This window comes from Muscardinus avellanarius, assembly GCF_963383645.1.
Source record: "Muscardinus avellanarius genome assembly, chromosome: 1".
Lineage (NCBI taxonomy): Eukaryota > Metazoa > Chordata > Mammalia > Rodentia > Gliridae > Muscardinus > Muscardinus avellanarius.
Genome location: NC_137786.1, coordinates 168,621,525 through 168,765,703, shown reverse-complemented (window position 1 = coordinate 168,765,703; position 144,179 = coordinate 168,621,525). Strand labels below are relative to the sequence as shown.

The 144,179-nt window shown below is 40.3% G+C and overlaps 2 protein-coding genes and 1 pseudogene across 3 annotated transcripts; 2 read left to right on the top strand and 1 right to left on the bottom strand.

The window, feature by feature from the left end:
* Window positions 1-45,326: 45,326 nt before the first annotated feature.
* On the bottom strand, window positions 45,327-117,187 carry PRCP (prolylcarboxypeptidase; the record flags this gene model as incomplete). The annotated part of the gene is made up of 9 exons (XM_080714235.1): window positions 45,327-45,543; window positions 53,808-53,995; window positions 54,855-55,022; window positions 64,996-65,165; window positions 65,974-66,131; window positions 66,784-66,965; window positions 70,962-71,063; window positions 74,141-74,281; window positions 117,020-117,187. 9 exons carry the CDS (start codon window positions 117,185-117,187, stop codon window positions 45,327-45,329), a joined length of 1,494 nt encoding a protein of 497 aa, XP_080570361.1.
* LOC308269747 (heterogeneous nuclear ribonucleoprotein A1-like) lies at window positions 99,927-100,940 on the top strand (annotated as a pseudogene). The gene has a single exon. The product of its transcript is annotated as a heterogeneous nuclear ribonucleoprotein A1-like (transcript).
* A 13,625-nt stretch (window positions 117,188-130,812) lies between the features above and the next one.
* On the top strand, window positions 130,813-141,897 carry DDIAS (DNA damage induced apoptosis suppressor; the record flags this gene model as incomplete). The annotated part of the gene is made up of 4 exons (XM_080719716.1): window positions 130,813-130,922; window positions 135,676-135,837; window positions 136,850-136,967; window positions 139,309-141,897. The coding sequence occupies 4 exons, from the start codon at window positions 130,813-130,815 to the stop codon at window positions 141,895-141,897; spliced, it is 2,979 nt and encodes a 992-aa protein (XP_080575842.1).
* Window positions 141,898-144,179: the final 2,282 nt, after the last annotated feature.

The following is a 144,179-nucleotide window of genomic DNA, read 5'->3' as shown; positions in this document are numbered from 1 at the left end:
TCTATATATCTGCCTTTAGAACAGTACTACACTGTTTCAATTATTGTAGCTTTATATGGTTTGAAATCAGAAAATATATATCTGCTAGCTTTGTTCTTTTTCGAGATCGTTTTGGGTATCTAGAATTCATATTCCATATTAGGATAGATTTTTTTCTGAAAAATAAATATATAAATATATGATAGTTTCACCTAAAAAAACAGAAAAAAATATGCTCTAGTAAGAAAGAAAGTAAAAAGAAATATTGAAATGCTATCTTTAAATCATCAAACGCTTGGTATCAGACAAATGAAACTGTTATGTGAGATTATCATTTTTAATTTTGGATAAATTGCTATAATACTAGATGTCAACCACTAAGCCAAGCATGGGAAGGAGGGATGGGGAGAGAATGGGGTGGGGATCGGGTGGGGGCTGACTGGGCGATGTGTGCATGTATGTCTACAAAAGTTTGTATCCCACTATGATGTATGAATACAGTGCACCAGTAAAATAAAATTAAAAAAAAATTACTAATATTAAAGGAGAGGGAGAGATCAGCCCTGGGGTGTTGGATTATAATCAGAGGCTTTGATGTGATACATGATTTTTAATGTATGTAGATAGAAGTAGAAAGAAATATATATGTGTTTCTTCTATAAGAAGAGTGTTTCCACTGTCCACTGAGAGAGCCTAGGAACATTAGTCCAAGAGAAATGGGTCCACTTGCATTGCTGGCCGATTCCAGTACTAATAAAGAAAAGTATACGAATCTGAGACACACTTTTGTGCCAAAAAGTAAGAAACTGTTCAAAGAAAATGGAGCCTTGTCAAATAAATATTACATAATATAATCTGTACTGCTTATTCAGCTCCTCAAAGGAGCTTTTGCTTCAAGCTAGTGACACATTACATTGTATCTGTTTCTAAAATGGTTAAAAAGAACTTTTTTTCCCCATGGTTCTGGGGATGGAACCCTTCTACCTATATTTTATTTGGAAACAGGGTCTCTTATGCCAGCAAGGCTGGCTTTGAACCTGTGTGATCCTCCAGTCTCCGTCTCCCAAGTGTGGAGATTACAAGCATGCACCACCATGCCTGGCATAAAAAGAACTTCTTACATTTAAAGGTAGCTTGATTTTAAAAAGACTTGCTTAGCATTTAATACATTTTACCATTCTATCCATTTGCTTGTATGTACTCTCTTCAAAGGCAATATACTTTTCAATAATCATATAAAAGGCATAATCATTAGACAAATTTGTTATTCCCACGAATTCATTCTATGACAACAAAATATTCAGAAACAAATCTGAATGCTGAAAGAAGTTGCTTGCAAGGAGCCCCGCTTCCAAAAGAACACATATACTTAATAAAACAATGCTGACATTTAAAGAAAAAATTAGAGTTGTTTATCCATTATTCTCATTAAGAGAGAAAATAAAAAATACAGAAGTAGCTCTTCTTCATCATGATAATAATATAGTCAAAGAATATCATATATTTGTAAAAAGGCAGCATTGTAAAAAAAAAAAGGCTAGTGATACAGTTGTATTTTAAGAGAGACTTAGTAACTTAAACCTGGACCCAAAGCTTCATATATTATAGAGTCTATTGCTAAGCAGAACTACTAATCAATGCAATGGTTTTTCTCAAGCTGCAAAGTTTTTTTCTTGACCTATATTCCATGGTATAGTTGCTCAATTTTAATAGTGAATAGGATTAGGATAAAGGCATGATGTTAATTTTTCTTTCTCATTTTCCTGAATTCAGTACATGATTTGTAAAGTATCAAAAGAGAAGTTATACACACAGGCACAGTATATATCTATTGTACACACAGTAGACTCATTTTAGGAAAGAATACATATGTAATTAAAGATTTGAAAATCACTTCCCTTAAAATTACCTATAGTTATGAAATTAACTCTATGTTTCCTTCTAAGAATTTTCAAGTATTGTGTCTTACTTTTAACCTACTCATTTGAATTATTTTTGTGTATGATATGATGCAAGGTTTTGTTTCATGATTTTGCCTGTGAATATCAAGTTATCCTATCAAACTACCTAATATTCTTTTCCTATTGAATTGTCTTGGTACCCTTGCCAAATATAAATTGACCATTAATGTGAGAGTTTATTTCTGACTCTCTTAATTCTCTTCCATTTATCTGTATGTCTATCTTTAGATGCTAAAGCACAAAATCAAAGAATAGAAATTATATTTAATCAAAATTTAAACATTTTACTGCAACGAATTATATAAATAAATTGAAAAGACAAGTCATGGAATGGAGGGATTATGTGCAAATCAAATATTTAATAGAATACCTGTATCCAAAATATATAAAGAACCCTTACAATTCAACAAGTAAAAGACAAAGCCCCATTTTTAAAAAGACAAGTATATTTTGGGGGGTACTGGGGATGGAACTCCGGGGGCATTGTACCTCCACATTATACCCCCAGCCCCATTTTTTAGCCTTTTTAGTTTTTTTTTTTTTAACAGGTTCTCACTGAGTTGTGAAGGGCCTCACTAAGTAGCTAAGGCTGTCCACGAACCACGATCCTCCAGTCTCTGCCTCTCAAATGCTGTGATTACAAGTGTGCACTACCAAGCCCAGCTAGACAAGTAATTTAAGCAAGAATTTCTTCAAAAAGATAGCTAAATAGCCAATAAGCCACGAGAAAATATTCAACATCATTAGCACAAATCAAAACAAGATAATATTTCATATTCTCTAGGATAGTGACTTAGTCCATATTCTTTTCTTTCTTCCCCTTTTTCTCTTTCTTTCATGTGTGTATATAGATAGGGAGATGATAGACAGATTATGATAGATAGATAGATAGATAGATAATAGATGATAGATAGATAGATAGATATGCATACATACTGGGGATTGAAGCCAAGGGCATTCAACTCTGAGCTACACCCCAGCCCTGTTTTATTTATTTTGAAATAAGGCTTTGTCAAGTTACTGAGACTGGTCTTGAACTTGTGATCCTCCTGTTTCAGCTCACAAGTACTGGGATTACAGGTGTGTACCAAGACACCTGGCTTTTATTTTCTTTTTTAAAGTTTACTTTAAACTTGCACACAAATCACTAAAATTTAAATATTATGTAATGTTTCCACACAGGTACAAATTGTATATTTTTCAATACATATTTATTGACAGTTGCTATATTTAAGGAACAGGGAGTGCAGCTGTAAACAAGATTTGGGACCCAGGGGATTCCACAAGAAGAGTATGATGGGCTAGTAAATATATACCCAGACACAGGAAGCCAAAGAACCCGCCTAACACAACTATGGGAATGAGACAGAAACACATTCGAGAGCCTCTCCCCCAGAGCTGATGTGTTTGCAACTTGATAATTGTGTGATGGCATTATCATGTAGATGTGTGTGACCATCAGGATACAGCACCACTTCATCACAAGAACTGCTTCATGCTACCCTTTTTAGTCACACTCACTCCTCCCCAACCATCCCTAACCCTTGGTGGCCACTAATCTTTTTTCCACTTCTTTCATTTGCATTTTAACAAATAGCAAATTTTTAAAAAAAATATATTGAATGGTATAACACAAATAAGGGAAAGCAAGTGACAGATGAGGAAGTGAGTTGGTCCGGTTGCTCAGTGATGTCAAGAATTCAACCTAAATGAGGGGATGGGAGTGGGGAAGAAGGAAAATCACTAAAACACAAAATGTACTTAAACATATCGAAGTCAACCATTAAGCCAAGCAAGGGAGGGAGGAATGGGGAGGGAATGGGGTGGGAATTGGGTAGGGGTTAAATCAGTGATGTGTACATGTATGTACACACAAGTTTTTTACCCCAATATGATGTATGAATATAATGCACCAATAAAAAATTTAAAAATTTATAATGTTATAAACTGGGCCAGCTCTGAAGGTAGGTGCCTGCCCTTCATGGGGAGTCAGGTCAGCGCAGGACAGCCCCGCCTTGGGCTGCAATCCGCTCTCACCAGGCCCCCAGGAAAAAGAACATGAGCAGGTGTTGGCAACAAGAGCCCCTACCTCAGTTACTTCCTGGACCGGAGTCGCCTGGAGCCTGTGGCCCTCACGTTCCTCTTGCCGCAGTGGTGGGCAGTGCCTTTCCTGGAGTCTGCGCTCTTGGCAGAGGAACAGGAAGGAGGGAGGGAGGCTTTGTCTCGTGACCTCCCCAGCTCTTGGCTCTGGGTTGAAGGAATGCTGAGTGAGGCAGGAGCACAGGAGCACCCTTATCCCACTCCAGGCTGCTCCATGATTCAGTCCAGTGTTGTATTCCCGAGGTCCTTCTCTCAGCCCTGTGTGCTTCTCCTCGCTGAGATCTGTGCTTGGGCAGGCCAGCAGTTGGGGATGGCAAAGGAAGCCAGCTGTTGAAGAGATGGGGAACAGAACCAGCTCTGTAGACCAGCACTTTATCTGGTGTATTTAGGTAGCTTGGGTTCATTTACAGCTCTGCCACTTAGCCGTGTGACTCCGGGAAAGACAACCTCTCTGTGTCAATGTCCTCATCTGTGAAATGAGGATGGTAGTGTTTCCCTTAAGGTGTTATTATGGGGACTAAAAGAAGAGTGCTCAGAACAGGTTTTGCACATATACGTACTGGATAAACATTGACCATCATTTGAAAATACCTCTCATAAAAGCTCTGCGTTGCCCTGTGAGGTAGGCACGCTCATTCCCATTTTACAGGGGAAAAAATGAGCAGATTCCTCTTGCCACCGAGAGTCTCCAAGGTCAGAGAAAATAAGTGGCACAGCTAGGACTGAAACCCAGGAGTCAGACTCGGAGCCTCGAGCCTTTCCATGAAGCAGCAGCGCATCCTCATTTTGCAAGATCCTAAACCCACCTGAGCCTCAGCTCTCTGGTCAGGAAGACTGGGAGTAGTGTTCACTGCCCCACCTGACTGTAGGCTCCGTCTTCTGCCTGAGGACGGGGGGAAGCTTGGTCTGAGCTCTCCAGAGGCCCACGCCAACCTGCAGGGCCGCCCTCCACGCCCACAGATGGTCCACCAGGTGGTGGAGAAGAGCACAGCCCTGGAAACCTTGCAGTCGGTACTGGAGGAGAGGCGGCAAACCGCGCCCACCTCGGGGAGGTGGGGGGGTGCCAACTCTGCCCCAGGCAAGTGGAGGGTGTGAGTCCAGGAGTTTTCCTATGTCCTCAAATGCCCCTGGCCTGGGGTTGTGGTCCAAACAGGACTCTGAATGCAAAGCGCAGCGGAAGACCTGGTTTAACCACGTGGTGGCCATGTGGCCATAGTCAGGTGTCTGGGATTAGGCAGATTCCCACTGGAGAAACACAAAAGAACTACTGGAGAAATTGTGCCCTATTTATTTATTTATTTATTTATTTATTTATTTTGAAACAGGATCTTGTTAAGTTGCTGAGGATCTAGCTACATTGCTAAATCTGGTTCTTGAACCCGTGATCCTCCTGTCTCAGCCTCCCAAGTACTAGGATTACAGACATTTGCAAGCACCATTTTTTAATCTTGCAGTGAGTTTGCATGAAGAGATGTTGATCAACACATCTATCTGAGGAGTACTAGTAGCCCAAGACCCTTTGCTAAGCATCTGTCATCTCTCTGAGCATCTTCTTAGGTCTCTACCTTGTTTCCACAAAAAGCCCCTTCTCTGCTATTGATGGGGGATGGCTCTGTCCCTGGGGATGGATCCAGCTGAGGTTTTTTTCCCCTGGAGAGATAGTTGTCATAAGATTTTGTTGATTATCTATCATTCTCTAGACTCATAATGTATTATATATTTGTTGGACTTCATTTTTCAGTCTTCAGGATGCCTTAAACAATTTTCTCAACAGACTGAACACATCAATGGTAAAAAAAAAAAAAAACATAAAAAGAAACATCTGATCATCTCTAATTGGCCACAGCAACTATACATTCTCCTTAATCAAGGAAATACCCAACCACCTAGTTATCATCTTCAACATCTGTCTGCACTGGATGCTACTGCCCATCATGGAAAAGGAGCCCAGATAGCTGCTGGAGGAACTCAATGTACAGGCATTTAAACAGCCCAAATTTGGCCCTATCTACAGCCCATGGAGATAAAAGGACCATGAAGGCTAGACAAGGACTCTTAGTAGGATTTTAACATCCCCAGAACTCTGTCCTCACTTACTCTATTATATCTATCAATTTAAAGCAGATATGTGCATACTAACTGCAGATGATCATTTTAACACAGCACATACATCCTTCAAATTAAAGCTTCAGTGTCATTTTGATTTTTGTATATCTAGCCTATCAGGTATTTCTTTCACGGTTTACACCTTTAATGTAACTAAAAAGCCATCACCAAACCCAAGGTCATCTAGATTATTTTCCTATATTACCTTCTAGAATTTTTAGTTTGGGCCATGAGCTGCTTAATTTTTATGAAGGATGGAATGTCTATATCTAAACTCAATTTTTTGCATATGACTTCCCAATTGTTTCATCACCGTTTATTGAAAAGAATGACTATGCTCCATTTATCATGTTTGCTCCCTTGTCAAAGATCAGTTTATTTCTGGGTCATCTATTCTATTTCAATAGTCTGTTTATTCTCTCGTTAATAACAAAACTCTCTTGCTTACTATACCTTTATAGGAAGCCTGAATTCAGGTCATATCAGTTTGCCAGCCTTGTTCTTCTCCAATACAGTATTGGCTACTCTGGGTCATTTTTCTTTCTATTTACTGTTCAGAATTAGTTAATATCGGCCAGGCGTGGCAGCACACACTTGTAATCCTAGCATTTGGGAGGCTGGGATAGGAGGATCGTGGTTTGCAGACAGCCTCAGCTACTTAGTGAGGCCCTTTGCAACTCAATGAGTCCCTGTTTCAAAATAAAGAATAAAATAGGGCTAGGGGTATCGCTCAGAGATAGAATGCCCCTGGGTTCCAGCCCCAGTACCACAAAAAAAAAAAAAAATTAGTCAATATCAACAAAGTAACTTACTGGGATCATTATTACTTTGAAATGCTTAATAAGAAAATTTTGATCACATTTCAAATCCATTCAAATTATCACAGAAAATGTCACCCTTACATACACTATTTTTCAAAAAGGAAGAGCTGTTAAATTTCTTAAATATGACTCAAAAAATGAGAATAAGAATATGTTAAAATATGTATCACAAGCTTGTACAAATAAAATATCTCATCAGTTGTAAGTATGAAATTGAAAAGATCATCACTGATAATTATAATTGATAATTATACACATTTCAAGTATAAAACAGGAAATAAATTCATATTTATTGAAGCAATTTCAAATATTATAAAAGTTTAGAATGTTTAACATATACCCTATAAATTCAACATTTAATATAGTTCCTAATAATTTTACTTCACTGGTTGTCATTATATTTGTAAAGTAAATTTTTTTTTTTTGGTGGTGGTGCTGGGATTCCTGGAAACCCTTCTATCTCCAGGCTACACTCCCAGACACCTATTTTTTATATTTTTATATTATTATTTGGAAACAGGGTCTTTTAAGCCAGCAAGGCTGGCTTTGAACCTATGTGATCCTCCTGTCTCCACCTTCCAAGCACGGGTATTACAAGCATGCACCACCACGCCCAGAGTACAGCTGATTTTTTTTTTTTTATGAAGCTTAGACTGATGCCTACAAGTCCCTTTAGTTAACTAAAGTGTGCTCAACAAGTAATATCTTTTTTCCTGTGTGCCATGGGGCCAAAAATGTTAAGGAGTACTTCCTAATTTTATGAAAAATCTATATTCTTGATCTTTGCTGTTGTTATGATCCTCTGAGACTCTACAGTGCCATATCACATGCTTCCACTTGCTCACGACCCACTCACCTTTCCACCAGAAGAGAGAATGGCCTTTGGAACTCTCTTCCTCTCCATTCTTTGGGCCAGTTCCTTCCTAGACACTTTCTGTGCTACAGGCCATTAGGGTCCTGGGACCAGAGCAGCACAATCATAGCCATGGCTACCAAATTCCATGTTGTAGTGGTTATTGAATGTATTACAGTCCCTTCCTCATTACTCAGAACAATGCTTCGCATGTCCTAGTAGGGGACATCAGAAGTCTTTCCTGGCCAACAGTGAGTGTAAATGAGTGGGCAGGTACTAATAGGATCCACCTGCTCTTCCTGTTGATCCAAGTCAGAGGGGGGCCCTGTGCTCCTAATACCTCTAGAAGCAAATTGCTGCTACTGGACTTCCAGACACTATGGACAGAAATGTACTTTTGGAAGCATATAGAAGAGAGCTGAAGCTATGTGTTAGTTTGCTTTCTATTGCTATGACAAATCATCTGGGGTAAATAATTTATAAGGAGGAAATATTTATTTCGATTCATGGTTTCAGAAGTTTCAGTCCATGGTCACATGGCCCTGTTGCTTAGGGTCTGTGGTTACACAGTACAGCATGATGGGAGTACTTGACCGTGGAGGTTGCTCACCTCATGGTTACTGAGAAACAGAGAGAGAGACAGAAGATGGAGAGGGAGAGGGAGAGAAGAAGGGGGGAGAAAGAGAGAGAGAGAGAGAGAGAGAGAGAGAGAGAGAGAGAGAGAGAGAGAGCGCGAGCGCGCGCCAGGGTCCCAGTATCCCTTTCAAAGGCATGACTTCAATGACCTACTTATCTTCTATTAGGCCCCATCTCCTAAAGATTCCACCACCTCTCTCAATATTGCCACAAACTGGGAACTAAGCTTTCAACACGTGGCCCTGGGATGACACTCAATATCCAACAATGAGATTGCAAAAAATCACCAAGAAAGAATATGTAAAGTGAAAAAGAGGAACCAGTGAAGAAGAATGAGTAGGAGCAGCATGAAATGTATGCAAGAAAGTGAGATTGTGGAAATATGAGTGTCCTTGGAGGGGTCCTGAAAATGTGTGGGGAAAAGGAGCAAGAAGTTCAGTCTATTCTAAAATCAGCACCATAGATAAGGTGTGCCCCTCTTTCCGGGAGTGAGACTCTGCATTCCCTTCTATTCTGATCCTTGCTTTACATCTCAGAGTTTACTTTATCTCCCTCCCCATTACAGCCCTTTCTCCTTTGTCACCAACATATAGATGGCCAGCCTCTCCAACTTACCATGGCAATATTTTCTTACTCTACCTCGGTCTCCAGATGCCTATGGTAACTGCAGGTAAGAATTCCTATCTCCTATTCTATGAATCTCTCCTTTTCTGATTCAAAAACAGGGAGGGAGAAGAAAAGGAAGGAAAGCTAGGAAGAAAGGTAATGAATGGTCAAATAAATTCCTTCAAATCCAGGAAAAGTAAGAAGTTAACTTTTTCAACTTACTAAGGACCTGGCACTGTGGTAGGCATTCTTGCTTGCATGTACTTGTCCAGCCTTACTGGTGTGTGTGTGAGTGTGTGTGTGTGTGAGTGTGTGTGTGTGTGTGTGTGTGTGTGTGTGTGTTGATTTGCACGCACACACGAATATGAGTATAAATGTGCATTTGGAGAAGAAGGGATTTATATGGAAGAAGCCCCAGATGATAATAATGAACCACAAGTTCTTAGAATTTCAAGAACATAATAAGATTAGCAAATGTAGGTTTGAATGCCCCCATTTTTCATCCCTTGCTCATGGCAAGCATCATTAATCATAGACATCTCTCCCACTAGGCTGCTTGGATTTTTTCTCAACACAATTGTCTAGCTCTCCATTCCAAGCCATCAGAGCCTCTGTGTGAACCCTCCCTTCTGCAGGCAAGGACAGCTTCTTCTAGCCTAAAGAAGCTATCACACCTAATCCCTAAATCCTGCAGTAACACTTTGCATATCTTCCCAAACTCCACTCTACCCAGAACTAAGTGAGTTAAATCACACGTCTGAAACACAGAATTTAAAGAAGCACTCACTACAGTGTCTTGCCTCTCCCATACTTGGCACAACGCTGTAAGTAAGTAGCCCTTAAATTTTGCTCCCTGCATGCCTTGCAGTTCAGATCTACTGCTCCCGCTCACAATACCTCTAGCACCCTCTTTCTTCTATGTGTATGTTCAAGTCAGAAAATAAGGATGTGGCAGGTATCACATTTCAGACATTGTTTCCCAGAATTGTGGTGTGTGTGTGAAATAGCCAGCCATCGTGTATTTATGCAGTCAAGTGTCCTTTATCTGCACAAAACCTGCCCTCAGTCTTTCTCCCTCTCCTCTCCTCTCCTCCTCCTCCTCCTCCTCCTCCTCCTCCTCCTCCTCCTCCTCCTCCTCCTCTTCTTCTTCTTCTTCTTCTTCTTCTTCTTCTTCTTCTTCTTCTTCTTCTTCTCTCTCTCTCTCTCTCTCTCTCTCTCTCTCTCTCTCTCTCTCTCTCTCTCTCTCTCTCTCTCTCTCTCCAGAAGTCATCCAGATCCAAGGGCCCATGATCCTGTGGTGGCTAGTGGCTATGCTAGGTGATGACGCTGAGCTAACCACTTCATCTCACCCCCTCAAAATGCTAAGCACATGCAGATAGGTTGGTCTTGCTCCTCATCCTCACAGGTTGTGTATCTGTACAAGGATGGGAGGATCCAGCCTTGGAAAAGTCATGGCAGAGTATTCAGGAGGGACAACACTTATAAGAGATGCCATATACAAAGGTACTATGGTACTGAGAATCATCGATGTCTGACATTCCAACAGTTGGCAGTATCCTATCCCTGTCAGTTCCAACATGGCTCCTTCTATAATGATACACTGGTTGAGCTGAAAATGGCAGGTGATGGCCTAGATTTATGCCTTCAACACCCCCACAGGGATAAATTTATTCTGGGATAAGTTTTCTTCTCTGATTCATATTTCTAGAAGCAAAGAAGAAGTTGTAGGAGAAAGGAGGAAGATGGCTAATACTTTTTCCTGTCTCAGGATTTAGGGCTAAATAATAGATAATAAAATTATGACAGGAGTTGAGAAATGGGCAGGGGCCTTTCTCGTTGTACTATGTTAAACTTGTGTCTTGTCTAGGAATCTAGATCTCTGTTCTTTGTTGACAGTATTTCTACAGAGCCTTGTTTTTTCCATTCTATACACTACAATCCAGTCAGCAGCCCAAACTCCTCATGAGGAACACAGGAGTGTATGTGTGTGTGTGTGTTTGTGTGTGTGTGTGTCTGTCTGTCTGTCTGTCTGTCTGTCTGTCTATTGGTAAAATGAGCTTGAGGCCTGACATCTCTTTCTCTCTTCATCTTCTCAGTTCTAGGCTCAGAACCTCACTTCTACATGGAAGTCTATGAGTCCAGAGAACTCCAAGTGGAGTGCAAGTCAGAAGGCTAGTTCCCTCAGCCAAAGGCCCAGTGGATAAACTTTGAGGGAGAGAAAATTCCTCTTGTATTTGAGTCTCAACCCCAAGACAACAGTGGCCTGTTCCAAATAACCACATCACTGCTACTCAAAGATCCTTCTGAGAAGAACCTGAGATATTTGGAACCCAGTCCTGAACCAGAAAAAGAAAGAGCAATTGTCCATAGCAGGTCAGTTTTCTCTCTCCCTTTATTCACCTGGGTCCTTGGGAGGCTGGTCCTCTACCAGGCATGCTCAGCTCCTGCTTCTACTCTCTTCTATCACACCAACAGCAACTGCTGCCAACTTCTCTTATTTTTCCATACCTCCTTTCTTCTGTCCTGACCAAATATTTCAGTTTTCAGGTAATCAAGTCCTCCTCAGCAAAATCCACTGCCAAATCTATTCTCTGGATCTCCATTATGCTAATCCCTCCTAATTTTTTCCTTTTCAAGATTCCTCCTCATATATTTTGCTGGATCTTCCCTATACCTAAATGTCCTAGTTAAAAAAAAAACACTGTGAGCCTAAACATAGATGAAAATTGCCTGTTAATAGGCAGTAATAATTTTGGCATATCTGGTAATCTACATTCTACCCTCTTTCCTGATTTCTGCCAGGTCCTGGTTTCTTTTTTCATAATTTTTTCTAAATAACTTCTTTTTCTTTCCCCTCTTCCCTCCCTCCCTCCCTCCCTTCCTTCCTTCCTTCCTTCCTTCCTTCATTCATTCCTTCTCCTCTTTCTTCTCTTGCCTCTCTGTTTTGTATTTTTCTTCTTCTTCTCTCCATGTGTATGTGATTGAACCCAACAGTTATCTACCTACAAGCTATACCCCAGCCCTTATTCATGGTCAGTTGGCCTTGTTTATTCAACGAAAGACAATGTGCAAAAAATGTCATGATGCTCCTCTTCTTAATATACAAACAGTTCGCTGGGCATGGTGGCACACGCTTGTAATCCCCGCGCTTGGGAGGCGGAGTCAGGAGGATCGCGCTGGTTCAGAGCCAGCCTTGCTGGCTTAAGAGACTCTGTTTTCACGAAATAGGTCTGGGAGTGTAGCCCATGGGAGTGTATCCTGGAGGTAGAAGGGCTTCCAGGAACCCCAGTACCACCACCAAAAAAAAAAAAAAATTTATACACACACACACACACACACACACACACACACACACATACACACACACAGTTCTTCTCAGATTTTTCTATCCTTTATACCTCTATGCTTAGACACAAGGTCAAGATCAGCAAAGACAATGCTCAGAGGAAACACTACTTCAAACCTATGAAACTCTAATCCCTCAACTTTAAAGTATTAAAAAAAAAGCCTCTTTACAGAACTTCTCTGTGGATTAAAATAAACAATATGCAGAAAGCACCTTACATTGCACCAATGCAATAGGCATGTAAGGCTACTATTATATTATAAATATTATTGTTATTAATTTTGTGGGAGAAAGAGGAGGAAGATAAAAACAAAACAGAAAAAAGGATGGCAAAGAAGTGGACCAAAAATTTATGATACACTAAATATCCATGAGATCCTAAATAACTACTTTAGTGATGCTTAGTATTACACCATAGAGTCTCTGCCTAAGAAATACAAATAAAATCCCACACTCCTTACTAGACCAACTCAAAGAGCTATGGCTATGCCAGGTACACTTGTCTCTGCAAGTGTTATATCATCCCCATGCAACACATTGCTCATACCTCCCCACAGATACATACACCTTTCAACATCACTTCTAGTCTTTGTAACCAAACCATCTGCAAAGAGGATTAATGGAGCAGAGAAAAATGGGGCATATATAAATACGTATGTAAACATTATGTAAATGCAAGTTCATGCAGTGTGCTTGCAAACTACCCTAAATGTGTTCATCTAAATAATATTTCTCTTTGTCTCTTGCTGTGCGTCTTCAGTAGATTCAACTGTGACTTGCAGTACTGCTGGGAAGGAAACAGGACTGAGGTCCTGGTCAAGAAATGAGCATACCTACAAATGTGAGATGCTCCCTGATCACCTCAGAAAGGTGGGAACCTCAGAACTGAGGCACCTGAGCACCAGCTTCTAGCCTTTCATCTTGACCTCAGCCTTCCTGCTCACAACTAAATAGAGATGCTTCCCAGGGTTCTTTGCCAGAGTATCAGAAATGTTTAATTGTTATAGCCTCAGCCTAGGTCCCAGTTGATGAATTACTACCATATCTGCTACTCTGTGCAGTTTTCTTTTTCCTCTTCTTTTTGAACTTTTATTGATTCATTATAGTTATACATCATAGTGAGAGTCAAAGTGATACAAACATATGCACACAGCACATTGTATATTTCCCTCTATATACTGCCCCTGTTTCCCCCTTCCTAGTGAGATTGGTAAATATACCGTGATGTGTGTATATAGTGTTATTTGAACTGTTTCTTTCCTCAGACCTCATTTTCCCCTTCCCACCTCCCTTTCCTCTGAGCTACACCCCAACCTTATTTTATTTTTTCATTGGACAACAGGGTCTTTTCCCACTGATTCAAAGTCCCTGGTCACTCTAGAAGCAAATTTTTGCTACTGGATCCACAGACATTATGGAAAGATTATATACATTTTGAATCAAACAGAAGAGAGCTGGAATTATGTGTTAGTTGGCTTCCCGTTGCTGTGACAAAATACCTGAAGTAAATAATTTTAAGAAGAAAAATTTAAACTGGACGTGGTAGCGCACACTTGTAATCCCAATGCTTAGGAGGCTGAGACAGGAGGGTCGCACAGGTTCGAAGCCAGCCTCAGATACTTAATGAGGCTCTCAGCAACTTAGTGAGACCCTGTTTCCAAATAAAGTATAAAATAGATCTGGAAGTGTATCCTGGAAGTAGAAAAGCCCCTGAGTTCCACCCTCACCAGAAAATTTTTGCCAGGTACTTTTTCATTGTTGTTTTATTTTTGTTCGTGTGTGTGTGTGTGTGTGTGTGTGTGTGTGTGTGTGTTTATGATACAAGGGATTGAATGCAAGGGCATTCTACCTTGGAGCTATAGCCTCAATCCTACTTTTTTTTATTTTGAAACAGTCTCACTAAGTTGCTGAGACTGACCTTGAACCTATGATCCTCTTCTCTCAGCCTCCAAAGTACTAGAATTACAGGCATTCACCACCACATCCAGCTTCTATTTTATTTTTCAAATAATATCCCCATTATCTTCTGAATAATTATATTCTTGGCTAAAATACTACTTCTTTGGGGAGGCACTTTTACTGCCTCTCCAGCTGAATTAGATTTTAGCACTTTTTAGCACCATTCTTTCATAGAACCTTGTTTTCAGAACCTTGATATCAAACTGAATGTACTTGTTGTATGTTGCATTTATTTATGTAATGTTAAAGTCACTCATCATAGAATAAGTTTTATGAAAATGGAGACATGGTTATTTTAACCAGTCTAAGCCTATTACATAATGCAATAAATGGAACAAAGAAAGCAGTCAAGAAATAAATAGTGATAAAGCTCTTAATAAAAACAAGGGGTTTGGGTGGCTTGCCCGTGCAAATGCCAACATCACCAAGGACAGCAGCGGAACCAGCCTGGAGAGGGGCTTGGAGCCAGAGCCTGGTGCCCTCCATGAGTAGAGAATGACTATGAGACCAGGCAGGGGGCTTGCCGCCAAGCAAGGCTCAGAGGACAGGGGCTTCACATGAGCTGATGTTTACCTTGTAATGCAGGTTACGCATTCCATTCGTTCTCTAATTTGAATCAACCTCCCATTATTCCCAATTCCCCAACCCAAACTTTTCCTCTGAAAGAAATTCCTTGACACCTTCCCTCAAATTCCATCTACTTTCTTGCCTTAATTAAAACTCGAATTTCTCCTAAAGACCCCCATTTTCTTGCACTGCATCCAGTTCCTAGGGTCAAATGCAGGATCTGTCTTTTTCAAGTCATGTAAATATTTCCTGTCTTTTAAGGTTTTGTCACATTCTCCTTCCTTTACTGCAAACCTTGGCACCTGGACTGTAATGTGTTTTTCCACCTTAAAACCACTTATCACCTTAGATAACTTCAGTGACCAAAGAGACATTTCAGCTAACACTCTAGAATCTCAGTTCTACGAATGCCTCATTTCCACTATTAATCACTTATTTATTATTTATTATTTATTATTATTTATTATTATTTATTATTTATTCATTTATTCAAGAAATGTTTATTGTTCAACCCCTATAAGCCAGCATGACAAATACTGAAAATGCCATGAGGACTACGGTACAGTATCTGTCCTGCAGGACTTACACTGTAGTGGGCGGGGAGGGCCGTGCAGCAGGTGAGTCACCATCCTCAGGGGCTAGGATGACGTCTGTGGTGTTCATCACAGCATCACCAGCACTCAGCGTTGTGCTTGGCACAGAAGAAGAATCAATATGTACTCTTGGAAGAATAAAACTGAGTTACATTATAAGAGAAGTAAGGAAAGTAATCAAAGTATAATTTTTAATATATTAAAAATAAAATTTTTAAATAACTACATAGAAATCGGGAGCCATAATTTTAATTAATGAATAAAGAAGAGAGACAGTAGGTTAACAGTGGCTGGTTCAAAATCAGTGAAAAAAGGAAACTCAAAATAAGATGACTCATTTAATGTCTTATATGACGAGAAAACTATAATTAAATTTTACTTCTTTAAGCCAGATGATCCTTAGGTTTCCCATTAGGTAAGTTCTAGTACGACATCAAAAAGACATGCAGTCACCTTTTGCTTTGTTTCCACATTTTTTATACCTTTTCTTAACAAAGGCATCTTTTTTTAATCTGTGAAAACTCTAAACATGCATTTTTAATTCTGGATATATATATATATATATATATATATATATATATATATATATACTTAAACTTGTTTAAAACAATAATCAAAATCTGATAAAAATCCCATAAGCTTCAGAATGATGAAAACTCAATTATCCTTCAGGACATAAAAATGAGAAGCAGCAGTTATACCAAACGAGATATGAAGATGGCTTGTTCCAAAGGTACAGCATCAGCCTCATAGAAAGCACATAAACTCTGACAATTTCAATTATATTTCCATGAAACCAGAAATGAGAAATGCATCATACCATGCACTTTTACTTACTGTTATCATGTGGAATAAAACAAAAGCAGGACCAAATTTCTCATCTTTCTGGGAGAAGATATAAAAAGATTTGAAGGCACTTATGCAGTAAATACACAGAGACACTGTTAACAGGGCTAGTAATGAGCCGGGCGTGGTGGCGCATGCTTGTAATCCCTACACTTGGGAGGCTTAGACAGGAGGATCTCACGGGTTCGAAGCCAGCCCCAGCTATTTAGTGAGGCTCTCAGCAACTTAGTGAGACACTGTTTCCAAAGACAATATAAAAAAAGATTTGGGAGTATAGCCCGGAGGTAGAAAGCCTCTGGGTTCCACCCCCAGTACCACCAAAAAAAAAAAAAAAAAAAAAAAACAGGGCTAGTAATCAGGTACCCTTATGTTGGCTAAAACTGATACCTAATGAAAATAAACTTGTGTACCAATTAGTCATATTTATATTAAAAATCACTGTAAGCCAGGCATGGTGGCTCACGCTTGTAATCCCCGCACTTGGGAGGCTGAGACAGGAGGATCGCACAGGTTCGAAGCCAGCCTCAGCTACTTAGTGAGGCTCTCAGCAACATAGTGAGACCCTGTTTCCAAATAAAAATATAAAAATAGGTCTGGGAGTATAGCCTGAAGGTAGAAAGCTTCTGGGTTCCACCCCCAGTACCACCAAAAACATAAATAAAAATAAAAATCACTGTAGCATTTATTACTAAAAAATATTCTTCTTCTCAAAGCCATAAAAGAGCATTGCATGAGAAGAGTAATCACTGACCTTGCTGGAAATGCTGAGCAGTGCTGATTCCAGAGTAGTTGTATCAGGCATTGTTAATTTGGGGGGGGCAATATTTGTTTAATTTTTATTGGTGCATTATAGTCATACATCTCAATGGAGTGCAAGACAGTGGAGGCATACATGCACACATCACTCAATTAGCCCTTACCCAATTCCTGCCCTATTCCCTCCCCCTCCTTCCTTCTAATGTTCGGCTTAGTGATTGACATTAATATGCTTATTAAAGTACATCATGTGCATTAGAGAATTTCCTTCTTCCCCCCTCCCATCCCCTCAGTTAGGTTGCCTTATTTTCTCACCTATAGTATCTCCTTCTTCATCTAGAGTTCCTTCTATGACCCATTTTCTCCCTGACTTCCACATATTAGGGAGAGCATCCAATTTCTTATTTTTTTGTGACTGACTAATCTCATTTAGCATAATGTTCTCCAGTTCCTTCCACTTGCCTGTAAATGATGTAATTGTGTTTTTCTTTATGGCTGAGTAAAACTCCATTGTGTACATATCCCATTGTTTTGTAATCCATTCATCTATTGATGGACACCTTCACTGGTTCCATAGTTTGGCAATGGTGAATTGTGTAGCTATGAACATAGATATACAAGAATTAGTTTGGTACTTTGGTTCCCTGGATCATATAAGTTTGTTCCCATTCATCTGAGTATCCTCCATACTGTTTTTCAAAGTGGTTGCACTAATTTGCAATCCCACCAACAATGTTTTAGAGTTCCCACTTCTCTACGTCTTTGCCAGCATTTGTTGTTGTGTTTTTAATGATTACCATTCTAGTTGGAGTTAAGTGAAATCTCAGGGTAGTTTTGATTTGCTAATGATGTTGAGCATTTCTTCATACATTTATTGGCCATTTGAATTTCTTCTTTTGTGAAGTATCTATTGAACTTTATGGCATAAGAGTCTGTTAAGTATAGATTCTACTCCTGCAGTACAGATAGTAAAGATGGTAGGATGTACTCAGTTGAGGAAGATTGGAATAGAAATTAACTTGAGGAAAAGGGATCGATCAGTATCTATCTCTCTCTCTCTCTCTCTCTCTCTCTCTCTCTCTCTCTCTCTCTCTCTCTCTCTCTCTCTCTCATTCTCTCCCTCCCTCCCTCCCTTCCTCCCTCTCACTCTCCCTATTCTTCTTCCTCTTCCTCTCCCTCTCTCTGGAGATGACCTGCATTCTCCCCTGAATGGTACTTCTTGCTTTCCTAAATAACCTATCTGTAGCTTTACTTTTTGTCTTGGAAATTCTTTTCCAAACCATATCTACATGGTAACATAATTTTGCCATTCCCAGAATGTCATATAGTTTAAATCACAAAGTATATAACTCTTTCATAGTCACTCTGACTTAGCAATGCTCATTTAAGTTGCCTCTATGTCTTTTCTCAGCTTGAGAACTCATTTCTTTTTTCACTAAATGATATTCCATTGTATGGATATGCCACACTGTGTTCATTCAACTGTTGAAGGGCATCTTAGTTGCTTTACTTTTTGGCAATTATGAATAAAACTGCTATAACATTCATGTGCTGGGATTTAGCCTATATGTAGTTTTGTAAAATATGAACACAATGGTGGAGCATGAGGTCCAGGCCTATAATCCCAGTACTTGGGAGGCTGAGAGAGGAGGATTGTAGATTCAAAGCCCGTATGTGTTAACTTAGCAAGACCCTGTTTCAAAATAGAAATAAAATATGGCTGAGAGTGGTAGAATGTCACTAGGTTCAATCCCAGGAAGGAAGGAAGGAAGGAAGGAAGGAAGGAAGGAAGGAAGGATACAGACAGACATTGTCTTTCCAAATGGCTGTACCATTTTGCATTCCCACCAGTAACAATTGAGATTGTTACAAATCATTACCAGCATTTGATATGTGAGTGTTTTGGATTTTATCCATTCTAACAGGCATATAGTGGTATCTCATTGCTTTCATTTGCAATTACCTAATAATGTATGATAGTTAGCATTTTTACATGTTTATTTGCAATCTGTATCTTTTTTAGATGTATGTTCACATTTTTGTTCATTTAGTAATTGTTTGTTCCTTTTTCTTTCTAGTACTAAGGTTGGAACCCAGGGACATTCTACCTCCAAGCTATACTCCCAGCCCTATTTTTTATTCTTTATTTTGAAACAGAGTCTCCCTGAGTTGCAAAGGACACTTTCTCTTGAACAAGCTTCACCCCAGATGAAGATCTTCTATATGAAGAGGGGGTGTTTTTGAAAGACCAGTTTGGGAAGTGGATGTCTTGGCTGGACATTTGGGTCTTGGAAGTCCTTTTAAAGAAGGCTCTTCTGCCAGCCATGGTGGCACACGCTTGTAATCCCAGTACTTGGGAGGCTGAGACAGGAGGATTGTGTAGGTTCGAAGCCAGCCTTGGCTACTTACTGAGGCTCTCAGCAACTCAGTGAGACCCTGTTTCCAAATAAAGAATAAAAAATAGGGCTGGGGTATAGCTCAGAGGTAGAATGTCCCTGGGTTCCATTCTCAATACCACAAAAAATAATAAAAAATAAAAAATAAAGAAGGCTCACTCATAAACTGACTTGAGACTTTTTTCCAAAGCCTCTATATGTGGATGGCTCCCCAAGTTATATCCCAGGAAGAAGCTGAGCCTCATTAATGGAAAAGAAATATCACTCACTTCTATTTGCATGCAAATAGCCCCAGCAGCCTAAAAAGGGGGTAGTGAACGTGATGACACTGATCTAATTATCTGCAGGCCACTATCACCGAGTCCCTGAAAGGCGCTCACAGAACGCCTGACACAGACACACAAACACAGCTGGGAAACAGTCAGGACCTTAGCAACAAGGCAAAAGGCTCCTCTCTGAATAGAGAATGGGTTTATAAGCATTTCTTATTATTTTCAATTGGGCCCCTCTATCTCTTCCAAAGGTTTCAGCCCATTTTTAATCCATGACCCATGGCCCTACATCACTGACATCTACCATCCAGCCAGTTTCTGCTTTCTGGGCCATCGTCCACTCATTCAATTTCAGGTCCTGGTTCTACAGAAGCCATTCGATGGTTGGGCCTCAGCCTCAGTGTGGCACTTCACAGGCTCTCCTCCAGTCCTCATAACCACTGAGGGAGGCAGGTACTATGATCCCCACAGTTAAGATAAAGAAAACATAAACATACAACTACTATGTCTCAATTAAAAATATAAACATAAACCAAAATTGTTTAAAGATAGGCAAAATTGAATTCTAGAAGATAAGGTCACTTGATGAAAATTTTGAAATTAATAAGAATGGGAAAAGGAGTTGAAGGTTCCTTAGACTCCCAACTCTTAGGCGGGCATGGTGGTGCATGCCAGTGATCCAAGTACTTGGGAGGCTGAGACAGGGGGATCACAGGCTCAAGGACAGCCTATGAAGCCTAGGCCCTCAACAACACAGTAAGACTGTCACAAAACAAAAAAATAAAAGGGCTAAGGGTGCAATTCAGAAGTAGAATGCTTCTGAGTTCAGTTGCCAGTATAAAATAAAAAAGGTTATTTTATTTTATTTATTTTACTCTTATGCTCTTTAGACTATACTTGTGTGCTCACCATGCATCACAACCTCCCTCTCCCAAATGAAGACAGCATTCCCTCTCCCAAATGAATATAAAGGAAGGAGAAGATTTCCAGACTGAATAAGTCTTACTAGATGGAGAACTCACTACTTTTTTCCACTTTCAAAAGCAGACTGTTCCAGGCACTTTCTTTGGAGTATACCCGTTTATCATGGCCGTAAGCTGCATCCCCACTTCCCTAAATCAACCTCTTATATTCTCCTAATTGTGCTTTCCATTTGAAATCTTTCTGTCAGGAAGCAAGGGCTGAGGATGAGAGATCACTGCGCTATAGTACTTATTTCTAGGCAAAATTATCACCCTTTAACACCCTCATGTGACTAATTCTTGATGCAAGAGGCCAATCCCACGGCTACATTGGCATCCTCCCAGCATGCTGTGATTAAGGGGGCTTGGATTAGTTAAAAGAACACAACTGCAGGACACTGGTAATCTGTGAAGCTTCAAACCTTCCCCAGAGACCCAAGAAACTGGTCCTGAGTAAGCTCTGGGGTGGCCACTTCTCCCTTGATGGGACAATCGGGGACCTTCAGAGACTTGAGGCTGATAAAGAAAAGGCAGCCGGTCAGGTGTCAGACACCTTCACAAGCCAGGTGGGCCAAGGCTTCTTCATCTTGCTTTTAGTGTCATCGCTTGGGAAAAAACAGATGACAAGCACTAACAATTACTTGTGGAAGCCAGGAATCCCTCACTTTACCTTCTGTCCCAACTGTTAGCTGTAGGTGACATCTCACAGCACGTGGGTTTCAAAGGTTTCACGGAGCATGTATCCTTCAGAGTAAATGGGCTTCAGTAGGTGACTTCATGAAGCAGAATTAAGCAATGCTCCTTTGGTTGAAGTGAGAATACAAGGCTTCTTCTTCATCTCTTGCAGTTAATAGGGGAGGGGTGTGTGGGCCAGGAGGAAAGTGAACTGGGAAAAGGATGAGGAGTCTGTGGTTCAGAAACAGAAGCCACGCACTGAGGAGCTCTGGGGATTTGATATTCTTTCAGCTTTTTATGTGCCAAAACAATGGTAGGAAAGAACAAATCAGGAATGAATAAAATCGGGCTGCTAGGATCCTTGCTGACCATGGTGATTATCTCCTGGCCCAAGTCAACAGGCAGGGGACTGATAAGAGACACAGCAGTTCTGTTTACAATTCATCTGGAGCTTTTTCTTTTATTAGAAGCCAGTTTGTTCAGGTTTTCATACTAGGTCTCTAGTCATGGGGTGGGGTGGGGGGTCCCTTATCCTTCAACTTTTTCTTTTTGATTCTCTAAAACCAGAGAGAAAAAAGTGCCAAACCAAATTAAAAGAAAGGTCTGAGTTCACCCAGGATCTTCTTTCAAAGAAATAAGCATCAGCCTGTGGCAGAGCCTCTTCTGGAGCCCCCTCTCCCACCACATCCCGGCCCTGGGCAAGCTGCCTTGCAGCTGTAGTGGTTGCAAACCCTCCAGCTAGAAGGAAGGAAATGAAACAATTGTCAATTATCACCTGTCAAAAGTTCAAACCCCACTGGTCCTGCACCACACAGCCAGATAGATACACACTGTTCATAAAGCTTGTCCCTTTTCTTAGTTGGACTTAACAGAATCCTTAAAGCAGGTGTCCATATTACTTTCCTTTTACGGATGGTGGAATCAAGTCTTGGAAGATCAACTAAGTTTCCAGAGTGTACACAGTTAAGGTGTGGGATGGAGATGCCTGGCCAAATCTTTCTGGTCCTAGAGAGATCCACCTTCAGACTCTGCCACCCCTTTTAAGGTCCAGATTCGGACCTACTCAAGAAAGGACCTAATCAAATTAGGACCTTTTTCCAAGTACTGGCAAAATATACATCCTTGTCTTATCTCCGAAATTGGGTGCAGAAACTTGAGTTTTCTTTGGTGTTCCTTTTGTTCTCTGCCTGGTGGTTGTCTTTGTGTCTCTCGATGTGCTGTTGAGGATTAGTGAAATCTGAGCTTTTTACACCAACTGGGGTTCCCATACTGTCTCTAGCCAGCTATGCAACCTGGACCCATGACTTAAAGTGACCCCTATGTTGCTATCACTGACCTGGGTTAAATAAAAAGCACCTATATCAACTTATGATATATAAAGCTTACAGTTGTTAGGTAAAAAAAATAAGCATAATCTTGCTGGTCCAAGTCACTAAAATAAAATATCTAGAGATTAATATTGCTGTAAAAGGGATGCAGATTTAACAAATCACCATTTTATATTTTCTTTAATTACTGCAAGCTTGTTCAAAAGTTGCAGGAGGGAGAAGACTTAAGTTATTCAATAAATGTGTTATCTTTTCCAGTTAACTGTCTCTTTTTTGCACCTTGGTATCTTTTGGGTAAATGCTCAGGCCTTTGACTGATCCACCCAAAAAGAGCACTTGGGTGAGTGAGGGGCTTACATGGATACATGGCGAAGCTGAGAAGCCTGTATCCCACTTTCAGGGACATCACTAGGGAAAGAAAGCCTGCACATTTCTCCAGAAAATTTCTGGTGTCACACTTTCACGTCTGACCTCTAGACTGGAATGTGCTTATTATACCATAGCTTTTGCAGATGTAGTACTATATCTACTTCTGTTAAAACTTATGGTCCTGGGCACTTTCCAGGTTGTAAGTTCCTATGTGGCCTTTTCTTTATCTAACCCCAGCTCTGTGAGTCCACCAACTTCCTCTGAACATTGTCTTCATGCTTTTATTAGTGTGCTGTAATTACGCATTTTAGTGAGATTCAAAGTTATATAAACAAACATGACATGGTGTGACTCCCTTCAGGTCCCACCTGATGCCCTCCCCTCTCCATAAATAACAACAAGATACGTAGTGATACCCTCATACATGGGCACAGCATGATCTGAACTTTCTTTTATCAGTTCTTCTATTTATCTTTCTTATCTCCCTCCTCCTACACCCTTCCATTATCTAAAGGTCACTCTCCTTAATTATCTAAAGTCCCTCAATGATTTAAGGCCCCCCAGCACACTCAATCCTCATCACCAAGTCTACCAGAAACTTAAAAAAAATCCTTCTGGGCTTCCACAGGCTTCAGACCATGTCAGCTACACCATTTGACCACTTCTCAACCACTGCTGCTCTGGGCCACACCTGCCTCTGGTTAGACCCTGAAGTTACTTCTAGAGGCCTGCAGCACCCCTGGCCACTAGCTCCAGTGCCCCCAGTTCCCTCACTCCTGTACCATAGGGCCCACATACTTGCAACTGGCCTCTTCCTCTTTTGGATCCCAGCATTTTTCCAGCCTTCGTTCTGAAGTTGAAAAGTTAGGGTCAAGAGAAGAAGGTAGGAGAGGAGTAGGATTTTACTTCCAAAGCTCCTGAAAATTCTCCTTGCCTGAACCTTGTTAAGGATCAGGGTCCGGTGTTGGGTGGCCTGCATAGTGCCATGCCCCATACCTTCTTTCTTAGATGAGCATTTGTACACTTTGATCTTATTAACTCTCTATTGCCTCTTTTCTGATCACTTCGTCTTTCACCGGGGAAATAGGAATTCATAAGGAATTTCTGGAAGCTGCCCTGCCATGTTTGCCCTCAGGCTCTAAGCCCGGTTCTGTCTTCCTTCCCCTTACTGTTCATGGACTCTCTCCACTGCTGCCTGAAGCCACTTTGTCTACTTGTCCACTCTCCTCTCCCTCCCTCAAGGCACCGCTCCAGAAACTCTCTTCTCTCCCTTTATATTTCTAAAGCAGTGACAGCAGCCTCCATTCTCACCACACACGTGTAAGAAAGTTTCCATTTCCCCACCTTTGCTGCCTCTTATTATTTTGTTTGTTCTCGCTGTTGCTTATTATAGCCATACTACTGTGTGAAGTGGTATCTCACCGTGATTTTGATTTTCATTTTCCTAATGACTAATGATGTTAAACACCTTTTCACATCCTTTTGTGTCTTACATTTGTGTGTCTTTTAAAAATAAATCTATTCAAGTCTTTTCTGCATTTATTTTTCTTTTTAGTTTTTATTCTTTGCAAACACTGTATAGCAACAAACATAGAAGAATGTCGCCCCGCAGACATACTACTCCAACAATGCAGCAAAAGATTTTTTTATTTCCAAGTCTGTTTGTACGTATATTTTTTTGTGTCTGGTACTAGGGATGGAACCCTTCTACCTCCGGGCTATACTCCCAGACCTATTTTATATTTTATTTGGAAACAGGGTCTCTTAAGCCAGGGAGGCTGGCTTCCAACCTGCACCATCCTCCTGTCTCTGCCTCCTAAGAGCAAGGATTACAAGCGTGCACCACCACGCCCGGCTGTACATATACTTTTTAAAAATTGTGACAAACTATCTAACATAAAACATGCCTAATATGTCATGACTGCCCAGTACAAATATCGATGGAATGAATGAATGAATGAATGAATGAATCAACAAATAATGTAATGAAGTTTTTTTTGGCTCAGCCTGACTACTTCCCAGTGTTCACTCCCCTCTCCAGACAGCTCCCTGTACTTTCCTGAGCTCAGGCGAGGACTAACTTCTTGTAGCAGAGTGGAGTTGGCAGAGAGAAATTGCTAGCCCCGTTTCCCGGGCTTGGTTGGCCAGGCTCCGAGCTCTCTGGCTGCCTGTGGCTGGGGAGAGGACGGGAAGGGTGGCTATAGATCACTGCTGTGTGAAGTGACCGACACTTGCTTCCGCAAAGAAAATGTCTTCTTTATTCACCTTCACCTCCTCCCAGAAGATCTCCAGACCAGCCAGCTTTGTCCCCCGGAGCCTTTCTGCTCCGTGCCAGGAAGCCGGGAGCAGAGCCTGCTCCACTTCTTCTGGTGTGTGGTCCCAGCCTCAATTCTGTCTGGCAGACAGTATGGAGGACCCAGGTCAGAGGGGTCATCAGATGCTAAGAGGAAATCTGATTGATGAGCAAGTGTCAGCAGGAATGAATGGGAGCCTTAATTAATGACTTCTGCCCTGTTTCAAAGAAAGGTTCCCTTACACCCAGTTCTCTCTTTTCTCTGAAAAAAAAAAAAAATTGGGGTGGGGTGAGGAACTGAGGAAGAAAAGGAGGAAAAAACACTCCTATAATCCAAAGTTGTCTCCGCGACATAAAGGAGACTTCAAAGACAGACATTCTGGTCAGTTTTTTTATGTGTGAGCCTGGTCCAGTGATTCTCTCCTCTCTTTGTTTCCATGGACAGCTAGGCTCCATTCCAAAGCTAAAAAATAAAAGGCAACATTGTTCTGAGGGGAGCTAGCTTTTACAAGAAATTTCCTCCTCACTACTGGGGCAAATTAACTGCCTCTGCCCTGGGTTCTCGGAAGCATTTCTTCCAGACGTGGCTCCGCAGTCCTGCCCTCCACGCCTCCATGCCCGCTCCTCCCAGAAGAACGTGTACGCACAATCCACACAGTCTGCTCAGAGGACTTAGACATACTGATCAGAGCCAGGTTGGTGTGAACGTGTACCAAGGTCTCTACTAGGTATGTGTAACCAAGGAGAGGTGGTACTGGCAGAAACAGATTATGGAAGGATTCCCAGAATAGGCATGTCCACACTGAGATTTACACTTAGTAACTTTACTTGCTAATTCGGCATTTAACATCTGCTATGCATTTGGTACCAGAGCTGGGTGTCATAGCAGAATAGAAAGAGGAAAGGTTCAAATCACAGCTTAGCAAGTCACTGTAAACTCACTGCCCTTCAAAGCCTCACTTTTAGTGGAGATCACAATACCTATTGTGATCAGGGCTTGCTCAGGAACTGATGAAATGGGTTAACATAGGTAAAATTCTTATGTAGTGCCTGACACAGAGAAGACAATCAGTAAATGATAGTTTAGAAAGAGGGTCAGGGGTCAGAACCTGCCCTGGAGGTCCTCCCTGCCTAGGGAAAACAACATATGTGAAAAGCACATGATTATGTTATGATGTTACAAAGACTACAAGAGGTACCCAAAAAGTATATGGCACCCAAAACACATATAAAGCATAGCATATCAAGTATAATAAAAGCTGAGCATCTCTAATTCGAAAATCTCAAATCTGGCCGGGCATGGTGGTGCACGCTTGTAATCCCCGCACTTGGGAGGTGGAGACAGGAGGATCACGCAGTTCGAAGCCAGCCTCTCTGGCTTAAGAGACCCTGTTTCCAAATAAAAATATAAAATAGGTCTGGGAGTGTAGCCCGGAGGTAGAAGGAACCCCAGTACCACAAAAAAAGAAAAGAGAATATATATAAAAATATATATATACACATATATAATATATATATACATATATATAAAAACATATATATAAATTGTATATACAAAATACAAAATGTATATACACAAAACAAAAATGTATCCCTGTATTTGTAGAACCTCTACTCTACTAGTGGCAAGAAATAAAAAATAAAATAAGGAAAAATATCAATTATTAATTGATAAGACATGGTAGGAAAAAAGATAGAGAAGGTGATAGTAGAGAAGGTAGTGAGATGTATTTTGAAGATAGAGCTGCCAGGATTCTGTTAGTGTGGATGGTGAAGGAGAATGAAAGCACTCAAAGAGGATTCCAAGGCTTCTGCCGGGCCAACTGGAAGCATAGACTTGTCATTTATTGAGATGGAGAAGACACCAGGTACAGCAAGTTTGGAGAAATAAATCTGAAGTCCAGTTTGAAGACCCTGAGTTCAAGGTGTCTACTAGACATCCAAATGGAGATAAAAAGTAGAGTTTGATATGTGTGCCCAGAATTTGGGAAAGTGGTTGAAGCTAGGGATATAAATTAGGGAGTCATAACCAGGTGTGGTAGCACACGCTTGTAATCCCAGTACTTGGGAGGCTAAGATAGAGATTTGCAGGTTTTCAGCCAGCCTCAGCTACTTAGTGAGGCCATCCACAATTTAGTGAGACCCTGATTCAAAAATAATGAATAAAGGCCGGGCATGGTGGCGCACACTTCTAATCCCCGCGCTTGGGAGGCAGAGACAGGAGGATTGCACTGGTTCGAAGCCAGCTGCGCTGGCTTAAGAGACCCTGTTTTCAAATAAAAATATAAAATAGGTCTGGGAGTCTAGCCCGGAGTTAGAAGGGCTTCCAGGCACCCCAGTACCACCAAAAAAAAAAAAAAAAAAAAAGAATAAAAAAAGGCTAGAGGTGTAATTCAGAGATAGAATGCCCCTAGGTTCAACCCCTAGTACTGCAAACAAATAAGTCTTCCATACATATATGATATTAAACTAGGAGAGTGTTGGGTAACACAGGGAGTGAACATGGACGGAGAAGAGTAGTACAGAGACCAAGTTCTGTCATGTAACAGGATTAAGAGTTCAGGACGATTGGGAGACCCAGTAAAAAAGAGGGAGGCATATTCTCAAAAATCATTAGCTTCCCTCTTTATGACTGAATCCCATTACAAAGGAAAATAGGTGATGCACACCTGTAATTCCAGTATTTGGGTAGATGAGACAGGAGCATCACAGGTTCAAGACTATCTCAGCAACTAAGTGAGGCTCTCAGCAGCTTAGCAAGACCCTGTTTCAAAACAAAAAATTAAAAGAACTGGGAGTGTGGGGGTGTAGCTCAAAGGTAGAAAGCCCTGGAGTTCAATCCCCAATAAAACACACACACACACACACACACACACACACACACACACACACACAGAGAGAGAATATCATGTCATTCAATATAGTATTAACTAATTTAGAAATTGGTGTTTTATACTATATATTGATTTATAAATAATTTTAAATTTTTCAAATATTTAGATGCAATTTTATTTGTTTGTTTTTGCAGTACTGGTATTGGAACCCTGAGACATTCTACCTCTGAGCTACACCTCCAGCCCTACTTTTTATTCTTTATTTTGAAACAGAGTCTCGCTGAGTTGCAAAGGGCCTCACTAAGTAGATGAGGCATTCTGCTAACCACGATCCTCCTGTTTCAGCCTCCCAAATGCTGGGATTACAAACATGCATGACCATCCCTGGCTTAGATACAATTTTAAAATGCTTTAAATTTGCCCTGATCCCCTCCCTTTTATCCTTTCCTCTGTGTCCAAAATTTCCCTACATATATAGAAGCAAGTCTTGCCATTCCTCCTTCAGGAGACCTTCCTAGGATAATCTGGGTCTCTTTTTATCAAAAGGAAAGAACTGGAAAATATGGTCCTAGTAAGGTTTTAGTAGCAATATATTTATTATCTACCCCAGGAATATTTGCATTTTAAAAGAGAGCTAACCCAACGCTAAGAAAACAAATAACCCAATCAAAAAATGGGCAAGTGAACTAAATAGATACTTCACAAAAGGAAAAAAAAATTTTTTTTTTGTGGTACTGGGGATGGAACTCAGGGGCATTCTACCTCTGCGCTACACCTCAGGCCCTATTTTTTATTCTTTGAGTCAGGGTCTCACTAAACTGCAGTTGAGGCTGCCCACAAACCCAGATAGATCCTCCTGTCTCAGCCTCACAAGCACAGGGATTACAAGCATGCACCACCAAACCCAGGTCAAAAGAAGAAATTCAAACGGCCAATAGATGTTTGAAAAAATGTTCAACCTCATTATCAGAGAGATGCAAATAAAAAATACCCTGAGATTTCAACCTAACTTCAACTAGAATGGCAATCATTCAAAACACAAACAACAACAAATGCTGGCAAGGAGAAGTGGGAACTCTAAAACATTATTTGTGAGATTGCAAATTAGTGAAACTACTTTAGAAAACAGTTTGGAGGATCCTCAGAAGAATGGGAATTAATCGACTAGATGTTCCAGCAATACCACTTCTGGGTATCTACCCAAAAGAATGGAAAGCAAACTACCAAACTAATGCATGTGTATCTATGTTCATAGCTGCACAATTCACAATTGCCAAACTATGGAACCATCCAAGATGTCCATCAACAGATGAATGAATTATAAAACTATTGGATATGTACACAATGGAATTTTACTCAGCCATAAAAAAGAACAACATTATGTCATTTGTGGGGAAATGAATAGAACTGGGTAAATTATTCTGAGATTAGTCAGTCACAAAAAGTAAAAAATCGGATGCTCTCCCTAGTATTCGGAAGCTAAGAGAAAAAGGGTCATAGGAGGAACTCTAGGAAAGGAAGGAGAAACCATAGATGAGCAAATAAGGTAAACTATCTAAGGGGGAGAGGAGGGAGGGAGAGGGAAACTCCCTAATGTACATGTTGTTTATTCACAAACATATCAAAGTCAATCACTAAGCCAAACATAGAAAGAAGGGAGAGGGGATGAGGTAGGAATTGGGGAAGGGCTAAATGAATATTGTGTGCATGTATGCCGCTACCATCTTGTATCCCATTAAGATGTTTGACTACAATGCACCAATAAAAAAATTGTTTTAAATGCATGTGCATTCACTTCAAATAAAGTATTGTCTGGCCAATTGGCAAGCTTGATACATTCCCTTGGAGCATCTGTTCAAAAATAAATAAATAAAAGAGAGTTAAATGGAAAGGACAATGATTAAGCCAAAGAAAAGTTTACCTATAGTGAAATCTCAGGGATTTGTCTCTTGGGTGAGTAAAATGTATTAAGTACAGGTGGTCTTCACAGACCACACCCTTCAGATTACACTTGTTTGCAAAACCCAATGTATATCCAAAATCCTCAATAAAATGTGAGAACGTTTATTGAGTAAAGTTTCAAGGTTGTTTTCATTGCCACCTGAAATCACCTCAGGGTTACCTGAGGTCAAGCTCTCAAATGATTAAACTCTAAAACAGACAATAATCTCTTTCCCTGGTCGGATCCAAAGGCCATACACTAAATTCCATTGCAAATGTTTGACACCGCTCTGTGGATATTAATTTATATGGGGGAGGCCTCAAAATGACTTTCCAGTTAGCTCCAATGGAAAACAAGGCAGAGGCTCTTTGACACAAACAGGTCAAACTCCAGGACTTGGATGTCTTTGACTTTGCCCAAGCCTGGGGCCATCTTTCGGGAGTTCTTCCCAAGGCCCATGTAATGCTGAGACTGAGCTGGTGCTGCAGCTGGCCGTTTTTCCTGGTGAGATCCAGCTCAGAGAGCCCCGGCAGGTGCCTCCGCATTCACTTGGCAGCTTGGGGACCCCTTTGCTCCTCTCTGCTCCCACCAACGCCCGCTGGTTGCTGCCGGTATTAATAACACGAGCAGCGGGAGGCTTCACATCAGAATGGGGGCTGTCTGGATAATAACCAGTGGCCTAGGATCAGTCAATAAATTACTCTGTGACCTGAGAATTCAGCAGGTTACCGCCATCACTCAGGCCTGCTCACTTTATTGCTCTCCCCTCCTGCTGCACTGATATTTATCTGTCTATTTTACATTGAGAGCATTGATTTCATGCCTTTTTGTTTTCAGTCTAAGAGGTGAGACATAGAGCCTTTGGGGAACCGGTTCTCAGGTCAGTGGGACGTGAGTGACACAGGGAGGGGACATATTGCAGTCACTCTGCATACCCGGGCATGTCAGCACCTGCTCTCTGTAGCTCTCCTGAAGGTATTTCAATCTTTATTGTCAGAGCTGTGACACTTTCTAGTAAACACCCACCCTGGGGAAGAAAAGGACAGAGAAAAGTGTCTCACATCCCTCCCAGCTCACCCATTGCACTCTGTCCCAAAAGAGAGCAGCACATTCAAGTTAATTTTCTCAGATACGTTTGCAAAAACTGTTCCCTTTTTCTAGAGCAAACTTTGCTTTCCTCTTTACCACACTTGTTCTCCTCTTTCAGGTCCTCCCTTAAATATAACTCTCCCCAGGAAGCTTCTCCTTACCCATCCAGAGCAGAGCCAGGTCCTTACCCCTCCCCAGGCTACCACAGGATCCTACTCCATAGTATGCGATGAATCCCAGTTTGTTGCGGTCACCTGTTTTCTCACCTGCCCTAACTTTCAAGTTGCGAGCTTGATGAGAACAAGAACCAGCCTACATCCTTACCAGGCCTCCATGTAAAGTGGCCAATGAGAATTAATAAATAGAAACAGAAAGATATCTTCTAACTCTACCTTCCAGGCAAACCTGATCCTTAGCTTTAGTTCAGCTGAGACATCCACTTACACAGCACCAGGCACTGAGGAGAATGTCATGAGGGTTCCCGATGAGGAGCCCACAGCTTCAGCAGAGGCCTTGTTCCTATTCCCTGGAACTGCCAACTGCATCTCCCCCTCTTTTCAACTCACCAGTTTCTATGAATACATCTAAAGAAAATCCTATAATTGTCTTTTCTTTCTGGGAAGGGGGATACTGGGAACTGAGCCAAGGGACTCTCTACCTCTAAACTATACCCCTGGTCCTTTTTGTATTTTGAAAAAAGGTATCTCTAAGTTTCTGAGGGTCTATCTCTCTAACTAGCTAAGGCTGGGCTCAAGTACTGGAATTACAGGTATGTGCCACCAAGCATGGCTTGTAATTCTCATTTAATGTTCAGGTCAACGCCACAGTTTCACAGTTTCTCTAAAAGGCTACACATTCCTAGTTTGGATGCTTAGAGTGCCTCATGACCTTGATTAAGACATTCACACGCAGTCAGCCTGGATTTCCTCTCGCAGCGAAAGAGTTCGTGATCTCTGAAGGGCCTTACATACTCTAAGGTCTCCAATTCTGAAATCTGAAATAAACACCGAGACTCTGCACCATAATGGTGACAGCAGTTCCCACTTGGCTTCAAAATCCTCCTGACAAACAAAATACGGACAAAGTGATTACTTAAGATAAAAAACTGACCTATTTTTTTCCACAAAGGTGCAGTAAAGGAGATCACAGTCTGGCCTCTGCCTCTCCAGGCTGTGTGCTGCTCTACTTGAAACCTACTACTAGTTCCTCTGCCCAGAAGCTTCTCTGGCCAATGTGCTCTCACAGATGCTGTCCCCAGTGTTTAGAACGCCATTCTCCTCTGTACATTGGGCACACTTCCGATTCCGTGCTGAAATTCACCTAGAGTCACCTCCTCTCAGAAGTCTTTCTTAACAGAGATACAGCATAGCCCAATAAGTAAGAGAGTTCAGACTGTGATATCAAGCAGATCTGGGGCTCTGTTGGCCTGCCACTTACTACCTGTGGCACTGTGGGAAAATGCCTTCCTTGATCTCACTGAGTTTCAGCCCCTCATCTGTGAAATGGGATGACAATAGCTCCTACATTGTAGATACAGAGGCGGGCTGTGATGAGTGAGGTCACTCAAACCAAGCATTTGGTTCTATTCCTGGAAAATATTAAGCACTCTATAAGGTCCGGCTACTGTCATTAATGATTCTAAGTTATAATTAGCCACTTACAAGATACATTTTTCAAGATGTATTTTATGTCTCTGCCTCCCTAATATTGTGACTTCATTAAAGGTCAGAGATACATTCATATCTATATCCCCATAACTGTGCATAATGCCCAGGATATATATCATCAATGAATGCTTTGTCGAGTTAAATTATACATCTGAAAAAGAAAAAAAAAAAGTATTCTTTGTTTTCTTGCATTACTGGGAATAAAACCCAGGGGAATTCACCTCTGTGCTATACTCCCAGCCCTTTTTTTTTTTACTCTTTATTTTGAAACAGGGTCTCACTGAGTTGCAAAGGGCCTCACTAAGTAGCTGAGGCTATCCGTGAACTGCCATCCTCCTGTCTCAGCCTCCCAAATGTTGGGATTACAAGCGGGTGCCACCATGCCTGGCCTAAGAAGAGTATTCTTAAATGAACATAAAATTTAAATTTAAAAAAAATTTTTTTGAGACCCCTGGAGAAACTGGGCCCAGTAAGACGCTGGGTTCTGGGCGGGGGTCGCGCGCGGGGCACGCCAGCTGGGGCCCGGGTCGCGGGACTCTGGGCCCCGGCTGAACTGCGAGTAGCACGCCCTGGAGAAAGCAGGCCCAGAACAGAAAAAGATAAAGAAAAATATTGGAGAGGAGGTAAGAAAGCCATTATGGATGCCAGGACACTGGAGATGCAGACAAAACTTATCTAAGTGCACTGGAACTTATGGAAAAATTCGCCGTGAAAGAGGACTGCTATTTCTCTATATTGTTAAGAATCTCAGACATCACCTGTAAGGAGAGAGTTTAGCGGAGACCAAGGAGAAATGCGGTGTTGAAAGAGTTCTCCGCGATGGTGGTGGAGACTTGTATTCAGGAGAAGCAGAAACCGGATCTTACCAACTTTATTTTTTGGAGAAATTACACCAAATGTCGAATGCTACCATCACGCATGCTTAGGAACACTGGACAACATTCAGAGTGGAAAAAGAGCCTGGGAAGGATTTGAAACGGTGGAGGCAGTGGCAATGCCAGTGGCCAATACTCAGGGGAGGCAGAGATCTGATACATTACACCTGGAACCTTTGAAATAATAACCACAGAGACAGTGATCAGAACCTGCTGAGGGGTTAGGCGGGCGCCGGGGCCAGTGGCCGACATCAGAGCTGCTGTGAGGCAAGGCCACTACTGAGGCCTCCGTGGCCGGGATTGGAACCTGCCGAGGGGTTAGACCGATGCTGGGGCCAGCGAGGCCGGCATTGGAGCCTGCCATGAGGCAAGGCTTGTGCTGGGGCCTCCGAGGTCGGGTCCGGAACCTGCTGAGGGGTTAGGCCGGTGCTGGGGCCAGTGAGGCCGGCATCGGAGCCTGCCGTGAGGCAAGGCCGGTACTGGGGCCTCCGAGGCCAGGATAATAGCCTGCCGAGGGGTTAGGCCAGTGCTGGGGTCAGCGAGGCCGGCATCGGAGCCTGCCATGATGCAAGGCCGGTACTGGGGCCTCCAAGGTCAGGATAAGAGCCTGCCGAGGGTTTAGGCCAGTGCTGGGGCCAGTGAGGCTGGCATCAGAGCCTGCTGTGAGGCAAGGCCGGTGCTGGGGCCTCCAAGGCACGGGATAAGCCTGCCGAGGGGTTAGGCCGGTGCTGGGGCCAGCGTGGCCAGCATCAGAGCCTGCCATGAGGCAAGGCCGGTGCTGGGGCCTCCGAGTTCGGGATTGGAGCCTGCCTTGAGGCAAGGCCGGTACTGGGGCCTCCAAGGCCAGGATAAGAGCCTGCCGAGGGGTTAGGCCGGTGCTGGGGCCAGCGAGGCCGGCATCGGAGCCTGCCGTGAGGCAAGGCCGGTACTGGGGCCTCCGAGGTCAGGATAAGAGCCTGCTGAGGGGTTAGGCCGGTGCTGGGGCCAGCGAGGCCGGCATCGGAGCCTGCCGTAAGGCAAGGCCGGTGCTGGGGCATCTGAGGCCGGCATCAGCCTGCCTTGAGGCAAGGCCGGTACTGGGGCCTCCGAGGCTGGGATCGGAGCCTGCCGAGGGGTTAGGCCGGTGCTGGGGCCAGTGAGGCCGGCATCGGAGCCTGCCTTGAGGCAAGGCCAGTACTGGGGCCTCGAGGCCAGGATAAGAGCCTGCTGAAGGGTTAGGCCGGTGCTGGAGCCAGCGAGGCCCGCATCGGAGCCTGCCATGAGGCATGACCAGTGCTGGGGCCTCCGAGGCCGGGATCGGAGCCTGCCGAGGGGTTAGGCCGGTGCTGGGGCCAGCAAGGCCGGCATTGGAGCATGCCGTGAGGCAAAGCCGATACTGGGGCCTCCTAGGCCAGGATAAGAGCCTGCTGAGGGGTTAGGCTGGTGCTGGAGCCAGTGAGGCCGGCATCGCAGCCTGCCATGAGGCATGGCCAGTGCTAGGACCTCCGAGGCCAGTATCGGAGCCGGCCGAGGGGTTAGGCCGGTGCTGGGGCCAGCGAGGCCGGCACCGGAGCCTGCCATGAGGCAAGGCTGGTACTGGGGCCTCTGAGGCTGGGATTGGAGCCTGCCGAGGGGTGAGGCCGATGCTGGGGCCAGCGAGGCCGGCACTGGAGCCTGCCGTGAGGCAAGGCCGGTGCTGAGGCCTCCGAGGCCAGGATAAGAGCCTGTCGAGGGGTTAGGCCGGTGCTGGGGCCAGCGAGGCCGGCATCGGAGCCTGCCGTGAGGCTTGACCAGTGCTGGGGCCTCTGAGTCCGGGATCGGAGCCTGCCGAGGGGTTAGGCCAGTGCTGGGGCCAGTGAGGCCGGCATCGGAGCCTGCTGTGAGGCAAGGCCGGTACTGGGGCCTCCGAGGCCGGGATCGGAGCCTGCCGAGGGGTTAGGCCGGTGCTGGGGCCAGTGAGGCCGGCATCGGAGCCTGCTGTGAGGCAAGGCCGGTACTGGGGCCTCCGAGGCCGGGATCGGAGCCTGCCGAAGGGCTAGACCGGTGCTGGGGCCAGCAAGGCTGGCATTGGAGCCTGCCATGAGGCGAGGCCAGCATCGGAGCCTGCCGTGAGGCTAGGCCGGTGCTGGGGCCTCGGATGCCGGGATTGGAATCCTGCCAAGGGGTTAGGCCGGTGCAGGGGCCAATGTCCAGCATTGGAGCCTGGCGTGAGGCAAGTTCACTCCTGCGGCCTCCAAGGCCGGGACTAAAGCCAGCTTAGGGGTTAGACCGGTGCAGGGGCCAGCAAGACCAGAACTGGGGCCTCCCATGAGGCAAGGCCGCTGCTTGAGCCAGCAAGGTCTGGATCAGTCCACTGAGTAGCCAGGCCACTACTGAGACCATCAAGAGTGGGATCGGTACTTGCAACGCGGCATGCACAGAGAAATATCGCATAAAATATAAATCAGACACTTCTCTTAATCAGCAATAACTAGGAGGAAAAGGGCAACAGGAAGAGGTTGAGCTATAGAAAGGGCCCTATAGTGAAGCAACTAATGTGACCAATCAGAGGGTATGTAATACTGGAGGATGGAGCCTCTTTAAAACGCAAGAGGTACATAAACAAATGTATCAAAGTAAATCAACAAAGAAGCGTGGGATGGAGGGAGGGGGAGGGAATGGGATGGGGGCTGGAGGAGGGCTAATTGGATGATGTGTGCTTGTATATCCTCTCAAGTCTTGTACTCCAATGTGATTGATATATGACTACAATGCACCAATTTAAAAAATAAATTAATAAAAAATAAAAATAAATAAAAAATACATAAGGTAATCTAGAAAAAATAAAAAATAAATAAAATAAAATAATTTTTTTTTTGTACTGGGAATTTAACCCAGGATTCTCTACCTCTGAGCCTTATAGCCAGCCTTTTGATTTTGAAACAGGGTCTTGCTAAGTTTCTAAGGTTCTGGATAAGTTGCTGAGACTGGCCTTGAACCTGTGATCATCCTGTCTCAGATTCCCAAGTACAGGTGTACACCACCATGCCTGGCAAGAATTTAAATTTTTAAATGACGTAAAATAAAAAAAGTGCACAACACATTGTGTGGTAATGTTGCAGATTAGCTGTAAGAATTTCTGTTTGTGTTCCCTTTTTACTTTAATTCTCCCAGTGAATGTAGGTGGCAGGTAATATTACCTCTAGTTCACAAATGAAAGAACAGATACTCAAAGGAATTTCCTTTTGGCCCTAAATCACAGAGCAGGTTGCAGAACTCAAACTCTATCACTTTTTTCTCTTTTTTATGCTTCCCTTGCCCCTCCCAAGAAGTAGCTAAGCCTCTCCTAGAGTTTAGATGTGAGAATTTTACATAATGTTTGACACTCTGCCACTCAGCACCAGGAACAGGGCGCTTCTCCAAGACGCCAGTCCCAATGGTGACCATACTCCTTTCATCTCAGGATGCTCTGGAAAAAGTGTGCCTTGTGCCTTGTGCTGTGCAATTTGCTCTCAGTGTTTGGAGATCTTGCTTTCTGCCACTGTGGTTTGGGATCCTCTGTGCCTTTCCTGGGCTTTTGTAGGGCTGAGAAGGTGAAGCGTAAGGCTATCAAAAGCTGCAAACAGTCCCTACCTCTAGGGACAGGCATTTATCAGAAGAAAGGAGAACCAATGGCTTCCCAGAGCATTGTTCAGCCACATTAGAGAAGGGATTAAGCAGATACATTCAGCTATTCTAACAGATTTTCTTTAAGCTTTGAATGTGCCTCTCACACTCACTCAGATAATCACATTAGTTTTGTCATTAAAAGATTCCTTTTATAGAAAGTACCTAAACCGCTTAAACCACCCAGAGAGGTTGCATACATTACCAAACACCAAGACAAACAAAAGGGATTTTCAGCCCCACATCTCAGTTTCCCTTATTCATCAAAAAAAAAAAAAAGAAAGAAAATCAAGGTGGAAATTATTTTGCCAATGGTCAGTGGCTGGACAGCAATTCTCACTCCCTTCACTTGGCAGTCCCCTGCCATCAGAACTGGGAAGACTGGAAAACACCAGCATTGAAGCCAGCAAAAAGCAGAAGCAGCAAGAGATGTGTGTGCATACATGAACATATCACTTTGAATATCACTACCATGGATACCTACAATGCACAAATAAAATATTTTTAAAGGTAGAAGTTAAAGGCTGGGTGTGGTGGCCCACACTTGTAATCTCAGTACTTGGGAGGCTGAGACAGGAGGATCGCACAGGTTCAAAGCCAGCCTCAGCTACTTAGTGAGGCTGTCAGCAACTTAGGGAGACCCTGTTTCCAAATAAAATAGAACATAGGTCTGGGAGTGTAGCCTGGGGATAGAAAGCCTCTGGGTTCCATTCTCAACACCACACACACAAAAAAGTAGAAGACAGATATGAAGATAGAAGGCATAGCAGGGAAGAAATAGATGTCTTTGCCTCTGCCACAGTACACTGCATTTGGAACCAAAGAAGAGTAGAAAAGCACAGGATTTGGAATCAAACAATGCCACTTACTTGATCTGTGGCACGGTTAGGGCTAGAAGGGAGTCACTTCATTTCTCTTTGGCTTCATGTTCCCCTTTTTTTAAATGGAGATAATATCTATCTTTCTTTTCACCCAAAGTTGTTCAGGGACTCAAATGAGAAAAGACAGGCAGAAAGTTCTGAGGTCAATAAGTAGGTTCTAAGCATTATAGGGAGGTTTAATGATTCTTTGATTCTATTTTATTGCTTCCCATCATTATAGAAGCTATTTCTGGTTTTGTTTTTTCATAAGAATGTGATTGGTGCCCTTCTGGCACATCATAATTGTTTAATCATAGCTGGGCGTGGTGGTGCACGCTTGTAATCCCAGCATTCGGGAGATTGAGACTGGAGAATCGCGGTTCGTGGACAGCCTCAGCTACTTAGTGAGGCCCTCTGAAACTCAGTGAGACCCGGTTTCAAAGTAAAGAATAAAACAAAAAAGGGCAGAGGGTGTAGCTCAGAGGTAGAATGCCCCTGGGTTCCATCCCCTGACCCGAAAAAAATAAAATAAAATAAATGCTTAATCGTGTTTCTTAATGAATGGTGCTTTGCTGCCCTCCCTTCCACTCCCCAACCACCCTGAAAACTCTTCTTCCTCAAATCCCAGTTTGGAAGTTACTTCTCTTTATTTTTGTTCTAGAATTTTATTGGTGCAATGTAATTGTGTCTCACATTATAGTGAGATTCTAAGTGACACATTCATATATGTATACTACATCTCCTGGTATGCTTCTCTCTACACTCTAGCCCAATACCCCCTCCTCCCTCCCAGTATATGCTAGTGGATTAGTAGTGATACCTTCATATAAGAACACAGTCTTATTTGTTGTTTCCTTCCTCAAGTCTCCGCCCCTCCCCTGTTCTTATTCCTATATTCCCTTCCACTATTCTCTTTCTTCATTTTCATAAAGTCCTTTTTCTTCCTTATTTTCTCTCTAGCTGATGCATATGAAAGAAGACACACGAAAACCTTCCTCTGAATGTTGGGATGAATCCTTCACTGCCTTCCTGTTCCACAGCATCTTGAATACAGAACAAAGTCCTTCCCTTGGCAATTAAATACATTAATTTATTTAATGACTCAGCTTGTGACCACCTCTTGAGTACTCTGAGTACACTGGACTTTGTCTTCTCCTCCTTCTCCTCCTCCTCCTCCTCCTCCTCCTCCTCCTCCTCCTCCTCCTCTTCCTCCTCCTCCTCCTCCTCCTCCTCCTCCTCCTCCTCCTCCTCCTCCTCCTCCTCCTCCTTCTTCTTCTTCTTCTTCTTCTTCTTCTTCTTCTTCTTCTTCTTCTGTGTCATCTTTGTCTTCTTCCCCTCTTCCTCCTTTTCTTTCATGGTATTAGGGCATTCTACCTCTGAGCTATAACCCCAGCCCTATTCTTATTTAGTTTGAAGCAGGATCTCACTAAGATATGGAAAGTCTCCATAAGTTTTTGAAGCTGTCCTTGAACCTGCAATCCTTCTGTCTCAGCCTTTCAAGTACTGGGATTACAGGCATGTTCCATCTTGCTTAACACCGTACCTGCCCAGAATTACTATTAAATAAATGTTAGAATTAAGAAATCATATGTGAACAGACAATCCAAAGACTTGAGGTTATTTGAATCAGAAAAGAAGTAACATGAGAATCAGTCTCCAAAATAAAGGTTATTGAGTTTTAGAGTAGTTTTAGAGCACTAACCTTTCTTTACTCTATCATGCTGCTTAGAAAGAAGGTAACATGTAAGGCTACTGAATGAATTGGATTAACAATTAGTTTTCCATTTTCTTTGCAAGGTAAAAGTTGGAGAAAATATTTGAAATGATGGGGAAGATGTAGGTTAGACTTGACTTTTATGTATACTGTTATCATTGGAGCCAGATAATATTTTCTTATGGGGGGGTGTCCTGTGCCCTGTATAATGTTTAGCAGCATCCCTGGTTTTATATCAGGTATGCTAGTTGCACACTCTCAAAAGAATTGTGACAACCAAAATCAACTCCAAGAGAGCTCTACCTTCAAACAACAACTCCAGCCTCTTATTTTTATTTTGAGGCAGTATCTCACTAAATTGCCTAGGCTGACTTTGAACTTGCAATCCTCTGCCTCAACCTCCCAAACCACTTGGATTATAGGTATGTGCTACTACGCCCAGTGACATTGGTCATGATAAGCACACACATAGAGCTAAAAGAACACGATTGCTTTACAGCTTTACTGTTGTAAGCATCTATCTTCTTATATATATATGATATATATATGATATATATATATATATGATTGAACTCAGAGGCATTCTATCTCCAAGCTGTACTTCCTACCCTTTTTATTATGAAATAGGGCTTCACTAAATTGTTGAAGATCTAAGTTGTGAGGCTGGCCTAGAACCTGTTATCTTCCTGTTTTATCCTCCCAGTACAGGTGTGCAACACTGCACCTGGCTTCCATCCCCAATATTAAAATTAGTAAAAATCTATTGGAACTCACCCCTTCTTAACCTCTTAAGTGGCTGTTTCTGGTTACTGTTCTTTTACCACTTAACAACTAGCTTTCTTGATCAAGAGTGCCAGCTAATGAAATGATAAAAGTAGCCAGGGGCACATGCAGGTAGAGTGAGGGTCAACAGGAAGTTCCATTTCCAATGGTCCTGAAGATAAGGGGATTCCCTTTCCAAAATCCAGGGAGGCCAAGGGCAGAAGGGAATTCATTGCCAAAATTTTCCATGTTGAAATGTGTTTATTAAATATCAACTTATGGAGGATTTACTGAGACCTGGCCGGCAGGGCAGGTTAGATGCTGATGACTAGGAGGAATAAGACATGGTCTCTGCCCACTGAGAGCTTGGCTTTTCAAAATAAGTGGATAAGAACACTGAAGAAAATGCTATTAGGAGTACTGAATTAGAGGTGATAAGGTACTGTCAAAGGTGCTAGAGATGAAGACAATCTGTACCTTGATGATTCATATTCTAGCTGATACACGAGGTGTAAACCCAGTTCTGTGAGAGCACAGATAAGGCTTTCTTTAGAAACACTGGGAAAGACTTCACAGGGGAGGTAATCAGGTTGATCTTGGCTTTAAAATATGTACAGATAGCCAGGCATGGTGGCAGCCTGGTGGTATATGCCTGTAATCCCAGCACTTGGGATGATGAGACAGGAAGATCACAGGTTCAAGGACAGCCTCAGCAATGCAGTGAGACTCTCAGCAACCTAGTGAGAACCTGCTTTGAAACAAAAAATAAAAGGGCTAGAGGTATAGCTTGGAGGTAAAATGTCCCTGGGTTCAATCCCGAGTACTATAAAATAAAATATGCGTAGAAGCTGTCCTTGAAAAAATACTGGATGGTGCTAAGAAAGGAATTGTGAATAAAAGACTTTAAAATGATGACAAGTTTGGTGTGGCTGCAGTTCAAGGTAATAGAAAATTGAAGAATGGCAGTATGAATAGAAAATGAGTTCAGATCATAGATCCCAGATTAAGTAGCTGCTATACCTGAGCTCTTAATGGTTGGTTGGATCAGTGGAGTCTCAGAGGATGAAGATTGGGTATTTTTTTAAGTATCATGGAAGAGACAATACAGTATCAGCTCCTGAAGTATGTTTCTCAAATACTAGTTCCTTGAGCCTCTACTTTGATTACCATCTACTTACCTATTTGAGTAGCTGAGACAGGAGGATCATGGGTTCAAGGCCAGCCTCAGTAATTTAGCAAGACCTTGTTTCAAAATGAGAAATAAAAAGGACTGGGGACATAGTTTAGAGGTAGAATGCCCCAGGGTTCAATCACCAACACAAAAAGGAAAAGAGAAAAAGAGTGTATGTGTGTGTATGTATATATATAAAATCAGGAAAGAAGAAAAAGAAAGTCAACATCTCAAGATCCAGTCCAAAAACATATTGGAAACCCTGGGATGGGGCTCAGCAATCAGTGTTTTTACAAGCTCTTTGGATAATTCAAATGAAGCTGTAGACAAGTTCCATCTTTCTGGGGTACAATCCCATGGATTACAGAATAATAGAATTGGGCTATTATTCAAAGTACCTTTGCCCTCTAATATTCTGGCCTAGACACTGGCTCCTTTGAATAATCTCTTGGCTGTGGATTCCTGAGGAAGTTTCCTAATTTTCTTAGTTCTACCCATTGACTCCAGGTAGTAAAAGTAACAAATACAAAAAATAAATTAAAAAGCACTCTGATTCAATGTGTCTCTCTTTCCCTATCTGTTAAAGGCGCAGTCTATTAATTAGATCTATGCTTTAAATAAGATTTTTTTAAACAACCTTCTTGCTTCAACCTTCTGTGTAGCTGGGGCTACAGATACATACCACTATGTCCAACAAGAAGTTTTGTTTTGGTTTGGTTTGTGCCTACTTTCCAACAGTGCAGACCAAGCACTCCTGAACATGGTATGGAGCCAGCATCAAGTTTTTAACGTCTTACTTGATGTTTCAATTCTTTTTCAATTTGAAATTAAGTTTTAGCACAGTATAATTAGACCAACTTCAGTTAAGGCTGTTGACCCTATACATAAAATGTATACAGAAATAGGAATAAGCTTGGCGTGATGGCACATGCTCGTAATCCTAGCATTTAGGAGGCTGAGACAGGAGGATCTCCGTTCCAGGACAGCTTCAGCTACTCCTTAGTGAGGCCTTTTGCAATTCAGTGAGACCCTGTGTCAAAATAAAGAATAAAAAATAGGGCTGGGTGTGTAGCTCGGAGGTAGAATGCCCCTGGGTTCCAGCCCCAGTACCAAAAAAAAAAAAAAAGGAATAAATTATTCTTGCAAAAGTAGTCTTTTAAAATATTTCTTTCTTACTAAGCCAAGCATGGTGGCACATGCTTGTAATCCCAGCATTTGGGAGGCTGAGTCAGAAGGATTGAAGTTTATCAATAGCCTTAGCTTCTTAGTGAGGCCCTTTGCAACTTAGTGAGACCCTGTTTCAAAATAGGGCTGAGGATGTAGCTCAGAGGTAGAATGCCCCTGGGTTCCATTTCCAGTACTGCAAATAAAATATGCAAATAAAATATTTATTTATTTATATGTACTAGGAATAGAACTCAGAGGCATTCTATCTTTGAGCTACACCCCAGCCCTACTTTATTTTTTTGAAACAGAACCTCACAAAGTTACTGAGATTAGCCTTGAATTTGCAATCTTTCAGGCTCAGCCTCCTAAGTACTAGGATTATAGGTATGTGTTATTATGTTATTACACCTGGCTCAAAAATACGTTGTTTTGTTTTGTCTTTTGCAATTTGTTTTTTCATAAAAGTGACAATTCAAATGATTCCTATTAAATGAAATTACAAGTATTTTGAAGATTATAAACAAGTAAAAAGGCTTCAAGGAAAATTACCTAAATTCTTAAATGGTAAGAATATCTTATTCTTATCCTCTATTAAGCCTCCAAGCCCTGCATTATATAACCTCTTCATTGACAAAGAATAAGAACTTGTATTGTTTTGACCTTTAAATTCTCAACATAGTAGTTCTCTGATGCTGAAACAAAAATAGTGATCAAATGCTTTGATGGACAACTCATTACAATGAGAGCTGAAAAAGCTTCCAAAACAAGGCAGATTTTTCCTGTACCTTTCAGATGCCAGAAAAATTTCTCAGTCACCCCTCCCAGGAAAGAACTTTATATATGCACTTAAAAAATAAAAATTTAAAAAACTGCTTTTGAAACGATTAAGTTCAAGGTATAGTTTTTAAAAAGAAAAAAATATTCCCAAGTCAGGGAAAAAACAAAAATCATTGAGCGAAGAATAAGAAACAAAAAGGGAAAAAAATATTTCAACAGAGTAGAAACTGTTAGTTTCTCTGTGTGTCCCTGAAAGGTTTTGATCCAACCCTATTTGTTATCCTAGTAAAGTGCTTCTGAAGAAAGGTCTCAGTGTAAGAACTGCTTGAAAGGAGCCAACCCTTTGGAAATAGGAATGGCTTGGCCATTTATTAATGTCAAATATGTTGCCCGCATGAATTAGTCAGCTTGTCTTTTGGAAGCCATACAGAAAAGTCTTCATGCACCTGCCTCTCAGTGTTCTGAAACTTCTGGCTTTAATGACAGCAGTTATGGCCACTGGGGGGAGGGGGAGGGAACCACACTGAACACAACTATATTCTATTTTCCAAATAGCTAATTCATCAACTTAAAGGCTTTTTGCTGAAGAGTCGTCAATGACCACCGTATAAAACTTGTTCATATTTAAAGTGCAAGGCAAAGCAAAGATATTTTCCTAAACTGGCAGAATTTAACCAAATTACCACCGAACTGACCTAAGAAACAAAGAAAAATGAAGCTGGAAAAGGCCAAATTTCCTACTGGCAGTACCACAGTGGCAAATATCCCAGAACTGAGAAAAGCTGCCAAGCGGGAGAGACAAAATTAAAGGACTCTCCAAACACAGCCAAGCCCAGGGCATACTGCATTCCCAACAGCTGGGCAAGCTTCAGAAGCAGCACACAGGTATAAGATCCAGCTTTATTCTTTATTTACAGCACAGTTCAGTCATTAAATCAAGAACAAAAGAAACGGCCCCTGTTTCCTGGATTGGCACCAGACATCCTTCCTACCAGCTGCAATTACATCATTTTTATCCATCTTCTGCTACCCTTTTTGAAGGGCAGGAGTGAGGACTTACAAAGAGACTTCGACCTCAAAACCAAGCAGAAATCCCTGCTTGCAGAGAAACAAAGGAAACGACTCTCTCTGCTCTGAAAGGCAGTCGGGAACTCTGCTGCGGTTATGAGGGCCATTGATGGTGTGGGAGCTGCAATGATGAGATTCTTCCTGGAAGCTGGAGGCGATGTAAAGGCAGCAAGGACCGGCCATCACATGGGTGGGATGGCTGCTCTCCCCTCCATTGTCCTCTGTTCTATTTCTACCTCAGCCCCGCCAAATATAACAACAAACAAGGGAAAATACATAGAGAAAACCAACGTGAATGGGAATATGGGTGGAGTGGACATAAAGGAAAAAACTGGAAGTGATCCACAGGTGCTCAGTGCTGCCTTCTGTTGCTCCCATAAAAGTCTCTGATCCACCGCTTCAGGTACTTAACTTCCAAGGAACGGGCTAACAGCACGGATGGAGGATCCAAGGCATTGTTGGCGCGGAGATCTAAATGATGGGCCCCTTCTGGAATGGTGATAGCAACCAGGGTGTCTGTGATGTCTCTGGTCACTCCGCCTCCTGACCAGGGGTCTAGTTCACCATTGCTGCAGGAGAGAGGAGGAAGAAAAAAAGAAGGGTGTTGGTGGTTCATGCCTACACTCAAAGAAAATAGGGAAACCTCTTATATGCATCACCCCTAAAATCATATACTTCTAACCTGGGGAACTCAATGTAAGGATCTAATTTCTCATAGAGAAAGGTGCTTCATACTGGATTTTATAGTATTTCTGCCAAAAAGAGAATCAAAGAAGACTGAAGTTGGTGTCCTAGTACCTAAATGTACCAGGACTGGGTATTTAGAAAACTGGCGTCCAGTCCCAGCTTCATCATTCAAAAGCTATTTGAGGCTGCCAGGTGTAGTGGCACACACCTGCAATCCCAGGACTTGGGCAGCTGAGACAAGAGGAACACAAGGGTTCAAGACCAGTGCACAGTAACTTAGTAAGACCCTGTTTCAAAATAAAAAATAAAATAGAACTGGGGTTGTAACTCAGAGGTTGAGTGCCCCTGGGTTCAACCTCCAGTAACCCTTGCACATGCGCACACACGCGCACGCACGCGCGCGCGCGCGCGCACGCACACACACACACACACACACTATGATCCAAGTTACCTGACTCAGTTTCCTCATTTGTAATATAGTTATCAAGGCCTAACCCAGAGTACCACATGCACCAACCACAAGATGTCCCTCTGAGCTACATCCTCAGCCCTTATTTATCATGGTTTTGACTTGCATTTCCCCAAAAGCGTATGGTACAGAACACCATTTCATCTGCAGATATACCATTTGTATGTATTATTTAGAAAAATGTGGATTCAGATCCTTGCTCATTTTTCACCTGAGTTATACATCTTTTCATTCTTGAGTTGTAAAAGTTCATTTTGTAATCTAGATGCAAGTTGCTTATCAAATATATGATTTGAAATTTTTTTCCCATTCTGTACATTGTTTTATAATTTTCTTGATGGTAACATTTGTAGTACAAAAGTTTTTCATTTTGATGAGGTACAATTTACTTATTTTTAATTTTGTTGTGTTTTGAGGTATTGTACTTAAGAAATTACTGCCTATCTCATGGTCATGAAGATTTATTCCTAAGTTATAAGCATTTTATTGTTGTATTTGTTTGGTTTTCATTTGAGCAATCAAACCCAAGGGCATTCTGCCTCCAAGCTATACCCCCAACCCTTTTTACTTTTAACATTTTTTGTTTTTGTTTTTGTAATATAGGGATTGAACCTAGGAATATTCTACCTCCAAACTATACCTCTAGCTTTTTTTATATTTTATTTTGAAGCAGGGTCTCATTTGGTTGTTGAGACTCTATGTTGCAGGCACTGTTCTTGAACCCACAATCCTCCTGTCTCAGCCTCCCAAATTTTGAGATTACAGGCATGTGCCACCACACCTGGCTCCCTTTTTATTTTAATTGTGAAATAGTGTCTTGCTAAAGTACTAATGGCCTCACTAAGCTGTTAAGGCTGGCCTCAAACCTGAAATTCTCCTGACTCAGCCTCCCTAAGAGTTTTATTGTTCTTGTTCTTATATTTTGGATTTTGACAGATTTTGAGTGACTTTTTTTCTGTATGGTACGAAAAGGGGATTAACTTGTTCTTTTGCATGTTTGTTCGTTTTCTCAGCATCATTTGTTGAAAAAATTATTTTTTGCACAATGAATTTTCTTGACACTCTCAGCAAAAATCAATTGATCAAATGTGTAAGATTGAGCTATATGTCTATTTTATGCTAGTATCACACTGTATTGATTATTGTTACTTTGTCATAAATGAAAATCAGGAAGTTTTTCCAATTTGTTCTTTTTTTTTTTTTTTTTTTTTAGTGGTACTGGGGTTCTTGGAAGCCCTTCTACCTCCGGGCTACACTCCCAGACCTATTTTAACATTTTTATTTGGAAACAGGGTCTCCTAAGCCAGCGCGCGCGGCTGGCTTCGAACCTACGCGATCCTCCTGTCTCTGCCTCCCAAGCGCGGGGATTACAAGCGTGCGCCACCACGCCCAGCTTGTTCTTCCTTTTAAGATTGTTTTAGCTCTTCTGAATTCCTTGCATTATTATATAAATTTTAGGGTCAGGTTGTCAATTTCTGTAGGAAAAAATAAAAAGCTAGCTGGGATTTTTATATTGATTGCACTGAATCTGTAGATGAATTAATTTGACGAATACTACCATCTATAGTGAAGGCTTATAATTTTATGTTGCCTCCAGATCTATTTTATCTATTTATTTATAAAATAGCAGTTGGCAGGTTTGGGTGGCACTTGCTTGTAATTCCAGCATTTGGGAGGCCGAGAGTGGAGGATCCGCGGTACGCAGACAGCCTCAGCTACTTAGCAAGGCCCTTCGCAACTCAGTGAGACCCTGTTTCAAGAAATAAAAAGACTAAACATTAGAGCTGAGTGTGTAGCTCTACTGGTTCCATCCCCAGTACCACACAAAATAATAATAATAATAAATAATAAGCCAGGCGTGGTGGCGCATGCTTGAAATCCCCGCGCTTGGGAGGCGGAGACAGGAGGATCCCGCAGGTTCGAAGCCAGCTGTGCTGGCTTAAGAGACCCTGTTTCCAAATAAAATTTTTTTTTTTTTTTTTTTTTTTTTTTTTGGTGGTACTGGGGTTCCTGGAAGCCCTTCTACCTCCGGGCTACACTCCCAGACCTATTTTATATTTTTGAAACAGGGTCTCTTACGCCAGCGCGGCTGGCTTCGAACCTGCGCGATCCTCCTGTCTCCGCCTCCCAAGCGCGGGGATTACAAGCGTGCGCCACCACGCCCGGCATAAAAATATTTTTTAAAAAATAGGTCTGGGTGTGTAGACCAGAGGTAGAAGGGCTTCCAGGAACCCCAGTACCACAAAAAAATTAATAATAATAATAATAATAATAATAATAATAATAATAGAGTTGAACTGTCTTATACCAGAAGCAGGGCTCTGCTTTGACAGTTTCCAGTTCTACACCACCCCATCCTCAGCCTCTCAGTGTAGTTAATGCAGACATCTCTCTTGTACAACTGCTCCTTGCTGACCTTTTCCCTATTGGCCAGCTGGGAAAGCATGCTGAGTGGCCCTACAGGCCCTCTACACTCTACCATGGATTGTGCAAATGTGCCACAGTAAACACCTCTCAGTCACTGTGTGACTCCTGGAACTCATGCCTGATTGCATTAAACCTCCAGGTAAAACTACCCATAGAAAACCTGTGAGAATAATGCCCTGGGTCCAATAAAGGCATGGGCCCACACATCCCTTCATGTTTCTCCCCACCTGTACTCCCTGACCTCCACGTTGTGGCCTACAAATGCACTGTGTATCCTCCAAGACTTTCACTTTGCGGATATGCCTGAAACTGTGTCCCAAGACTTTCACTTTGAGGTGTCACTGAAAGTGTATCCCAAATCCCCCTGATAAAGTGGTAACTCCAAAGGGACTCATTCAGGCGACTCCCTTGCAGGTGCTCTTTTGCTCAACCTCAGTAAATTGATAGAGAAACTCAAAGAACTTTATGCAAAACTCAACAACATAATTTTTCTTCCCATACATGAACAGAAGATGTTTTTACATTAAAAGGAAAGTTTTCAATTACTTTAAATATGTAGTTTTCTGTGAACACATATTTCTCTTATCAAATTTGTTCCTATATATTTCATTCTTGATATGATTGTATATCAAATTTTCCCTAGTATTACTAACTCCACACAGGCATACAATGGTTTGAAGTTTACAAAGTCTTTCCCATCTGATCATTACAATACAAAGTAGGTTTAATTACAACTCTCTTACAGATGAGGAAATGAATGCCCAGAGAGTATATATGTGTTCACATACAATTTTAAATTTCTTGTTCCACTTTCACATACTTCTTTTTAAAGAATAATCATTGTAACTTAGTAACATCATTTTTGAAAAATGTTTACTCAAAAAATGCACTTTTTTCCTTGTTTTATTTAAAAACAAAAGAGAAAAGTCCCATGGAAAATAGAAGTCATAGTTTCCAACTGCCAAATAAATGTTTAATGTAAACACAGAAAAATATAACATATGCTGGGATTGGATTCTCTTAAGTAAAAAAAAAAAAAATAGCATTCATCATTATTCCAATTTGACAAGCCCAACCACAATAGGAAATTCTTCATTATTTGCAAAACAAAAAAGCTATCCCAACAACCACATAATAAGCAAACTGCATTTGATTTAAAAGGTCATCTGCAGCAGCCTAGTGGCTTAGCAACAGTGTTTGGAGTTGCTGAGAGACCCAAGATGCACATGGACTTGAATTTCTTGGTCCTAGACATGTGAAAGCTAAATCAATCATTGGAAAATCTAAAAAACTGGCTTTCAGGAAAGAATCTAGATGCATGAATAAGATTCTCAACAACTAGCCTCATTTACTTGCTAGCGACAATTAACTTACCTAAGAAACTATATTAAATTAACCAGCTCCTCAGGAACTCCTTTCTGAATTGATATTTAAATAATGACCATCAGAAAACAATTTCTTCCAACAAAACCACTGTGCAATTTATAAAAATTGCAGAAATGAGACTAACAGCTACTATCTATTAAGGCTTCATTCATCCAACAAATGTTTACTGAGTGCCTACTACGTGTCAGGCACTCATTGGGCACAGAGGATTCAACAGAGAACAAAGCAGACATAACATCCACCCTGCTGGTGTTTACTTCTATGACAATCTGTTCATTTAAATAACTGTTATAGCCAGTAATCCTGATACTTGGGGGGCTGAGACAGGAAAATCAATTTTAGCAACTTAGTGAGACCTTATTTAGAATGCCCTTGGGTTAAGTCCCTAGTACCAAAAATAAATGAATGAATGAATGAATAAATAAATAAATAAATAATAAAATCTGTTAGAAAGCCATTGTTTTCAAATTGTATACATTGGCAATCTACCCATAGCCACACAGCTAATTCAGGGAAGACAGAGCAGGATAACCCAGGTCTACCTGACTTGGAAGCCTTAACTAGAAAATCTTAACTGGCAAATCTCCAACAATTACAGCTTCAACTTTCCAACTGAATCACCAGTCACACTTCTATCTGTGTGAGCCAAGCTGAGGAGGAAAGCCTCAACACAAAGATACCTTCCAAGTGGTTCCTTCTCAAGGGACACAGAACAGATACCTGAGGCTTCTCTGTTACTTCTGAATAGAAGGTGACCTATATGGGGAAGATGGGAAAAGGGAAACACCTCAACAGACATGATGTACATACACAAACTTACCAAAGTCCATCATTGTGCTGAGCTCAAGAAGGAGGGCGGGGGGAAGGGCGGGAACTGGGGGAGAATATGTGAATGTTTTGTGCATATAATACATGCCTCTACCACCTGAACTTCATCAAGATGTACGACTACAAGCACCAATAAAGTAAAAAGTAATAAAGTTAAAAAAGAATGGAAGAATTCTGAATTATGAATATCTTAATTTTTTTTTTTTTTTTTTTTTGGTGGTACTGGGGTTCCTGGAAGCCATTCAACCTCCAGGCTACACTCCCAGACCTATTTTTATATTTTTATTTGGAAACAGGGTCTCCTAAGCCAGCGTGCACGGCTGGCTTCGAACCTGCGCAATCCTCCTGTCTCTGCCTCCCAAGCGCGGGGATTACAAGTGTGCGCCACCAGGCCTGGCTTATCTTAATTTTTTTCATACCTAAAAGCCTGTAGTAAAAAAAAAAAAAAAAAAAAAAAAATTCTTTGTAAAAGTAGATTTTCCACTACAGAGAGATAAGCTAGGGTCTTCACAACTTTCCTATGCTTCTGAAATTTCCTGTCTTTAAACTTTCCTATGCTTCTGAAATTTCCCCACGCTGTGCATTTCAAATGCCCACACATTCACTGGGCATCCATTATGTGCTAGGCAGCAAGAGCTAAGGGCACAGAGATGATTCAGAGGAAGCTTCTGCCATGGAGAGGTTCAGAGTTTCCTGGGGCAGATGGGAGCACAGATAACCCCCACACCAAGTGCTAAGAGGTATTCCCAGGTCCCAGATGAGCTAAGGGGTGGTAGGAACCTATGCTTCCTATTGGGGTCAGGGAAGATTTCTTAGAGGAGCCTGAGTCTTAAGGAAAAAAGAGAAAGAAAATGGATGATCAAAGACAAACATATAGCTTTCTATGGCTGAGACATATGGTACAAAATGAAAAGTGAATTTCCATAGCTGGGAACGCAAATATACATATATATTTTTCAGGTCTGGGCCAAGTGCTTTGCTAGGTAACACTTGTATACACTGCAACAATTTCATGAGGTGAGCAGTATGACTCTCATTTTCCAGAAGATAAAACTGAGAAGCAGAGAGAATATGTAATTTTAAGACAGCTTGCTTGCCTGAAAGTCCTTTTATACATTGATCTAAACGTTTTTTACACTGAACTATAATTTCTACTTACAGAGCTCTGTTCTCTTCCTCAGACATTTCTCACAAAAATTGCCCTTTCTTCCAGTGAGGATGATGATGATGATGATTATGATTTTTTTTCTTTACTAGTATGTACAGGGAGGGAGAAGGGTAGCAGTGGGATGGGGTTAGGAAGGAACCACATCGAGAGATGTTGTGTGAGCCTGGCATGGCGGCACACACTTGCAATCCCAGCATTTAGGAGGCTGAAACAGGAGGGTTGCAGTTCACAGACAGCCTCAGCTACTTAGTGAAGCCCTTTGCAACTCGGTGAGACCCTGTTTCAAAATAAAGCTGGGCTGGGGGTGTAGCTTGGAGGTAGAATGCCCCTGGGTTCCACCTCCAGTACCACAAAAAAAAGAGAGAGAGAGAGAGAGAGAGATGTTGTGTGCGTATATGAATGCATTGCTTTGGATCTCACTATGATGTATGATGATGTTTACCAATAAAATTCTAATAAATAAGTAAATAAATTTTTGATGATAGTTTTGATAGCCTGAGAAAAATACTATAAAAGGGCAAAGAGATACCTAAAGTACATATCTTAAATAGTTAAATCCAATAAAAAAGAGGATGTATTTAGCCAAAACTTATATATTAAAACTTCATGCGAAGATAAAAGACTCCACTTAACTTGAACTTCAATTTTATTATAGGGTCAGAGCAAGGAGTTATGAGCTTCTAAGTTTAGAATATTATAGGCATATCACTGTGACCAGCACTATATTTATATTTTTTTATTTTTTGGCACTAAATACTGAAACCAGGGGGATTTTACATGAGCTACACCCCCAGCCCTATTTTATTTTTTATTTTGAGATGGGGTCTCACTAATTTCTTGTGGCTGTCCTCAAACCTGGGCTCCTCTTGGCTCAGCCTCCTAAATATTGGGATTACAAGTATGCACCACTGTGCCTGGTTGCTATCTTTATCTTAATAGATGACAACCTAATATCCAAATCAAAATATGAAAATTTCAAAGTCACAGTCAGATACAGATAGAACCAACTCAATTAACTCTGACATGTACCAATATCAAATAGGTCACTTCTTGTGGGGCATAGTGGCACACTCTTGTAATCCCAGAATTTGGGAGGCTAAGACAAGAGGATCGCATTTTGCAGACAGCCTCAATTACTTAGTGAGGCCCTTTGCAACTCATTGAGACCCTGTTTCGAAATAAAGAATAAAAAATAGGGTTGGGAACGTAGCTCGGAGGTTAAAAAAAAAAAAAAAGCCACTTCTTAGAAGAGTGGTGTGACCTAGAAGAACAGTCATGAGTTCTATAGTTAGACAGGTCAAGGTAGAAATCTGTTTTACTGTCTACTTGGCTGGGTTGGGGCTAGTGACTGGAGATGGAGATCTTCGGTTTCCTCTTCAGTAAAATAGTGTAAAAATAATTCACAAGGTAGTCATGAAGATTCAACTAGCTAATTTATCTAAAGTGTCTCATATAACACTTAGAACAGAATGAGCACTTCAGAAGCATCTTTTAAGAAAAATACTGGAAATTTTATGTTTTCACTAATATCCAATAGTAACAATAAGCAACACAAGCTAAGACTCTAACCGCTGAAACAACATCTTTTATTTGTGCTGGAAACTTTTTGTCAATATTTTAATTTCACTGCAATATTTTAGTTCTTTTTTTTGTTGTCGTTGTTTAGTGTTTAGGTGCAGTAGGAATTCAGCATAACACTGTGTCTCACCTCAGCATCTTCTATGGCTCAAGGAGCAGAAAAACCTGATGATCACCACTGTTTTATTCTGTACTCTTTTATTGTCTAGCATTTTCCTGGTTCTGTTTTCTCAGCTTTCCTACAGGTATCTCCACCTACTCAAGTTCCTCTTTGAATCAGTAAAACTTACCTGAAAACAATGTTGGAGTGTGAACTGATGTTTTTGCCTCCGTACAGGGCAGAGATCCAGGAAGGCCTTGGTCTCACACCCCACTGTTTAAAACACTCATCAGAAAATTCCTTCAGGTTCCACAAGTGAGGTTCAAACATGTCATCGATGCCATTAGTGCAAATGGGTATGACCATTTCTGTGCAGGTCTAACACCAGGAGAGAGCACAAAGAGAAAATGAGCTACAAAAAGATGAAGTAAATTGCCCACAGGTGTTCCACTAGTAAGAAGCAAAGCCAGCCAGGGTGTAAGCTCAGGCAATGGAGCTTCGGGGCCCCTGCTCCTCACTTGCATGCCATACGAGCCCTGATGACCCACAGGAGGCTTGGCTGACAAGACACAGAAGTCAGGATGATGTTATCCTTATTTGCAAACTACTTTTTTTATATATAGTGTCATATTTAACCTTCAAGACAACTCTCAAGAGAGAGTATTATTATTACTATAGTCTTATTGTGCAGATACTAGAATAGAGATTCAGAGAGAGTGCAATTAGACTGCCCTGTCTTCATGTGTCCATAAAATTGCTTCTTTTAGAGAACCTGTCACTCTTTATTACAATTATTTAGTTTACCTATCTTTCTCATCAGGCGATTGATAGATGATAGACAGATAATGTTTCTTTTTCTTCCTTTTTTTTTGTTTTTGGTAGGACGGGATGGAACCCAGGGGCATTCTCTGAGCTATACCCACAGCCCCATTTTAGTTTTTATTTCGAAACAGTGTCTTTCTAAGTGCTAAGGCTGGCCTTGAACCTGTTATCCTCTTTCCTTAGCCTCCCAAGTACTAAGATTACAGGCATGTGTCACCAAGTTTGGCACCAGACTGTATTTGACGGTGAGATCACGTGTTACTTAATAAATGAACATGTCCCTGGTCTCAAAGTGTAAAATAACAGAGCCCTGGCTTAGATTCAGGTTAGGTGATAAAATCTCCCCTAGTCCCTGTTATAGCAAAATTCTATCAGTGAACAGTAAATTCAACTTGGGGAAATTATACACATGTACCTGATAGCTCCAACTCAGGGCTCCCAGATAGTTTGTTCTTGTTGTTTCTGAAATATTCATACATTTCGCCTGGCCTGAATAATTATAATATACATTCAGACCTTGGAAAATATTCTGCAGCAGCACTGAATCAGATACAGAAAGATCTTTCAAATACTGGCACACTATCTGTAATTTTAGAAAGAAAAAGAGGAGAAAGGTCAGAATATGCATATAAAATTATAGTTTGATAACATGAGAAAAAAGATGATTCTGATTTGATCACAAAACATTCTTAAACATCTAACAAAATTTCTTTAAAATTTCTATCTATTGAGTATAACCCCCCTCAAAAATGAGTAAAGTTCTTACCAGGCTATAGAAAAAAGCCACATTCATTTGCATTTAGCTTAATCTCTGCACCCTTTGCTCCAACCTAACACAATCTAACCGAACTTTTTCCTTCTTCGTCCTTGTTCTCCCCCAAACCCTTTTCCCCACTCACACCTGGCCAAGTCCTCTTTTACAATACTCAGCTCAAAATCACCTCTTCTGTGAGGCCATGCATCCCTATGTATACAAGTTGGGAAGAACTAAACCAAGCCCTTCCTGGTGCTCCCACTATCTGCTGCACCTGCTCCTATCAAAGCCCCTGTAGTGCTTTACCACATTCATTTAATTCTAAAATGTCTGCCTCAGCACTTAACAAGGTCTCTGGTATCTAAATATTTGTTGAATGAATGACTATATTTTTATAAAAATGCAAAATTCATAACATTTCTTATGGAAAAACTATACCAAACTCCAACATCCATGGAAGGATAAGATATCCAGCAACTCCCCAGATCCCAAATATTCCTATTACCATTCTTTTATCAGTGCCTGAAATTCTAGCACTGAAAATCATGGGCAATTCTCAGGGTTAGAAGTATACAGCCTAACTAGAAAGGCTTCTAGCAATACCTCTTTAAAGGGAGGGGGGGAGAAAACTTGAAAAGTCAAAAGAAATGAATTGTAGAGAAAATCTGATGCCTCTCTTCAATTATTTGGCCTCTGCACAATATTTTTATGGCATGTTAATTGGTTCCTTGTAAAAAAAGATTTCTCAATAAATTAATTTTAAGAAATGCTGTATTAGCAAATATAAGCAGTATTCCTGACTTTATAGTCAGGGAAAAAACTCAGGTTTCTCAGAGCACTTAAAACACTCAACTATAATGTTCCTTTCCAAAAAGAAGAGAGAGCATACATTAATTCTGATAAGTTTTTGGAAATTTCCAGTGAGGAAAAAAAAAGTCAGAAAATAAGATGCCCAAAACGCTTGGTATACCTTACTAAAATAACTACAAGGCCATAAGCAGCAGGTAAACCAGTGTTTGGGATGTACATAAAAAAAAATAGAACTGAGCTAAACAGAGCTTCACAAACCTATCCCACCTAAAACAGTTTAAAAAGTCAAAACACTGCTACTGCTTTGACAGTTTCTTATTTTTCACAGCAAATCAGAAACTAACATTTGTAAAGCACTTTCCTCTGAAAACTGACCTAAGAAATATGGTAATCGTAAATGCTCAAGAGAATATGGAAGTCAAAAACTAATCACAGGATACATTAAACTAGCTATTGCTAATACCTGATCAGCAATATTTCCTGAATCTTGATACCAGCAGCAGACTCAGCTCTATCACAGCAAAAAACTATAGAGAAGATACATGGGATGTGGAGAACATTATGTTTAAGCACAGCATGGTAGATGAGGCAGGTTAACCATACAAGCAGGACAGAGGGAAAGGAGATAGTGATGGTAACAAGTGACCTCTAACCACGGAATGGAACAGTGGCCAGTGGCCAGTGAATGTGACACATGCTGGCGTTAGAGTCCCACTTAGAGCTAGAACACTGGGCCTCTGTACGGCAAAGAAAAAGAGTCCCCATGAATAGCCATCTCTGCAAAGAGCAGTTACTGTCACTCCTGAAAGACACAAGCATGGCTGGAGACCGGCACCAGTTGACAATACTTGGGTTTTGGCAGCTCCAGAACACCATAGTCAGAAACTTGGCCTCTGCTGCTCACACCCGGATTAAGAGGAATCTTGGACATACTGTCCTCTGTGAGGTCAGATTCCCCTTGAAGGACTGGGTCCAGTTCCAAGCAATACCCTTAAGAAGGAATACTGACCTACATGCAAAAATGCATAAGGGAGCAGTGGGGATGGGGGTTGACAGTAGTTGACACACCCTAAAATTGGTTTTTTGGATCATTCCCAACCACTCATTATTACAAACAAAGTCATAAAAATTCCTAAGATTAAATCTCTACATATATATTTGCAGTTTTATTGAGATAAATTCTTAGAGGAATTACTAGCTCAAAGAAAATAAGCATTTTTAGGCCTTTCCTACATCCCATCAAATTGCCTTACAGAAAGGAAATACCAATTTATAATCTACCAGTATACTAAATAGAGACTTAAACTATCATTTATATTTTTCAAGCAAAATATTTGCAAATTTACTATAAAAACTGTATTTTAGATGGTTCTAAAGTTTCTTTCTAATGCAAAGATTCTGTAAGTCCAAGCATCATCCTCAAGCACAAAAACAAAAACACAATCTCTGTTGGGCATGATGGCATACACCTATAATACCAGTACTTGGGAGGCTGAGACAGGAGGATCACACTGTGTGACAGTGTGTGTGTGTGTGTGTGTGTGTGTGTGTGTGTGTATCCTCATATTTCTGTGTACTTCCTTAACAATTTCAGTAGTATTTGTGAAGTTTAAAAAAAAGACCCTAAATCATAATGGCAACCCTTAGCACCACTGCCAAGTTTATTTAAACATTACAGTAAACCGGGTATGGTGGTGTGCACATATAATCCCAGCATTCAGAGGCTGATCTGTAGGATCATGGTTCAAGGACAGCCTTTGCTACTTAGTGAGGCCCTTTGCAACTCAGTGAGACTTGGTTTCAAAATAAAGAATAAAGCCAGGCGTGGTGGCACACATTTGTAATCCCCCCCCACCGCGCTTGGAAGGCGGAGACAGGAGGATTGCGCAGGTTTAAAACCAGCCTCTCTGGTTTAAGAGACCCTGTTTCCAATTTAAAAAAATATATAAAATAGGTCTGGAAGTGTAGCCCAGAGGTAGAAGGGTTTCCAGGAACCCCAGTACCACCAATAATAATAATAATAATAATAATAATAATAATAATAATAATATAAAAATAATAAAGATAATAAGATAATAATAAAAAAATAAAGAATTAAAAAATAGGACTGAGGGTGTAGCCTCTGGGTTCCATTCCCAGTACCACAAAAAAAAAAAAACCTACTACAGTAATTCAAAAGGAGTATTCACATACTTTTTTTTTTTTTCAAAGCTCTGTAGGATGCATAAAATCAATAAATGTTAAGCCGGGCATGGTGGCGTAAACCCAGCATTCGGGAGGCTGAGACAGAAAGATCGCGGTTCACAGCCAGTCTCAGCTACTTAGTGAGGCCCTCTGCAACTTAATGAGACCCTGTTTCAAAATAAAAAATAGGGCAGACGGTGTGGCTCAGAGATTGAATGCCCCTGAGTTCCATCCCCAGACACACACACACACACACACACACACACACACACACACACACACACACAAATGTTAAGATGAGCCATATGAAATTGCCACAATCATAGGTTAAACACAGTTAAATACTGGCAGTTTTGGTACAATCTCATATAAAATTTTAGTTTAAGCCTGATAATTTGCAGTTGTCATCCACTTGATGAGGAGAAGCACTTGGCCTGTTGACTGTTTCCTGAGCAGCTGAGATCTAGTCAGCAAGGAGAGAGTCCCTGGCAACCACCTTTGTCCAAAATACTTGGCACACAGTTATCCCCTGTGTTGTACTATATATTTTGTGGCTTCCTCTAAACAATTTCAACATAAGGCCATAAATGCATTAAAATGGGGGAGGTGGGGCTGAGGCTGCTAGTCCAACTACTGAAACTCCTTGAGGAGCAGAACTTTTCCCACAGTGACTCAGGAAGCAACAATATGATGATAATTCCCATTTCACAGGGGATAAAACAGCTCAGCACTCTGGCTACTGACAATTCAGAAACTGAATAAAGGTTATGAACCTAGATGTGGGCACAAAGTCCTAGCATAAGAATCTTCCTTCCTGATGGTATGTAGTAACAAACAATTATTATTATTTTTGTGTGTGTGTGGTACTGGGGTCCCTGGAAGCCCTTCTACCTCTGGCCTACACTCCCAGACCTATTTTTACATTTTTATTTGGAAACAGGGTCTCCTAAGCCAGAGCACGTGGCTGGCTTCGAACCTGTGTGATCCTCCTGTCTCTGCCTCCCAAGCACGGGGATTACAAGCATGCGCCACCACGCCCAGCTACAATTATCATTATTTTATAACTAGTATCAATGTAGTGCTCACTATACAGCAGATCCTCTGAAATACTCATAATGACCTATATAAGCATTGCAGTTGCTACTGTAAGACTGAAGTGGGGCCATGACAGGCTTTATCGATACAGTAAACACACTAGGCCTGAGTTTCAGTTTCCCAGGAATACAACTAACAGTTAAGTGCCAGTGTTGGCACCTGGGTCAGGATGAAAAACTCCCAACCAACCCCAGGAGGCACGAACCAAATGGGAGGCAACAAGTATCCTGTCCTGTCCATTGCTTGTGATAACAGCAGTAAAAATTCCTTTTGGTCTAAAGATAACTCCTTTGTAAATCACAGCACGAGTGACTGAAATGTATAAAACTGCCTTGGAACAAAGACTTGGGGTCCTGGTCAAGACTCCATTGCATTGGAGAGACTTGGACCCTAGCTTGAGCTAGTTCCCCAATAACACCCCCCTTCCTGCCTTTGCATTATTGTGTGTGGTGGTGGTCTCTCTCCCCCAGGGGTCCCTGACTTTGAGTATAACACTACTATTCTCATTTTCAGGTGAGGCAACTGAAGCACAGAGAGGTTAAGAAGATTGCTCAAAGCTCCACAGCAAGTACATAGCAGAGCTGGGATTAAGGGTTGGTACGGAGCTCACTCTGAAGCTTCCTTTCATAATCACTAACCATCTGTTCTCTACTTCAAAAGTTAGAGTATATAAGAGAAAAATAACACAAACGGTGCCTAAACATACCTGTAGTCTCATACTTACTTTCTTGAACAATTTTCTTTTATTTTTAGGTTGTCTTTGTTTTTCTAAGTTTATTTATTTTAAGTAAAAACTTAGAAGAGATTCTAAACCATATAATGTTGCATCTTTCAAAACATATTCCTTCCTGATTCTAAACAATATAATATTGCATCTTTCAAAAGATACAGTAGTAAAAAGAAAAATGAAGAGCAATGAAGTTCAAGAAATCAACATTTAAGCTGGGCACAGTGGGGCACACCTGTAATCCCAGTACTTGGGAGGCTGAGACAGAAGAATTGCAGGTTTGAGGCGAGCCTCAGCAACTTAACAAGCTACTGTTTTGACATTTTAAAAATGGGCTGGAGGAGTTGTGGTTCAGAGGTAAAATGCCCCTACATTGAATGTCTAGAGGCAAAAACAAAACAAAACAAAAAAGAACCAACACTTAGAGACCAAGCATGGTAGTGTACTCCCATAATCCCAGTACTTGGGAATTGGGAAATGGAGAAAGGAGGATTGCCGGTTCAAGCCCAGCCTCGGCAATTTAGCAAGGCCTTCAACAACTTAGCAAGACACTATTTCAAAATTTAAAAAGCGGGGGCTATAGTTCAGAGGTAGATCACCTTCTGGGTTCAATCCCCAGTACGAGAGAGAGAGAGAGAGAGAGAGAGAGAGAGAGAGAGAGAGAGAGAGAGAGAGAGAATATGAATCAGGACTTAGATAGAATTAATTCACTTTCTATTTCCTAATAAAAGTCAACACTCAGCCAGGTGTGGTGGCGCACAGCTGAACGTTGTAATCCCCGGGTTTGGGAAGCTGAGATAGGAAGACTGCACAGGTTCAAAGCCAGTCTCAGCTACTTAGTGAGGTTCTCAGCAACTTAGTGAGACCCTGTTTCAAAATAAAATCGAAAAATAGAAAATAGGTCGGGGGTGTAGCCTGGAGGTAGAGGCCCCTGGGTCCCATCCCCAGGACTACACACACACACAAAATCAACATTCATGGAAATACTTTAATATTAGAAGTCCATTTTAATCATTCTAGCTTTAAAAAAAATGGTATAGAAAGTAAAGCATTCATACAACCAAGCAGATCAGTATGCAACCAAATATTTAGATTCTGCCCTTTGACCCCCTCTATATACAAGAGAAAGTAAAGATAATGATTTGTTTAAAAAGCTTTAAGTGTCCCTACCTATGAGGATAAGCATTTGAATAAAAGAAGAAACGGGGAGGAGGCAAAGAGAATTTTTTAAGAGGAAGGAAAGAAGATAGGTTTAAAAAAAAAAAAAAAGGCCAATCTCCTCTCAGAAAGCATGGACCAGCCACGTTAGAAAAAGGATTAGGCAGATACATTCAGCTTTTCTAACAGATTTTCTTTCTCTAAGGCTTCAATACCGCTCTCACACTCACTCAGATAATCACATTAGTTTTGTCATTAAAAGCTCCCTTTTCATAGAATGCACCTAAACCGCTTAAACCACCCAGAGAGGTCGAATACATTATCAAACACCAAGACAAACGGAAGAGATTTTCCAACTTATGTCTTATTACTTCACTGTGTCTATCAGCATGCTTGGAAGAGGAAGTCAAAAATCTTTGATTAGTTATCAGATACAAAATGATTCTAAAATTAACAGGCAACACAGTATCCTTCAGAATAAGCTCGTAAGGCTGAGAAAAGACCTAGTAGTTTTTAATGTGGACGGAACGGTCAAACGACAGAGGAGTTTTCTATTTCCCTTTTCTCTTCCTTGTGTTCTACCCGCCAAGCCCATGATTATTTCTGCATGAATGTTGCAGCTTCTTTTAACAGTAAACAAAAGCAAATGAAGTCTGAGTGTGCAGAGCCCAAAGACAAATTAAAGAGAATGAGACTTGAATTGACATGAAAAATGGCATTTAGTTGCTACCCATGGGGTTCTGTAGAACTAAGATTCAGACAGAATTGGAAATTACCTACAAAATATATATATATATATATATATATATATATATATATATATATATATATATGAAACCCAATTGTTAAATACTGCTAAATATTATCTTACCATCCTAAGCCTGAGTTACAGACTCAGAAAAGGACTGCTGTTTGTTAGCTCTTTAAAAAGGAGGAAGTGTATCAGAGGGAGGAGGAGCCCTGGCTAAATGGAACTATCCAAGTGAAAGAGCGGTCCCCAACTGGGTAGTGTTCAGGGATTAGTGGGTTGGGAGAACAGAGAGGGGGTCAAGGAAGGAGAAGTAGAATGGACAGTGAAAGAAAGTGATCTGAAGCTAAAGGTTTGGGAGGAAGACAGTAGAATATTCTGAAAATCAGATGGGTGACTAACTATAGGAGAAAATTAGAAAAAGAGGCAATGGAAGTTACTCAAGCAAGAGGCAAGAGATTATTTGGGGGAGAATACAGGCAATAAACAGGGTCATAAATGTATTATAATCAATCAATAATTCCTTAATATCAGGCTGGAGGCACAGCTGGCTAGTAGAGTGCTTGCCAGCACTTGCCCCCCTTCCTCAAAAAAGAATTTCATATATTAAGAGAAAGAATAATATTGGTAAGAAATAACTGAAGAGAATGGCAAGAACTACTCTTGGATAAAACATGCAAAGGGTAATTATGGGGACATAACTTTAAGACATAACGTTAGCTTGCTTAAAATGAGCTTCTATAATATAGAGATAAAAACATAAAAGGAGTGTGCTAAGTCAAACATAGGCCAACACAATATTTGAAATAGACTTCACTGGTTTTAAGTAATTCTTTAGGAGAGTGAAGGATTTAGATTTAAGACTCAAGAGGGAAAAGCCTCTGAAGGAACATCAAAGAAGTGGGAGAACACCAAAGTTAGACTGATTGCCCACTACCTCCAATCATGTAAACAACTAATACTGAAAAGCCCTATTCTTCAAGATTAGGAGCTGGCAAACTACAGTCTCTGGGCCAAATACAGCCTATGCCTGGTATTTGTTTGGTTTTCCGTTTGTTTGTTTGTTTGTTTGTTTGTTTGTTTGTTTTGTGATGCTGGGGATTGAACTCAGGGGCATTCTACCTCCAAACTACACTCCCAGCCCAATTTTTTTTTGTTTGTTTGTTTTGAAACAAGGTCTTGCTAGGTTACTGAGAGTCTCCCTAAATTGCTGAGGCTGGTCTCAAACCTGGGATCTCCCTGTCTCTGAGACTATGGGTATGCTCCACTATGCCCAGATCTACTGCTGCTTTTATAAATAAAGTGTTATTGGCCATTCTTATTCATTTACGGATTATCTGTGGCTGCTTTCACGATATAGCTGCAGAGTTGAGGAACTGGGACAGAAATAATGTGGCCCCCAAAGCCTAAAACAGAGGCCTTTATGGATAGTTTGCCAATCCCTGTTCTAAACAGTTGGGGGATTTCCCATTGTTTCTATCATCTGACAACTCATTCTTTATTCAAGTAGGAATAAATATGCAAATACAACTCTTGTTTCATACACTGATAGAGTATACAGTTAAATCAAATATCTGGATACAGGTTTTCTCAACATGAGAGATATCAGCTCAAAATCTGCTGATTTTATATTATCAATATGCAATTTATTTTAATATGCATTTACCTCTGGGCCTGATTTTTGCAGCTAATGGATTTGTTTTATTTTTGCTACAAAGTTTTAAGCAAAATATACATTTAATAGTTTCCCTGGGCAATTAATTTGACAGGCTGAGACAGGAGGATCACAGGTTTGAATCCAGCCTCAGCAATTTAGCAATATCCTTAGCAAATTACTGAGACACTATTTCAAAATAAAAAATAAAAGGTCTGGGGGTATAGCTCAGAAATAGAATGACTGTGGGTTCAACTGCCTTCATCCTCTCTCCCAAAATGTATTTGAAACTTGGCTCTCATATTACCAATTCTATTTTCATTTCTAGCACCCATTGTAGCTGTAGAATCAAGTATTTTCTCAAAACTTAACCACCAAGTTACTAGTCTTTTCTTTAAAACTAAGAGAAAAGTTCTTATCAAAATAATGCTCTAAAGCTGGGCATGGTAGTACACACCTATAATCTCAGGAGGATCACAGGTCTCAAGGCCAGCCTTAGCAATTTAGTTGGGCCTCAGTAATTTAGTGAGACACTATTTCAAAATAAAAAATAATATAGGGCTGGGGTGTAGCTCAGAGGTAGAATAACCTTGGGTTCAATTCCCAGTACTTCTTCGCCCCCACACACACATGAGAATGCTTTAAAAAAATAAAAAAGCACATGCAACAAATAATTTGACTTGAAAAGAACCCTAAAATTCTAATAGAACCTAAAATTGGTATGATGTATCTTTACACTTCCCAAGAGTGTTTCCACATCAAATATTTTATCTGGTCTTCAACACAACCCTATGTAACTATTATTATCATGTTCTACAGAGGAAGACATGGAGGTTCAGGGAAGAAAAGCACTTTGCCCAAGATCACAGAGTTGCTAAGCAGCAGTCTCGGGCCAAACCTTGGCCTTCAGGGCCCAAGTTGGTGTTCTTTTCACTCTGCCATGCTGCATGGGGATCACCCTTTCTGATGGGTGAAGCACTTAGAATGTTTTAGCAGGTAACTGAATCATACTACTATGATAAAAGCTGCCACTTACTAAGCAGCAACCATGCACTACATAGATCTAGGCATTCATTATACATATCTCACAAAGGTTAAATATATTATGTACGCAAAGTACACAGCCGAGGACTCGGCACATAGCAATTATTCCATTATCAGCAACTCTTGCTCTTATTTCTAACACATATTACTCTGTAATTGATGGATTTTATCTCTATTTTTATGAAGAAACTGAAGTTCAGAAAAATTAGGTAATATGTCCAAGGTCACATAATACAAAAAGCAGCTGAATCCAGGATTCCCACCCAGACTTGACTCCAGTGTCCCTGTGTCATTAGGACTTCCTCTGATAATGAAAGTCATAGAATGCACATGAAAAAAATAAGTATACTTTTAAAATTGACAGAGGACATTTTCCTATTACCTTGATAGGCCAAGCAGGCAATGGCTGTAAAAAGTTAGTCTCATAAGGATAGTCCACCATTGCCAGATTCACCCAGATCTCAGAGATCCAGTCCTTCAGATGCTGGACATCCTCAGAAGTCAGTGGGCTGCATAGGTGAAGGGTTTCAGTGAGCCACTGTAGACCACCACCTGAGGATAAGTCAACAAAGTCTTTACAAATCACTTATCCCTTGCATAGTATCACAGAAAACACAATTCTCCACGAACTTTCTCAACATTTAATAATATGCTAATCCCACAATGAACAAGCTGCCTATATTCAAGAAGCTTATCAAAATTAGCACTCTGAATTATTCCCCTTTTGAAGATATGACTGAAACAAATAAACAGGAACACTGTAGAGCAATGGGAATGTGTAAACTGTGACTAAATAAACGGGTGTATATAAGAGACATAACACTGAGTAAAAGACAGCAGAATAGATTATTTATATGTATTGATAGATACAGATTAGAGAGATAATGCAAGTCTAATTACTAAAAAAGTCAAAAATAAGCAAACTTTATCTATGGTTGAGGTAGTGAGGACAGCAATTAGGTAAGTATAGAGATAATGAATGAGCCGGACATCAGAGATTTCCTTCTTTTTTAGAAAAAGTACTTTTAGTGGTGCATTGTAATTCTATCCCACAGTAAACTTCAGAGTGATACTAACATACATACACAGATCACTTGGTGTGTTTCCATCCACATCCCACCCTTCTCCCATTTACTCCCTCCCAATATATATTAGTGAGATCAGTAGTGATATCTTCACACACAGATATCACCATATTTAAACTGTTCCCTTCCTCAAACATTGTCTTTCTGCTGCATCAGGGGATTTCTGAGCTACTGATAATCAGAATAAAGATAAAAGAGGAAAGAGAGGAGAGTAATTTAACAGAAAAAAAGACATAAAAATTAAAACCATCAATCATTCTTATATTAAGGCTTACTTGTATTTGCAAATCGGTTAATGGCAGCCCAGGACCTCTTGATGCTCTCTGAACAATTTGGACCACTTTTCTCAAAATCTGCAGTTACGATCCTCATAAACTTACTGCAAGGAACTAAATGGTCAAACTGCCAGATAGGGGCAGAAGCCGCAAGCGCTCTAAATGGTAAAGAAAACGAGAGAGGAGAAAATAAAGACATCTGCAACTCATCAAACTCATGTTTTAAAACTGAAACTGAGCTGAGTGTGGTGGTGCACACTTGTAATCCCCATACTTGGGAGGCTGAGACAGGAGGATAATGCAGGTTCGAAGCCAGCCTCAGCTGGCTTAAGAGACCTTGTTTCCAAATAAAATATAAAATAAGTCTGAGAGTGTAGCCCAGAGATAGAAGGCCCCTGGGTTCCATCTCCAGTACCACCAAGAAAAAACAAACAAACACTGAAACTGAGACCAAGCGTGATGGTGCATACCTGTAATTCCTGTACTTAGAGGAGATTGAAACAGAAAGATTGCCTATCTCAGCCTCATCAATTTGGCTAGACCCCATTTCAAAATAAAAAATAAAATAAAAAAAGCTTGGGTGTAGCTTAGAAGGAAAGTACCCCTGAGTTCAATCCCCAGAACAAAAATAATTAATTAAAATTGAAACTGAGACCAAACAAAAATGATGAGAAATATAACTTAGCTGTTAATGAGACAAAAACCAGATATTTCAGTACAATAGAATGGAGCATGTTTTCCCCAAACAAGTCTCTAAGTTTGCCTCGACAATTATTAAGAAGCACTAATGCCCAACATAAATGCACTTACCCAACTACCATGTGAGGGTACTTCATCCTGAACCAGGCTGCAAGCATGCCACCATAAGAGCCCCCGATAGCAATGACAGGTTGATCTTCAGCTCCTGAGATTGTTCTTTGCAAGTGTTTAATTAACATAGCATAATCAGCCAGAGCTTGTTCTGATGTCAGAAAATTCAAGTTTCTGGAATCCTAAAGAAAAATAACAATGAACATGGGTATACATGTGCACATGATAGCAGCCTGGGTATAACACAGATCCAAAAGGGAGCCAGAGTCACATAAGATTTTCTCTGAGTAGAATTTCCAGGCAAATGAGCTTAAATACTCAGTCAACATAATAGCTGTGCTCATTTAAATAACTCATAAAAAATGATCTTGAAGTTTGTGCCAAACCGTATGTATTTTGCATTTACTTGCTACTTAACTAAAGACCTTGGTGTGGTTGGAGAAATAGGATCAAATTATAAGAAACATTTAACAGCAAATGTGATAGAATATAAAACTAAGCTTAACAGACTTAATAAATGTTATAACTTTTATTTTGAATCTTTACACATTTAAAATGTTCACTATCTAGACAAAGATGAACTAAATCCTTGGACCGCATAGGTAAGGATCACCAGGAAAAATACAGCCCACTCTTCTTCTGGAAGATAACATTGGTCATATCAACAGCTGGAATAGACTAGGCAACCTGTGAGAAACAACTATAAAACTGGAAGAGAAAAAAAAAAAAGATTTTTTTTTAGGAGGGCATGGTGGTAATCCCAGCATTTGGGAGGCTGAGACAGGAGGATCACGGTTCGCACACAGCCTTGGCTACTTAGTGAGGCCCTTTGCAACTCAGTGAGACCTTGTTTCAAAATAAAGAATAAAAAATGGGGCTGGGGGTGTATCTCAGAGGTAGAATGCCCCTGGGTTCCACCCCCAATACTGCAAAAGAAAAAAAAAATTTTTTTTAGGCACTGGAAAACAGATAGCACAAGGCATTGATTCCCGATAGAAAAAGAATTCACAAAGTTAGTTCCCTGATTCTCTAGCTCCCTGCATGAGAACAATTTCCCTCTGCAGTATAGGAAAGTGAGTGATGCATAAAACAAGAGTCCCGTGAAACGGAGGCATCTAATGTGTGTTTTTAAATATATCTGTAAATTCCTGACTCTACTTCCTTCAAGAGATGAAGCCTAATTCCACTTCCTTTAAATTCAAGCTGAAATTAGTGACATGGCCCTAAGGAATCAAATGTAGCAGTAGATCAAGTATGGCCAAAATGGTGATATTTCTGATACATTTTAGGTTAGATCATAAAAAAAAAGCATGGCAGCTTCCACCTTGCTCTTGTGGTCCGCTATCTTTGAGGAAGTTTACTGCCATGTCATGAAGCCACTCAAGAAGGCCCTTCAGGAAGCCTCCGAGGAAATGAATGAGGCTCTTGCCAACCTCCAGCACAATTTTATCACTCAAGTGGAACTTCCATATGGATAGAGAGGATATCCTGGCCCAAGTCAAGTCTTCATCTAAATACAACCCAAGCTGACATCTGGGCTTCAAGAGACCCCTTGAAACAGACCCACCCAGCTAAGCCACCCCTAACTCTTCACTCAAGAAACTGAGTTCAAAGCCAGGCATGGTGGCGCACACTTGTAATCCCAGCATTTGGGAGACTGAGACAGGAGGATTGCAGTTTGTGGACAGCCTCAGCTACTTACGCCATTTGCAACTCAGTGAGACCCTGTTTCAAAATAAAAAATAAAAATACGGCTCAAGGTATAGCTAGGAGGTAGAGTGTCCCTGGGTTTCATCCCTAGTACAAAAAAAAAAAAAAAAAAAAACAACCTGAGTTTAACAGCTTGTTGATGTTTGAAGCCACAAGGCTTGAGAATCCCACAGCAATAGTTAACTAACACCAGCTACATCCCTCAATCGGGCTATCCTGTCTGACCTGCATGCTCAGTTCTCACCAGTCTTTGACTTCTTTCTTCACTGGGCACTCAATCACAGAGCCCCATCTTTCCTCTCTCTCCTCTATGTGCCACCTATGCCTTTAGCCATCCCCTCACCAAGAGTATGCTCCTTGACTCCTCACCTCCTGTCTACCACCATTCCTTAATTCCAGTTTTTACGGCACTATGCATAGTCAGATGCGATTCTTTTCCAATCCTCAAATAATATCTACAAAGTCTCTCATGCTACTGATAGATTCTGTGGGCACAGGAAGGGAAAGAAGCTATTGAGAAGAGGCTTTAGCTCCATTTTGATAACAAAGCACCCATTTAGCAGCCTAGGAGGGGTTTTGTTTCTATGTGCACAGCAGGCCACTTCCCAGTGGTGTCAGAACCCATCAACTCCTCTAATCAGTTGAATATAACAAATACAAAGGTAAAGAACAGAGTTTCGCATGTAGTCCAACAACTACCAGCAAATTGCTCTGCTTTAAGTTAATAACTCTGAGACATTTTGACTTATTCATTAAGTAATCTGTTATTTATTTATTGATACTGGGGATTAAACCCCCCTGGGTTTAATTCTACTTTGAGCTATATGTCTAGTCCTATTTTCTAATATTTATTTTGAAAGAGAGTCTCACTAATTTGCTAAGGGTCTCAGTAAGTTGCTGAGGCTGGCCTCAAACCTGCCATCCTTTTGTCTCAGCCTCCCAAGTACTAGAATTATAGGTGTGTGCCACTGCTCCTGACAATTAATTTTATGAGATCTCTTAAACACCTCTGAGGATAAAAATAAAATATTCCTTTCAAAACAAGCAGACTAAAAAATGACTCACCTCAAGTTCTTCTAGCTGAAATCTCCCCCAAAGCATAATAACATATAAACTGACAATACCCAAGGTGATCTTAGGTAGCCCACAAACATTTTTAGTATACAAGCCCTCAATTAAGAGAATGCTAAGGTGGTTTTTGTTGTTGCTGTTGTTTGTTTTTTGGTTTTGGTCTTTTTTTTTATAATCTTTTTTTTTTATAATTTTATTTGGAAACAGGGCCTCTTAAGCCAGCCAGGCTGGCTTCGAATCTGCGTGATCTTCCTGTCTCCACCTCCCAAGCATAGGGATTACAAGTGTGCGCCACCACGCCTGGTGAGAATGCTAAATTTAAAAAGTAAGTTCATCCCCGGGCGTGGTGGTGCACGCTTGTAATCCCCGTGCTTGGGAAGCGAAGACAGGAGGAACGCACAGGTTCGAAGCCAGCCTCGCTGGCTTAAGAGACCCTGTTTCCAAATAAAACATAAAATAGGTCTGGGAGTGTAGCCTGGAGGTAGAAGGGTTCCATCCCTAGTACCACCAAAAAAAAAAAAGTAAGTTCATCGAAGAAAAACTTTAAGTAAATGACAGTACAAGTGGAAAATTAATATAACCAGAGTTATAAGGGTAGACTGTAAGTGACCCAGCTAAGGAAGAAGTGCTAGGGTTTATTAGGTTTGGAGTCCATGGCCACGGCCAGAGCCTCTTGTAAGAAGAACACAGACCGAAAGAAATCCCAGTGGTCAGTTAATCGCACTGAATCATAGAACCTATTTGTCCTTATTTTACTCATTATATTTCATTGAAAAGTACCTTATTAGAAAACATTTACATAAAGCCAGGTGTGGTGGCACAGGCTTGTAATCCCAGTTCTTGGGAGGCTGAGACAGGGGGATTACAGGTTTGTAGCCAGCCTCAGCTACTTAGTAAGGCTCTCAGCAACTTAGTGAGACCCTGTTTCCAAATAAAAATATAAAAATAGGTCTGGGAGTGTAGCCTGGGTAGAAAGCCTCTGGGTTCCACCCCCAGTACCACCAAAAAAAAAAAAAACAAGAAAAGAAAATTTACATACTCTTGTTTTTTTTTTTTAAGTGGCAGGACCAATCATTCAAGAGTACATACCACAACTGTTGCCTGATACATTTGAAATAAGAGAAGGCCCCCTACACTGTCTCTGCAACCATAAGATAAGACTGACCTGGCCAAAGCTGCCTGGCAGCCTGAACTAAAAATTGGCTAATATCCAAAAGATAACAATATGGCTTTAAAAACCTTAATTTGTTCAAAATGTACATAAATAGAAAGGATTAATTACAAATTATTGAGATTTTAGGTAGTCCACATTAAAGCTATCTCACAGTAGGCATGTAAGTATAAAATGATCTAAGCTTAAAATTTTTTTTCTTCTTAAAAGCAAAAAGTATACTTACCTGAAATGTGTCATCGCCGAAGGGCAGAGACTCTCCATAGTATCGATGTTCAGCAAACACCAACATCGCCTTCAGTTCCTCTGCCACATCCCACATGAACCCCTAGAAAGAGTTCACAGGTTCACAAGATAAATCAGAAGTCACTGAAACTTTTTTCAACCTTATAAAATAGATGTTAAATGAGACTAGAAAGACCTCTCTGAAAAGCTACATAATTTATGTTCTACAAATAAATGTCATAATTATACAAATAAATGCATAATTCCACTGTTGAACCCTGTCCTAGAGTGAAACAATTCAAAATAAACCCAGGTTGCTCATCTACTAGTCATTTCAAGTCTTCTTATGCAGTACCTCCACCCCTGGAATCAACATTACAGTCTTCAAATTGTACTCTACCAAATATTCTAAGAAAGAACTGAAGGTATCTAAGTTAGCCACCTATCCAGAGCCATTCACAAAATAAAAGAGAAAACAATAAAATTAAGCATACTAAACCCATTTGGAAGTTTAGAATAACCTTATTTATTAAAAAATAAATCATTAAAGCCAGTGTGGGGACACACACTTATAATTCCAGCATTTGAGAGGCTAAGACAGGAGGATCGCGGTTTGCCAACAGCCTCAGCTACTTAGTGAGGCCCTTTGCAACTCAGTGAGACCTGTTTCAAAATAAAGAATAAAAAAATAGAGCTGGGGGTGTAGCTCAGAGGTAGAACCCCTCCCCCTCGGTTCCATCCCCACACACAAAAAAATAAAGAATAAAAATAGGGCTGGGTTGTAGCTTGAAGGTAGAATGCCTCTGGGTTCAATACTCAGTTCTGAAAAAAATTGTAATAGCTAATATCAACTGAGTGCCTCTACAAGGTATCAGGCACCAGTTTGGGGTATCTACCCAAAAGAATGGAAACTAAACTACCAAACTAATTCATGTATGTCTATGTTCATAGCCATACAAATCACAATTGCCAGACTATAGAACCAGCCAAAATGTCTATCAAGAGATGAATGGATTATAAAACTATGAGATATGTACACAATGGAATTTTACTCAGTCATAAATAAGAACAAAACTACATCATTTACAGGGAAATGGATGGAACTAGAGAACATTATGCTAAACGAGATTACTCAGTCACAAAAAATAAGAGATCAAATTCTCTCCCTAATATGTGGAAGCTAGGGAGAAAATGGGTCATAGGAGGAACTCTAAATGAAGAAGGAGAATCTATAGATGAGCAAATACGGTGACCTGGGGGGGGGGGATAGGAAGGGGGAAGAGGGAAATTCCCTAATGTACATGATGTACATTCACAAACATATCAAAGTCAATCACTAAGCCAAACATGAGAAGGAAGGAATGGGGAGGGGAAAAGGAAAGAGCTAAATGAGTGATTTGTGCATATATGCCTCTGCTATCTTGTCCCCCATTAAGATGTATGACTACAATGCACCAATAAAATACTGTAAAAAAATAAGACATATGCCCCAACTAGCTGAGTCTGGCTGAAGTCTTTGCTCTTACCCAAAATACTCCACTGCCTCTCAAAAGAGGAATGCCGGGAGTGAATGTGCAGCTGGCTGGGACATTTGACTGTGTAGAGGAAGATGTCTGAGACTAGGGAGAGCCAGGACCTGCCCTTACCTGCCTCTGGTCAGTTCTCTGGAACTGCCTCTGCTTGGAATACCTCTCTTTCTGCCCCACGGAGATCAGGGATCCCCCGGCAAGCCTTAGTTCTGCTGCGGTGTTTATAGAGCAGTGGGGTCTGGTTGAGGCAGGAACAGCTACCTGCCCATATCAAAGGATGAAAGGAGCTGGGCAAATCACTGCCTAGAAGCTGCCCTGTGGCCTTGTCATAAAGTCACACACAAGGGAGAGAAAAGAAACAAGGCAGCCAGTGATGTTTCACAGAATAATGGAGCAGGAATCTGATGGAAAGGAAGTCCTGGTTTTATTTTTGTCACTTTTCTAAAAGAAACAGACATCTGAGGAAATTATTTGCAACAAACATATTTAGGTAGGGGTGTGTGTGTGTGTGTGTGTGTGTGTGTGCGTGTGCACTGGAGATTGAACCCAGGGACATTCTGCCTCTGACCTATATTCCCAGCCCTTTTTAACTTTTATTTTGAAACAGGATCTTGCTAAGTTGCTGAGGTTGGCCTGGAACCTGCAATCCTCCGATCTCAGCTTTCCAAGTACTGTGATTACAGGCTTGTGTGCCTAGATTCTTAATATTCCTAAGGAAATAATCATAGAGGAATGTGATAGTGGGATAGCTAAAAGTAACATATCTTTACTTTCAAATCAGTTCAGTTAAATAAACATTCACTGAGAATTCCTGAATATCAAACACATGCCATATATTGGCATTGGAGATAATATGATTATTCCCCACTTTGTGATAATTTACAGACTAGCTTTGTAGCAGAAAGTTAGCATTTTTCTAGTCTCAGTTCTGATACTGAAAAGGGGAATTTCTTCCTTTCATGTGTCCTCCTAAACCATGTTTTGTTAGTGGATTTAAATACCATAAAAGATAACAGAAAATATAGTCAGGAAGCAAGCTAATTTTAACCCTCATCAATATAAGAAAGGTGATAAAATAGGAAACCTAAATTACAATACAGCTCCAACTTAATCTTTGCCCATTCCTATTTAACAGCCAAACATACATCTTCTTTTCTTTTCCCCCTCAGCTTTGTCTCCGTTTTACTCATTGACTCATTTAACAAATACCACATGCCTACTACCTTGCCAATAGAGTCCTGGACTCTGAAAACACAACACTGAATAAACATACAAAATTCCCTGCCTTTGCACTGGCCTTTTGGAGGTCATAATTAAAACAATCTCTATGAATAACACTCCTATGTCCCTTTCCTCATATCTTGTTTATCTAGAAATAAGCTTGGATTTACAGGGGGAGAAAAAAACTAAACTTCAACTTTCAAAAAAAAGTATTTAAATTTTTTCACTTGTAATTCTTTGAAGCTGGGTTTGCAGGCTTCTTGGATAATCTTCTTTAAACTTTTCAAGTACTTTTTCATTATTACCCTGCCTTTTTGTTATTTAAGAACTCTACAATTAAGAACAATAATGCTTAGTCGTCAATACTGCAAGACTTTTTTATTATACTAAAAGGCAAATGAGCAGGGGAATTTTATAAATCTGTACATACCGTATTATTGTATAACCAGATAATGTCCCCTTCATTACCGGTGTAGAAAAGTATTGACCCACCATCTTTGCTCCAGTATGTATCAGCTAGTAGGTATCGCTGCTTAAATGTTTTCATGTTATTAAATCCAAAATGATCAACCTATGGTAAAAACAAAACCAGACAAAATATATTTTGAGGGAAAGTAATTAAATGAGTCAATATAAAAGAAATTAATTCTTCCATTTAAATGAAGCCATACTATAAAAATAATCAAAAGAAACCTTAAACTTCACTCGTTTTTTTATTAATAGTAATATTGACATTGAAATGATTTTCCTTATATGGTAATATAAAGCAATGTTTGTTATTGGTGGTCAAGATTCTCACTGTAAAAGCAATGATATAATTATAAAATCAAGTAATTATTTTAAAAACACAATAGCTGTAACTCAGAGGCAGAGCACTTGTCAAATAAGCACAAGGGCACACACACACACACACACACACACACACACACACACACACCATAATATTAAAATCAAAATAGCCGGGCATGGTGGCGCACGCTTAGAATCCCTGCGCTTGGGAGGCTGAGACAGGAGGATAGCACGGGTTCGAAGCCAGGCTCAGCTACTTAGTGAGGCTCTCAGCAACTTAGTGAGACCCTGTTTCCAAAAAAAAAAAAAAAAAAAAAAAAAAATATATATATATATATATATATATATATGGTCTGGGAGTATAGCCCAGCGGTAGAAAGCCTCTGGGTTTCACCCCTAGTACCACCAAAAAAATAAATATATAAAATAAAATAAAATCAAAATAGGAATATGAGCCCACTACTTTTTCTCACTTATTTTATTTAATTAATTTTTCATTGACAAAGCCAGAAATTGTATATCCCTGTATCCCCAGTACTCTAAAGGCTGAGACAGGAAGATTGCAGGTTCAAGACCAGCATCTAGCCATTCAGCAAAACCCAGTTTCAAGATAAAAATAAAAAGTGTTGGGGTATAGCTCAGTAGTAGAACACCCCTGGATTCAATATTTAGTACCCCCCCCCCACACACACACAATTAACAAATAGAAATTGTGTGTATCTATTAATAGTGGCATTGGCAGGGATTATGTATTTACACACATACACAACTTGAAACACATACATCATTCTTGCCCCAAATATTGCACTGATATCTTAATCCAGACCTTAGATCTAATGACCAGGTTCCAGGAAATAGAGAGTAAGCTGACGGCCCTGAAGAGGCCATGAGACAGATCTGAAGGGACACTCCACAAGGCAATGACAAGGCTGTATGGGAAAAGGCCTATTTTAGATTAAATGAATTTTTTTGTGTGTTTGTGTGGTACTGAGGGTGGAACCCAGAGGCTTTTCTACCTCTGTCCTATACTCCCAGACCTATTTTATACTTTATTTGGAAACAGGGTCTCACTAAGTTGCTGAGAGCCTCACTAAGTAGCTGAGGCTGGCTTTGAACCTGTGCAATCCTCCTGTCTCAGCCTCCCAAGAAAGGGGATTACAAGTGTGTGCCACCACGCCCGGCTCTAGGTTAAATGAATTTGAAGGAACATAATAAGATGCAATGATCCTGAATTGAAGCCTAATTTGAACAGACAAGATTTAAATGACAATGTGGAGAAAGTAGATTAATTTTAACACAGACAAAGTGATGATACTAAGGACTTTTAAGAGCATTAATATTATTTTGGAGGACTTCCGGGAAGATGGCGACCGAGAAAAGCGGGGCTTAAGAGTCCCGCTAACAACCAATCTCCATTACCACAAAAAGAGCGCCTTTCATAGCCAGAAAACACCATCACCAGAAAAACAAAAAAACCACCAGGCTCCAGAGAGAAAGCGGACTGAGAACAGAGCTCAGGGCCACAGAGGAGACACACGCGCCCGAGGACGCGGCAGCAGTGCCATACTGCCGGCGGCAGCGGCGAACTCAGCGGACGGCTACAGCAAGCCGAGGTGAGCCGATGCGGAACAGCCAGGCGGGATCTTTCGGCGCAGACAGCATTTAAAGCTCCCAGTGGCTGAGCTCAGCACACGCTGCAGGGATTCAGAGTAGAAATCAAAACCAGAGAAGAAAAAATACGCCAGCCTCATGGCCGAGGGCGTGGCAGAGGCGCCATATTGCCACCGGCAGCGGCAGCAGCAGTGAATTCACCGAGTCCAGTACAGCTACATCTACGTACTCAAGAACAGTGAGTCAAATTGCGGGCCACAGAGGAGAAATCCCAGTATTGTGGCTCCTGGGACTTGACCCAGTGAGGGAGTGGTGGTGGCAGAGATATCACACCATAGGAGAGCGTGCAACCTGGCACCCCCCGTAGTTTAAAGCAGCCTCTATCGACTCCCTGGGTCGGAGACTCTGTGATACAACCCAGTAAAGGAGTAGTAGGGTCTGAGATAATACAGACTCGAGATCCAGAGCACCTTAAGTGAAGCCATAGTGACCCAAGGGAAGAACCCAGAGAAGGCACAAACCTCCGAAATCATGGGAAAGAGGAATAACACTGAAGTAATGAATGTGCACAACCCCACAACATCAGAACCTGATAAAACAGAAAATCAGAGATTTCTAGAAGATCAAATCAGGAAAATAACTGTAGAAATAATAGAGGTGCTTCAAAAAGAACTCAGAGAGAGCCAAAAAGAGATAAAGGATGCAATTAATGAAGTAAAGGCCTCAATTCAAAGCACAAACAACCGATTAGACCACATGGAGAACAGAATCTCGCTCTTAGAAGATGAGCAATCCAAAAATAAATGCATAGTTTCTAATCTAGAAAAAGATATCCAACAGCAGGAATCTGACATTGAAGAAATATGGGCCCATCTTAAGAGAGCTAACCTAAGAATAATTGGAATAGAGGAGGGAAAAGAAAGTGATACCAAAGAGATCAACAACCTCTTCAAGGAAGTAATAGCAGAAAATTTTCCAAATATAGAGCAAGAGGTTGATACACAGATCCAGGAAACTTATAGAACTCCCTTTAGACAGGATCCGAGAAGAGGATCCCCATGCCATATAATTGTCAAAATGACCAATGTGGAAGCCAAGCAGAGAATCTTAAAGGCAACAAAAACAAAGGGCCAACTGACATTCAGAGGCAAACCAATTAGAATCACTCCAGACTTCCCAAACCAAGTCATGAGAGCCAGAAGGGCTTGGAGTAACATATTCCAAACTCTGAAAGAAAACAACTTCCAGCCAAAAATTTCCTATCCAGCAAAACTTTCTATCAAATTAGATGGAGAAATAAGAAGCTTCCATGACAAACAGAAACTGAAGGAATTTATGTCTTCAAAACCAGCGCTAGAGAAAATACTCAAAGAGATTAACTACAAAGAAGAAATAGGTAACACTCACCAGAACCAGAGAAACAAGAGTTTCCATCCAACAGACAACTAAGATTGGTTATCTGTGGAGATTCATTATTTATGTTAGTCTTTTACCTATCTCTAAATTGTATTGTTTGCCTTTATTGTTGTTAATTTTTAGGATTTCTAGTTGGAATATTAATATATCTTCAGATATAGCATTTGGAAATATTTTATCCAATTCTATTAGTAACTTTTAACTCTGTTTACATTGTCTTTGGATATACAATATTTTCTTTTATTTTTTAGGGAGTTTGTATATTCTTCTGTTGCCTGTGCCATTGAAATCATATCCAAGAAATCACTGCCAATTTCAATGTTGTGAGGTTTTATGACCCAGATTTTCTCCTAAAAGTTTATAGTCTTAAGATTTATATTTAGGTCTTTTATCTATTTTGAGTTAATACTTGTATATGGGATTAGGTAAGGGTCCAATTTTATTCTTTTCCATGTAATTATTATTTTTCAACAATATTTAGTTAAAAGAGTATTATTTCCACCACCAAATCTTCGTGGAAACCTTGTCAAAAATAACTTGACAATATAGGGAAGAATTTAGCTCTAGGCTTGTATTTAACTCCAATGGTCTATATATCTGCCTTTAGAACAGTACTACACTGTTTCAATTATTGTAGCTTTATATGGTTTGAAATCAGAAAATATACATCTTCTAGCTTTGTTTTTGCTTCGAGATTGTTTTGGGTATCTAGAGTCCATATTCCATATCAGGATAGATTTTTTTCTGAAAAATAAATATATGATAGTTTAACCTAAAAAAAAGAAAAAAATATTCTCTGGTAAGAAAGAAAGCAAAAAGAAATATTGAAATGTTATCTTTAAGTCATCAAAAGCTTGGTATCAGACAAATGAAACTGTTATGTGAGATTATCATTTTTAATTTTGGATAAATTGCTATAATACTAGATGTCAACCACTAAGCCAAGCATGGGAGGGAGGGATGGGGAGAGAATGGGGTGGGGATCGGGTGGGGGCTGACTGGGCGATGTGTGCATGTATGTCTACAAAAGTTTGTATCCCACTATGATGTATGAATACAGTGCACCAATAAAATAAAATTAAAAAAAATATTATTTTGGCTACATAAGGAAATGTTTTAGTTTTACAGTTGTACATGGAAGGATTTAAAGACAGAATGTAGCCAGGCATAGTAGTATGTTTACCTGTAATTCCTAGGATTTGGGAGGCTGATACAGGAGGATCACAGGTTCAAGGACAGCCAGGGGCCCTTAGCTATTTAGTGAGACCCTGTTCCAAAATAAAATAGGACTTGGGGTGTAGCACAGAAGTAGTATGCCCCTGGGTTCAATCCTCAGTACCAAAACAAAACGTTTTTTTAAAGTCATGCTGTCTATTATTTACTTGAAAATACTTTCACATAAAAAAGTAAAGTAAAGCAGGGCACAGCAGTGTACACCTATAACCCCAGTATTTGGGAGGCTGAGACAAGAGGATCATAGGTCAGGGCCCAGCCTCAGCAACTTAGCGAGATTCTCAGCAACTTAGTGAGATCCTGTTTCAAAATTAAAAATAAAATAGGGCTGGGGGTAGAGCTTGCAGGTAGAATGCCCCGGGGTTCTATCCCACTACCAAAATAAAATAGTAGAGGGTATTTAAAGGAATTAAAGTTCATACTGAGACAGACAAAACATATAGGATACTGAGACTTTGCAAGACAGCTAACAGAAAACATGTCACAAAATAAGAATGACAAAATAATGTAAAATTGGTTGAACTTCAGATAAATTTTTTGAGATTTTTCTTACCCTTTGAGATTTTTTTAACTCACCATTTAAAATCTACTTATCAAATCCTGTAACACAGTAAGATTTATGTACAGCTATCTAAATTTTGTTACCTCATAATACAGACCCGCACTGAGCCTTTAAAGTTGCAGAGGCCCAGTTCCTCAGTGCAGTGGAGGGACAGGAGTGGGAATGCAGGACTGTGCTGGTGCAGATATGAGCTGCCGTTCTAGTGCTGCTCCAGCCTCCCTAAGCTAGACACCACAAAACTGCTCTGGGTCATTCTAAAGCAGATAGGGCTCCTGCACTCAGCTCCATCTGCACACACCTGCATAACAAGCTTCACATATGTGTCTCTAATCTGCACCTAACTGCATACTTCTTGATCTCTATGATTATCACCATGTATAGTCCTAAAATAAAAGCTCTACTAGTCTAGGGACTGCCTACTTCTCAGGAAAATAGGCCATCTATTTGGCTTTGGTATATAATTAGGATGCTCAAATCCTATGTATACCTCTTTGATAACATATGTTCATTTTCTTTTTTTCTTTTCTTTTTTGGTGGAGTACCAAAAGGGGTTCCTGGAAACCCTTCTATTTCTGGGCTACACTCCCAGACCTATTTTATATATTTTTATTTGGAAACAGGGTCTCTTAAGCCAGTGAGGCTGGCTTCGAACCTGCGCGATCCTCCTGTCTCCGCCTCCCAAGCGCGGGGATTACAAGCGTGAGCCACCACGCCTGGCTACCATATGTTCATTTTCTTAATCACCCACTCAACAAGCATGTATTGAACTCTTAAGTACTAAGTAATAGAACAAAGAGAAAATGAGCCATGAACCCTGAGTTTCACTTAAACTAACTCTACTACATCTATATAGCCTAAACATGAGAGCAAAAGAAACACTTAAGGGAAGAAGCGCAGTAATTTCACCACCTTCCATTACAGTTAGTGCAGCCATTCTCCATATGAGGCTTCAGGCCCAGCAGAATCAGCTACAACTGGGACGTGTTAGAAATGCAGTTCCTCTGGCTGAATCCCAGATCTACTAAATCCCAGACCCTTGGAGCAGTGCCCAACAACCTGTGCTCTAAGGAGCTCTACAGATGTCTCTGATGTACAGCCAAAGGTTTTGAAACACTGAATTAGAATAAGCCCCAAAATAAGACATGAGTTTGCTATTCCTCCTCTTGATCTAGGTTTGAGAATACTTCTACTACCTTAAGCATCTGATGTTTAAAGATTTCAGTTTAAACTGAAAGTTCAGTTTAAACTGTTTAAACATATCTTCAGTTTATAAACACATCCAGTTCAGCTGGATGTGTTGCCTCCTGCCTTAACTGCACTACTTGGGAGCCTGAGACAGGGAGATCAGAGGTTCAAGGCCAGCCTGAGCAATTCAGCAATGCCCTCAGCAACTTAGCAAGACCCTATTTCAAAATAAAAAATTTAAAAAGGACTAAGAGTATAGCTCAAAGGCAGAAAGCATCCTGGGTTCAAACCCAAGTAACAACAAAAGAAATTGTTAGCCCTAAATACAAGCCAACTACATTATATGAAGCTCAACAACAATAATGGTAATGAAAAACCACAATCTATTCCAATAAAGGGGAAAAGACTAGTTATGTTAGATGTAAAGAAAAGAAATACAAGCTCTATAGCAAGGGAACTTCCCATGGGATGCTAAGAGATAATTCTGCCGCAGTGATTTCCACCTTACCCACTAACTTTCAGACCTAGTCCTCTTAAAAAATGAAATATTATTGCTAGGCGTGGTAATGTATGCTTGTAATCCCAGCATTTGGGAGGCTGAGACAGGAGGATCAGTGGTTCAAGGATAGCCTCAGCTACTACTTAGTGAGGCCCTTTGCAGCTCAGTGAGACCCTGTTTCAAAATAATGAATAAAAATAGGGCTGGGGGTATAGCTCAGAGGTAGAATGCCCCTGGGTTCAATCCCTAGTACTGCAAAAAAACTAAAAATAAAAAATGAAATATTGTCAAAACCATTAGAAGCAGCCTACGAAGAATCACAGTTCAATAATGCAGTCTAAGGCTTTCAAACTGCAAAATGTGGATATGTGTTTGTATAGGTTATGTTATATATAAATAGTAAAAAGTTCTTGCCAAAGGAAAACCTTTTAAATATAGAAGGTCACAAGAACTTCAGAACCAGGGAGAACCAGATTCCCTCATATGGCTACCACCCAAGTTACTCCTGTTCATAGCAATCAGCCTTAACTCTTTAGAATGGGGAAAAGAGGAGAAATCTCCCTCTTGTGGAAAAAAGCAAGTTTCGGAGTTAATAGAGCTGATCTTGAATCTCTACTAGCTGAAAGGCCAAGTCACTTAACACCTCTCAGCCCAGGCATTTTCTACAGAAGATAAAGATTATAGAGCCTTCAAGGAATTGCTGTGGACATTGAGAAAATGCACCTTAAGCATCAAATAAAATTCTTGATTATATAATAAGTACTAAATAAATGTTAGCTCTACATTCCATCCCATTTGCACATCAACTCAGAGATAGATTACTTAGACAGCAAGAAAGAATGAAGCTATCAAAGAATTAAGGAAAGTTTTTTTAGAATGTCAAAATCACCTGTTTTCTGAGTGTTTCCCCTGAATATGAAACAACTGAAAATATGCAGTGAAATATTCTTTATTTTCTTGGCTGCTTCCCATCTCAGGAATATCAATTTCCAGCTGCTTTAAGGGTAGTTTTTAGTACCTAATGGTCAAGCACACAAAGGGCAGTATGCCCTCTGCTGTTAATAACTGGGACTTACATGCCACTTCCAGTTCGGGGCTCCTGAATATTTTATGAATTGCAACATGAAAGGGCCTTAGAAACCATTTTATTTGTGTTGCTCAACTGAGGAAATTGGGCTCAAAGAAGTCAGATGACTTGGCTAAGGTCACAGCAGAGCTGGAAATTTTTTTTATAATTTTGTTTATTGAAATAACCAAAAATAAGAATAAATGCTATAAAAATAACACAATGATGGCCTCAGAAAGAAACACACTTCTTTCTAGAATATGGCCCAAGAAATGTTTTAAATGCTTCCCCTTCATCACCATGTAGAGGAGAAATGGACTTAACCAATAGCCATTTACTAACAGTTACACTACAAAATATGTGGAGTGTGGTCTTTTCACTGTTCTCACTCAATTCTCACTGTGCTATGATTTTAACTCATTAGGACAGACACTGACAAAAACAAAATCATACTGACTCTTTCTCAGCAGTGTTTTGCTTTAGAAAACTCACTACACAGTTGGTTTTATTTAGGAACCCAGGTTAATAAAAATAGATAATAGAAATATTATGAAGGATACAAAAAGTATACTCAGAGATAAAGAAGGCCAAAATAGTGAACTCAGACCTCCAATAAATCAAAGCACCTTGAAGAAGGATCTCTAATGTCCAACTCTAATCCAGAGATGTTGAAATAAAATAAGATCTTCTTCCCCAATTTGATGTGTGTGTCCCATATTTATTTGGATATTGTGGTTTTACACTTTGTTAAGAATTCTTATGACTGACAACACTTCTGAGCAAGTTTGACCTCCCCTGATGGATAGACATCTTTACATCAAAAGGATGCAAGTTCTCAAAGAAGAAACCAAAACCTGGAAGGAAGGGGAGGATAGGCAGATGTCAAGCCCATAGTTAGAGAAGGGAGGGTGTCCAGAAGTGGGGTCCTACTACACTTACCCTTATGCCAGAGTAGATCTGAGCTAGAACAAGATCAGAGAGCAAGGCCAGTATCTTGTGAGTTAAACCATCAGCTATCAGGCAACTCCCTTTTTATTTCTCCTTTATTACATCAAGGCCTTTCAAAAACCTGTTTAAGTGTTGTAGCTTCATTCATCTCTATAATGAAGATACAGGAAGTACTGGAGACTAAATTCTCCTTAAAGAATTAGAGGGGAAATAGTACCCCTTGAAGATAGTGTGGTAAGGGCAAAGGAAATTATTACAAGTCCCTCTAAGAGGAAGAAGAGTCTAAGAAACAGGAAACATCTTTTCCTGCTCTTCACTGCTGACCCTAGGGGTCTGGTTTACACTTTTTGTTGGTTTGTTTTGGGGTTTGAGCCCGGGACCTCACGCATGCTAAGCATATAATCTACTACTGAGCTACACCCCGAGCCTTGGTTTTTACTTTAACAAGTAAGGCGAAAGTTTCCTGAGAAACGGCCTTCCAATGAAACCATCTTTCCATATAATAAGACACTCATCTCTTCATATGCTCTTTTGTCCTTATTCACCAGGAGGAAAAAATGCATCCTTTCTTCCATAGTATTTCATAACATGTTCAAATCATTTTAAAGGAGATGCATAGAAATAAAATATTTATTAAAAGAAGAAATAAGTAATGGGGGAAGAGAAGGGAAAAAGTTGATAGGGAGAAGGGAGAGCCCATTGTGGAAAAATTTAGAGACCCAGCTCCCTATACCCATAAATGGATAGTCTGAAAGGCAAGATGACAACAACTACCACAAGGTTCTTGTACAAGATAGATACTTCATAAATAATTACTGAAGAAATGCAGTTCTTCTCAAGTTTGATACTGAGTTGACTGTCTTCTTTCCCTTACCATTTCATTGTTTCCCTTGCTTTCCTAAGGCAATAGATTATAATTTAGGATTTTTTGCTTCAAAATTTTGCATAAAAGACTTTACAAGACACCTGTTTATCACCTTGTTATTGTAATCCCCGCACTTGGGAGGCAGAGACAGGAGGATCGTGCAGGTTCAAAGCCAGACTCGCTGGCTTAAGAGACCCCGTTTTCAAATTTAAAAAAAAATAAAAATAGGTCTGGGAGTGTAGCCCCGAGGTAGAAGGGTTCCATCCCCAGTACCAACATAATAAATAAATAAATAAATAAATAAATAAATAAATAAATAAATAGATAAATGTAAATGTTTCCTTATGCTTTTGAAATAAATTTCCTTTTGTAATTTTGAAAAAAAAGAAGTGCAGTTCTAAATCTGTGGCACCCCCATGGTTATGAATATGAGGTCCCCTTATTAATGTTAAAATTGTTATCAATGTGCTATGTTTTAGTAGTTAGTTCTTGAGATACTATGACAAGCTTTGATAAATTCTATACAGGTATATACAACACCTAAATTCATGTTTTAAAAGTAGTATATGCATGGTAAGAAAATGGATTCAAACACTCTATGCAATAACTGCACTGCTCAGTAACTTCCCTTGGCCAAGGACCAAGAGCCCCAAAGAGGGAATCACATGCTAAATTTCCAATCTGCTATGAAATCAAAATACTCTGCTCTACTGCTAAAACAGGGATGTCCTTGTGAATATCTAAATCATTCCAAGAAATGTCTTTTCAAACAACAGCAAATAGTGTCATCGGAAGAATCTGGCAGCACCGTGGCTGAGAACTCTGTGAGCAGGCCGCATGGCCCATGACTTCCCATGGTTCAGGAAGAATTTGCAAAACTGGAATCCCCTGGCCAGTGATTACACTCCTATCAGAGTGCTACTAGCAACCAGGGAGATGTAACTCAACACACTGAGATTCCATCTAACCACACTCATCAAGAAGTCAAATAATAATAAATTCTGGCAAGGGCGTGGAGAAATAGGAATACTTCTCCACTGTTGGTGGGATTGCAAATGACTGCAGCTGCTATGGAGACCAGTGTGGAGATTTCTCAAAAAATTATGAATGACCTGGGCATAGTTGTTTATGCTTGTAATCTCAGTATGTGGGAGACTGAGACAGGAGGATTGCAGGTTTACAGCCAGCCTCAGCTACTTAGTGAGGTCCTGTGCAACTTAACGAGACCCTGTTTCAAAAATAAAGAGTAAAAAAAAAGGGTAAGTGTATAGCTCAAAGGTAGAATGCCCCTGGGTTCAATCCCCAGTACTTCCAAAAGAAACAAAAAACTAGAAATGGATCTAGCATATGATCCAGTTCCTGGGTATCTTTCCAAAAGGACTGAAATCAAAATATTATAGTGATACATGCATGTCCGTGTTTGTAGCAACACAATTCACAATAGCCAAATTATGGAACCAACTTAGGTGTCCATCAGCAGATGAATGGATTACAAAATTATGGGATATACACACAGTAAACACTTAGCAATAAAGAAGAACAAAATTATGCATGTGCAGGAAAACGGATGGACTTGGAAAACTTTGATTAGCCAGTCACAGAAAGTGAGGGGTCATATGTTCTCTCATTTGTGGAAGCTAGGAAGTAATCAGAATACAAGAGAGACTTTAGACAATGAAGGAGAAACCCTAGTGTAGCAATGAAGGGGTCCAAGTGAGGGTATGTGGGGTTAAATTAATGAAGAAAACACTTCCACTGCTGGTAAGTGCATGTGTGAGGAATCAGTGTCAATCCCAATACCCTGTATGGGGAAGGGGCATAGGGAGGGAGAAAGTGGGGAAGCTTACCAAGTGTTGCGTGCATGTATGTGTCATCATCACTGTGAACTACATTATGATGTGAGACTACCATGTACCAGTAAAATAAAATAGACAGACAGACAGACGACAGACAGAAGTGCTGCTCATCACTCCACCAACCTCGGGAAATGTTATGCCATCAGAGGGCGCTGTTGTTTAAGTGGTAAAGTGAAAGAGACCATTAAGTTTTAAATTGGATTCTTAAAATTTAGGACAAAATGAGAATTTAGATGGCAAGACCAAACTTAGACAAAAGACAGGAACACTGAGATGGCAATTATGTTTAAACTTTGTTTTCTAAATAAACATATATTTGTGTCAGTGAAATATGGCAACTATTTCCCTTCTTTTTAAAGTCAGGGTTCAAATGTATGCTAAAGCCAGTGTGGAGGTACATGCTGATAATCTCAGTACTTCAGAAATGGAGGAAGGAGGATTGCAGGTTCATGGCCAGCCTCAGAAATTTACTGAGACCCTGTTTCAAAATAAAAATAGGGCTGGGATTTTAGCTTCCCCAGGACTTGAAAAAGAAAAGAAAAAGGATGCTGATAGAATTCAGGATAGTGGTTACTATTACAGTGGAGAAGTTATTTCAAAAGAGAATGTGGGGATTCTAGAGATGGCATCTTTTTCTATAGTGTGATCAAATAAAAACAAATCTCTAAATCAACAGTGAATGCAATGGGGCCACTAGAAACAGACAATTAACAAGTCAGGAACATTTGTCTGTCACCATGTGTAGAAGAAGATTAGTAAATATAGGAAGAATAAATGCATGCATGCTTCCTGGCTCTATGATGGCTAGAGATGGAGCCAACATAACTTCAGAGAGCATCATGACCCAAAACAATGAGAACGGAGAGGAAAGTTCCCAAGTCTGCGCAGGTTGGTTTATTCTATGGGTCTGTCGCTGACTTTGGAAGAGTTGCAGAATGCCGTGGTTGCATATGTATCTTTTCCCCAGTGACAGATCACATGCCTTAGGGAGAACTCAAACCTAGAATGGAAGACCAACCCAAAATCGTCTTCCCAGGCTGCTGAGGAAGCAGGAGCTGCCTGCACTCTGCTGCAGGAAGAAAGAGAGGGATGAATGAGTAACTGCAAGTAACAGACCAAAGGCCAGCCTGGGGTTGGAAGAAGACTAGTCAGCATTCTACTCAAGTATATTACCTAAGTACCCTGACCTTGTGACAGGGTCACACTCAAACGTGTGTGTGTGTGTGTGTGTGTGTGTGTGTGTGTGTGTAAGAAGACTAGTCAGCATTCTACTCAAGTATATTACCTAAGTACCCTGACCTTGTGACAGGGTCATAGTCAAACTTGTGTGTGTGTGTGTGTGTGTGTGTGTGTGGTACTGGGGATGGAACCCAGGGGCATTCTACCTCTGAGCTACACCCTCAGCCTTACTTTTATTCTTTATTTTGAAACACAGTCTCACTGAGTTACAAAGGGACTCACTAAGTAGCTGAGGCTGTCCTTGAACCACGATCCTCCTGTCTTAGCCTTCCAAATGCTGGGATTAGAAGTGTGAGGCTAGAAATACTTTAAAGCTGTGGCTCTCCATCAAGGCACAGTAACTTTACCTGCAAAGCCATCTTCTATGAATTATGCATCATATTGTTTCATTCAGCAGCAGAGTAGTGGTTGGTAAATCCAACAATGCTGCAAAATGTTGATTTGACCAACTTTCAGAACACATTTTCTAATACTAGAGGGTGTTTTGTTTTGTTTTGTTTTGTTTTTGGTGGTACTGGGGTTCCTGGAAACCCTTCTACTCCCGAGTTACACTCCCAGACCTATTTTATACTTTTTTATTTGGAAACAGGGTTTCCTAAGCCAGCGCGGCTGGCTGGCTTTGAACCTGCGCGATCCTCCTGTCTCAGCCTCCCAAGTGGGAATTCCAAGCATGCACCACCACACCCGGCTAATACTAGAGTTTTTTTAAGAAACATCAGTGACGTTTAATGCCTGAGGACAAAAAGTAATCAGAGGGAAGAGTTGAGAGGCTAGATGACAGGGGATACCTGAGGCAGGAGAGCCTCAGGAGGCAGGAGGGAGGGTCCATAGCACAGAAGGAGGGATTTAACTTGGGCAGAATGAGGAGCCCTTTGTCCATGGGGAAACAGGTTCAGAAGGAATCACCTTTCTTGGTGAAGTGGGAACGAGAAGTGAATGCACTTTAGCTAAAATACAGAATCTTAGTTTTTTAATCAGTGAAGTAGGGGGCAAGGTTATCTAACAGAAGAGACAGTAAAAGACAGCCAGGCATGGTGAGGCACACCTGTAATCCCAGTAGTTGGGGGGTGGGGTTAGACAGGAGGATAACAAGTTTAAGGTCAGCACTCAGAGTAATTTAGTGAGTGCTATTTCAAAATAAAAAGCCCAAGCATGGTGGTGTACTCCTATAATCCCAGTACTTGATAGTCTGAAACAAGAGGATCACAGGTTTCTGTTTGTTTTTTGTTTTTGTTTTTGTTTTGATGGTACTGGGGGTAGAACCCAAAGGAGGCTTTCTACCTCCGAGCTATACTCCCAGACCTATTTTATATTTTATTTGGAAACAGGGTCTCACTAAGTAGCTGAGAGCCTCACTCAGTAGCTGAGGCTGGCTTCGAAACTGTGTGATCCTGCTGTCTCTGCCTCCCAAACGCGGGGATTACAAGCGTGTGCCACCATGCCCGGCAGGATCACAGGTTTGAGGACAACCTCAGCAAGTAATTAGATTCTCATCAACCTAGTGAGATCCTGTTTCAAACTGTGAAAACAAAAATAGGGCTGGGGGTATGGCTTGGAGGGAGGTAGGATGCCCCTGGCTTCAACCTCCAGTGCCACAAAAATGTAAATAAAAAATCATAAAAGGGTTAGGGTGTAACTTAGAGTTATGACATCCCTGGGTTTAATCTGCAGTGCCCAAGAGAGAGAAAAGAAAGAAGAGAGAGAGAGAGAGTGTGCACGCACAATTTGAAAATAGAGATAGAAGTGCAGTATGGTATCTGACCTCCAGAGTCCCTGAGGTTGGGGCTGACTCAACAGGGGCGGTCACCTGCCTAGTTGGTGGCATGCTTCAGCAGAGACCCATGCCTCAGCAAGAATGGGATTTTCTCTGAGGCATGGAATTTCTGTGGCTGGATAGAGCTAGGATGATAGTTTCATCAAAAGGCTATGACAAATACATAAAGGCAAGAAAGTTGAGGTGACACACTTGATCTCCATGCAGCTGGGAATACCCAGAACTACTAGGTCTTCTCCATCACAGACAAAGCCTGCCATGATCTGCTTGCTGACTTGCAAAGCACTCAAGGTTATACTGAATGTGTTCCATTTTGAAGTGTAAAAATTCTTGCCAGAACTCATATACAATTTGTTAGCATTTCAAAGATAATCTTATAAAAAGCATAAAATACAGCATATTCTCAAAGTGTTATGAGCTTATACTCTCTTGTTGTATGAAATATGACATATTACTATATTTTTCTTCATGATCTATTGTGAATGTTTCTACACACACAATCTATTCTCCCAATACCACTACGCACAGGCTGTGCCATATCTGAGAGATGCAGGCATGTATGTAACATGAGAGGGGATAAAGATACCCCAAGTTCCCCAAAATGCAACACCATGCTTCTTACATACAGGAGGTCAGTCCTGTGATTCCTGTAACTTATAATCCAATCTTGCATTCGCCTGCAGTAATGACTTCTCAAATATTCTCCATCTGAGCAATTCAGTTTTGACTGTGATGAGCCACACCTTCAGTTCTATTTTACCTCTCAGTTGGAAATAGGGTCTCGCTAAGTTGCTGAGGCTGGCCTCGAACTTGCAATCATCCTGTCTCAGTCTACCAAGTACTGGGATTACAGGTGTATTCCACCGTGCCCGGCCCATATAGCACTATTTTACTATTTCTAAGATCCTCATAATCCTGCTCACACCCTGGTTCAATTAACATTCTCTCTGATGGATGCTGTGTCCAAAACCAAGTACAATATATGTATGCCATGTGGTCTAATGAAGTGCCTGTTCACTACTCACCAGGAATTATTTTAAAAAACTGGTAAGTATGCTTATAGATATGACTCCACTAAAGAGGCATACTTTACATCAAAATTCAGAGGCGGTAGACTGGGTTAAATATCATTCCCTCCAAAATTCATATCTATCCTGAACCTCTGCAAAGGACTCTATTTAGAAATAGGATCATTGCAGATATAACGAGTTAAGATGAGGTCATGCTAGAGTAGGGGAGCCTTAATCCAACATGACTGGTGCTCTTATAAAAAGAGAAGAGACACAAAGGAAGCACAGAAAGGGAAGTGCCACTTGAAGACACAAACATTCTAAAGGAAGCTGGCCACATGACCACGGAGGCAGAGACTGGAGTTGTGCAGATGCAAGCCAAGAAATGTCAGGGATTACCAATGACCACAGAAGCTGGGAGAGAGGCATGGAACCATTCTCCCTCTGGGCCCCCAAGAAAGAACCAATCCTGCTGACACCTTGATTCTGGATTATGGCCTCTAGAACTGGAGAATAGATTTCTGTTATAATAAGCCTTCTGGTTTGTAGGTCCTTGTTACAGCTGCCCCCCCCAAAAAAGAGAGGCCTCTCCATGGAGATAGCATTAGGGGTAAAGTCTGAAGGAGTCAATCCAGGAAAGAACACTAAAAAGAAGAAACATAAAATATAAAAACTTCAGCCAGATTCAGTGATGGAAGTCTGTAATCCCAGCTACTAGGGAAGCTGAGGCAGGAGGATAACAAGTTCAAGGCCAGCCTGGGCAACCTAGGAAGACCTTGTCTCAAAAGTAAATTTTTTAAAGGCTAGAGATGGCTGGGCGTGGTGGAACACTCCCCCATGATCCCAGTACTTGGGAGGCTGAGATAGAAGGATCACAGGTTTGCAGCCAGCCTCAGCAATTTAGTGAGGCCCCCACAACGTAAATGAGACCGTTTCAAAATAAAAAATAAAATAGGGCTGAAAGTGTGGCTCAGAGGTAGAATACCCATGGGTTCAAAGCCCAGTACACACACACACACACACACACACACACACACACACACACACACACATGCTGGGGATGTACCTCAGAGATAAAACCCCTAGCTGCAATGCCAGGAAGAAAGGAAAGAAGAGAAGGAAGAAGGAAGGAACGTCTACAGATTAGAAAGAGCTTGGCATGCTTTAGAAACAGAAATGAGATCCCAGTGTCTAAAATTTGTCAACCAAGAAGAGTGATTTGGAATGAGACTGAGACTGAGGGCTGTTGGCTGTTACAAAGGAAAACAATCTTTTCTATGGAAGTTACAAGATCACATAGAAACTAGCAGGCTTTATTTTGTAACTGTAGCCTAGATATCCATTTTGCAACTTTTGTACACACACTACATGTTTCACTCTCAGATATACTGGTTTCATGTTTCTTCTTTTGTAAAAATCTGCCCAGTGAAAGCTAGCCAACCTGATTCAATTGTAAAAGCCATATTCCAGCCAATGGGGAACGGCACAGTGGCCTTTGTGTGAGGAAATAAAAGGCTGAGCAGACTGCCCACCCAGTGTGCTTGCACCCTTCTGCACACAAGTGCATTGCCTTGCCAAGTTTCTTTTGACTTCATGAGTTTTTGTGGTTTCCCTAAAATCTGTTTCTAAATTGTCTACTATATGGGATTTGAATTAAAATTTTAGGGCAATGGGAATGAGAGACTTATAAGACAAGATTTATTCTGCTCTGTTTCAAATAAGATCACTCTGGCTGTTCTGTGGAAGATGACCTAATGATTTTCTTTTTTAAAACAAAAAGAGAAGGATTAATTCAATGGTCTAGGTGGGAGATGACTACAAGAATAAGCCAGGTTACAAAAGAAGGTCTCTCTTCAATTGTTTGTTTGTGTTACAAAATCGTAATACACCCAAGAAAGAGCACAAAGAAAGAGGTACCAGTGTATGACATCAGCGGTATTTATTTAATAGCAATCAACAGAAGGTTGTCTTTTGAGCAGTGGCAGCCAACACTATGGCACATTCATGAGTGATGCTGCCAGGCCCTGCCTGTGGGCATTCTGAACAGTATGGCACTGGTTAACTTGTGAAAGTACCAAGGCCGTCAGGCTCCCCTAGCATTTGATAGAAGTTAACAAGGCATATTCCCCTTCCGTTCTTTTCTTCCCAAACTGTTTAAAGACATTAATAGAAAGTGATATTCTAATTATTCTCAAACTTTTTGGTTCCTGTTCCACTCTAGTGAGACAAAGGACACCAGGGGCTACAACCTCTATTTCTGATGAGTAACTATTTTTTGAAAAGAAACAGTTCCATGTCTAAGCAACAGACCACATCATCACGCTAAAACACTAGTTATCCTCCACTAGGTAGGGTCTTCTCTGTCAAACTGTGAAAAACACGGAAATAGCAAACTTGCAAAGTTCTCATTTTAGAGAAAGACTGCTTTAAAATGAATCATTTTATTATGTTGAAAATTACAGACTTCCGGGAAGATGGCGACCGAGAAAAGCGGGGCTTAAGAGTCCCGCTAAAAACCAATCTCCATTACCACAAAAAGAGCACCTTTCATAGCCAGAAAACACCATCACCAGATAAACAAAAAAAAAACCACCAGGCTCCAGAGAGAAAGCGGACTGAGAACAGAGCTCAGGGCCACAGAGGAGACACACGCGCCCGAGGACGCGGCAGCAGCGCCATACTGCCGGCGGCAGCGGCGAACTCAACTGACGGCTACAGCAAGCCAGGTGAGCCGCTGCGGAACAGCCAGGCGGGATCTTTCAGCGCAGACAGCATTTAAAGCTCCCAGTGGCTGAGCTCAGCACACGCTGCAGGGATTCAGAGTGGAAATCAAAACCAGAGAAGAAAAAATACGCCAGCCTCATGGCCGAGGGCGTGGCAGAGGCGCCATATTGCCACCGGCAGCGGCAGCAGCAGTGAATTCACCGAGTCCAGTACAGCTACATCTGCGTACTCAAGAACAGTGAGTCAAATTGCGGGCCACAGAGGAGAAATCGCAGTATTGGGCCTCCTGGGACTTGACCCAGTGAGGGAGTGGTGGTGGCAGAGATATCACACCATAGGAGAACGTGCAACCTGGCACCCCCCATAGTTTAAAGCAGCCTCTATCGACTCCCTGGATCAGAGACTCTGTGATACAACCCAGTAAAGGAGTAGTGGGGTCTGAGATACTACAGACTCAAGATCCAGAGCACCTTAAGTGAAGCCATAGTGACCCAAGGGAAGAACCCAGAGAAGGCACAAACCTCCGAAATCATGGGAAAGAGGAATAACACTGGAGTAATGAATGTGCACAACCCCACAACATCAGAACCTGATAAAACAGAAAATCAGAGATTTCTAGAAGATCAAATCAGGAAAATAACTGTAGAAATAATAGAGGTGCTTCAAAAAGAACTCAGAGAGAGCCAAAAAGAGATAAAGGATGCAATTAATGAAGTAAAGGCCTCAATTCAAAGCACAAACAACCGATTAGACCACATGGAGAACAGAATCTCGCTCTTAGAAGATGAGCAATCCAAAAATGAATGCATAGTTTCTAATCTAGAAAAAAATATCCAACAGCAGGAATCTGACATTGAAGAAATATGGGCCCATCTTAAGAGAGCTAACCTAAGAATAATTGGAATAGAGGAGGGAAAAGAAAGTGATACCAAAGGGATCAACAATCTCTTCAAGGAAGTAATAGCAGAAAATTTTCCAAATATAGAGCAAGAGGTTGATACACAGATCCAGGAAACTTATAGAACTCCCTTTAGACAGGATCGGAGAAGAGGATCCCCACGCCACATAATTGTCAAAATGACCAATGTGGAAGCCAAGCAGAGAATCTTAAAGGCAACAAAAACAAAGGGCCAGGTGACATTCAGAGGCAAACCAATTAGAATCACTCCAGACTTCCCAAGCCAAGTCATGAGAGCCAGAAGGGCTTGGAGTAACATATTCCAAACTCTGAAAGAAAACAACTTCCAGCCAAAAATTTCCTATCCAGCAAAACTTTCTATCAAATTAGATGGAGAAATAAGAAGCTTCCATGACAAACAGAAACTGAAGGAATTTATGTCTTCAAAACCAGCGCTAGAGAAAATACTCAGAGATTAACTACAAAGAAGAAATAGGTAACACGCACCAGAACCAGAGAAACAAGAGTTTCCATCCAACAGACAACTAAGATTGGTTATCTGTGGAGATTCATTATTTATGTTAATCTTTTACCTATCTCTAAGTTGTATTGTTTGCCTTTATTGTTGTTAATTTTTAGGATTTCTAGTTGGAATATTAATATACCTTCAGATATAGCATTTGGAAATATTTTATCCAATTCTATTAGTAACTTTTAACTCTGTTTACATTGTCTTTGGATATACAATATTTTCTTTTATTTTTTAGGGAGTTTGTATATTCTTCTGTTGCCTGTGCCATTGAAATCATATCCAAGAAATCACTGCCAATTTCAATGTTGTGAGGTTTTATGACCCAGATTTTCTCCTAAAAGTTTATAGTCTTAAGATTTATATTTAGGTCTTTTATCTATTTTGAGTTAATACTTGTATATGGGATTAGGTAAAGGTCCAATTTTATTCTTTTCCATGTAATTATTATTTTTCAACAATATTAGTTAAAAGATTATTATTTCCACCACCAAATGTTCGTGGAAACCTTGTCAAAAATAACTTGACAATATAGGGAAGAATTTAGCTCTAGGCTTGTATTTAACTCCAATGGTTTATATATCTGCCTTTAGAACAGTACTACACTGTTTCAATTATTATAGCTTTATATGGTTTGAAATCAGAAAATATATATCTGCTAGCTTTGTTCTTTTTCAAGATCGTTTTGGGTATCTAGAATTCATATTCCATATTAGGATAGATTTTTTTCTGAAAAATAAATATATAAATATATGATAGTTTCACCTAAAAAAACAGAAAAAAATATGCTCTAGTAAGAAAGAAAGCAAAAAGAAATATTGAAATGCTATCTTTAAATCATCAAACGCTTGGTATCAGACAAATGAAACTGTTATGTGAGATTATCATTTTTAATTTTGGATAAATTGCTATAATACTAGATGTCAACCACTAAGCCAAGCATGGGAAGGAGGGATGGGGAGGGAATGGGGTGGGGATCGGGTGGGGGCTGACTGGGCGATGTGTGCATGTATGTCTACAAAAGTTTGTATCCCACTATGATGTATGAATACAGTGCACCAATAAAATAAAATTAAAAATAAATAAATAAATAAAAATGTTACAAAGGGCTGTCTGTGTAAAAAAAAAAAAAAAAGAAAAAAAAAGAAAATTACATGGTTTAAAACACCCTGAAAAAGTAAACTTTACAAGGTCCCCACATGTGTGGCATCCACAAGAGGAAGCAACTGAAGAAAGTTATGCCTAAGTCTCTTCCTCTTGGGAAACTCCAACATCAATTCAAGTCTGACTGCAATATAAAGTAGCCTCTAGGGATCTTTAATCATCATCTTGAAAAATATACTCTATACACTACTCATTGTTTTGAGCACTGTAAAAACAGATAAAGGGAAAAGGATATCCTCAGCTGAACCCCAAAAGCTCAGAACAATAGCAACAAGTTCAAGCGCAATCAAGTGATTTCCTTTGATTACTCTCAGGTGCTTTGGCTTCTACATCACTGTCTTGGAAAACTTCCCAGAGCTAATGGTACGTACAGTGAGTGGTTACATGCATTCACAGAACACATGTTTCTTTCTTGCTTGCTGTGTGTGTGTGTGTGTGTGTGTGTGTGTGTGTGTGTGTGTGTACTGAGCTTTGAAACCAGGGGCATTCTACATCTGACCTATACCCCCAGGCCTATTTTATTTATTTTGAAACAGGCCTTGATAAGTTGATGAGGCTTTCCTCAAACCTTTGAGTATCCTGTCTCAGCCTCCTGAGTAATGGGATTCAGGTATGCACCACCATGCTCAGCTTTATTTTATTTTGTTTTATTTTATTTTTCAAACAGGATCTCACTCAGTTGCTGAGTCTTGCTATTGCCGAGGCTGGTCTTGACTCTGTTATCCTCCTGTCTCAGCCTCCTAAGTATTGGGGTTAGAGGTGTGTGCCCCCATGCCCAGCTCTGAACATGGATTTCTTGACCACCCACCATGGGACAAGCACTAGGCACACAAGTACTAGTGAACAAGCTATATGAGGTCCCTGCCTTTGTGGTGCTTACAGTCTCATAACCAAACACGAGAAAACAATGAAGAATCAAACACACAAATATTTAGGAGCTATACTTGCACAGGTCTTATTCTGATAGAAAAATAACAGAGGCAGAACTACTCTTCACAGGAGGCTGGAGAAGAGCCTTGGCACAGGCAGTAGTTAATTAAACTTTGAGCCTCACAGCACTGACACAGTGTGAAGAGCCCCAGGGAGGGTCTATTCAATGTCACTTCCCACATGAGGCATTCCTGACTTTTTCCTAGTCCTGTAGTCCTGTTAGCTCTGCTATAAAGCCTCTCAAATGGAGCCTTGCACTGTAGGGTTTTTGTGGGGTGGGGGTGGGGGTCTGGGGTTGGAACCCAGGGGCATTCGACCTCCGAGCTACACCCCCTGCCCTATTTTGTATTATTTATTTTGAAACAGGGTCTCACTAAGTTGCAGAGGGCCTCACTTAGTAGCTGAGGCTGTCTGCAAACCGCGATCCTACTGTCTCAGCCTCCCAAATGCTGGGATTACAAGCATTTGCCACCACACCCGGCTGCACTGTAGTTATTTACATATACACATCTTATATCTCTTATACTATTATAAACTCCAAGACAGAAAGAACTATATATAATAAAGTGAAAATATATATATTCATATGTATGTATATATATTCTAAGTATATATATATATATATATATATATATTCTTTTTTGTTTTTTTTTTTTTGTTTTTTTGCAGTACTGGGGATTGAACCCAGGGGCATTCTACCTCCAAGCTATACACCCAGCCCTATAATTTATTCTTTATTTTGAAACAGGGTCTCACTAAATTGCAGAGACTGTCTTCAAACCACAATCCTCCTGTCTCAGCCTCTCAAGTACTGGGATTACAAGCATGTGCCACCATGCCCAGCTCTGAGAACATATTTATCACATCATGTGTATTGATCTCACCTGCCTTGGTGAATAATGTCACCAAGGTTCTATGTAAATTGTCTCCTTTATTCTTCACAGGAACACTATGAAGTAGGCAGGCTGTTTTTCTCACCAGGCCAAACTGCCTCCACCCTTCTTGTTCCTCCTTGTCCCTAAGAGCACACCACACCCTACACACAGGCCTTTCTCCACCTGTGACTGTGGTGTTCCCTGGGGAGAAATGAGAAGTTTGATGTGATGCCAAAAGACCAAGTGGCCTAGGCTGGGCTTGGGCTCCCAGCATAGCAGCGACCACACTGTATCATCAGTGACTTGCAGGTTGGATCATACACCAGAAAGAGCCCAGCTCTGTAGTCAGAAAGTCCATGTCACAATGTTAACCATGCCATTTTCTTGCTGTATGTCTTCCAGCAGGCTGTTCATATTCCTGAAACTCAGTTGCCCCATCTGTAACTGGGGTACACATACCGTCCATAAAAGGTTGCAAAAATTCAAAGTAGTGCACACACAAGTCCCTGGCCATAGAGAAGGCTCAAAATTTGTCAAAGTACAATAACTAACCCTAATGACTGGTAGCTGTCAATAATTTCATATTGTGGTATTAATAAAATAGGCACAAAAAACATATTACAAGCCAGGAATGAAAGCACATGTCTCTAATTCCAGTACTTAGGAGGCCAAGGCAGAAGGATCACAGGTTCAAGGCCAGCTTCAGCAACTTAACCAGACCCTCAGTAACTTAGCAAGACTGTGTTGCAAAATAAAATAAAAAGAGCTGGAGGTGGAGCCCAGAGGTAGAATACCCCTGAGTTCAATCTTCAGTACCAAGAAAAAGAAAAAAAAAAATCCAAAAAAGGGAGGGAGAGATGGAGAAAAAAAGGTGAGGGTATATCTCAGTGATATTCAACATTAAAAAAAAAAAAAGTTTAGAAACAGCAGAAATTAGAAAACCTCAACAAGCCCAGCAAGTATTCACCCACACAAACAATGAAGGGAAAAATGAGACGGTGACTTGACAAAAGAGTGAATGGGTATTATTATTCTCACTTGAAAAAAAAAAAAAACACCCTTCTACAAGTAATGGTTTAATGATCAAGGGAAAATATATATATAAACTAGAGAGACCCATGTCTTTTCTCCCCAAAGTCTTCCTACAGTAGGAAGCCATTTCATCATGCACTTTTCCCTCCTCTGAACTCAATGCTTCGTACATTCCTTTCAATACTTTGTACTTGTCGCATAGTAAATCCAGTCCTCAGCTTCCTTTTCTTCTTTCTATATACTTTTATAGGTGCATTATAGTCTCACATCAGTCATAGTGATGGTGACAAACAAGCACACAGCACTTGGCTAGCTTCTCCCAGCTCCCTCTTCTCTCCTTCCCTGTACACAGTATTGAGATTGACACTGGTATTCTCGTATATGTACATAAAGTCATGGAAGTGATTCCTTCATTGATTTTCCCTCTCCCCCCCACCATCTCCTTCCCCTAGAACACCTCTCTGGGTCCCCTGCAATTTTTCCTCCATTACCTGAAGTCCCTCTAGTATCCTGATTACTCCCTAGCTTCCACATATGAGAGAAAACATATGACCCTTCACTTTATGTGACTGGCTAATCTCACTTAAATAATTTTCTCCAGAACCATCATTTTCCTGCACATGACATATTTCTTTTTTATTGCTGAGTAGAATTCCATTGTGTGTATATCCCACAATTTTTTAATCCATTCTTCTGTTGATAGACACCAAGGTTCCATAACTTGCCTATTGTGAGTCATGCTGCTATAGACATACATATGTATATATTACTATAATATTCTGATTTCAGTTCCTTTGGAAAGATACCCAGGAGCGGTTTGATATATTGGGATCATATAATGGATCAATTCTCAATTTTATGAAGAATCTCCACAGCAGTTGTACTAATTTGCAATCCCACCAACAGTGTAGAAGAGTTCCCATTTCCCCACATCCTCTGCAGAATTTATCGTTTGATTTCTTGATGACTGTCATTCTGTTTGGGGTTAGATTATAACTCAGGATAGTTTTGATTTGCATCACTCTGGTTGCTAATGATGTTGAATATTTTTTCATGTATTTATTGGCCATTTGTATTTCTTGTTTTGTAAAGTGTCTATTTAGTTCAATTGCCCATTTCTTGATTGGGTTACTTGATTTTTTTAGTGTTAATTCTTTTAAGTACTTTATATATTCTTTTCTCTTTCTGTAGGCTCTCTTTAGACTCCTGATGGTTTTCTTTGATGAAAAAAACTTTTTAGTTTAATGGCATCCCACTTATTAATTCTTGTTTTAATTTCCTGAGCTTTGGGGGTCTTATTGAAGAAGTTTCTACCTGTACCTATATTTTGGAATGTTGGACCAGGCTTTAGCTTTCTATCATGAAAGAAATACTCACCTTTGTAGGGCCTGCATGATCTAGGGCTGCATTTTATAAATGGATGTGATAGATTTGTGGGTTTTAAACTCTACTAAGTAGACCTAGCACTTTTTTTTTTTTTTGGTGGTGGTACTGTGGTTCCTGGAAGCCCTTCTACCTCCGGGCTACACTCCCAGACCTATTTTATATTTTTTTATTTGGAAACAGGGTCTCTTAAGCCAGCGAGGCTAGCTCTGAACCAGTGCGATCCTCCTGTCTCCGCCTCCTAAGAGCGGGGATTACAAGCGTGCACCACCATGCCTGGCTGATCTAGCACTTTTTAAGAAAATTGCATACTATTGAGCAATTTTTTTTTTTTTTTTTTTTTTTTGGTGGTGGTGGTACTGGGGTTCCTGGAAGCCCTTCTACCTCCGGGCTACACTCCCAGACCTGATTTATACTTTTTAATTTGGAAACAGGGTCTCTTAAACCAGCACGGCTGGCTTCGAACCTGCACAATCTTCCTGTCTCCGCCTCCCAAGCATGGGGATTACAAGCGTGCACCACCATGCCCGGCCAAACTATAGAATTTAAAATTATTTCTATCAGCTTTCTTTCTGCCCGTGGACATCGCCGAGGAAGCATCGTTAAAATCTCTCTTCCCATTACCGTCATGTCTAAATCAGAGTCTCCTAAAGAGCCCGAACAGCTGCGGAAGCTCATCATCGGAGGGCTGAGCTTTGAAACAACTGATGAGAGTCTGAGAAGCCATTTTGAGCAATGGAGAACACTCACGGACTGTGTGGTAATGAGAGATCCAAACACCAAACGCTCCAGGGGCTTTGGGTTTGTCACTTACGCTACCATGGAGGAGGTGGATGCAGCCATGAATGCCAGACCACATAAAGTAGATGGAAGAGTTGTGGAACCGAAGAGAGCAGTCTCAAGAGAAGATTCTCAAAGACCAGGGGCCCACTTGACTGTGAAAAAGATCTTCGTTGGTGGCAATTAAGGAAGACACTGAAGAACATCACTTAACGAGATTATTTTGAACAGTATGGAAAAATTGAAGTGATTGACATAATGACTGACCAAGGCAGTGGAAAAAAGAGGGGCTTTGCTTTCGTAACTTTTGATGACCATGATTCCATAGATAAGATTGTCATTCAGAAATACCATACTGTGAATGGCCACAACTGTGAAGTGAGGAAAGCCCTGTCAAAGCAAGAGATGGCTAGTGCTTCTTCTAGCCAAAGAGGTCGAAGTGGTTCTGGAAACTTTGGTGGTGGTCATGGAGGTGGTTTGGGTGGCAATGACAATTTTGGTCGAGGAGGAAACTTCAGTGGTCATGGTGGCTTTGGTGGCAGCCATGGTGGTGGAGGATATGGTGGCAGCGGGGATGGCTACAATGGTTTTGGTAATGATGGAAACAATTCTGGAGGTGATGGAAGCTACAGTGATTTTGGCAATTACAACAGTCAATCTTCAAATTTTGGACCCATGAAGGGAGGAAACTTTGGAGGCAGAAGCTCAGGCCCCTATGGTGGTAGAGGCCAATATTTTGCCAAACCACAAAACCAAGGTGGCTATGGTGGTTCCAGCAGCAGCAGTAGCTATGGCAGTGGCAGAAGGTTTTAATTACTGCCAGGAAACAAAGCTTAGCAGGAGAGGAGAGCCAGAGAAGTGACAGGGAAGCTACAGATTACAACAGATTTGTGAACTCAGCCAAGCACAGTGGTGGCAGGGCCTAGCTGCTACAAAGAAGACATGGTTTAGACAATACTCATGTGTATGGGCAAAAAAACTCGAGGACTGTATTTGTGACTAATTGTATAACAGGTTATTTTAGTTTCTGTTCTGTGGAAAGTGTAAAGCATACCAACAAAAGGGTTTTAATGTAGACTTTTTTTTTTTGCACCCATACTGTTGATTGCTAAATGTAATAGTCTGATCATGACACTGAATAAATGTGTCTTTTTTTAATGAAAAAATTAAAAAATAAAAAAATTTTTTAAATAAAATTATTTCTATCAAAAAAATCTAAGTGGCCTGGACCATTATATCCCTGTGAGTGTAATAATTTTACTTGAAGAACAACTACCTATTTAAATCACATCCTGAGATGTAATTGTAGTTCATGCAGTCTCACAAAGTAAACATGGTTAACAGCCAAATGAATGCTACAGACAGTGAGTGCAAAGGAAGCCAGAAAAAGGAGCTATCATACAAGCCACGTCAATCAGAGGTTTCCCTGAAGAAGTAGGGTATAAGTAGAGCCCAGTAAGGCTGGACTGCAAGAAAGGAACAGAAGGAAAAAAATGATGCCAGCTGGCCTAGACAGGAGTGAATGAACAGAGACTGAAGAGGCTATGTAATAATTTAGCCCAGAATTACAAAATACAGAGTGGTAACCCTGGGGAATGCGAAGAAGAAACAGAAACTAGGAAGTCATCATGCACAGGTCTTAGTGACTGATTGGATTTGGGTGTTAATGTGAAGGCAAAGGAATCAGATGATCCCAAAGTTTTCTAACCTCAGTGACTAGGAGATTAGTGCCCATTAACAGCAATGTGGAAAATCAGAGAAGTTTTTGGAAGCAGCACTATGCAAAAACATTAATACTAGCTATAATTTTAACCTGTTTTGGATATCTACACCTATAAGTTGCACTGAGGTATCCATAGGAGGGATTTCAAAGCAGTATATGCAGCATCCTATTCTTAAGGCATGCATACACTACTAGGAAGAACCAAAGCTGATCCTCAGCTAGCTCTTAAAATACCAAAATATTTCCATGTTAGCTGGCAAATAACCACCTGAGCATCTTGAATTCCATAAATCACACACACACACACACACATGCAGGAATTTGCCAGGTAGAGAAAGGACAAACCATTTAAAGCAGAGGGACATCCGGATCACACAAGCCACATTCCCACATTATATACAAAACAGTGTAATAACCAATGCCTGGTACACGGTGTCAATGATGAATAATAATAAATTTTAGAGACTTTTTTCCTTCTCTGATTATGTTTTTAAAAGGTGACGTTAAAATTCAGATGCATTACATAAGCCTAACTAGCTGAATGAGGGATAGGCAGTCAAGATATCTAGGGAGACCGGGATCAGTACTGATCCATTTGGAACTTTTCTCTTTTTTTTTTTTTGGTGGTACTGGGGTTCCTGGAAACCCTTCTACCTCCAGGCTACACTCCCAGACCTATTTTTTTAATATATTTTTATTTGGAAACAGGGTCTCTTAAGCCAGTGCGGCTGGCTTCGAACCTGCGCGATTCTCCTGTCTCCACCTCCCAAGCACAGGGATTACAAGCGTGTGCCACCACGCCCGGCTCCATTTGGAACTTTAATATGAAACACATGGAATCCACAACATCAGCTAGAACCACCTACACTTGCGAGATACGCACAAGCAAAGACAAGCCTTGGTGAGGCTGTCAGCCTTCCAGAGCCATAGAGACCTGGGACTTGAGGTCATGGAGAGATGATATGAAAATTCATATTCATAGTAAATATTAATTCCCTTCCCTTTTGAAGAGCGGTAAAAATTAGACCACACAAAAAGGCAAACAGAAGGCTTTTTTAGTCTCCATTGGTCATTGTCAATCCTTTAAGGGAAAGGAAGCATCCAGAGCCAAGAGAAGACAGTCATCTGGTGACTGCTTTTCCACCATACTGGTGCATGAGCTGCTCCCTCAGAGGAAGAAGCCATCAATGGTCAGGAAAAGGCAGAGGCTTCCGACAGTTTTAAAGGACAGTGTCTGCAGTGTGACCCCTAGTTCAAACTGCACAAAAATAAAAATTCACTGACAAAGGAGAACAAGTACTTCCTTACTTTCCTATATGATGAGTCAGAGCCATTGTTTGGTTTGCAGTTCCTTGTTTAAATTGGGCTATTAAATCACAATGAGGATGGCCAAACATATGTAGTCATATGCCTTCAGGAAAACTTACCCAAAGTGCCACATAATCTAGTCAGCAGCCCTCATAGTACTTTAAAAACTTAATGGTACTTTTTAAATACTTTTCCTCCTTTTTTGTGACCATATTCTGTGATGCAGTGGGAAGAGAAGGGAATTAGAAGACAGACCTGAGTCTGAGTGCCAAGCCTGCCATTAATCAGCTATTTTAATTTGAACAAGTTATTTCATGTCTTTGGGCTTGTTTTCTCATGTATGTTCTCTTTTTATCTGTAATAAAAGAGAGGTCTTTATTTTTTTAGCAAGTTCATATATTATATTATATTATTTATATGTGGAACATACTGAAAATGGTATACATTTAGACTGTGTTTGGTGTCCTCTCCCTTCCCCCATTCCCCTTCCCCCCTCCCAACAATGAGCGTCCAAGTTAACCATGCTATATTCATACTTTTACACACACTCAGATGTGGCTTCTCCATTAATCTCCTCAGCCTTCTTCCTCTCCTATCCTTCCATTCTAGCTTTGCTGAGATTTCCCCTCCATTATCTGGAGTCCCTCTGGTGTCCCCAATATTGCAAAGTTTGGGCATATCAGAGAAAACACATGTCCCTTCTCAAAAAAAAAAAAAGGTCTTTAATCCCAGAATTTGGGAGGCTGAGACAGGAGGATCATGGTTTGCGGCCAGCCTCAGCTATTTAGTGAGGCCCTCGGCAACTCAGTAAGACCCTGTTTCAAAAATAAAAAATAAAAAACAGGGCTGGGTGTAGCTTGGAGGTAGAATGCCCCTAGGTTCTATCCCCAGTACTGCAAAAAATAAAAAATAAAAGAGGTCTTGTGAGGATTTGATTGGATAATACATGTGTGCAAGTACCCCCAGCAAGGGCCTGCAGGAAGTGAGGACTCAATGGATTATTAATGCATCTTGTAAAGTATTACTAGCACACACTTCCCAAGTCCGAAATCACTACCAAACACATGTACAAACATAGCCAATAATTTATGCTAGCAGTGCCAGGCATGGTGGCACATGCTTGTAATCCTAGCATTCAGGAGACTGACAGGAGGGTCACGGTTCTCGGACAGATTCAGCTACTACTTAGTGAGGCCCTTTGCAACTCAGTGAGACCGTGTTTCAAAATAAATAATAAAGAGCCAGGCATGGTGGTGCATGCTTGTAATCCCCGCACTTGGGAAGCAGAGACAGGAGTATCGCACAGGTTCGAAGTCAGCCACGCTGGCTTAAGAGACCCTGTTTCCAAATTAAAAAGTATAAATCAGGTCTGGGAGTGTAGCCCAGAGGTAGAAGGGTTTCCAGGAACCCCAGTACCACCAAAAATAAAAATAAAGAATAAAAAATAGGGCTGGGGATATAGGTCTCAGGTAGAATTCCCCTGGGTTCCATCCCCATTACCAATACATACAAAAAAAAATATATATATATATGTATATATATATGTATGTGTATATATATATATATATATATATATATATATATATATATATTCTATCAGTACTTGTTTTTGCCTATTAAGAGCAAGAAATTTTTACATAAAGCTTTAGCAAATTGATCTGAATGTCCACTTTAAACACACGGCTTGCAAAGTAATTTTTTAAATTACAGCTTTTCTTATAAGCAAGTCATCAACAAAGCACTGTCTTGGTGGCATTGACAGCCTCTTACATACCAAATATTTGTGGGTTTTTTTGTTTGTTTGTTTTTTGCAGTACTGGGGATGGAACCCAGGGGCATTCTCCCTCCGAGCTACACCCCCAGCCCTATTTTTTTTTTAAATTCTTTATTTGGAACAGAGTCTCTCTGGGTTGCAAAGGACCTCACTAAGTAGCTGAGGCTAACCACAGACCGTGATCCTGTCTCAGCCTCCCAAATGCTGGGATTACAACTGTGCGCCACCACCCAGCTTACATACCAAATATTTGGCCTGGTATGTGATTTGCATCTTCTTTTTACTTTCTGCCTGGTAATTAGACACCAAGGCTATGACAGATGTAATATGCCTTTAGTGTAAGTTGTGGATCACTGAGGAATGGCACAAATTGAAGAAATAAGGCACATGTGCTTTCTAGATATTTTACTTATAAAGATTTTCTAGATAATAAGTATAATGCTTTCTTTTTAAAATAACCTTTATTTTTTGAAGTTAATATATACACTATAGGAAGCAGAAAAATACCAGAAGCAAAAAACAAAGTCATCCAGTCTCAAGTAACTTAGTTGGATATGTCTTTCTAGGTCCTGTGCATACAGCCCCAACATCTCATTTGGTGTGATTAAGATCACAGTGTATATGCGATATGCTTTCATGACTTCATATGTTAAAGATTACATAACCAAGTCTCAGAGGACTATTTCTTCTTAGGTGGTAGAAAAATATAATTAAAACAATGGTCTAAACAGCCAGGGTTCTCATAAAAGTGATTTAAGGAGACTAGCTTACATTTTTAGTCTAATATCCTTTTAATCATAATTTCTGTGTGTGTGTGTGTTTGCATGTGTGTGTGTGTGTGTGTGTGTGTGTGTGTGTGTGTGTGTGTGTTTTGCTGGGGATTGAATCCAGGGACCATTGTATCTTTTCGCTATACTCCCAGTTCTATTTTATTTTTATTTGGAAATAGGGTCTCACTAAGTTGATTCAAGCCTTACTAAATTACCTAGGCTGGCTTTGAACCTGTGATCTTCCTGTCTCAGCCTCCCAAATATTGGAATTACAGATATATACCACCATACCTGGCATAATATTTTATAAAAGAGGAAAATAGTACAGTTATACTAAAACTCATTCTTAAATATAAGATCAGTCTTCAGGCTGCTAAAGAACACAAAATATCTACAAACAGTTAGCTGAATTTATCTCCCTAGCCTAAGGGCTAGTAGACTTTCAAAAGCAGAATTCAAGAAGGGACATGCAAAACACCTCTTCTAGTAAGTAGAAAATGAATGGATGCTGTGAATAGTACATGCTGCATAGATTAGGGACACTTAGATGAACTCTGATTAACTTATTCCAAGCCCATTTTTTTTTTACAGAGACTGTTGAGAAAGCTTAAAATGGGGGTGCACTAGTGGAATTAGGGTAAGCCACCCTGAGCACCAAGCTTACAAAGAAACAGTCTATAAGTGACTTCATGCCTGCCTTACCAATTTCGTCTCTTCCATTATTCCCTTGGCTAGTACCTTCTTGTGGTCATCACTGCAGGTCTCTTAACATCCTTTTAAGTGTATAGAGCTCAAAATATTTCACAGTCAAGTTTTATCTTAGATGGTTTCATAGTCCTCTTTTGCTACTAACATAGTTCTCATTAATTTAAAGCTCTTTTTGTAACACAAAGCCAAAGTCAAAAGAAAATAGCTTAAGTATCATTGAAACCTCCCTTACGATTTTTTTTAACTCTCTAAAATTACCCAAACTGGTATTAGAAGAACTGATTTTTTTTTTTTTTGCAACAGGATCTCACTGAGTTTCAGAGGATGAAATTCTTCACAAGATAATATCTGTCCCTAAGGGTCATTCCAATTCCATAGAAAATCATTTGACAAGCTAATTTCTGTCTCCTGGTCCATTTACTACCCTAATAATCATTTAGGACCCCTCAAGATTGCCTACATTCCCTTTTTCCCATTTTCCCTTAGAAGGGAAAGTATGTAAATACCTAGATCTCACTGCATCATGGGGTAATGCACTCCTGTTGATTCTCCCCTGTGCATACTAATAAGTTCTCCTATTTAATCTGTGTGTTCCGGTGAACCTTCATAGGGCAAAGGGAAAGTTCTCTTTTGTCTCTATAGATCGTATACCCTAAGTACAGTGCTGCTCAAAAAAAGTGCTGAAGGAAAACCTGTGTTGTTCTAAATCATGTGGGCAGTCCACATGTGAGCAGCAAGAAAGATGATACCAAAAGTTTGGCAAAGATGTATAGCTGCTCCTGTCTAGTTGTAGCACTGCAGAGAAACTTGAACTAACAAACATGCATGCAAGAGAAAATAAAGCTTAATTGGCATGATTACAAATACACATGCAAATCATAAAACATGTATATTAGTTCTCTAGTAAATATGGATTGCACACAATTATCATAGAAGTAGCCCTTCAAAGTTTTTAAAAATTATTTCTTTTTTGTGGTGCTGGGAATTTAACTAGCAGCATGCTTTACTACTGAGCTACCCTCTGCCATCGCAGTCTTTGTTTTTGTGGTTATTATTTTGCTGTTGGAAGCATTAGGAATTGAACCGAGAACCTCATACATGCCAGTCAAGTGATCTACCACTGAGCTTCATCCCCAGTCCCAGAAGAGCTCTTAAAAGGACACATTTTTCTTGATGTCTTCATTCTTCACCCTATTCTGAGCCATCCCCCATACATGAAACAAAGAAAAATCACGGTCATTCCCTTCCATAACTGTTCTCTGAAAATATGTTCGGGGAAGAATCAATACAAATTTCTAGTCACAGTTTCCAGACCACCGAAATAAGAGAATAAAAGCAAATAGGTCCTTTTGTATGACATTCTTTCTTGCTCTCTAAAAGTGGTAAAAGTGTGTGAGACAGTTAGGACTTAAGTTTCCACACTATCCCTACAATCTTCCATACCTCAACGTTTAGGAAGGTGGGCAAGAGAGGCAGATATAGATTCATCAAATTAATGAAGATAATAGTCTATCTAAAATGATATATAGTATGCTTTGGAGAAGTATGTCTACAAGGCAAAGTTCTTGCTTTAAAAAAAGTAATAGGAGGGAACAAAAATGATAGCACAAGGCTAGAATAAGATGCCACAAAAGAAATATAAAGAAAGAACTGGCCACTCACACATTCTCCAGGAGGCTAAGAAATGATCCTGAAATGGCAGAGTCTGAGATGGGGTAGAGATGGGTGGGATAAAGGCAGGAAGGGCCCACCAAGACCCACTGCCCGTCCTAGGCAAAGAAAACAATATGAGCTAAGAAATAGAGACAGGAAAAGTCAGCATGTGTGGGGAACAGATTAGCAAACTGGTAAGGCAGGATGGGGTCACCAAGTGAATGGCTTTGAATGCTACAGAATCTTGTTCTTAATAAAGCAAAGGATAAGGGGTCATTACCGGTTCTGAGCAAAGAGTATTTAATGGGGAACCCCTAGGGACACCCATGGAGGGGTCACTGAAGGAAACTAGGAGGAACTGGTCTCTTCTCATAGTGGGGAAGGAACAACAGTATAGCTGCAACAAGGATGAGGCCACAGGAGTGAAGATAACAGATGGGATCTGAGGACAGAATCCGCCCAACCAAGTCATACAGGAGAATGAAGTGCCAAAAATAACTGGCATTTCAAGCTTTATGGCATTCATCTTCCTGTTCCCCCTCAGGTGCAAAGTCCCTTCCTCAGAAGAAACCTTCCTGACATACAGGCTTTTCCACTGCACCCCATATAAATAGGAGCACATATTTCTTTAAAAGGGGCTTCATTAAGGCCAAAGAGGGACTTAACTCCCAAAGGACAGATGGGTATGGCTCACACAAGATACGCAGAGTGCAAGTGTAACTAGCAGCACACACAGGCATGGCACAACACTGCCAGGGCATCAGGGGCAACACACTGGCATCAGGTCCAATGCCCAGGCATGCCAGTCAACATGCAGTTGCAAAAGCTGTTGATCAGGAGCCCCGTGACAACCACATCGAGTCCCTAGGAACCTTAGGACTATAATTGTAAGCACCTGAGACTAAAAACCTACAGTATTTTTTTGTTTTGGGTTTTTTTTTTTTTTGGCCAAGAAGTCCTGCCACCTTGCCACTCTGACTACCAAGTCTGAACGCTGACCCAGCCCACTATGCCGGTAACCATCAGGCAAGTCCTCACTTTTGGTTCTGGTTGAACACTGGTTATGATCAGGCCTGAAGACCCAGACCAGACTCACTGACCCAAACCCAAGACAGTGACAGACAACTGAGCTCTCTGCTATGTGGTCTACCCAATCTGCCTTCCAAGCTGCACTAATTTCTCTCTCTCTCTCTGCCCTAAAATATCATAAGTTGTATAAAGTTTACATGGAGTGTTAACAAATAAAGAACCTGTTTCAGTCATGATTACAATAAACGTTCTTGAAATGACTTGAGACAGTGTTTGGGTTGTTTTCCATGATCTAACTCTGTTCAGAACAACCCATATTCACACACAGATCACCTTATTTCTTTCAAGGCAATCATTAAAATTTGTAATCTTATTTCCTTAATGATTATGTACTTATCTTTTTATTTCTCAGTAAAACAAATAATAAGTTCTACATGAGCAGTTCATCTGTTGTCGCTAAGCCATGCCCATAGTATATGTAGATCCTCAATAATTAGAGGCGGGGTATTGGGGATTGAACAAGGGGCACTCTACCTAAGCCACACCCCCTACTCTTTTGTTTTGAAACAGGGCCCCACTAAGTTGCAGAGGCTGGCCTGGAACCTGCAATCCTCCTATCTCAGCCTCCCAAATACTGGAATCACACAAAGGCCTATACTACCTATAATCGCAGCTACTCTGGAGGCTGAGGCAGGAGGTTCACAAGTTCGAGACCAACTTAAGCAACTTTGTGACCCTGTCTCAAAGTAAATAAATTGGAATGAGCCGGGCACGGTGGCGCACACTTGTAATCCCCGCGCTTGGGAGGCAGAGACAGGAGGATCGCGCAGGTTCGAAGCCAGCCGTGCTGGCTTAAGAGATCCTGTTTCCAAATAAAAATATAAAAATGGGTCTGGGAGCGTAGCCCGGAGGTAGAAGGGTTTCCAGGAACCCCAGTACCACCAGTAAATAAATAAATAAATAAATAAATAAATAGGAATGGAGCTTAGTGGTAGAATGGCCCTGGGTTCAATCCCCAGTACTGAATAGAAAGAGGGGGGGAAAGAGTATGTGAATTTGAAAATGCATTTATTATAGTTTAGATATGATCCATCACCCAAGGTGTTGGATATTTGGTCCTCAATGGGAGGTAGTGGAACCTTTAAGAAGTAGAGAGAGGCAATAGGTTATCTGGAACTTTGCCCTTGGAGGGGTTAACTCAGGGAGTGAAAACTCTAGAATGTGTTCTCACTAAAGTATATTGCTATAAAAAGAGTAAGTCTGGACCCTCCCTACTCTCTGGCCTCCAGTATCACCACGCCTTTCTCCTTCTCACATGTGTGCTCCTGTAGTGATGTGATGTAGCCAGCAGTGCCCTTGCTGGTGTTATGCTGCTTGGACTTTTATAGTTCAGCACTGTAAGACAAATAGACCTCTTTTCTTTATTCTTAAATTTTGTGATACAAACAAAAAATTAACTAAGACTACAATACAGTGCAGTTTTCTAATTTTCTTTTTATCATTAATGAATGAGCATTTTCCCACACTGGCAAACACAGTTAAAGACCAAAATTTTTGAAAGCTGGTTCAGAGTGGACCTTTATCCTTTCAAGAGACCATACGCTGTGAGTCCCTTTGGGATCAGGGTCCTATCCCAGTTCAGACACCAGACATCACTTTCCCAGTCTCTCTTGCAGCTAAGAACTGGCTCAATCAATTGGATACACCCATCCAGGACTTTGAATTTTTCAGACTCCTTTCATTTTATTCAATTAATTTCATATCAATATACGTGTAGATTGCTTGTTGGTTTTTCCCAATTACTAATAAGTTGGAGTAAAATATCCCATTTTATAGATATGCCACAAATTATTTACAATTTGGGATTGGAAAACAAGGAGTTTCATAAATGATATAAATTTGGATACTTCTATCTTATGATCTCTATGAACTTTAGTCATTTCTGAAAAAACAAGTAGGGATCTACTTCACAAGATTATTGTAAACCGTGAGTGGTGGCGCACGCTTGTAATTCCAGCCTTCGGGAGGCTGAGATGAGGATCGCAGTTGTGGACAGCCTCAGCTACTTAGTGAGGTTCTCTGCAACTTAGTGAGATCCTGTTTCAAAATAAAGAATAAAAATTAGGACAGGGGGTGTAGCTCAGAGGTCGAATGCCCCTGGGTTCTATCCCCAGACTTCAAGAAACAAAATTGTAAAAACTGAATATGGAATAGATGTAAAGATATCAACTTTGTTACTCCTACTTAGCACATAGAGGTATCATGATGTCAACAAAAGATCACAGATCTTGGAAGGAACAGATTAAAATTTGACTCGCAATACTGTCCCTTAGCTGGATGTAGTGGCACACACTTGCAATCCCAGGACTTGGGAGGATGAGATAGGATTCAGGTTCACAGCCAGCTTCAACTACTTATGCCTTCAACTTAGTGAGACCCTGTTTCAAAATTTAAAAAAATGATCTGGGCATGGTGACACACACTTGTAATCTCAGCATTTAGGAGGCTGAGACAGGAGAATTGTGGTTTGAGGAGAGCCTCAGCTACTTAGTGAGTCCCTTTGCAACTCAATGAGATCCTGTTTCAAAATAAAAAATAAACTAGGCATGGTGGCACAGGCTTGTAATTCCAGCATTTCGGAGGTTGAGAAAGAAGAATCCCAGTTCACAGACAACCTCAGCTACTTAGTGAGGCCCTTTGCAACTCAGTGAGACCCTGTTTCAAAATAAAGAATAAAAAAATAAGGCTGGGGGTATAGCTTGGAGGTAGAATGCCCATGGGTTTCATCCCCAGTACCAAAGTAAATAAATAAATACATTATAAAATTTTTTTAAATAGAGCTGAGGGTACAGCTCAGAAGTAGAATGCCTCTGGGTTCAATCGCCAGCACTACAAAACAATAAACAATATTGTCCCTTGATGGCTTGATTAAGACAACCTGTATGAGCTTCAATTAAATCAACTATTTTAAGAAGGTACTGTAATAATCAAAAATATATGTAAACAAATTTAGTATAATTCTTGGCCCAGAGTACAAAATCAATGTGTTCATTCACTGCTAGTAAAAAATAACTAGGATTTTTTATTACAGCTTTATTCTTTTTTAAGACACAGTCTTATTATGTTGTTAAGGCTGGTCTCAAACTAGTGGGCTGAAATGATCTTTAGCCTACTGAGTGCTGGGATTACAGGCTTATGCCACCATGCTCAGCTTAATGACTAGTCTTTTTAAAACTGAGTTGTAAAAAATGTTTATATTCTCTCATCACATACATCACAATTTAATGCATAATAAATACATTGATACAGATTTCCCTTTTTATTAGTAATTTTATTGGTACATTATAGTTATACATACTATTAGCATTCATTAGAATATATTCATCCATGCATTGTAACATAATTTGGTTGATTTCATTCCAATACTTCCCCTATCCTTCCCTTCCTCTTTTCCCCAATCCACAACCTCTGCTTCTCTATTTGTCTCCCTTTTATTTTCATAACATCCCCTTTTTTTTTCCATTTTTCTCTCTAGCTTCCACAGATGAGAGAAAACGTACCGCCCTTGACTTTTTGAGCATGGCTTATTTCATACAACATGCTGTTCTCCAGTTCCATCCATTTTCCTGCAAATGACACAATTTCATTCTTCTTTACAGCCCAGCAAAACTCCATCGTGTATGTATACCATATTTTCCCTATCAATCTATTGATGGACACCTAGGCTGGTTCCCTAACTTCATGATTGTTAATTGTTCTGCTATAAACACAGGTATTGATGTATCACTACAGTATGCTGACTTTAGTTCTTTTGGAAAGATACCAAGAAGTGGTAATAGATGGGTCATATGATGGCTCCATTCCTAGTCTTTTGAGGAATCCCCACAGTGATATCCATAATGGTTGTATTAATTTATAATCCCACCAAAAGTATACAAGTGTTCCTCCCACCCATCCTCACCAGCATTAATGATTAGTTTTATTCCTGATGATTGCCATTCTAACTGGAGTGAGATAAAATCTCAATGTAGTTTTAAATTTACTTTATTCCTGATTGGTATAATTATATATAATAGTGGGAGAATTCTCCTTTGATAATCAGATACCCTGCCTTTAACAAAGCATAGTTAATGTTTTATATAAATTTTATATATTTTATATAAATAGTTTATATATTTTATATAAATCTCTGTATCAATTATTTCTTTTATTATTAAAAAGCAAAACAACTAATTATTGAGTGAATAAGTAAGTTCCTTTTTATCGTGTGCTTTAATGTATAAACATCAAACCAGTAAGCTATTATGATAAGTTTAGCAAGAAAATATTAAACAAACTTCCCTCGCTTCAGAAATATTTTCTGAAGCAATCTGAGTTGTAACTATGTGAATGCTAAGAAATTACAAAATGTTCGGTGCTTTTCCAAGTTTGAGTATATATAATTGAAGCAGTTAACAAGTATAATTTGAGGTCCTTCCAGATATAATCATCTCTTATCTTCCAAGGCCTAGCCCAGTGGCTGACATATAAAAGGTATTGGATAAGTACTGAGGAGGAGGATAGGTAGGTGGGTAAATGACTGAGTATAGTAGTTATTAGTGCTGTCTCTCCTTCTTGGTACTCCAATATAATACTTTCTGTCTCTCCGCCCTATAATTAGGTACAATCATTTAACAAATGCTGACCAAAAAATTTTGAGAGGAAATGATGTGTGTCATTTCCAGATTGAACATTTGTTAGACCTTCCATTTTCTTTATCCATTGCTATAGTCATCATAAAAACATATGCTGAGAAGAAGCCCCCATCAGCCCCTCAGCCTCTGAGTAAATGAGTAAAGTCCCTTGTTCATTCCATTTGAAACAGAGTAAGACTCATATTTGCGGAGACACGGTGTGGGGGTGTGGGGGGTTAAGTCACTAAAATATTGAAGTTTTGTTTTAGTAGTATAACCTAGCCTATTCAGACTAGTATAACAAGGTAATAATTCATTTTAGAAATAGGGTCCCACTAAAGTTTATTTTCGGAAAAATAAAATGGTGCAGATAAGCAGTACAACTTGAGCATGTAATTTAATTTCTCTGTATGATAGTTCTCTCATCTTTAAAGTGGGATGATAGTAGCATCTACCTCACAGGATGGTTATAGAGATTAATTAAATGAATGTCTATTAAGTACTTAGCATAGGGCCTAGAGCATATAAAGCTTCCTCTAAGTAGTAGTAGAATATTATCCTTACTATCATTACTAGCATATTAGACATTTATGTGCTACTTATTTCATTTTACTCTTCCACCTCTTATTTTATTTTAATCTATGGTCAGTTTTTTCCATTTAAAAATTCTTTATTAAGAACTACCACATAAGCCAGGTGTGGTGGCACATGCTTGTAATCTCATTACTTGGGAGGCTAATACAGGAGGATCACAGGTTCATGACTAGCCTTAGCTACTTATTGAGACCCTGCTTCAAAATAAAGAATAAAAAAAAATAGGGCTAAGAGTATAGCTCAAAAGTAGAATGCCCCTGGGTTCAATCCCTAGCACCACAAAAAAAAAAAAAAGAGTTTGCACACAGTCCCAACTAAAAATCTACAGCTCAGAAACTGACAACTACTATAGCTATGATTATGCGATAAATGTTTTATGAAAGCATTTCTCAAAAAATAGAAAACTCAGTTGAAGTTGATATAAGGAAGTTACTGTTATTGCAATAAGTACTTATGTGACTCTATGTCCTAAAGTATAAACTAAATACAAACCAGTTGGCAAAGGTTAGCTGAGTAACGTCAAACAGATTTTGCAAATTACCAAAAATGGAAAATGAACCAACCTTAAATTATACTTCTGAAAAGTGAAGTGGCCAAAAGGGGAAACTACAACAATTGAATATAAATTCTACCCTTTCACTTCCCCTCACATTTTCTGCTAATTTTTTTCATCATTTCCAAAGAGATTTTATAGATCTTCTATTCCAATAGTTCTCTTCCTAATTTTACTTTGGTAATAGGATATGCAAATAGTTGTATTAAAAAAATCCCAGTTCATAAGACAGATAAAAGCTGAGAGCTCCAGGTGAAGAGGTCTGGGAGAAAGGGGAGATAAAGCACCTAGCATGGCCTCCAACCCTCACCCAGCTAGGATTCCCTCTGAGCTAGCTCCCTAAAGAGCCCTTACTTTTCCTCAACAGACTATAAACACATTGGTCCTAGTTCCAACCTTTCAATATACAAATGAGGAAGCTGTGCCTTAGAGAGTTAAAGCAGTTCCCTGAGAACAAGACCTCTGTTTCCTGGTACCTCTACTAAAATTAGAAGAAAAAAAAAAACTTTGTCTTCTTCAAAAACCCCAATTCAAATTTCTGGTTTAAGTGTCGGGCGTGGTGGCGCACACTTGTAATCCCACTTGGGAGGCTGAAACAGGAGGATCACACAGGTTTGAAGCCAGCCTCAGCTACTTAGTGAGGCTCTCAGCAACTTAGTGAGACCCTGTTTCCAAATAAAATAGAAAAAAGGTCTGGGAGTATAGCCCAGAGGTAGAAAGCCCCTGGGTTCTACCCCCAGTACCACCAATAAATAAATAAATAAATAAATAAACAAATAAATAAATAAATGAAAAACATCTTTAAAAAATTTCTGGATTAAAGTTTGTTTCTTATAAGTTATTCTACAAATGTATGTCATCTCTTTATCCCAAATTCCTGTTTGAAATTCACATAAGTCAGTAACTATACATTTACTAAGCGCCTACTTCAGGCCAACTACTTAGACAGGGACATGTCATCTACTCTCATTTAATCACCACGGCCTCCAGGAAATCAAGAAACTAGGCTCAGAAGTGTACTGTAACCTGCTCAGAATCAGAGCTAGCAGCTGGTCTGACTTCTAAAGCCAAGATCAAACCTTTGCACTTTCTTTTTTGGTACTGGGTATTGAATTTAGGGGCATTCTACTTCTGAGCTACATGCTCAGCGCTTTTTTTTTATTTTGAAATAGGGTCTCACTATGTTGCTGAGGGTCTTGCTATGTTGCAAAGGCTGGCCTTGAACCTGTAATCCTCCCGTCTCAGCATCCTAAATACTGTAATTACAAGTGTGCATCATCGAACCCATCTACTCTTGCACTACATAATCCCAATTTTCCCAAATTTTTATCCACCTTTAGACAGGCTCACATGAGTGAAGAATCGTTAGAGGTCTTTGTCGTTTCACACAGGCTATACTTTTCCATTCAGACTTGTGAGGTTATGATCCAGACGGCAGCTGAGCACAAAGGCATCCATAAAGCGGTTCTTAGAACTCTCAACTCAAGTTACAAACTGCAGACACTGACACCAATACACACCTCAAATCTTGACATATGCTTCTTACTTTCTTTGAAAACATAGGCTATATTTACAGTTTTATAAGGAACAGATATTGCTAAATGCCCGTAATGAAAGGCCACAAAATCAGCTTTGAGCAGATCCTAAAAGGACAGGCTGATGCTTTAGCTTGGACCAACATTCTACATTATCTGAATAGGTAAAGATATTAGAATTTGTCGTTAGGGGTTACCTTGAAGCAAAGATGACTGCAGGACTAGGGGCAAGGGTTAGCACTCAATAATTTGCATTTGAAAGGAATTTGGATTGAGGAGTCCTCTAGAAGCAGGGGAAGTTTAAGTGATGGTATTGGCCAATTGAAGAAAAGCCTGAATCAAGGCAAGGTGTTCTGGCCTCCAGAACTTTGAGTAAATTTGTTATTTTAAGTGTGTGTGGGGGAGGGAACAGAAAATAGTGCTAAGACATTTGTTAAAATTTTGGTAACAGGAAGAGAATTTTTAAAGGGGACTTGGGGAAAGTGTGAACCAAAGACTGGACAAATCCTAGGCGTTCGAGTCTGAACGTTGTAGTGGGCTCCGATGCCCGGGTTCTACAGGGCGGTGGTTTTGGCCGTTGGGACCTAGGAACTCCAAGCTCCCCCTCCCCCTGCCCCTTACCTTCTGTTGGAAGTAAAAAACTGAGTAGTTCTGAGCTACAGAGCGGTGAGATGTAGGGTTGGTTGACAAGTGTAAGCTGCCCGGGGCTTTTACTGCCGGTCGGAGGGCTTTGGCTGCCCCGGGTGCCAGGAAAGGCAGGAGCAGGAGCAGGAGCGCCGGACAGTCCATGGCTCAGGCAGGCAGCTGCAGCACGGGTGTAAAGGCGGGAGGGACTTGGGTGAGAGCTCTCAGCAAAGCCCGGCCCCAGCCCGCAGCTCCGCCCGCTGCAGACCGGCTCCTCCCCTGGGAAACCCAAAGCCAGCCAGCTCCTCAGCCTCGCCGCCTCCATCCACTTCTCTCTCGTGCCACGCCCTCCTTAGAGCCCACCTCCATTGCGGCCACAACCCAAATGGACCATTACCACGCCAGGGCCGCCTCCTGCTTCACCGCTGCATCCCGTCCTTATCTACAGCATCTTCCTAACCCACCTATGCGTCGGGTCACGCCGTATCCCTTGTCTTCATCGTCACCGCCAAACCGTACACTGGCTATCTCAGTTCTAATGCCACACCCCCAAACCCTCCGCAAATGTCCCTTAACGGTCACCTTTCCTATGGGGGAGGGGGATTACTGGAGATGGAACCCAGGGGGCATTCCACCTCCAACGTACACCCCGAGCTTCAGTTTTATTTATTTGGAAATAGGGTCTCGCTAAATTGCTGGGGCTGGCTTCAAATCTGCGATCCTCCTGTCTCAGCTTTCCAAGTACTGGGATTATAGGAGTGCGCCACGGGCCCCAGCCACAACAATTTGTTGAAGGCTCACTATAAGCCAGTATTTCAGTAGGCATGATGGCAACACATCACCTCATCTAATTCTGCCACCATAGCAATACTGTGCTTCGCATTCGAGTGCTACTCCTACTCATGGAAGAGGAAACTGGGTCGCTCCGGTGGCTGGATGTGGAGCTTGGCTTCGTAGACTGCACCCCCGCACCTCACCTCCACCGCGCCAGCCTATGCAGCCCTACGGCACTCTGATTTGGGGTGGTCTCGAACCTCGGTGCTGTCCGCACAATACATCCAACACCGAAAAAGGTCTAGGTCCCTTCAGGTCAGTTACGCCCCCTTTCTTCTCCTTGGAAACACCGCCTCTCGATGCCGCCCCCTCCCGCCTCCCTCGCTGCGCCAACACTTTCCACCGCTTCCATTCCGGGTCCCGCCCTAGTCCCCGGCGCTCCTGCCTTTCCCGCATCCCCACACCAGCCAGCTCTGCGCCGCCCCGCAGCCGACTATGCAGACTGTACTACTGCTTTACCAGTCGAGGAAGAGCGCACCTCAAACCAAGCGCCCCTCAAACCACACCTCTCTCCCCATTTTGACAGAAATGGTCCTTACCAAGTGTGCGGAACTTCCGGGATAAGCACCACCTTCTGCGGCGTCTCTTCTGATTGGCTCTGAGGAACCACGGCGGAAGCGTCACTTCCGGCGGAAGAGAACGCGGGAGATTCGATTGGACGGCGCTTGGCGTCTAGTCTCTGGGACTCGGCCTTCGTCCCGGGAGCGTCGCCCCGGCTGGTCCCCGGTTCTGTCTCAGGTGAGGAGCTGGGGAGAGAGGCTTTTGAGAAGCATTGGAATGGGAGACTCCTATCGAGGCCCTTAACGTCATCTTAAAGGAGGCACAGAGCCCTACATTTTAGGTAATTTTTACCCACCTCTGTAAAGGAAGAAGGGAGTCATTTTATTTTATTTATTTATATTTATTTACTTATTTATTTACTCTTTGGTGGTGGTACTGGGGGTGGAACCCAGAGGCTTTTTACCTCCGGGCTATACTCCCAGGCCTTTTTTATATTTTATTTGGAAATAGGGTCTCACTAAGTTGCTGAAAGCCTCACTAAGTAGCTGAGGCTGGCTTCGAACCCGTGTGATCCTCCTGTCTCAGCCTCCCAAGTGCAGGGATTACAAGCGTGTGCCACCACGCCCGGCAGAAGGGAGTCATTTTAGACTATGGTCATTTTAGACTATGCTGTTGCGATCACCCAGCAAATGTTTGTTGAACACTCACTGTGCCATCGAGCTGGACAAAGGATGGCTTTCTAGAAATGGAAGTACGCAGAGGAAGAGGCTCGACAGCTGGCTACTTATGCATTGTAGTACTACTTCAAAATAGGTCTTTTCCAGCTGGGCGTGGTGGCGCACGCTTGTAATCCCAGCATTTGGGAGGCTGAGACCGGAGAATCGCGGTTCGCAGACAGCCTCAGCTACTTAGTGAGGCCCTCTACAACTCAGTGAGACCCTCTTTCAAAATAAAGAATAAAAAATAGGGCAGGGGGTGTAGCTCAGAGGTCGAATGTCCCAGGGTTCCTTTCCCAGACCCGCAAAAAAAAAAAAAAAAAAAAAAAGGAAACCAAACCGCTTTTCCAAACCGCTTTCGTAGCCCAGAGGGAGACTATTCCATGAGCAAAGTGTTAAAACCAGAAATTTGAACGTTTTCTAAATTCCTTCCTAATCTGCCACATCCAGCCAATCATACCATCCTCTCGAATATCTCAAATCCATTTACCTCTCTCCACGTCCACTGGCATTTGGTTTGACTATGTGCCACCTAACTGTGACGGTAGCCTCCCAGCCAGTTCTCCTGCTTTCCATCTTGTTCTCTCCCATCTTGTTCCAATCTCCACTTCACAGCCGGGCGTGGTGGCGCACGCTTGTAATCCCCGCGCTTGGGAGGCTGAGACAGGAGGATCGCGCAGGTTCGAAGCCAGCCTCAGCTACTTAGTGAGGCTCTCAGCAACTTAGTGAGACCCTGTTTTCAAATAAAATATAAAATGGGTCTGGGAGTATAGCCCGGAGGTAGAAAGCCTCTGGGTTCCACCCCCAGTACCACCAAAAAAAAAAAAAAAAAAAAACAATCTTCACCATGCTGATAAAGTGCAAATTTGACCAAGGTACTCCCTATTTCAAACCTTTCCACAGTGTCTATTTGCCCTCACCTTTTGTTTCTTGTGATACTAGGAATTGAACCCAGGCATGTTCTATCTCTGAACCACACCCCCAGCCCTATTTTAATTTTTTTTTTTTTTAACAGAGTTTCACTTAGTTGCCAAGCATCTCAGCTAAATTGCTGAAACTGGCTTCCTACCTGAGATCCTCCAGTTTCAGGCTCCCAAGTACAGGGATTACAGGCTTGTACCACCACACCCTGCAAACTCAAGGACTACTAATGGATATGTTGTAGCACATGTAGAAAAGGGAGGAATAGTTGGGCATGTTGATACATGCCTATAATCCCAGTATTTGGAAGCTGAGACAGGAGGATTGAAAGTTCCAGGCCAGCCTTAGCAATTTAGCCAGATTCTGTTTAAGAATGAAAACAAAAGCTGGGCATGGTGGTGCACGCTTGTAATCCCCGCACTTGGGAGGCAGAGACAGGAGGATCACACGGGTTCAAAGCCAGCCTCAGCTACTTAGTGAGGCTTTCAGCAACTTAGTAAGACCCTGTTTCCAAATAAAATATAAAAAAGGTCTGGGAGTATAGCCCGGATGTAGAAAGCCTCTGGGTTCCACCCCCAGTACCACAAAAAAAAAAAGAAAAAAAAATAGGGCTGGGAGTGTAGCTCAGAGGTAAAACACCCCTGGGTGTTCTGTGGGGAAGGGGGAAGAAGAGGGGGGGGAGAGGAAAGGTTGACTCCTAGCAATGTAATCTCAGTAGCTGGTTAGAAAATAGTACCATTTACTGAAATGGAGAAAGTTTTACAGAAAGGTTTGAAAGGAAACTTAAGAATTTATGTTATATTACCTACTAAACAATTGAGATCCCTGTGAGACATCCTGTAAATACAGTTGGCTTTCAGGTAAACAGTGGCATTATGGAAGATTGGTGCTTGCATATATTTATTTTACCTTTGTATCACTTCTTTGATAGGTATACATTGTCTGAGCCAAGAGATTATAAATTCCTTGAACATAAGATCTATTTTCTGTCTCAAACTCCCCCTTTCATCTCTGTCATAAAATCTTGTAAATGATATGGAGTCAATGAACAAAATGTTGTATTGCTTAATATTTTCCTTGTTAATGGTTTTTAAGTGATTTTCATCAATAATTCACCTTTTGCAGGAGGCTCTATCTCTTTTGTGGGGGGGGGGTACTGGGTTTCCTGGAAACCCTTCGACATCCGGGTTATACTCCCAGACTTATTTTTTTATATATATATTTTTTATTTGGAAACAGGGTCTCTTAAGCCAGCGAGGCTGGCTTCGGACCTGCGCGATCATCCTGTCTCTGCCTCCCAAGCATGGGGATTATAAGTGTGCGCCACCATGCCCGGCTATCTCTTTTTTTTTTTTTAATGTCCTTAATCTCCATCGTTTGCCTTCATCTCTCTTCATTCTAGAATGGTCACAACAACGTTTATAAGTTATTTTTAGGGAATTGTTATGATTCTCTTTAGAAAAGATAGACAAAGCATATGGCCTTGAAAAAGACCATTATAGACAAATGTTAAGAAAACAAATCAGTGCAGTCACCCTTCCAATAATGAAGCCTCTTAACTTGTAAAGCAGGAAATATGAAAGCAACAGAATGATAAATTTTCTTGCAAGGTATGAATTGTTTTTGTTTTGCCTTTCATTTGTTTTGTTTTGCAGTAGTGGAGTTCAAACCCAAGGCCTTGTGCATACTGGGCAAGTGCTCTACCACTGAGCCATATCCCTAGCTAGCATGAATAGCTTGAGGAAAAATGAAGAAAGGAGAAAAAAATAGTAATACCCTCTTTTTCCTTATGTCATTAGAACTGAGCACTAGGTAGTTTTCTAAAAGGGTAATTTTATCATTTGGGCAGTCTTGAAACAGTTTCTTGAATATGATGCTTGAGCAAACAGTATAATGGACCAAAACTGGTAAACTACCCATCAGAGTTCTAGACCCTATTCCACCTACATTCTGATTTTGTGTGTGTGTGTGTGTGGTACTGGGGTTCCTGGAAGCCCATCTACCTCTGAGCTACACTCCCAGACCTATTTTTTATTTTTTATTTATTTGGAAACAGGGTCTCTTAAGCCAGCGAGGCTGACTACGAACCTGCATGATCCTCCTGTGTCCGCCTCCCAAGTGCAGGGATTACAAGGGTGTGCCACCACGCCTGGCCATTCTGATCTTTAATTAGGAGTGTGTGTATGTTACTGGGAATTGAACACAGGGGCATTCTACCTCCAAGCTATACTACCAACTTTATTTTTGTTTTGAAATGATCTCACTAGGTTGCTGAGTCTTGCTAAGTTGCTGAGGCCATCCTTGAACCTGTGATCCTTCCGTCTCAGCCTTCCCAAGTACTGGTATTACAGGCACATGCCACCACACCTGGTTTAAAGTCATTTGATTCTCAGAATGGATCAGAAGGATGGAAAAGCATTTCAGACTAGGTAAGGAAATAAGAAATTGTGAACTCAATTGGTTTATAAATTTCAAGAGAAGATCCACATCTTAAACTTCTTTAACCTATCTTCATTACCTTCCCCACATACTAGTTTACATTAAATACCTACTTGAATTTTTTCTCTAGCATCTAACATTTAATAAGAATTGTTTCAAACTTTCAAATCTAAATCTAACCCAGTTATTCTAGCTTTTTTTTTTTTTTTTAGTACTGGGGATGGAACCCAGGGGCATTCTACCTCTGAACTACACTCCCAGCCCTAGTTTTTTATTCTTTATTTTGAAACAGGGTCTCACTGAGTTTCAAAGGACCTTACTAAGTAGCTGAGGCTGTCTACAAACTGCGATCCTCCTGTCTCAGCCTCCTGCATGCAGGGATTACAAGCGAATGCTAGGATTATAAGCATGCTCCATAATGCTTGGCTATTCTAGCTTTTTAATTTAGCCTAGAGGATATGATTTTAATGTATTATGTGTTCATGTATGAATATGTTGTTTTTTTTTTCTCATAAACTACTAAGGTGCCTTTTAAGAACTTTGTAATGAGACAGTTAAACTGAAAGTTCACCCAATAATGGATTACAGCAAATAATTACAAAGTTAACTGCAGGGGACTGAAATGCTACCAAGCCTTGGAACATAACTAAAATCATGTTAATTCTAAGCCTTCGCCATCACAATAGTTAAACCAGTGGTTTTCAAGCATGTGTAACTTAAGTGGCCATTATCTGGAAACTGGTTAAAAAATGCAAATTCTCAGCCCTTATCCCAGACTTAATGATCAAACTCAAATTGGAGTCCAGCAGTCTGTGTTTTATCCAGCATGATTATGGTACAAGCTAAAGTCAGAGCTACTTGTCTAGCATGAAAATGGGATACAGCAGCTGCAATCATGAGCTTATATATCTATCTGGTCCCACTGACAAAACCATGTCTAAAATGAAAAGGTTACATCAGGCCTCAGCTTCATTTCATGAAGTAGAACCAGATAGCTCTTTAAGCAACTTTCTGTTATAATTTGGCTTAAATGTAGTTATGCTCCTCAGAAAAATATGAACTTTTAACATTTTCTTTTTTTATTTTGAAACAGAATCTCACTAAGTTGCAGAGGGTCTCTCTAAATTGCTGAGGCTGGCTAAGGACCTGTGATCCTCCTGTCATAGCCTCCCCAAGTACTGGGATTACAAGCACGTTCTGCTAGAGCCTTTATTCGCAGATGCTGACCCAGGGAATATCTAGGCCTTTAAAACAAAGGCCAAGCCGGGCGTGGTGGTGCACGCTTGTAATCCCCGCACTTGGGAGGCAGAGACAGGAGGATCAGGATCGGGCAGGTTCAAAGCCAGCCACGCGCGCTGGCTTAGGAGACCCTGATTCCAAATAAAAATGTAAAAATAGGTATGGGAGTGTAGCCCAAAGGTAGAAGGGCTTCCAGGAACCCCAGTACCACCAAAAAAAAAAAACCAAAGGCTAAGTGAGGCTTAAATTAGTTCTCATCAGTCTTCCCTAACACTTGTATTTGTCTCTTTTTTTCCATCTCAGTCTCATTTCTGTTTTTATTATATTAGCTTTTCTAATTACAAAAATGATACATTTAGAAAATACTTTTAGCCGGGCGTGGTGGCGCACGTTTATAATCCCAGCATTTGGGAGGCTGAGACTGGAGGATCACAGTTCGTGGACAGCCTCAGCTACTTAGTGAGGCCCTCTGCAACTTAGTGAGACCCTGTCTTAAAGAATAAAAAATATGGCAGGGGGTGTAGCTTGGAGGTCGAATGCCCCTGGGTTCCATCCCCAGATCCGCCCCCCCCCCCCAAAAAAAGAAAAGAAAAGAAAATACTTTTAATGTATAGGGGAGATAAAGAGTACAGAAAGAGAGAGAGAGTGTGTATGTGTGTGTACTGGGAATTGAATCTCGGGGCACTCTAACATGGAGTTACATCCACAGCTCTTTTTACTTCTTATTTTGAAAGAGGGTTTCCCTTGTTGCCCAGGCTAGCCTCAGGCTTGTGATCCTCCTGCCTCAGCCTCTCCAGTTACTGTGATTGTAGGGCATATGGCACCACACCCAGGGAAAAGTATTTATTTATTATTTATTTATTTATTTATTTATTTATTTATTTTTGGCGATACTGGGGATAGAACCCAGGGGCATTCTACCTCCAAACTACACTCCCTGCCCTATTTTTTAATTCTTTATTTTGAAACAGGGTCTCACTAAGTTGTGGAGAGCTTCACGAAGTAGCTGAGGCTATCTGCAAACTGCGATCCTCTTGTCTCAGCCTCCCAAATGCTGGAATTACAAGCATGTGCCACCATACCCGGCTGGAAAAGTACTTTTAATACCACTACTGTGAAAGAAAATACCTTTTCTAAAAAGGATTATATTTTTCTATTTTCTTTATCCCCATGCCCCTCAAACAAAAACCTAATCAGTTGCCTTATTTTTTCTCATAGCATTATGTATATATTGTCTTTATAATTATTACAATTGCAGTTAATTTTTCATTTTCTGTTTAATGTCTATCTCCTATACTATATTAAGTTTAGTGACTAGGAGGGTGTCTGTCCCTCACTTAAACTTTTCTAAAGTTGGCATTTAGCAGCTATATAGTAAATAACTCATGAGTAAGTAGAATATATTAAGCTTAACAAATTGGAATATGGCTTGCTGACTGATGGAGCTAAAGAAAATAGAATACGGTAGCATCATCCTTCCCGATAAAATTGAGATGAAACATCAGTTATAGGACATACCACATATGAAATTGCTCTCAGCCAAGGGTGATGGCACGTGCTTCACGTGCTTATAATCTCAGTACTTGGGAGTCTGAGCCTAGAGGTTCACAGATTCACAGCCAGCCTCAGCAACTTAGTGAAGCCCTCCACCACTTAGTGAGACCCTGTTTCAAAATAAAGTTTCAAAATAAAATAAAAAAAATAGGGCAAGGGGTGTAGCTCCAAAGCAGAATACCCCTGAATTAATCCCCAGTAAGAAAGAGGGTGCGAAGGTTAGAGGGAGGGGGAGGAGAAAGAAGAGAACTGCTTCCAGGTCTATCATATCTTCCTAGCTTTAGTAGCTTTATTCCTGGCACTTCCTTCAGTTTCCATCAAGCATGCCATATTGCAAGTCAAGTAGTAGAGAGAGAGAAAATAAACTAGGTAACAAGTATCCTGAAGGAAATGTTATAAAAATAGCAAAGAAAATAGCAGTGACTCCTTGAAAGGATCAGATTGTATTAATGTCCACTGTATGGCGAATGAGAATTCTTTTTGCCATTTGCTGGGGTTCACCAGGTGAAATACAAAGAATAAAAGTAATGAATTTATCTTTTTCATCTCAGTTCCTAAAATTTGCCTGGAGTTATAGTTTTTTTTAGACATACTTATTTAATCCACAAGGGGGCAGCAAATCCTCAAATAAAGATAATTTAATCACCCTTCCTTGGCTAAAGGAAGTGCTTACATAATTGGTGTTTGCATAAATAATTTAGAGATTATTCTTAAAATTTTATGTTTACTTATATTTTTCATATATTGGGGAATTTTTAGTTTTGTTTACTCCACAACACTTAGCATGGTGCCTTAGTCTCATTACAGGTTTAACCTATTTCCTAAAGTTTGCATTTGATAAGAACTATGTAAAGAATATTGTTTGATAAAGCTAGGTGCAGTGGCCCATGCTTGTAATCCCAGTACTTGAGAGGCTGAAACAGAAAAAATACAGGTTCTAGGCCAACATGCAGCAACTTAGCAAGATCCTGTTTCAAAATAAAAAAATGAAAAGGGCTGATAGTATAACTCAGAGGTAGAATGCCCCTGAGTTTAAGCCCCAGTACCACCACCAGAAAAAAATAAGAGTATTTCATAATCAATATCCATATAGGTGTACAATATAAAATTTTATTTTAAGCTCTAAGGAAGATAATCTGTCCTCACAATATGACCACAATTAAGAAGACAAGCTGGGTGTGGTGGTGCACACTTTGTAATCCCAGCATTTGGGAGGCGAAGACCAGAGGATCCCAATTCACGGACAGCCTCAGCTACTTAGTGAGGCCTTTCACAACTAAGTGAGACCCTGTTTCAAAAATAAAAAGACTAAAAAATAGGGCTAGGGATTAGCTCGGAGGCCCTGGGTTCCATCCCCAGTACAAAAAAAAAAAAAAATTAAAAGTAGCTAAGCGTGGTGGCGCATGCTTCTAATCCCATCATTTGGGAGTCTGAGACCGGAGGATCTCAGTTAGCGGACAGCCTCAGCTACTTAGGTCTGTTGCAACTCAGTGAGACCCTGTTTCTAAATAAAGAATACAAAATAGAGCTGGGGGTGTAGCTCGGAGGTAGAATGCCCTGGATTCCATCCCCAGTACCACAAAAATAAAGAAAATTAAAAGTGAGAATAAAATGCAAATAAGGACTAAAATATTAAATAAAGGTACTATATATGATACTATTCTGTGTACTCCATATACACATTCAGGATTATTTTTATGATTTGGTAATATTGTATCTTAATAGCACATGGCAAAACTGTGACTAAGGGAGCCAGGTATGGTGGTGCACACTTGAGAGGCTGATACAGGAAGATTGAGGTTTGCGGACAGCCTAAGCTACTAGTGAGGCCCTTTGCAACTCGGTGAGACCCTGTTTCAAAACAAAGAATAAAAATAGGACTGGGGGTGTAGCTCAAAGATAGAATGCCCCTGGGTTCCATCCCCAGTACCACAAAAAAAAAAAAAAAAACTGACTAAGGAATAGAAAAGTTGACAATTATGAAGAAGACTAATAGCTGAAATTTAGATTGATAATTTTTAGAGATAATCCTTCTAAAATCTTAACTTTTGAAAAGACCCCTGAGAAGAATCCAAAGAGTAAGCACTCGCCAGGAAAATGAAGGAACATTTTTGATAGAGAGAAGAGTAGAAAACAGCAAAGGCATAGAAATATGAAACATCCTGTGTGGGCAGGAGGCAAGGAACACAACTCAGATTACATAATATCAAGGAAGAGAGGCAAGAGAAAAGGTATTAAAAAGTAAAACCTCACAAGCTTGCAATCCCAGCATTCAGAAGGCTGAGACCGGAGGATCGTAGTTCACGGACAGCCTCAGCTATTCAGTGAGGCTCTCTGCAACTTAGTGAGACCCTGTTTCAAAATAAAGAGTAAAAAATAGGGCAGGGGTGTAGTTCGAATGCCCCTGGGTTCCATCCCCAAACCCGCAAAAAAAAAAAAAAAGCATAAAACCAAATAGAAAATATAAATAGACAAAACAAATGGTAGGACTTTAGAAATATAAGGAGAATAAAATATAAAGAAATATTTTAGAAAAATAAGGTATAAAAAAAGAAAAGAAAAGCTATCCTTTCTTTATTAATAAAGGCATGGAGGGGCTTCAGTGGAAAAGGAAAATCAAAATATATGGCATATGCTAAATCTTCTATAAAGAAGTTTCTTAAACTACAAGATTCTAGACAAGCACAGTAGCCAGTAATCCCAGTTCTTGGGAGGCTGAGACAGGAAGATTATAGGTGCAAGGCCAGCCTCAGCAACTTAGGGAGACTCAGTTTCAAAATAAAAAGGGCTGCAGGTATAGTTCAGAGGTAGAATGCCCCTGGTTTCAATCCCCAGTACCAACATACCACAAAATTTACAAAATTCTGCTTATATTTTTATTTAATGAATATTGTGAACTTTATAGAACATGATCAGCAGGTCATAGAAACTAAGGAAGGGATGTGTTTTTGAGATACAGTGGGACTCTCTAAAGAGTAATATTAAAGTTGAAAAGGAGCTAGCTATTCTAAGACCTAGGGAAGAACATTCTAGACAAAGGACAGTAAGCACGAAAGCCTGAGAAGGGAAATTGTGTGTCATATGTGAGGAGGAGAAAGAAGGCTTGAGTACAGTGATTAAGGGGGAGGGTGGTACAAAGTGAACTCAGAGAGATGGGCAAGGTCTAGATGACCCAGGGCCTCTCAGTCTATTATAAGAACTCTAGACTTCATTCTGAATAGCAGGATTTGAAGCAAGTAAGACATGGCATTTTCAAGAGGGAGGTTGCTTTATTTTCTCTCCCCTTATCTGCTGGTATACACCATGTTACACTCCACCCTGAACAGGATTTTAGAGGAGACCTAGAGGGAAGATGTCTTTGCTGATACCCATTTTCATCTTTTATTGCATTGTCAAAAAATTGTGGTTTTAGCACTAAAAATGGCAGTCTTTATATTTCTTTCTGCCTTTCTTGAGTATCCTATATCACATATTCTACCTTATTTTAGATATTACTATGTAGCCTAAGATGACAACCAAACCTAGGTATACTTATCTGCTTTTAGTAGGAACTTGTATCCTAGTAAGGGGTACCCAGTCATGAATACCAAAGGATTAGCATTTCCTTTTCTGTGTTCCCTTTCATAACATAGGTAGGTCAGTGATTTATATGTTTATCTTTTATCTTTCCAAGTTTCCAACTTTTGCCTTGGGTAACAAGATTTTATTTTCACAGACATGTTATGTTGACTTATGACTGGATTAGTATCCGTGTAAGATCTTCCCTCCCGAGCCGGGCGTGGTGGCGCACACTTGTAATCCCCGCGCTTGGGAGGCGGAGACAGGAGGATCGCGCAGGTTCGAAGCCAGCCGTGCTGGCGTAAGAGACCCTGTTTCAAAAATATAAAATAGGTCTGGGAGTGTAACCCGGAGGAAGGAGGGCTTCCAGGAACCCCAGTACCACCAAAAAAAAAAAAAAAAAAAAAAAAGATCTTCCCTCCCTAGTTAACACCTTTGTGTGTGTTTGAAAAGGTATATGAAAAGCTATGCCTGAAAGATTCTATTACAATAAAATGATGACTTCAACTTTGGCAGAATTTGCTGGTTGGTGCCAATCTTAAAAACAGTTCCACCCATTTTCAGAAATTGGAAAGCTTTTGCCATGTGTTACATTCAAAAGTTTTATTTAGCTCCAATGGTTTATATATCTGCCTTTAGAACAGTACTACACTATTTCAATTATTGTAGCTTTATATGGTTTGAAATCAGAAAATATACATCTTCTAACTTTGTTCTTTTTCGAGATCGTTTGGGGTATCTAGAGTCCATATTCCATATTAGGATAGATTTTTTCTGAAAAATAAATATATAAATATATAAATATATGATAGTTTCACCTAAAAAAAAAAGAAAAGAAAAAATATTCTCTGGTAAGAAAGAAAGCAAAAAGAACTATTGAAATGTTATCTTTAAGTTATCAAAAGCTTGGTATCAGACAAATGAAACTGTTATGTGAGATTATCATTTTTGATTTTGGATAAATTGCTATAATACTAGATGTCAACCACTAAGCCAAGCATGGGAAGGAGGGATGGGGAGGGAATGGGGTGGGGATGGGGTGGGGGTTGACTGGCGATGTGTGCATGTATGTCTACAAAAGTTTTTTTTGTATCCCACTATGATGTATGAATACAGTGCACCAATAAAAAAATTTTAAAAAAGTTTGTTGATATAGCTTTATCTCAAACATGTACAGAGACTTTTGTTTCAGATCATTTATTTTATGCTATAAATAAGCTAATAAATTAAAATTTTGTGAGCAGAGTTTTGAAAGAAAGTATGATGTAAAACATTGCAATTTTATTATTTTTCCTCCCTACATGTTTTATTCAAGAGTTTTAAAAAACATATGTGCTTTTCTTTGGCTATGTAACATTTTGTTTTCTGTTTACTAAAGCTAGAGTTCTTTTTTCTTTAAACTGCAAAATGTGCATATTGATATTTAATAAAGTGGGCTTTCATCTAAAAGGAACCATTTCTCATATAGTTCCTTTAAAAGACTCATGTAGAGCTGGGTACAATAGACATGCCTCTAGTACCAACTACATTGGAGGCTGATAGGTGGATGGATGGGTGGATGGGTGGATGGGAAGCTGAGATTACAAGCATGCACCACCACGCCTGGCCTGAGCCAATATATTATTTTCTTCCTCTGAATACATTTACTAAAGCAGAAAAAAAAAACTGTTTTCCAATACAGGGCGTGGTGGCACACACTTGTAATCTCAGTGCTTGGGAGGCTGAGACGGGAGGATCGCACAGATTTGAAGCCAGCCTCAGCTACTTAGTGAAGCCCTCAGCAACTTAGTGAGACCCTGTTTCCAAATAAAATATAAAATAGGTCTGGGAGGATAGCCTGGTGGTAGAAAGCTCCTGGGTCCCACCCCCAGTATGACTAAAATAAATAAATAAATAAAAGCTTTAAAAGACAGCTATTATGTATGATCGGTTAAGTGGCTTTTCTAAGAAACAAATATGCATATATGTTGAAAGTTTTGCCATTTGCCTCCATCACTTATTTTATTTTGCAGGCCACAGTGTGAACGCATGAATAGAAGAAAATTTCTTCTTGCCTCAGTACTTGCTCTCCAGAATTCAAATTTTATCTATCCATCATGTCAAAAGTGCTTCTCGCGAATAATCCTTGTCTCCAAAAGGTAAAAAAAAAAGACTATAATCATGAGAGAGGAAGTATAAGTATATAGATTTCTGTGGCTCAAGGGCATGTAAGTACTAAATTCACTATACCAAGACATTCAGTTCTCTCAGGGGTTGGTCCTTCTCTAAATCCCAAAAATAGAACAAACTGTTAATCCAATTTCTAGAGGAAGGTTTCAAGTTACTGCAAAGTCTTTGCTAAATGCCAGATCAGAGAAGAAAAATAACTTCTCAGAGAACAAATCCCAGTCCTGGTGAAAAAATTTCAGACCATAGCCGGGCATGGTGGTGTACCCTTGTAATCCCAGCATTCAGGAGGCTGACAGGAGGATCTCGGTTTGCGAACAGCCTCAGCTATTTAGTGAGGCCCTCTGCAACTCAGTAAGACCCTGTTTCAAAATAAAGAATAAAAAATTGGGCAGGGGATATGGCTTGGAGGTCAAATGCTTCTGGTTTCCATCCCCAGACCTGCAAAAAAAAATCTCAGACCACTTGTATGATATCCCTGGGAATTATGTAGAAGTTTTTGTTTATATTTCTTTGACCCTCAGATTATAAGAACAAGCACTGTGTTATACATGTTCAGTGTCCCTTACTGAAATATTTAGGGTTTTTGAAGTTTTCTAGATTTGGAGGTATTTGCAGAGACATAGTGGTTCAATATCCCTAATCCAAATATCTCTAATTCAGAATGCTCCAAAATCTAAAACCCTTTGAATGTAATGTCAGTTCTCAAAAATTTTAGATTTTGGATTTCAGATTTCCAAAATAGGTCTACTCAATTCATAGGAATTTCTGTCTTCCAAAACTAAAAATGGTGTTTGGCGCCAGGCATAGTGGCGCATGCTTGTAATCCCCGCACTTGGGAGGCGGAGACAGGAGGATCATGCAGGGTCTAAGCCAGCCACGCTGGCTTAAGAGACCCTGTTTCCAAATATTAAAAAGTATAAGCCGGGCGTGGTGGTGCACACTTGTAATCCCAGCATTCAGGAGGCTGAGACCTGGAGGATCACAGTTCGCGGACAGCCTCAGCTATTTAGTGAAGCCCTCTGCAACTCAATGAGACCCAGTTTCAAAATAAAGAATAAAAAATAGGGCAGGGGGTATAGCTCGGAGGTCAAATGCCCCTGGGTTCCATCCCCAGACCCACAAAAACAAACAAACAAATATAAAAGAGTATAAAATAGGTCTGGGAGTGTAGCCCGGAGGTAGAAGGGTTTCCAGGAACCCCAGTACCACCACCAAATTTTAAAAAAAAATGGTGTTTGACATATAAGCCTTTTTGTGTGTGTGTGTGATACTGGGTATTGAACCCAGAGGGATTTTACCTCTGAGCTACACCCCCAGCCCAATTTTTTATTCTTTATTTTGAAACAGGGATCTCACTAAGTTTTAGAGGGCCAAAGTAGCTGAGGCTGGCTGCGAAACTGCAATCCTCCTGTCTCAGCCTCCCAAGTACTGGGATTACAAGCATGTGCCACCATGCCTGGCTCATAAGCCTTTATCATGGTGGTCAGATGTAAGCCAAGAATAGCTGAGAGCCTAACTATTTTTTGTAGAGTCAAAATGAAAGTCTAGATTTGGTTTTCCTCTTTCTGTCTGGAAATAAGATAAATATATCTAATAAGTACCTAGTAGTATGTAAGAGGAATATTTTTAACTAGTCTTTCTCTAGTTCGCATTGACTGGGGAGGCAGAGAGAGAGATTAGCAGTTCTACCTCATGTCTAGACTCTAGGATTATCCCTTTAGTAATCACTGTTTCTTTAGTAAATCACTCAATTTCTCATTTTTAAGCTCTAGGAGAAAGCCCCTATTTGTGTTATTCTTCATTAATTCCATGGCATTCAGCCTAGGCTTTCATTCACGGAAAATGCTCAAAAAATGTTTAATGAGTGAATAAATGACAGTATGATAGTGTATAGGTTATCTTAGGTTACACTCATTTTCAGGTTTTGCCTATCGTTTGAAACAACTAAAAACCATTGACTATTTGTCTTATAAGGATTTATTTTTAGAAATAGTATGGTATATGGAATACTTTCAAGCTTCAGAGAACACAATAGGGTTACAGACAGGCTCCAACACTTATTAATTATATTGCTTGGGGTAAGATACTTCTATAAGTCTAACTGCTCATTTGTAAAGTGAGTTAATAATACCCACAATGTGGAATGATTACAGAGATAATGCACAGAAATAGCCTACAATACAGGACATATATTGGGATTTGCAAAATGGTAGCCATTATTATAAAAAATGTACTATACACATAGTTTACCTATTGCTATTATTTCAGATAGATCTGCTGAGAGGTTCCTTAGCTCAACCTATTTTCACAATAATCCTAAGGGGTCATTTTCCTTTTTACTCTGATTCTGTCATGCATTCATAGTGGAGTTTCTCCAAGGCCACATGACATGTGGTACCACAACAGATTGAACAGAGAAGCAAGCCCGTGAATCCAGCTGTCTTTTTACTAGGCCAGACGTTAAAGAGATTTGCAAAATATAAAACAATGCCTATCTCTCCTACTAATTTTTTTAACTTGGGGGTGCATAGTTATGTTTTATAAAAAATATTCCTTTATGTTTATCATGTACTGTGTCTATTATTTACATATATGTATTATTGGTGCATTGTAATCATGTCTTAATGGAGTACAAGGTGATAGAGGCATACATGCACACATCACTCATTTAGCCCTTCCCCACTTCCCACCCTACTCTCTCTCCTCATGTTCGGTTTAGTGATATGCATATGCCTATTATTTTTAATGAACTAATAATTATTATACATTTTTCAGTTTTAATTTCTAACCTTCATTTAAATTAAAATATAAATATCAATATAAGATTAATAAATTCTAGGGATCTTATGTACAGCATGGATTATGTGGATGCATTAGTTTGATTTTGGTAATCATTACATAATGTATATATATTTAAAATCATCATGTTATATACCTTGAACTTATTCAGTCTTATTCAGTCTTTGTCAGTTAACTGTTTTTGTGTGTGTTATGTATGATACTGGGGATTGAACCCATGGGCATTCTACCTCCAAGCTATACCCTCAGTCCTATTTTTTATTTTGAAATAAGAGCTCACTAAGTTTTGGAGGGCCTCACTAAGTAGCTGAGGCTGGCTGCAAACCTGTGATCTTCCATTCTCAGCTTCCCAAGTAATGGGATTACAAGCATGTGCTACTATGCCCAGCTGTCCATGAAATATTTTAATTAAAAAATACAGTTCTTATACAGTATAGTTCAAAACACTGATACATATTAATTATTCTAAGAGTTACTAGGCATTTAAAATTAGACCTGAATGCATTATTAGTATATAACATTTAAAAAATTCTAATATATGCTTAAAACACTTAGTTCATTTCATTAGCACTTGTTACTAATGGAAATGGTTTTATCCCCTAGTGAGTCAATTCCCTTTTTTCTATGGCCAGCTCACAGCACAAACTCCAGATTTGGGTGAGATTATATGAATGGATCGGTGCAGATCCATCCTGAATGTGACAGAAAAATAATTAGCACTCACCTATAATGGTGTATCTGTAACATCTTCTGTGAAAGCTTTGTTGAAAAAAAGTCATTTTGAGCCAAGGATTTGACTCCGCCTAGTGGCGGTCTAGCAGCAATCAAATTTATATAACCGTCTTCAACATTACTTTCTCTTTGCATTTTGCCACCCTAGTTTGAGCCAGACCATTAGCAACATGAAGAAAAAAGAAGTTCTAGTATTAGCCATTCCTGTAAGATGTTTTAAAGGGTCATTTTGATAAATTAAGAACATGAGAAGCCATGCTTGTAATCCTAACATTTGGGAGGCTGAGACAGGAGGATCTCAGTTCAAGGCTAGCCTCAGCTACTTAGTAAGGTCCTTTGAAACTCAGTGAGACCCTGTTTCAAAATAAAGAATAAAAAATAGGGCTGGGGGTGTAGCTCAGAGGTAGAATGCTCCTGGGCTCTATCCCCAGTACCACACACAAAAAAAGAACATGAGAAATGGAAATCAGAATTATATTACTGCAAGCTAGAAAAGAGGAAAATCTAAGGAGAAATGATAATAATTACCACAGTGTTTTATTTAATTATGAGGGAGAGGCAGACATCATGTTAATTTGGTACGGTTTGCACTATACTCTTTTTAATTTTGTCTTATTTTATCCTTCTTAGCCCTGGATTTTACAGACAAGATACTCAGAATTTCAGGCATTTAGTAACTATCCAGAGAACAGATAGCTAGTACATGACAACAGTTACACTTGCTATGTACATTTTTACTAAAAAGCCTATAGCCAGAATTGCATATTGCCTTGAAAACAAGTTAAATCACTTGGTTTTAATGTCTGATTTTTGTAATCTAATAAGTTCTCAACATATTACAATGGATAAAAGAAAATAGTTTTTATAATGGTAAGAAACATACAGCTAGTTAAATGCTTTGTGTATAAATATTTCAAGATTATTCTCATTTTCTCTATCTCTCATGCATTCACACATAGTTTACTTTCTGATTAATGGGTATTAATTTCTCTGAATTTGGTGCTGTTTAATTTAAGTCAGCAAAGCCAGCTGTTAAAGAGAAATTTGAAATAAGTCAATCATAATTTAAGAAAAAGGTAAGTTACTAGGAGCATTGTATACAAATTATGTAAAAATTTAACTTCTCTCAATATTTTTCATATGAAAAAAATTTAATGAAAATCTCTATACTTTTTTCTTCTACTTTTTTAGGTCTACTTGTCCAAAATGTGGCTCCAGGGGTGAAGCTGAAAATGTCAGTTATAGATATAAACTTTCCTTAAAAGTTTCAGAGTCAAATAAATTATTTGTTATTACGGTATTTGGAAGCTGCTTAGATACATTTTTTGGTCTTACTGCCACTGATTTGCACAGGTAAGAATATTTAAAGCATTCTTTTTTCTGACCGTTTCTCTATGCCAATAAAATTGGAGATAGTAGGGTTTTTGTTTTTTTTGAAGATTTAAAGAAGTTTATTAAAAAGATAGAAATACAGAAAATAGTTACAGCCCCATGCCCAAAATAGCATGAGGGGGGAGGGTGGCCCAGGCCAACTCACCACTCCCCCGAGATAAGTAGTTTTAAAGTAATATACTGTACTTTATCCTTTCATTAAATGAAAAAAATAATCTTCAGACCATCATTTTCCGTAAAGTATAATCAAGTGAGAGAGAAAAAGATATTTATCTCATGAATACATAACAGGTTAATGCTGCACCAGAAGTACTCAGGGTAACTAGAATATAGTTAAAGTATTAAATTATAAAACTAATCCAAGTTACAGAAATTTCAGTAGGAAGGCAAAATCATTTCAAAATGAAAGACCATCCAAAATGAGGTTAACTTTCAAGTGGTTAACAATCCCTGAAGCAGAGGAAGCTATTTAAGGAAATATTTGCATATCAAAACTTGAAACTTTGTCATTTCTTTCACATGTACTGTAAGTTCATCTGCAGAATCCTAATACGACATAGCCCTGAGAATGTAAGGACCTACAAATGCAATTCTGCCCTTTTTCCTAATCCCTAGATAGAAGAAATCTCTTTCATGTCCCGTAGCTGAGGGCAAACTGATTTAAAGGAAGGAATGCTAGAGGGATCTCAGCTAGAATTGCCACTCCCCACCTGCTACTTTTATTTTTCTCTAAGTATAATTGCTGGGCCTGATGATTAGGCATGTATTTATTTTACTCATACTTGATCAGTTGGTTTTTGTGATGAGTTTGGTTTTCTTTTTTGTCTATGAAATCAGAAATTTAGAGGGAACAAAATGCCTAACTTTACCTTGTTTCTCTGAATGTATTTCAAAACTAATTGTGTCTTCTGACTCTGTTTCAAATTAAAATTTTGAAGTTTATCTCTTTACAATTTTTTATTTTCTTTTCAAGGTACATTCAGGATCCTAATAAAATTCCAGAAACACTGGACAGTGATACAGCTCAGAACCTATTAACTAGAGCAGTTGAAACTTGCTTTATTGGACAAAACTTTATTTTTGGAGTGACGGTAATTGAGACTTTCTCTTTTTTAGTGTTCTATTAATATTTCCATTGTAGTGAAATGATTTTAATTTTCTAAATGGTTTTCAGGAGTTACATAAATTTGAAGGCCTTTAGAAGTACTTTAAACTGTATAAATTTAGCTTACAGAGACCATCTGTTTAAACATCATACATGACAACTTCCTCTTTCAAAAGTCAGAAAAGTCCAGTTCAAGTGCTTTCAGAGCTCTAAAAATAGAAATTTGTTTTAAATCCAAAAAAATGTTAGATGTTTGATTTTGATATTTGGTATTTATTTCACTCTAAAGAGTTTTGTTCCACTTATGTGGTAAAACTTTTATCAGTTCTCTAGTTTTTAATTGTCACGTATAAAAGAAGAAGGAAGGCAGAGTATCTGAGTATTAATCAGAATATTAAGAGCAGATTAAGAATGACCTTATTTGTAATTACAACGTGTCTCTTGGAGTTAAAAAAATACTGTTTTTTTTTTTTTCTTTTTTCTTTGTGTGTGTGTGTGTGTGGTATTGGAGATGGAACCATGGGCGTTCTACCTCTGAGCTACACCCCCAGCCCCATTTTTTATTTATTTTGAGTCAGGGTCTCACTAAGTTGCAGAAGACCTCACTAAGTAGCTGAGGCTGGCGCGAACCTGTGATCCTCCTGTTTCAGCCTCCCAAATGCTGAGATTACAAGCATGCACCACCACGCCCAGCTAAGAATATACTGTTTCTAAAGGAGTAATAGTTCACTATCTTATCTACACTAAAGGGAACAAATGGAAATTTTGTCCACATTAGAATCAGAATTTTTTGTTTGTGCACGTATGTGTATGCATACGTGTGTATGTGTGTGTTCATTTTCTGTGGGGTTTTTTGTTATATTTTGTTTTTGTAGTATTGGAGATTGAACCTAAGGGCATTCCCCCTCTAAGCTACACCTCCTAGCCCTCTTTTACTTTTTTTGTTTTGAAACAGGGTCTCGCTAGATTGCTGAGCCTGTCCTAAGACCTATGATCCTCCTATCTAAGCCTCCTAAACACTGGGATTATATTCATGTGTCACCGTACCCAGCCTAGAATCAAGGGATTTTTTGTTGTTTTTATTTTGTTTTGTTTTGTTTTGCGGTACCAGGGATGGAACCCAGGGGCATTCTACCTCCAAGCTACACCCCCGGCCCTTTTTTTTTTTTTTTTTTTTTTTTTTTTTTGGTGGTGGTGGTGGTGGTGGTACTGGGGATGGAACCCAGAGGCCTTCTACCTCCAGGCTACACTCCCAGTCCAATTTTATATTTTATTTGGAAACAGGGTGTTGCTAAGTTGCTGAGAGCCTCACTGAGTAGCTGAAGCTGGCTTTGAACCTGCACAACCCTCCTGTCTCAACCCCCCAAGCACGGGGATTACAAGCGTGGGCAACCATGCCCAGCTAGTATTTTATTTTATTTTATTTTATTTTATTTTATTTTATTTTATTTTATTTTTGGGGGTGGTGGTACTGGTGATGGAACCCAGGGGCCTTCTACATCTGGGCTACACTCACAGACCTATTTTATATTTTATTTGGAAACAGGGTCTCTTAAGCCAGCTGAGGCTGTCTTTGAACCTGCGAGATCCTCCTATCTCAGCCTCCCAAGCGCGGGGATTACAAGTGTGCACCACCACGCCCGGCTTAGTCTTTTTATTTTTGAAACAGGGTCTCACTGAATTGCGAAGGGCCTCGCTAAGTAGCTGAGACTATCCACAAACCATGATCCTCCAGTTTCCACCTTCCGAATGTTGGGATTACAAGCGTGCGCCACCACACCTGGCCAGAATCAGGGTTTTAAAAAGAGGAATAGAGTACTCCACAACTAAACAGTGAGAAAAAGCCAGAGAGAGTGAAATCAAGAGCTACATAGCTTTACTTGGTTAAAGTCTTGGGAAGTTTGGTTTTCTTTTCTCTTTTTCTTTATTTCTTTTTTGTTTGTTTGTTTCTTTCACAAATATAGTGGTAACTACTATTTATTGAGCAACAACTCTTTGCTAAGCACTACACAGTTTTGTTATTTTTAAAACAATAATTCTGCATTTTTATTCTTTGATAAATGAAAAAACTAAGGCTCAGAGACAATAAGTAACCTGCCCAAAGTTCCAACACTACTAATAAATGTTGGAACCATTTGAAGGTGTTTGAAGGATCTGAAGTCTCTTTATTCCAAGGTTTATTTTATTTTATATATTCTATCCTGCCTATACCACTGAAGGAATTGAAATCAGAGAAGTTAAGTGTTATGTTTGTACCTTTTAAATTCCTGTTTCTTATTTAAGTCGGAAGAACATTTCATTTAAATTTAATTTTGATCCTTCCACAGAATTTTGAAAAGCAATGTGGACAAAGTTCAGATTCTAGCAATTTCTTACAACAGTGCCACGACCACAAAACAGAAGCCAGAGCTCTAGTGGCTTGCCAGATTGTTCTACCAGACCCTAGTGTTGCAGGCTTCACGGTCATTGACTACTTCCATCAGCTTTTGCAGAACTGCAATTTCAGGAAGCTTCACTTTGACCCCCAGGAGCCTAGTAGCCACTCGCTTGCTTTAGATCACTCAAATAGTGATCTCGGAAGTATACATGGTTCTGACAGCACTTCCAGCGTTTCAGGATCCCACAGCAGAAATAATTTCTCAAGATTCTGGCAACCATCACTTGAACTCACGTCTACTATTTCACAAAGAGATAAGGATGATATCTCAGCTTCAGAACAAAGTGTGGCTATTGGTACTCTTCACCAAAATAAAATGGGCATGTCCTTTGCAAAGGTCACTAGTTCCAGTAGCTGCCATGATCCCATTCAGGGTTCATGGAGTCTCATTTCATATATGGATAAAAAGAGTACAGCAGAAAAGTTGGATGAAGAACTCGACTTACAAGCTATTGAGCCAAATGCAATTCACAGCAGTCATCTTGAAAATGGAGTGACTAACTTTAATTTATTCCCCTTGAAAATACAAGAGCCCTTTGAGTCAAGTAATGCAGAAGCCTCCCACAATTCCGTGAAAATTAAAAATAGATATTCTCAGAGCGAGCTACCATGTTACCAGCATCATGATGTAGATACTGCCACTACCCTTCAAGAGAGATGTGCAAGCTGTCCACCTTCATCACTTACACCTAAAGAGATAGCTAGCAGTGCCCAGGATTCTGACTCCATGATTTGGGATGATCTGCCACTCTCTGAAAGCCTGAACAGGTTTCTGGCAGTTATTGAAAATGAGATTGCTATAACCCATACAGATGCCAGGAGTAGGAAATACGGAGATGATGACATCAATGAACTCCATGCAGGCCATAGCAGGCTATCTGTGACTCCCAGGAGAAGTACGAGAGCCCTGCATATACCATCTAGCGCTTTAAAATTATCACAAGTAGCAGTCATAGCAAACTCTAGCAAAGATAAGTTATTTTCCAACTGTGAAGCAAATTCAAGTACTAATATTGAAAAGGAGTCACAACCAGCTAACACAGCACAGGCTGTTTCTATAAGCATTAATGGAGGCTCTCTTTCAGAGTACTTTCTACCAGACGCTTATGTGTCACCTCTGTTTTCATCTTCAAAACATTTAGAAAAAACAGTTAATGGTGTCAGAATTCTATCACATAGGGATGAAATTTCACTTAGGCCCAGTACTTCAGAGAATGACCATTTTTGTCTCAGTATGGAATATTTGAATGGATGTGGGGAAAAACCACTTTCAGAAGTGAATGAAAAGTTGACAACTTTGTGTTCTAGGAGGTATAATGATCTTTGCAAATTAGAAAATAAGCAAAATTATAGGTGGCCAACAAACCAAGGTGACAGTTTTACAATTTGCAGGAAACTTACATATCCTTTAGAAACTCTTTGCAGTAGTCCAAATAGAAGTACAGAAACATTGAAAGAAATACCTTATGGACCTACCAATAATAACTTAACACAAAGCTATTCTAATGGTCATGAAGGCAGCTATAATGCTTCAGCTGATCTCTTTGATGATATTGCTAAAGATATGGACATCACAACTGGAATTGCCAACAGATCACAGGATATTTTGTTACAGTGGGAAACATCTGTGGCAGAAAATCATCTTGCAGAGTCACATTTTTCACCAAGATCACTTACTGAAAACCTCAGCCAGCCTTCACAAAAATTATCCTTGCGAAGCATATCTGCTGCTACGTATCTAAGAACATACTCTCCTCCGCCTCATTTTCAGTCTGATTCAGAATATGATCTTGAAGATAGCCAAGACTTTGTTCCATGTTCACAGTCAACTCCAGTTGCAGGATTCCACCAAACAAGAATTCATGGGATTCAAGGAGCTTTCCAAAAACTGCCTGCCTTTTATTCAGACCTTGATGCTGACTTTAAAAAAGCAAGGAGTTCTCCTAAAAATGACAACCAGCAAGCCACCCCAAGTTGTCCAAAACACATAACACCGAGCCAGAAATTCAGAAGTCCTATTATGTCTTCTTTTACACGGCCAGAGGTTTGCAACTGCCATACTATTGGTGAATGCCTTGAAACTGATGCTGATGGATGGGTCCCTCCTACTACAAAAAAAGTATTTGTTTCAGATATGCTTGGACTACAAGTCATATGCCTAAGAAAATGTTTTACTGCCCATCATTCTCCTGACCAAAAGGCGCTACCAAGAAAGAAACTGAAACTGGTCAAACAAAGAACCAATCTATGTTTAATTAAGAAAAAGTTAAAGAATATGTTTACAGCAATAGTTGCAAAGCAGGAAACTCCTAAATATAACTGTAAAAGGTCAGACTGGATTTCCAGAGCATCAGTTCTTGGTCTTGATCCTGTTTCAGAAGTCAGATGTTGCCTTCCATCTTCAGAAAACTGCCCACCTTCAGTGTCTGAAATGAAAAGTGCTTGGTCACCTGAATTGTTTTCACAAAAAGTTGCCTAAACCCAATTCCTCAACTTTAAAGTAAAGATAAGTCTGTTTGGAAACTTTTGCCACCAGGGGCATAGAAAGAATTCTTTTAGTATTCACCTCGAGAGAAGTACTTAAGGGACGATACTAGGTGCTGTTGGGTTTTTAAAGATGTAAAGTCATTGTTTCCCCAGGGTTTTATCCAGAATACTACTGATTTTGAAAACTGGGCACTTTATCTTTTACTGTTGATTATAATTTAGTAATACTGTTAATTTTGCTTTTTTAAGCTATTTCTTAAAACCACATGTATATCCAGAAATAAAGCCTTTGCAAGCCAAACAAAGTCTTACTTGTTCGGCTCAGATCAGAAAATACCTGTCATGTAGTAGGCAAGCTACTGGGCTGAGTTTGTGATACAAGGCTAAAATAAAAAAAAAAAAGATTATTATTGATATTAAAAGATTTTAATCTACTGGGTAAGATAGCATAGAAACATTGTCAGTACAATAAGGAAAATGCAATGATGTAGGTTTGTAAAAGGTTTTATTAAGTTTATGTTGATATGAGAACGTGCTAGAGAAGCAAGTGGTTAACCCAGCAGTGGGCTGTGGGTAAGAAAAAAGCAATAGAAAAAGGTTCTTTACAGATGTCTGTGAAAAAATAGAAGTTATATGGAAAATTCACTATTTAGTACATATTTCTCAATTGTTTACTAAATGCCAGGCACGATACTTGTTGCTGAAAACTCAGCAATGAAATTCAGGCCCCCTTTACTCAAACTCATGGTCTAATAGGGGAAAAGTAACCAGACGATTAGAATATGGTATGTTCTGTGAGAAGGAGGTAAGCTTGGAATGGTATTAGGAGCCAAAATGAGCACCCCAAACAGCACCACAGCTGCTCCCTGTGAAATCTGACGTTCTCTGCTCAGCTTCAATTCTCATTTTCCACAGTAACTATTCCAAATCTTCACTCTTCATGCCACCAACCTATTGCTTATCTCTTTGTCTCACTTCATGGAGAATACTGAGATCAATACTGGTGTTTCCCCAACTTCCCATACCTGCTGACTCATACTCTGTATTAGCACTCTGACTATATCTGTACTCCCCCACAACTGTTTTCCTCTGGTGAAGTATGTGTGACATTTTAATCTATTTGTTTTGGGAGAGAGAGAGAGAGAGAGAGAGAGAGAGAGAGAGAGAGAGAGAGAGAGTGTGTGTGTGTGTGTGTGTGTGTGTGTGTGTGTGTGATTTTTGTGTGATTGCTGAGGCTGCTGAACCTGCAGTGTTCCTGTCTCAGCCTCCCAAGTACTGGGATTACAAGTGTGTGCTACTAGAACAGTGATCATAATGACGTAGCATCTAATTATACAATCTAGATTTAGTCATTTTGAAAATTTCACCTTTTGTGTATGTGTGTATTTGCTTGCTGTTTGTTTATACAGATATATATTGCTTATGGTATTTTCAGTTTTCTAAACCATTTAAAAGTAAGCTTTAGATTGGACATTTTATCCCTAAATAGTTCTGCATGAATTTCCTTAGAAGAACCACAGTATCATCATACTAAAGAAAGATAATAGTAATTCTCCAGTATCTCCTAATATCCCGTATTGAAATTTTTTGCTTGTCTCCAAATTATAATTATTGATGTGATTTAGCCCAGCTTTCACCAAGTTCTATCCATCGTGTTTCATTAGCTCCTTTATTCCTTTTTTCAGAACCTCAACTCTAATATTCCAAAAACACTGTCTATGAAAAGAACTAAGCCAGTTTTCTTCCCTCATCCAATGGATTTGTGTTTTTCATTTGACTCCTTTGAACTCCTATTTCTAAGATACTACTATTAGGGCTTCTAGTTTCTCCTAGTTTCTGCTCTTTAATCAAACTTCCCTGGTAGACAGTAAAACTATTTAAATAAATAATTTTAGTTTAAAATTATGTACAGAGCTGGGCGAGGTGGTGCACACTTGTAATCCTAGCATTTGGGAGGGTGACACAGAAGGATCGAGGTTCAAGGACAGCCTCAGTTACATAGGCTCTTTGCAACTCAGTGAGACCCTGTTTTAAAATAAAGAATTAAAGCCAGGCATGGTGGCACACACTTGTAATACCAGTGTTTGGGAGGCTGAGACAGGAGGACCGCACAGTTTCAAAGCCAGCCTCAGCTACTGAGGCTCTTAGTAACTTAGACCCTGTTTCCAAATAAAGTATAAAAGATGTCTGGGAGTATAGCTCAGAGGTAGGATACCCCAGGGTTCTACCTCCAGTATGGCAAAAAAGTAAAATAAAATATATTACAAACCAGGT